The 144,179-nt window shown below is 42.0% G+C and overlaps 1 protein-coding gene and 1 long non-coding RNA gene across 2 annotated transcripts in view; one reads left to right on the forward strand and one right to left on the reverse strand.

The window, feature by feature from the left end:
• Window positions 1-16,551: 16,551 nt before the first annotated feature.
• LOC116508479 lies at window positions 16,552-73,293 on the reverse strand. Its single transcript, XR_004255345.1, has 3 exons — window positions 73,255-73,293; window positions 69,344-69,376; window positions 16,552-17,484 (listed from the first exon to the last, which is right to left on the reverse strand). It is a non-coding gene; the product is annotated as an uncharacterized LOC116508479 (long non-coding RNA).
• Window positions 73,294-105,876: 32,583 nt separating this feature from the next.
• Window positions 105,877-144,179, forward strand: part of STXBP5 (syntaxin binding protein 5) — a 153,672-nt gene continuing 115,369 nt past the window's right edge. Inside the window, 2 exon segments of the mRNA XM_032215762.1 lie at window positions 105,877-107,270; window positions 108,515-108,612. Coding sequence (XP_032071653.1) covers window positions 107,118-107,270; window positions 108,515-108,612 — 251 coding nt within the window. The 5' untranslated portion in view covers window positions 105,877-107,117.

The raw sequence follows: 144,179 nt of genomic DNA on the forward strand, positions 1-144,179 counted from the left end.
CTTCGGGAGGGGGTCTTCCCCCCCGCACTTAAAGCGGCGGTGGTGAGACCCCTCCTGAAGAAACCATCCTTGGATCCAGCCGTTCTTAACAATTATCGTCCAGTCTCCAACCTCCCCTTTGTGGGGAAGGTTGTTGAGAAGGTGGTGGCCTTTCAGCTCCAGCGGTCCTTGGAGGAAGCTAGTTATCTTGACCCATTCCAGTCCGGCTTCATGCCTGGCTACAGCACAGAAACCGCTTTGGTCGCATTGACCGATGACCTCTGGAGAGCCAGGGACGGAGGCTACGCCTCCATCCTGGTGCTCCTTGACCTCTCAGCGGCTTTCGATACCATCGACCATGGTATCCTTCTGCGACGACTGCGGGAGGTGGGGGTGGGAGGCACTGTTTTGCGGTGGTTCTCCTCTTACCTCTCGGACAGGTCGCAGTCGGTGTTAGTCGGAGGGCAGAAATCGACCCCTAGGTCCCTAACATATGGGGTGCTGCAGGGTTCGGTCTTGTCCCCCCTACTTTTCAACATCTACATGAAACCGCTGGGTGAGATCATTCAGCGGCACGGGATAAAATACTACCAGTATGCGGACGATACTCAGTTGTATCTGTCCGCCCCGTGCCAACTCAATGAAGCGGTGGACGTGATGAACCAGGGCCTCGAAGCTGTTAGGGACTGGATGAGGGCTAACAAACTCGTGCTCAACCCAGATAAGACCGAGTGGCTGTTGTGTTTCCCTCCCACTAATTCGGCAAGTATTCCATCTCTCAGGCTGGGGGGTCAAACACTACGCCCCTCAGACAGGGTCCGCAACTTGGGAGTCCTCCTGGACCCACAGCTGACTTTTGAACACCATTTGTCAGCTGTGACCAGGGGGGCATTTGCCCAGGTTCGCCTGGTGCACCAGTTGCGCCCCTACCTGAACCGGGAGGCTCTCACAACAGTCACTCGTGCCCTTGTGACCTCTAGGCTGGAGTACTGCAATGTGCTCTACATGGGGCTGCCCTTGAAGAGTATTCGGCGACTTCAGCTAGTCCAGAATGCGGCCGCGTGAGCGATTGTGGGTGCACCTCGTTTCACCCACATAACACCTATCCTCCGTGAGCTGCACTGGCTACCTGTCGATCTCCGGGTACGCTTCAAGGTGCTACTTGTCACCCATAAAGCCCTTCATGGTAGTTGATCTGGGTACTTGTAGAATTGTAGAAGTGTATGAGCCAAGGTGGCGCAGTGGTTAAATGCAGCACTGCAGGCTACTGCTAGATCAGCAGTTCAGCGGTTCAAATCCCACTGGCTCAGGGTTGACTCAGCCTTCCATCCTTCCGAGGTGGGTAAAATGAGGACCCAGATTGTTGGGGGCAATATGCTGACTCTCTGTAAACCGCTTAGAGAGGGCTGAAAGCCCTATGAAGCGGTATATAAGTCTACTGCTATTGCTATTGCTACTTGAGAGACCGCCTACTGCCAATCACCTCCACTCGACCAATTAGATCCCATCGATTAGGCCTCCTCCGAGTTCCATCTGCCGGTCAATGTCGACTGGCAACCACGCGGAGGAGAGCCTTCTCGGTGGCAGCTCCGACCATATGGAACGATCTCCCCGTGGAGATTCGTACCCTCACCACCCTCCAGACCTTCCGCACAGCCCTCAAAAACTGGCTATCCCGTCAGGCCTGGGGCTAAAGATTGTAACCCGCCCGAATGGTATGAATGCTGTGTTTTAATGATGTATTGTCTTATGTATTGTCTTACGTGTTAAAAGTTTGTCTTCCCCCCCCCCCTCTGGAGTTGTAAGCCGCCCTGAGTCCCCCCAGGGAAAAGGGCGGCATATAAACTTCTACAATTCTACAATTCTACAACAATAGAAAAAGAAAGGAAGGGAAGAAGGAAGGAGAGGAGGAAGGAAGTAGTGAAAGGAGGGAAGAAGGAAGGGAAAGAAGAGGAGGATGGAAAGGAGAGAAAGAGAAGGAGAGACAGTTGGGAAGGAAGAGGAAGAGTGGAGGAGAGGTAAGGGAAGAAGAAAGAGATAAGGAAAGGTGGGTAGAAGGGAGAGTAAGAGAAGGAGAGGAGGGAGGAAGGGAGAAAAAAGAGAAGGAGGGAGAGTAGGAGGGGGAAGAGAGAGGGCAAGAGTAGGAGAGAGGTAAGGGAAGAAAGAAGGGAAAGGAGAGGAGGTAGGAAGGAAGTAGAGAAGGAAGGGAGAGAGAAAAGAAGAAAAAGAAAATAAGGTGGTGTCATAATAGAGGCTTGGGATGGTAATCAATACAATCGAAACTGTACTCTATAATTTCTTAAATGGAATAACAATAGTATAAGATGGACAAAGAAAAAGAATAACCATGTTTACCTGGAATAGTATGTATGTATATATAGCACATTAGAGGTAAAAAATATTTGGTTATAAATAGCTAATTATAGAAAGGGAAAATACTAACTGCAAAGAAACCGATACGGAACTGCCCTATGATTTTTGATGGAACTTTTGGTTCCTATGTTGTCCTAAGTCATGTGTTTGTTGTTGATGTGTTTATGTGTGTAAAATAAAAACTTTAAAAAAAAACAATCCTTTAGAGCCGCAATGGCGAACCTATGGCCCACATGCCCAAAGTGGCATGCGAAGCCATGTCACCCAGCACATGTGGCCTTTCCTGTTTGTCGTCCGGGTTTCTGGTGCGCATGTGGTGATCAGTTATCCTTTACACACATAGCAGTGCCGAAAACCGGTGTATGAATGCACACCAGAACCTGGAAGTTTGGCTTTTCTGGAGTTCAATCCCTTTGCACGTGCGGCAGTGCCGAAAAACACCCTGCATATGTGTGCCTGCCAGCTGATCATTGAGTATGCATTTGCACTAGAACCCGGAAGTTCAGTTTTTCCAGTGCATCACCTCAATGGGTGCACGCATGTGCCCGCAACCTTTCTGCCAGAGACGTGCAGTCAGGGGAGGCAGGGGAGGCAGAGCCTCACCACTATCATCATGAAAAGAAAAAAAACGTAAAAGGAAAAAGGCAAGAGCTGAGGTCAGGCTGAGCTAGTTGCTGCCAGTGTCACCGTGGATGAATCTGCTTAACTGTTTTAAAAAGCCTCTAAAAAAGCGCCCTCTACAGGAGGAGGCAGGAGAACGACGTGCCTCATCTAGTCTGACTTTAGGCGTTTTATGATCACTCGAGCAGAGTTAAGCAAGGGTTAAAAGCTGAAAAATTCCTGACGTAGGTGAGGCACAGCTGGAAAAGGTACGTGTGAGTTGGAGGGAGGGAGAGGAATTCAAACTTCATCCTCCTGGTGCAACTTTGTGTGTTTGTGTGTGTGTGTGTGTGTGTGTTTGAGAGTGGGGGGAGGGAGGGAGAGAGAGAGAAAGGAGGGGAAGGGGGAAGAAAAAGAAAAAGAAAGCAGAAAACTTATTTAGCAAAGGAGAAAAACAAATGCTGTCGCTTTAAATCAGAACTGAGCATTCCTGGCTGTGGAATTCTGGGAGTTGAAGTCCACAAGTCTAAAAAAATTGCTGCCTCACCAGCCACGTCACTGCTTTCTGCATGACCTTTTCAGCACTCGATGCCAAAAAGGTTCATCATCACTTCTTTAGAAAGTTGGGTTTGGACATAAGCTAAACAAGATACAGCTTTTGGGCCTCACGATTTTAAGAAACCTCAACATTTCAATTTTTTGTTTTGCTAGTTTTATTATAGTTTCATATATGGAAATCTCCATAAATTAAGCCGTCCTATATTGTTCACACGACTCTCATTCATTACTATGCTTTGTTTTTATGTGCATTCCAACCTTCTGTTCAAAAAGGTGCCTTATCCTAGTTATGCTTCTTGATGGTTTTTTGCTAAGTTTACTTGCTATCCAGCTTCATCCTGAATATGCATTTGCCAAATAGTCCCAAAGTTGCTTTTTCCTAAAGGCAACTGGACTTTCTTGGGGTTTTTTTTTTTCTTTCAAAATGTTTCACTTCTCATCCAATGTTTCACTTCTCATCCAAGAAGCTTCTTGGATTAGAAGCAAAATGTTTTCAAAGGGGAAAAAAAACAAGAAAGTCCAGTTGCCTTTTGGAGAAAGCACCTTTAGCACAACCATCACCTGGGCAATTGAGAATCCCCACAGACATTTGCCAAATGGAGCCTCTACAGATCATTTTTTGTGCGGGAAGAACGACTCACTATGTCTACATCTGCACCTGGATATTTATTGGAAAGATGCCTGCTTATCCCTGGTTCCTTTCACCACAAGGCTAGCAATAGCACTCTTTCAGTGGGCTTTACAAAGTCAGCACATTGCCCCCAACAATCTGGGTCCTCATTTTACTGACCTCGGAAGGATGGAACGCTGAGTCAACCTTAAGCCGGTCAGAATCGAGCTCCTGGCAGTCAGCAGAGTCAGCCTGTAATACTGAATCCTAACTACTGAGCCACCACAGTTCCTTCCACTGCTGCTTACCTTAGCTTGGGCAGGGTTTTTTTTCCCCCACACACAAGCATTAAGCTACAGCCATCAGTTACTTTCAGTTTATATAGTACAGATCACTTGATGCTTTGGTCCACCTTGCCCAGTTTTTAACTTAAAATGTATTTTAAAATAATAAGACGGGCTCATAAAAGACATGACATGCAGAAAATTGGTTTGCAGGCATCCTGGGATTCCAAGCACGGTGTTGAGGATGCCAGTAATGTTATCGAGAGAGCATTCTGGAATGGGGTGGGGAGTGTGGGAAATGCTACTGTGCAAAATATGTTTAATACGGTAAAAATGTTTTAAACCAAAAATGCTTATCGGTTCCAGGCTGCTCAAAATATTTAATTACTGTAACCTGTCTGTTGTTATTCTTTGATGTACTCAAATGTATTCTCAAAGATGCTGATTCAAAGCAGTTTTATCATTTCCTTCCACATCTGTATGCTGAAGCCAGCCTGTTGAAATTACAATTAAGAGTTTGGCATTCTCATATAACCAAACAGCAGGACTGCACTTCAAAAGGTTGCCAAGTCTCCTCTTATGAGTGATCTCCTGTCTCCTTGCTCATTATCTCTTTCCTCAACTTAAAAAAAAAAAAACCAATTCCTTCCTTTGCACTTATTTTGCTAAATGCAGATACCTAACGGGCCTTTTCTTAAGAAGGTTACTTAAGACCTTGGTAACCCTGCACCCTTGCTTGTGGCTTTCCTGAGGGAAAGTGACCATTACTGCCTGTAGCTTGCCAACTTTGAAAATAATAAAATGATAGTTGGATCTCTCTAATTGTTGCCATTTCCACCACAGTGCCAGAAAATCATCCTGAATGTCAAGTAAGCCTCTGGCATTTTGAAACTGTTGGATATTCTTGCATGTCTCACTATAAAATAGCCCCAGAAAGGAAATTCACCTCACTTCTATGCTTGCTTGCACTTTATGTTAGGTATTTTAACCTGAAAAACAGCCAGTGCTCATTTTTAAAGGAAATGTTCACTCAGCTGTCTAGTTAAGAACACTACAGGTTCACTTTTTCATTTCATTGAATCCATGATGCTTAAGTACAAGTATTTGTCCAGCTGTGGAAAATGAGTTAAAGATTTGAATTATTCAGGCCTCCACTTATTTTCAAAGTTTTCAGTACATTCAAATTACGATTTCTTTAAAAAATATATACTGGCAAAGATTCAGAAAGATTTTTTGAGAGAGAAAGGTTTTCCAATAATGCTGTATTTATCATCCACCGACTATATTAGAATAAAATACATCAGGGAAAAGTTATTATAATCTTTAATTAAGCCAAAACATTACTAAAATGTGGCTGTTTGTTTTACATTTAAACTTCCATTTATTGCTTTGAACAGGTGGCCACCCTTAGAATTGCTTAGAGAATTTGAAAATGTAGTTGGAAATATATTAACTCTGATGTGATGCATAGTTAAACCTACTTGGGTCCATTTATTTAGATTAAGGTATTCCTTCAGCTCTGTAAATACGTACAATTCCTTTGGAATAAACTCCCTGAAAATAGTGAGATGTTTTTGTGAGAAGTCATGTACTGAATTGCTCATTAAAATGAGTTCAGTCTCAGTTGGACGGTAGCCACAGTTCTAAAGACGTCTTCCTGAAATCAGCAATGCAGACTTCTGAATAAATATAAAGGACAGCTTTGAGCATCTTTTCACCAGAACAAAAAAAAATCATTTAATGATTTTATGTTTGTTTTAGAATTGTACATAATGATTTAAAAATATTTTCAGTGTATAATGATTTTCAATTTATACAGGAGAATATTCGGATTCCCTAACATTCCACTTAGGAATCCACAAAAAAATGTTTTGTTCATAAACTGAAGCCAGTCTCCACATGTTTCTGTGGTTTGTTTCTATTTAAGATGTTTAATTTAGATTTAACTATGTAATAATTTGTGATCCACAGTGTCAAAATGTTGATGTGAACACAAGCTAGCCTGTTCTTATTCGTGGACATTTAAAAACCTAACTTTGATTGCTAACTTCATGAAAATCTTTAACTTTTTAAAATTATTTTTCTATTGATTGTGCTTCATATAATTTTCCCATGGTAGTTTCTTTGGTAAGATAAGCAACATTTGCCTTGCTAGAGCTAGAAATTGAATGGCATGGCATTTGTCTTAACAATATGCAAGGAATGCTGAAATGGTCTTGAGGTTTGTATCCACATAAGTTCCTATCAAATTCCTAACAAATAATTTAATATATTTGCCATATTAAATTGTCATTTTTTTAGAGCAGATTGAGAAGCTGATGTTTAGTAAGTGTAACTGAATGATAAGCCACCTGGGAAAGCCATTTAAAAGCAAACGTTAGAATATTTTGGACATGTGATGCAACACCCAGAAAAATATGGCATACCATATTGGCATACCATATTTTTCAGAGTATAAGACACATGTTTTTCCTTCAAAAAAGAGGCTGAAAATCTGGGTCCGTATTATACACTCAATACAGCATTTTTGGACTCCCCAAATCCCTCCCCCTTCATGCATAGCTTTTAGGAGACTTTCAGAGAACTCCTAGGGGCTGGGGAGGGCAGAAATGAGCAAAAAACAGGCAGGTCCTCCTCCCAGGAGGACTCTACAAGTCTCCTAAAGGTTATTCATGTTCCTTTTTTGAAAAAAAATGATCCCGTGTTTCACAAAAAACAGGCCGTTTTTGGGAGGTTTGCAGAGTGCAAAAACCTTTTTAAAATTTGCCTCTTCAAAACCTTGATGCATCTTATACTCTGGTGTGTCTTATACTATGAAAAATACGGTACTTCACTTAATCCTCCAAGAAAAGATGGAAGGCAAACGAGGTCAAGGCAGAAGAACATCATCATGGCTTCAAAATCTAAGCAATTGGTTTGGACAAAACTCAACAGCACTTTTTTGTGCGGCTGTTGATAAAAATTGGTTCACCAACATAATCACCAACATCCAATGATGGATATGGCACAAGAAGAAGAATGAATGATCTGATGATAGTTTGTATTTTGCAGCTTCTGAAAACTACCCAAGGTTTCATATATAGGGTTATTATTTTGTATTGCAAATATCTGATTATTGATTGCATTAGTTATTATTGCATATATGACAGTTTGGTGTACTAGTTAAAAGCATCAGGCTAGAAATCAGGAGACAGTGAATTCTAGTCCTACCTTAGACATAAAGACAGCTGGGTGATATGAGCCAGTCACTTTCTCCTAGTCTTAGGAGAGAGTCAGAGGCAAGCCATTTCTGAAAAATCCCTCAAAATTATAGGGGCTTGCCCAGGCAGTCTCTGAAAATTGGTTACAATTGAACAGAATAAGAAAAACTATTACAAATAGTTTAAAAATTTTATTCTGTGAAAGAACACTTTGATAAATTAACTTTTCCTCAAAACTTCATGGATAACTTGTACTGGGAAGCAATAATATTTGCTTACTTCAGAAAATTAAAAAAATAATAATCCATAATTTTAACCAAACAGATAATCTTACTTGTAAATTGTTATAACTCTGTTCTGACCCCACTTCTTCGCTCGTTAACAGACGACAGTCAGACAGACTTAAAAGGAAATAACTTTATCAGTCCTGGTTCACGCTGGCTGCAAGCCCAAAATAAACATAGATAAAGTCTCTATCAACAAGGGTTACGCAGGAGAATGCAGAAACAAAACTCTTACAGCACCAGGTTTTCAAGAAGCAAAATCACTTATCCAAGTGTCTCACAAACTCAAACAGGAACGGAAATGAATTCTCCATAAACGAACGACGAACCACAAACGAACGATGAACGTTGACTTCTGCAACCAGGGTGTGGCACCATCGGTCCTTTTATCTCCAGAAGACGACACTAACGAGCCCCAGCTGCATTGTTATTCCTGCATCCCGACTCAACTCACAGCAAACTTCTGCTGAGTCACAACATAACTCACTATTGCATTATTTAATTGCTGCAGAATTCAGATATATTCTCTTGAATTATATATTAAATAAAGCAGCTAATTTTAGATCATAAGTCAGTTATTATATTTGTATGAATGTCAGTAAGAATATCAGTTCTTATATATGTATTTTCTGAGTTTGAACAAGATTATTTCCTTTCAAATAACTGTTACAAAGCTTGAACAATTACCTTTACTTACAAAGGTGGATCATTATAAACTTTGTTTTAGTTTTTATAACTTTTTTCTTTTCTATTTGTAAGGAGCAGGCTGATTGGTCAAGACAATACTGATAAGGACAACCAGTAACACTTGGTCGATGTTGCAACATGTACTCAATAATCAGCAGGTAGCTCATCTCATCAAGGCACTTGTATATTGAAAATATTTTTAAAGTGTGTGTGAGTCAGGGGGAGAATCTGCACAATTAATTTTATTATTTATGCAGTCTTCTGCACCATTCTAGTTGACCAAACACTAAGATGGTTACAATTCCTTACAGCAAATAAGGTCAAAACACACAAAATAACAATCAATAACCGTACTAATCCTTATAATCCTCAAACTCATCAACCATCTTCCCTGCCTTTTCCATTTAGGAGTATTGATCATAGCTCTATTGTGATCAATATCTATCTATCTATCTATCTATCTATCTATCTATCTATCTATCTATCTATCAACATATATCAATATATATGTGTGTATCAATAGATGATAGATAGATAGATAGATAGATAGATAGATAGATAGATAGATAGATAGATAAAATAGGTAGGTAGGTAGGTAGGTGAGGGAGGGAGAGAGAATATAGTGGGTGGGTAGGGCGAGAAGGGGCAGCTGAGGAAGGTGCTTCACTCAGGGCAGCAGGACTGGCTGGTGGGCACTTCTCTCGCTTTGCCCTCAGATCACTGGGTTTTCCCATAACATCCGTGGGAGGTGGGGCTCATTTTTTGCAAGGTAGCCAGAGCTCTTTGGATGTGGATTGCCTCTTTTTTTTAAAAAAAAAATATATTTTATTCATTTTCACATTCCATTTTACAATCACTTATATACAGGGTATTTGCTATAAGAAAAAAATAAAAATAAAATAAAATAAAACAAAATAAAAAAGAAAACACAACTCATCATTCACAACCCCACCTAACACTTCCATCCTCCATACACCCCATCTACCCCCTCCAACTTTCCTTTCCTCCCTCTAACACTCCCCTCCTACTTCCCTTTCCCCTCAAACCTTCCTTCTCCCCTTACTCCCAACACGCCCTCCTTACATTCCCCTTACTCCTTCCTTACTCCTCCCTCTTCTTTCCCTCTACCTCCCTCCTTGGTGTATGCCTTTATTCAAGTGTTGTTTAATCTGATAAGAAGTAAAATAAACCAAGGAAAAAAAATATAAAGAAAGAAAAGAGGAAAAAAAAGGAAAAAAAAAACAACCGTATATAAGTGCATTCTTGTTCTTATTGAGACTATGTTAACACCCACCCACCCACCCCCCATAAATCCCCATCCCTAATCTTCCCGACTTCCCAGGGCCCACACCTGGCACTACCTTCTATCTAAAGTATCTTGTGTTCGTATGGATTAAAAATAAAAGTAATATATTAAAGGAAAGAAAAACAAGAAAAAAGAAAGAAAAGAAAAAAGAAAAAAGAAAAAAGAAAAAGGAAAAAAAAGAAAAAGAACTCTTTGTGTTAAGCTCAGCCCCCCATCTTTATCTATGCTTAAATAGTGTAAGTCATTCTATCTATATTTTATTCTCGTCTCTTACTTCTTTGTTATTTACCCCAACCTCCTGTAGACTCTCCCGTTCCTCTTCCTTAACCTTGTACTCAGATAAACATTTATACAAATTTGTATAGACATCAATATACAATCTAGCTCAAAAATAATCCCTTCTAGTAAAATTTAAGCAGCGTGGATCATTCCACATATTCAAATATTACTTTACAGAAGAATAATCAAACTTTCCCTTCTAATAAGATTTAAACAGCGTAAATAATCTTTCTTAACCTTATTTTCAAACAGTAATTCAAAATAATCTAACCAAACTTTCCCTTCTTAGTAAAATTTAAGCAGCGTGGATCAAGTATTACTTTACACAAAAATCAGTTTACATTCTATCTTAAGATGATCCCGACCGGCTTTCCCTTCTAATAGGATTTAAACAACGTAAATCATTCCGCATGCATTTTACCCTCATCCCTTGCTTGTCTGATATTTACCACTATCAAATTTATGCAGACATTAGTTTAAGATCTAGCTCAAAATAATTTCACCAAACTTTCCCTTCTAATAAGAATTAAATAGCATGGATCATTCCACATATTCAAATAATACTTTCAACAAGAATCAGTTAACCTTCTGTTTTAAAAAATAATCTCGTCCAGCTTTCCCTTCTAACAGAATTTAAACAACATAAATCATTTTGCATCCTTTTACATATATACATTCAATATCACCCCACCAATATACGTAAATCATTCCGCATGCATTTTACCCTCATCCCTTGCTTGTCTGATATTTACCACTATCAAATTTATGCAGACATTAATTTAAAATCTAACTCAAAATAATTTCACCAAGCTTTCCCTTCTAATAAAAATTAAATAGCATGGATCATTCCACATATTCAAATAATACTTTCAACAAGAATCAGTTTACCTTCTGTTTTAAAGTAATCCCTTCTAACAGAATTTAAACAACATAAATCATTCCGCATTCATTTTACATATATACAATCAGTATCACCCCACCAATAAGTTCCGCTTTTTCTACCGGAGAGAGGTCGCAAACCCCCATTCAGTCCACAACTTTGGCAAATATTTTAAAATGTCTAAATCCTCGATCTCCGCTTTTCTGCTTCTCCGAGGGAGGAAAGGCTACCCCCTCCATCTTGCAGCCATGTGATCTGTTGCTTGCCTTCTCCTTCGGCTTGTCTCTCCTCTTTTCCAAGTGAATCAGGAAGTCCCGCCTTCAAACTCTTGTAATAGAAATCTCGAGCCTCCGAAACAGAGTTAAGACGAAGTCTTTGATTCTCAAATGTGACCGTAATGCCGGCTGGGGCCTCCCATCTATATTGAATCTGCTGATTTCTAAGCTCTTTAGTTAAAAAAGCATAGTCTCTTCTTGCTCTCAACATCTGGAAGGGTATTTCTTTGAAGACAATCAAGTCCTGGTCATCAACTCGCAGACTATTATTATGAAACTTTTGCATAATCGCGTTTCTGGATTCTTTTGTGGAAAAATATATAATTATGTCCCTCGGGAGCTGTCGCTGTTCCGCTACCAACGAGTTCTGGCGATAGATTTTCCGAATCTGCCAATCAAAGTTAAGTCCCGGGCTTCCCACCGCATGGCTGAAGGCTTCAACAAAGGTCTGTTTCAGATTCTCTCGCTCCTTTTCGCGGAATCCTCTGACTCTTATTGCGAATGCCTTCTTATTAAAGTTTATCATCACGAGCTGTTCTTGAGTGTCTCTAATTTTTTGTTGTAATATTTGAATATTAGTAGTCAAATTAAAATTAGCCTCCTCCAAGCTTTCCAATTTATTCTCTATTTCAGCAGAATAATCTGACAGGGCAGACACGGCTGCAAACGTATTCGCCTTCATTTGGTCAATTTTAGACTTTAAATCATCATATAGCTCCAATACAAATTCCTTAATTTCTTGTTTAAAATCATTAAGCATTTGAAATAAAAATTCCTGTGTTAAAAATTCTCCAGTAGAGGGCGTAGGAGACAAGGGCTGCGATTCCAGTATAGATTCTTTAGATTCTTTAGGCACATTTGTAGAGAGACGCTTCGATTTTGACCTGGGTGCCATTATAAATAAACAAATAAACAGCGCTTTCGCTCCCCTCTGTTTCCCAAAAAAAAAAAATTTATTTTGTTAAGGAGCGGTCTGCAGGAAGGTAAGACCAGCTGAGTACATCCCCTATCAGTCACCAACGGGGAGAAATCGCCATTTTGAAGTCTGTTTAAACAAAGAAGCCTCTAAGACAAATGGTGCTGGTGTTTAAGATAGTAATAAAAGCATAAATCTCACAGGGGTGGGACCCGCCCGTATTAATCCTAGCTTCAAACAACTTTGCTTTGTCCTGGGGGAGGGGCTCGCCTGTCTGGGGCTGCAAAAAAGGCAGCTGAGAAGAACTGGCTGGAGATAAAAGCTCCGCTCACGCTGGATCTAACCTCTGTCCACAGCCAAAAAAAAAACATGGCTGTGGATGTGGATTGCCTCTTGATATAGAAGCTCCACTAATTGCTTCAGCACTGCTGAGCAGCTTAATAGTCTGCTGTTTGCTTTCTGAAGTCAGGGGTTGGAATTTAACTTTATTTAGGGAAGACCTTGAAATAGATTTGTCCCACTATCCAATACAACTCAGTCTAACAAATCTCACTGGTTTTAGTGCCACAGCATTGACAAACTTTGAATCCAGTCCATTGTCTGGAAAGATCAATAGATTTGAAACCAATTTTATTCAGTCTGTCCTATTTATACCTATTACAATATATACTCTGCATTGTTTTCTGATTGAGAAAAGGAAACAAAACTTTTAAATTTATTACTTTCTTCTCCCACTGTTTGAAGTCTCTGTCTTCCACATATGTCTCTGTTGCCTTGCCTCATTTAATCAATGAAGCTCCTTCTCTTTTCTCCATCAAAGAAGCAGGGTGCTATAAACGGTTGAGAAATGACAGTGGAAATAGAATACATTGGCTCAGGAATTCCAGGAATTAAAGTCCACAGGTCATAAAGTTGCCATAGGCTTCTGGTATAGAGGAATCCTGACAAAAGAGGCCCCAGAAAATCCAATTCATCTGATGGTGCTATCAATTTTGGGTTTATTTAATTTCTCATTTCCCAACTGCAAATTGTTTTCACCAACTTAAGTGATCACAAGCTATACAACATGTTTAGTGGCTTATTCCTGAAGCTATAAAATGTCTGAGCAATATTACCGCATAGACCGAATCAAGGAGAGATGTTTTATCAACTTCTAGCTGTGAAAAGCAATTGCTTACATCAAGAAGTTAAAGAAATAAACTTCCTAGTCACAGATGAGCATTATATGGATCCTGAGTGAGAGCACTGATGATGTATGATACCTTGTGCTATGTACTGAAACATTTTCCTACCTAGGTCTGCCTGAAATAAACAGTGAAATTATCATAAAGAGCAATTTTGGATTGGAAATTTTTCATTTCAGTGGGAATTATTCAGGAGACCTTGACCGTGGGATTGTGTCCTCTATAAAATCGAAACCAATGGAAATATTATTAAAATTATATTGCATTGTGGAAAAGATGTCCTTACACCAACAGTTCATCACATTCCAGTTATAAAGAACAACCTTAAAGGGTCATTCTGACTACTGAAATGGGCCATTCTGAGCGTTCCTAACTGTGTAACTTCCAAAAGTTTTGCTTTGAATTAAACAAAACACTTAAGCTTTTGAGCTTTTCCCAACAAAGAGGACCCAACATGAGTGTTCCAACATAACACTTTGGGTGGAGCTATGCTGTTCTACATTCAAAATGCATTTCTTGCTATATGCATAGCCTTAATAAAATAATGTTCAATGCAAGTTGCACCTGGTTTAATAGCTAGAAATTATTATTAAGAAATAGGAAGGTGACAGCATGCTACTCAACATCTACTGGTTTAAATGGGAAGATGAAAGCTATGTTTAAACTGAAGGCTGTATTCAAGTATGAACTAAAGTATAGTTTGTATAGTTTATGACTTATGTGACTAACACATCTAATAGCAATTTGCTTATAACCATGACATTTTTAATTCCATATAGAAGATTGAAAAACAACTTGAGTTGTCAAACTCTTGGCAAGCTGTAACATCTGTATAGTGAGTTGCATATGATTGGCCATACCTAGGGATAGATGAATTTGACTCTTCCAAACACTTACCATAGTTCCAAACTGATTTGTCATGTTTGGAAATCAGTTTTTAGAAAGTCAGCATAATTTATAGGCATACAAAATTGCATGTACAAACTAAATTTTGCACTCCCCTTCCAGCTGAAATATTAAGGCTGTTTCTTATATCATTACAAGTATTGATTTTACAGTCAAGTTTATTGCTCCAAGACTGTGCCATCGCAGAAACAAAAGCAGTTCTTAGATGAATATAGCATCTTTTGAAATGTCACATGGTGGCATCAATACTGGAGCTCATCAAGAACAGAAAATTCAGAAACAAGGTGTTTCCATTTTGGAGTTAAATCTTAAAAGTGTTATAAATTTACTTGTACCATTGCAGAACTAGAATAACTTTTTGTAAAATGTTAGAGACTCTATTTTAGGAGATAACATGAATCAGTAATCAAGCTCTATAGTATTTTAATAGTATAATGATGGCATGATTCCACCAAATTAAGCATGACTAACTCCCATTGCTAACACTGAGAATAAGGCCATTTCAGATGTTCATTTCATAATATGAGATAAGAATGTGATGATTGGTTCAGCCTGTGTACATTACAAAAATGCACGCATAGTCCTCACACATTGGCTATTGGTTCTTGTCAGGATTCATGGAAAAAGAACTTACAAACTTTGGAACACTGAATAATTGTGATGATGAATAAGTGTACATGTAAGCATGACTTCAAAATAAACACAAATTATGGGGAACAAAGAGAAAGTTGAGCAGGGCCAACTCTGTCTTGTAACTGCAAGAAATGACTTCATGCAACACTCTCAAACTGGAGAAAAAAACACCAAACTTGTTGCATGTAGTAAAACAGAAGGTCCTAAAATGCTGGCCTACTACAAGAGGAGTAGGGAACGTCTTAGATCCACTACCATCAGCAAAATATGTTGAGTGATACAGACAGAGAGAGAAAAGAAAAATTTAAAAACTTTTCCATTCAATAAACAATCAATGAAATATATGATTTACCAGTTGATGTTACAAACAATTTTATGCACAACAGAGCTTTGTTTTCAATCTTTCAGCTCTTGAATTCCAGTGAAATGATGATTTGATTGCTCCCTCTTTATAACTTCCTCTGTTATGAAGTTTTTACTCACACATCAATAAATAGTTTTAATATGGATTGTTTCTGTTTAAAGCAAACATGAACAGGGGGCAGAACACTAAGAATCTACTTTCCAAATGTTCTTAGCTCAAATCGATGTTATCTTTAAAAGACTAGTTAAACTTCCCCCTCCTTTTTTTGTCACTCCCTTCATCTCAATATTTTAAGCTAGACTTTAAAGTGATTGGTTGACTGGATGATTGATTAGGACACAACCTGTAATTCCTACAGCAGAGATTATACTAGTTTCAAGATCAAATCAAGAATCTTAATTTAATAGCTTGCCATGGACACAAGTTCATCTTTTATAAGTAGAGATTGCAAAACTTCTATTTCAAAGTCAAAATTATATGAAATGTCCCATTTTGAATACAAACTGAAAGCTGGAACTTTCAACCCTGAAAAAAAATATTAAAGCTGAGCCAAGTGAACCTTTTCTATCTACATTGGTATGGCAACGGACTTCCAGTTTGCTCATAGGGGTGGTTTAAGCCTCCGGAGGCTTCTGGGACCTTCAGGAGGTTTTCCTAAACCTCCGGAGGACTAAAAACCACCCCATGAGCAAACCGGATGTCACTTCCTGTTTGCTCGTAGGGTCCTTTTTAGTCTTCCGGAGTCTTCAGGGAAGCCTCCTGAAGGCCCCTGAAGCCTCCGGAGGGCCTCCAGGGGGCGGGGGAGGCAAAAACATGCAAAAATGGGGGGGAGCGCCTCTCATGCAGCATGCCCACTGGGGGGGGGGTTGCACATTGCATTATGGGTGCGGCACCCTTGCGCATGACCCCCCTGCGCTCTCCCCCTTATGACATGCAAGCCAAAAAAGGTTCACCATCGCTGCTATAAAATCTTCAAAGATATTGTATTGAATTGGTGTGGCAGAAAGAAATTGGCCAAAACTGTAAGAGACCAATCACTGATTATGAAAATCACTTGTTTATAAATTTGCAACAAAATTGCAACCAGTTAAAACAAGAAACACTTTTTCATGCTGGCATATCATATCATGGATGACTTTCTTTATGAAAAAAATTAAACAAACATCAAACTTGAGTACAATTTCTTTATTTAAGCACTGTTGATGTATCAGCGGTACTCACATAAAACTCCAATGACCTACTGGGCAAAAATCAGAAGATTTCACAAATCTATATGCTGTCCTTCAACTGTAAACCTTTCAATCAACATTGTACTGTTGGTAAATTATATTAAACACAATCAATACTTTCTTTATATTGAAAGTTACAATGCAAGGCTGTCACAATTTATTACCACAAAGTCCCCTGTGTAGAAGTGAAACTTTTTGCCTCATCAAACTACCAAAGTTTGGCTTCACTACTGCTAATTTTTATGACCCTTCCAAAATCTCTCCAAAAGCACTTCCAGATACTGGACATATCAAAGATGGCGGCTAAAGTGAAGTGAGGCAGCAGCTTTGCTTTATCCTTAAAAGTAAGGAGCCACATTCCTTTACAAAGCAACTTTGAACACTTTGCTCAAAGCATCCTTTGAAAAAAAATCAGTCCTTTGAAAACACAGTCCTAGTATTAATCCAACTTTAGCCAGCGGAGTCAGTAACAGAATGTCCCCCAATTCTTTGATGTTCAGTTCCCATTCTCCCAGACTACTTGGCAGGTTAGTATGTGTTTATAGTAACAGAACTCCCAACTAACTATAGTTAGCTGCTTTTGTGTCTCAGGCAGACTTTTGACCATGTTTTTGATGGAGTATGGTACTTCTGTATGTAATGCACATGCTCTACCATTCATCCTTTATTTCTGGCCTTCTGTGCCCTATTTTATCCAACCAATGAACCATGTTTTATATCAGAGGGTGAGATTATCTTGTCTTGGTCAACAGAGAATTAATTGTTAGTGGTCTTCTATCCATATTGATCCAAGGTGGTGGTGGGAACTATTCCTTTCACAGTCAGTCTTCTTATTAAATATACTTGTCTTGTAATGAAATAACTATGTTTTTGAGATTCGGGTTTTGAAGATGTTTCTTCATATTTGGTCTTATTCATGTGAATTTTCTGGATTCATCTGAAAACACACAAAATAAAGAGAAGTAAGGAACCCGTTTTGCATCATTTTGCTCATTTATTTAACACTGATGGTCTACAGCTTCTGTTTATAAAATTCAGTACCATGTGTCTACTTGTCAAGCAATATATTTAGATGGCAGACCTTTAATCTGTTTACCCTTTTTATTTCAACAAATCAATGTGGCAGCAATTAGATACCTTTCCTACAAGACAGTCATCTATATAAAGCCAATGAAAACTAAGGGAATGAAAGGTCATCTGCTGTGGAAGGTATTCTAGCCTATATAGAGATGTTTCCCTAATTGGAAATTTGCAATTGGAGGCTTCATCCTACATCATCACTTCAATAATAAAGGATTCACAGAATTTCATCTGCCTACTTTCTAATCAGTAATCTTTAAAAGTGTTACATTGAGTGTCCCTAAAAATGTAAGAAGATACCATAATACTTTTGTTCACTCTTCACCATGATAATAAGAACATTTTAGAACATATGGTTTGCCACTGATCTCACTAATGCAGGGGTGTCAAACTTTATTTCATTGAGGGCGGTATCAGGGTTTTGTTTGACCTTGGGTGGGAAATGGGTGTGGTGAGAGTGGGCATGGCCAGCTCAATATTGGGGGCACCTGTGATGGCCCAAGAGCCTACCAGCGATAACGGGCTGTCGAGCTCCATTTTCGGCTATGATGGCTTCTTGCAATCCTCTGCCAGTGAAAACAGAGCTCGGGAGAGTTGCTCCACTTTCACTGGCAGAGGCACTATGGGCCCATCCTTTGCTGTTTCCAGGGAAGCCCTGCCGGCCAGATCTAAGCTGTCCATGGGCCATATCTGGCCCCCAGGCCTTAAGTTTGACACTAATGGGTATAAATTGGACTCACAGCTCCAAATCCAAATGACAAGCTTTATAGCTTAGAAATTTCAGAGACAAGCAATTCTGTATCAGATACTAGGTATGCCTAATAATGCAAATTATCAGAAATATGCATGCTGCATAGAATGTATGGGCTGATTTATTAATTTAGTGATCTAATATCTTAGTTCAGTGTTCATTTTTAGTGGGTTAGGAGGTCAGGAGAACAAGCATCATAAACAGGGCTAAACACCACACATCCAGGATTTAGTGCCTAAAAATAATATTTTCTGCATCTTGAACACATAAAAACAGTATTATGAGGTTGATAACAGAGAGCGCAACATTAATATTTGGATGTTTTAAATGGTTGATAGCCTTAATAGCTAACTCAAATAACAAAATAACACAAAAGATTAAGAAAACTATTAAAATGCTATCAAAATTGTACTAACAAAGCTAGCCATCTAATCTGAATTATAATTTTATAATTTCATATTTTAACTAAAGATTTGGCCTCTTATCATTCGCTTATATATGTTGTATCATCATATTTATCCAGCTGGTAAAATGACACCAAAAATCCTGTTTTTAGACAAACTGTAGATATGGAGAGAATAAACATAAAAAAGAATAGCAAAAAAATATCAACATTAATAATTACAATCACAAATATACTTAATCTGATACATTTAGTAGGAAAAGTTGGGGGTGAGAGAGAGAGGGAGGGAGTGGGAGAGAGAGAGAGAGACAGAATACTCTTATTAGATAATGATCAACTTCATTGTACTAGGACATCATTATATTGCATCTTCATCCTGAAGTCTAAGTAAACATTATACTAGTAAGTCATTTTTTATATTTTTCCTTTTAAGTTAATACTGGTGTCTTACATAAGGTGACCAGATTTTCAGATTGGTAAAGAGGGACACCATTGACTGGGGGTGGGGGGGGGCAGCTTGATTAAAAATTTTATATTTTGTCAAAAGGTCACACAAGGCGATTATATGACCCCAGGACACAGAAAGCATCATAAATATGAATCTGTTGCCAAACATCAAAATTTTGATCATGTGACCATGAGGATGCTTCAACGGTCGCTAAGTGTGAAAAATGGTCGCTAAGTGTGAAAATGGTCATCAGTCACTTTTTTCAATGCCATTTGGTCACTAAATGAACTGTTTGAAAGCTAAAGCTAGCTTGCATCATGCTAGCTTACATTTTCAAGAGAGAGAAGCTAAACTCCTTATTAGAATTGAAATAGAAATGAGTAGAGTAGAGTAGAGTAGAGTAGAGTAGAGTAGAGTAGAGTAGAGTAGAGTAGAGTAGAGTAGAGTAGAATAGTTTATTAGCCAAGTGTGATTGGACACACAAGGAATTTGTCTTCGGTGTACATAAAAAAAAAAAAAATAGAATACATTCATCAAGAATCATAAGCTACAACACCTAGTGATAGTCTCTCCCTCTCTCTCACACACACACACAAACACACACACACACACACACACACTCTTCCTCTGGATTCAATGGGACTTTTAGAAAATCCCCCCTCCTGTGCACACACTCCTTCTCTCTCTCTCTCTCTATCTCTCTCTCTCTCTCTCTCTCTCTCTCTCTCTCTCTCTCCTTCTCTGGATTCAATGGGGTTTAGAAAATCCCCCCTCCTCACACGCTCCCTCTTTCTCTCTCTCGCTCTCTCTCCCCTCCTCTGGATTCAATGGGGTTTAGGAAATCCCCCTCCTCACACACTCCCTCTTTCTCTCTCTCTCTCTCTCTTTCCTCCTCTGGATTCAATGGGGTTTAAGAAATCCCCCTTCCTCACACACTCCCTCTTTCTCTCTCTCTCTCTCTTCCCTCCTCTGGATTCAATGGGGTTTAGGAAATCCCCCCTCCACACAGACTCCATCTTTCTCTCTCTCTCTCTCTCTCTTCCCTCCCCTGGATTAAATGGGGTTTAGGAAATCCCCCCTCCTCACACACTCCCTCTTTCTCTCTCTCTCTCTCTCTCTCTCTCTTCCCTCCTCTAGATTCAATGGGGTTTAGGAAAACTGATTACAGCGCTTTCAGTGGGGTGCGTGCTGGGAGGAATCACTCCTCTCCTCCTGGCACGCACCTCCCTGCCTAAAGCGCTTCCTCTCGCCTGCCCGATCTCTGCTGTGGGCGAAAGGGAACTGGGAGGAGAGGAGAGATTCCTCCCAGCACGCACCCCACTGAAAGCGCTTTAATCAGTGGGGTGCGTGCTGGGAGGAATCTCTCCTCTCCTCCTGGCACGCACCTCCCTGCCTAAAGCACTTCCTTTTGCCCGCCCAATCTGTGCTGCGGGCAAAAGGGAGCTGGGAGGAGAGGAGAGATTCCTCCCAGCACGCACCCCACTGAAAGCGCTTTAATCAGTGGGGTGCGTGCTGGGAGGAATATCTCCTCTCCTCCTGGAACGCACCTCCCTGCCTAAAGCGCTTCCTCTCGCCCGCCCGATCTCTGCTGCGGGCGAAAGGGAGTTGGGAGGACAAGAGAGATTCCTTCCACCACGCACCCCACTGAAAGCGCTGCCTTAGACTTAGTGTGGATGGGCAGGGGAGCGAGCGACAGCAGATGGGCGGGGGAGCAAGCGAGCTATAAAAGTGGGACTTTTTGAAAACTGCATGGGGTGTGGGACAAATTGTAGAAAAGCATGCCTGTCACACTGAAAGCAGGACGTCTGGTCACCTTAGTCTTACATTGACAAGACATCATGATTCATTATTTTGCATCTTTTAAAGGTTGAAATTTAAATAATACATTCCATTTAGTCATTTAAATACTATTACAGTTGTAATCATTAGTGGGTCAAAAATCTCCTGAGAGTTACCTTACATGTTACTAAATATAGCTAGACACTGTATTTCTTCTTCATAATTATGGATTCCTTCTTTCAGCCTGTAAATTAAATATGAAAATGACAGTGGCGAATTGACCAGCTCTCAGGACAAGGAGACAACTTGAGATTGTCTACAAGTGCCCCGTGAAGCTCCTCTTAAGGAGATCACAATGCAGCATCTCCAGAGTATTTAGATCTCTGAAAGAAAAGGGAATACCTATATTGCTCAGCTCATGGCTGGTCACTTCAAGACACTGCATTCTTATACTTCCTTTTCTAATCATTTTCAGATATTCTGGTTAGCCAATTTTAGCTACTAGAAACCTTTGGATTGACAAGTTTTATAGGACTAAGTGAGTTTCTTTCAATTCTTTCAATTCTTATTAAAATAATGTTTAAATAGACTTTTTTTAAAAAAAAATCTGGAATAACACAAAAGGGTGATTAAAACTTTGATTTTAGAAAGTTACAAACAGACTAAAGGTCAACATTAATTTGAAATAAGATTTTAGAATTAATTATAAGAATTCTTCCTATCAAAAAATACTTTTGTTTTCAATTCTGTAAAAACCATAAAGGGCAGGGAGATTGATGGTTGGACAATAGAAGCAACCAGTGATTATAATTAAACCAGAATACTTACATTTAGTTTACTAATACAGAAAGGAGTAAAATACATTATGTTAACATTCAGTATACTGAAAGGTACTTTTGAACAGTGGACCCATAAATTAATTTTAAGAGTGTCTGCCTCTATAAGTAGACTATATTTAAAACACGTTATGGAAGAGAAACATGTTTACAGGACACAAATGAGACAAATTTAAAAGTGGATTTAAAAATGGCAAGATACAAGAGTGATGCTACATGAGATATACAAAAGAAACTGCTGGTGTCTTTATAATTAAAAGGAGTATACAAATAACAGACAAAGAGAGTGACCTAGATAGCCTTCCTATATTGGCTTTCCAAAAGAGGCTTGTTAAAGCTTTAAAGAATTTTATGAAAAGGAACAAGGAAATAATTGGGGGGGGGTTTAGGACATTATTTGGAGGAACTAAAGATCAAGATTGTTAAAACTAACAGAATACAATATAAAGTTGATGTATTTGATCGTGGTTAAAATGGAACTCTGGTAACTCTTAATAGACTTGCTGATCAGGACAAAAATGATGACATTTTTAAGGATTTGTTTATAGGTAAGTAACGGAATATGAAATGAAGAAATATTTGCTGTATTTTAAGAAAATGTGTTGTTTATAATTTTTTATTTTTTATTTTTGTTACATAGACAACATAATCACATAACAATAGAAAAAGAAAGGCAGAGGGAAAAGAAAAAAAAAAGAAAAAAAACCCCCACACACAAAAAAAGAAAACAAAACCCATCATCCCATACAGTATGTCATTTGATTACAGGTGCTTTAACCTTTATCATTCTTATACATTCGTTGTTTCATTTAATAGATTTTGGTTTCGTATCGTTTCTTACTCCCCTGCCTGTAGCAATCCATCCCTACTACATTTCCCCCCATACACACCCCCATATCTCTCTGTTATATATTTAATAGACGCCACAATAACCTAGGGTTAAAAAAAAAGGAAAAAAGAAAAAAAGAAAAAAAAAGAGGGAAAACACACACACACAAAAAAAACCCCATCATCACATGCACATGTCGTTTGGTTACAAGTGTTTTAACATCTGCATCTTCAAATAATATTTACCCTCTCAAATGTTTCATCTAATATAACTAAAGGCCTCATTTTCATTCTACAATATATATTCAGTTAACATTAGCATTATTTTTCCCCAGAAAGTATACTTATATTCATTGTTTACCTTGCATTTCATACCTTCAAACAGAGATCTTATTCCTTCATTTTGCAACAAAACATCGCTGCCTATATATACCAGTTTTCATTTGTTCCCTTATCAGAATTGCTTATCAGCAGCGAAATATCATTATAAGTTCTTAACCTTATACATTATATCACCAGACCTTATATTAATTCTTCATTGTGTCATTATTAGATTATTTCAAGCATAATTATATCATCATTCACTTTCTTCAATTAAAGCATAAGTATATCATTTTTCATTTCCAAAGTTTTTTTTTTCCCCTAGCCACCAATAAAACAAATCCCATACCTTATAAAATTGTTCATCCTCTTGCTCTCTAATTTCAAATGTCAATTTACTCATTTCAGCACAGTCCATTATTTTTCGGATAACTTCTTCTGTTTTGGTATTGTTTCATTTTTCCAGTTTTTTGCAAATACAATTCTGGCTGCTGTTAACACATTTACAATCAGATATTTTAAGTCTTTGTTGTAGATTTCTGGTATGATCCCCAATAAAAAGACCTCTGGTTTAAAGTCTATTTCTTTATGTGTCATTTTCTCCAACCACATGTGGATTTTAGTCCAGTATCTTTTAGCTTCAGTGCAAGTCCACCACATGTGGTAGTATGAACCAGGTATCTGGTGACATTTCCAACACTTTTCTGATTTATTCTTGAACATTCTTGCGATTCTGGTTAGGGGTAGGTGCCACCTGTAAAACATCTTATACAAATTTTCTCTATATGCAGTAGACATTGTCATTTTGTAATTTTGAGACCACAATTTCTGCCAATTCTCTAAGTCAATCCCATACCTAAAGTTTTTTCCCCAGGCTATCATAGTTTCTTTAACTTGTTCTTCATGCAATTTAAACTCCAATAAATATCCATATAGTTTTTTAATTACTTTTTCATCAGTGCCTGTTAAGATTTTGTCTAATTCAGTCATTTTATTATAAAGACCTTTAGTTTTTCTATCTTCATTATATCTAGATTGTATCTGTACATATGAATACCAGTTCATTTCCATCCCTTCTTGTTTCAACTCTTGAATAGATTTGAGCTCACCCTCTGTATTCAATAATTCTATATATCTAACTGTTTGTTCCTTTTTATATATTATTGGATATGAAAATGCTTCAATTGTTGATATCCAGACTGGAATTTTCAAATAGTGTAATCTTTTAACCTTTTCCCAGTTTAACAACAACGCCTCCCTTATATAATGTCTTCTAAAGTAACCATGTGATTTAGTTCCCTTATACCATAAGAAAGCATGCCATCCCAACAATAAGTCGTGACCTTCTACATTCAATAATCTAGAGTTTTTTAATGATATCCATTCCTTAATCCACATCAAGTTTGTTGCCTGATAGTATAGCTCCCAATCAGGTAGCCCAAATCCTCCTCTAGATCTAGCATCTTGTAGTACCGTATATACTCGAGTATAGGCCGAGTTTTTCAGCCCACTTTTTGGGCTGAAAAAAGCTGCCTCGGCTTATACTCGAGTCAGTGAAAAATTTGCCCAAATGGAGGAGAAAAAGGGGCGCCCCTTTTTCTCCTCCATTTCGGGACCCAGTGGAAGTTCTCTGCGCGAGGTGAAATGGCCGGCAGCAGCCTCACTCTCCTGCCGTGGCTTCCGTTTCAGTCGCGCAGAGAACTTCCACTCGCTTCCCGGGCTTGTGTTCTGATGAGGGGGAAAGAGAGGATTTTCCTTACGCCCGCATGAGAGCTGGACGTAAGGACTTTACCCCATTGATGAGGCGGGCGGCGCGGATTGTAGCAAGGACGGCCGCCGATCGCAGCCTGGCTGCGCTGGCGGGGACGGGCGGGGCGGGGTGGGATGAGACTCCCCACTCGCCAAGATGGTAGGACTCCAAGTCCCATCCCCTCCACCCGTCCCCACCAGCGCAGCCCCTGCCACATCAGCCGGAATCTAATTTCCCCCTCATCAGAGCTCGGCGCGGATTGTAGCAAGGACGGCCGCCAATTGCAGCCCGATTGCGCCAGGGGGTTCCACTGGTTGAAAGAAAGTCCTTCTTTGCACCAAGCGCTTTTCCCTCCCAACTAATTATAACTAATTATATTAATTAGATAGATCAGTGTTTCTCCACCTTGAAGACTTGAAAATATGTGGACTTCAACTCCCAGAATTCTGGGAGTTGAAGTCCACACACTTTCAAGTCTCCAAGGTGGAGAAACACTGAGATAGATGATCCACTGTGTTTATTTTTGGAAAAAAGCGCCTCCTGCTCTGGACTGCCGGGAACGCGATCGCGTCTCTCTCTCTCTCTCTTCCCCCCACCCCTGGCTGTTCCCACCCGGGAATGTTCTGGCGGGCTAGGCGGAGGGTGCGTGTGCGTGCATGTGTGTCAAGGGTGGGGAGGCTAAGAGGGCGAGGTGAGATCCTGGCGGGGACCGCATTTCACCCGCCGAGCTTCCTTTTCCCCCGTCTTTTCCTCCGCTCGCCGACTTCCTTTCTCCCGTGGCTGACAGGTGGGTGGGTTTCCCTCCTCCTCCTCCCTGCTGGACGTGGATCTGCGGCGTGGGTGGCCATCCTTGTTGCCCGCCGGCGGCAGGTCGCGGCAAAGAGAGGGAGAGGGAGAGAGAGAGAAATGCCGCCGCTCCCCGGCTCGCCTCTTTTTCCCGGGATCGCCGTGATGCTTTGAGTTTTCCTTCTGCGGAGGTGGGGTGGAAAGAAGAAGAAGTGGGGCCCTTCCCCGCTTCTTCTCGGACTACCTAAGCGTTGGGTGCACTGTCCCCATCTGGGCAAGTAGTGCTGACTCATCAGGTGTCTGGGAACGGGTGGGGCTGAGGAGCGGCTGGGGGTGGGGGGTGTTTCACAGAGCGGCTGGGGGTGGGGGGTGTTTTACAAAGGGATGAGGTGGACTGAATTACCCCCTTGTATCTGCTGGCTGCAGCCTTCTGTGTGCAGAGTCCAGACACTGCTGACTCATCAACATGAGGTCACCCATAAGTATGCTCTGCACACACATAGACACACACACAAAAAAAGGAATGGGGGCTAACTAGGGTTAAGGGGAGGAAAGGAAAAAGGGGGACCCAAACAGATAATCTGCTGATTCATCATTTTGGGGGTAGTCAGACTTGACCTCGGATCCCCTTTCTTTCAGCTGTTTTGTCTATAAGCCCTTGTGACAGTTGCTGACCCTTAGCATTACTGTAGCACTGTGTGTATTTATAGGTAGGGAAGAGTGTGAACATGGTAAAAATGGTTTATGGGGTCATTGGGAATCCTTTGGGGAATGAATGGGAGAGCTGCTGGGATGTCCTTATACTCTGTGCACACCGATGCTGACACTCTTGTTTTGGATGGTAAAATTGTAGGTCCTGAAAACCTTAGCTTTATGGGAACACTCCTTCTGTTGCAGTGCATGTTGTCTCTTAGACCAGTGTTTTTCAACCACTGTGAATAGAGAGAGAGAGGATGTGTATAATTAAGGTGACCAGACGTCCCTAGCAAGGCCGTGGGCTGGCAGTAACCGCCGCGGCCAGCTCCCTCCCCCCCCCCCCCGGTCAAAGGTGTCCCTCTTTACCAATCTGAAAATCTGGTCACCTTAATCATGAGGTGAGTGAAGTATTTCATTGAATACACCGGTATTGTGTGATAATAATTTGTTATCCAGAGCAAATTTTTACAATGGCTACTGTATATTTAATGGGCACAGGCAGGCTGTATATGTTATTCAATGGGCAATGGCAGGCTGTAATTAATGGACACAGGGCAGGTTGTATATTCAATGGGCACAGGCAGGACACTGGTAGAATGTATATTATGAGCCTATGAGTTTTGAAGGATTTTAACTCTTGTGTTTTAGCTTGGTTGCTGAATGAGCTAAGGTTTTTGTACTTTTAAAGTTATTGTTGATACCATATTGTTTTTATTGACCCTCTTTTCCACTTACAGAGCTAGTTTACTGTTTTTCTTTGAAATAAATATTCAAAAACATTATTGGTATCTATTTTTATTTTTGAAATTTACCGGTAGCTGCTGCATTTCCCACCCTAGGCTTATACTCGAGTCAATAACTTTTCCAGTTTTTTGTGGTAAAATTGGCTTATATTCGGATCGACCTATACTCGAGTATATACGGTAATTTAAGTTTTATTCTAGCTTTTTTCCCTTGCCAAATACATTTCAAAACTATTTTATTTAGATCTTGAAAAAAGTCCTTACCCAATCTGATTGGGATTGTCTGAAACAGGTATAGAATTCTAGGTAGGATGTTCATTTTAATTGTAGAAATTCTTCCCATCATTGATAAGTGCAAATTTTCCCATTTCTCCAAATCAATTGCTATTTGTCGTTTTAGTCTGATATAGTTATCCTCTTTAAGAGTGCTACATCTAGGTGATAAGTATATCCCCAAATATTTAACCTTACTTGTATTTTGAATCTGCAACATTTCTGACAGCTCTTCCTTTTGTGTTGCTGGGATATTCTTCGTCATGATCTTTGTTTTATCTTTGTTTATTTTCAAGCCTGCTACTTCTTAAGAAAATGTGTTGAGTTACTAAATTGTTTATATTTGTGAACAAGAGGAAGCCATTTATTTCTTTTATTTTTTTATTCTTATTTTTTCTTTCTTTTCTATTTTTTTCTGTTTTCTTCTTTTTTGGACCTTTTATTTTTTTAGTTTGTATTAATTTTTTATCACTGTGGTTGTGATTTTTAATAAAAGTACTATTTTGTTTAAAAAAGAATATCACCAATGACATTTTCTTCTTAATTCAGGCACGTAAACTGGGGTTTGGGTGTGGAAAGAGAAGGTTCAGTTTGCAAGATGCATGGGTACTGGTACCAGTCCATATTGGAAACTGACATTCTTCAATTCTTGTGAAGAAAGTATGAATACATAGAAGAAAAGTGCATGGTGGATCTGAAACAGTGACGTGCGGTAAGGTTTATGGCTGGTGAGGCACTGATGTCACACACACACACACACACACACACACACACACACACACACATACAAACACACACAGAGGCAGATGTCACACAAGGGCCCTTCAAAGAAACGTGTTTTTTTTTACTGGTGGGGAATTAAAACTCCCCTTTTCTCAATGGGAAATCATATTCAGACAAAGAAAATTATTAAAAATATCCTTTCCTTTCTGAAGCCTGGCACTTTCTCTGCACCTATATTGGGAGGGGAGGAATAGGGGAAATGCAAGCGGCTAGGCCAGCCTGCCCCCTTCTTGTCTCCCACCCATCCCCTTCCCAACGGGACAAGAAGGCGGAGGGCTGGTCTTGCAAATGGGGATCAGCGCACTCGCCGCCTCCCCCTCCCCCGGGAGGAGCTCTGGAGCGGGACAGACGAACAGAGGGGGAGATCGCCCCTTCCTCCTCCGAGCCCCCAAACCCTGTCTTCCCTGGCCTGCAACCCTGCGCCCAGGGTCCTTTGGGTAATCCGAATGGGGGGAGCGGGGGATCCCCGGGGCGGAGGCCTCCCAGTGCAACGGTCTTCCGCAGCTCCGGAGCAAACCTTCACCTTCCCCGCCCAGGATTGCAAGGCTGGAGGCCTCGGCAGCAGCCACCCCCACCCCCAGCCGGCCAACCCTCACCCGTACCGTGAGCGGCGGGACCCGCACAGTTCCTCTCCTCCCTGGCGCCGTCCTGTGGATGTGCGAGCGCTGGGTGCGAGCGCTGAATGGCCAGCCAGCCTGGAAGGCTTTAGAGTGCCGGCAGGGCTCGGCTGCCATTCAGCAACACATGTTTCGCTGAATGGCGGCCAAGCCCTGCCTGCCAGCACGCTAAAGTGCCACCATGTCTTTAAATGCCGGCTTGCCTTCCGCGCCGGCAGCACGGAAGGCAAGCCGGCACTTCAAAGGCATGCCAGCACTTTAGCGTGCCCCTCGGCCGCCATTTTGCAAAACATGTTTCGCTGAATGGCGGCCGAGTTCTAAACTGCCGGCATGCCTTTAAATGCCGGCTTGCCTTCCGCGCAGGCCGGCGCAGAAGGCAAGCCGGCACTTCAAAGTCATGCCGGCACTTTAGCGTGCCCCTCGGCTGCCATTCAGCAAAACATGTTTCGCTGAATGGCGGCTGAGTTCTAAACTGCCGGCATGCCTTTAAATGCCGGCTTGCCTTCCGCGCGGGCCGGCACGGAAGGCAAGCCGGCACTTTAAAGGCATTCCGGCACTTTAGCGTGCCAACAGGCAGGGCTCGGCCGCCATTCAGCGACAAATGTTTCGCTGAATGGCGGCCAAGTTCTAAACTGCCGGCATGCCTTTAAATGCCCGCTTGCCTTCCGCGCAGGCCGGCGCAGAAGGCAAGCCGGCACTTCAAAGGCATGCCGGTAGTTTAGCGTGCCGGCAGGCAGGGCTCGGCCGCCATTCAGCGAAACATGTTCCGCTGAATGGCGGCCGAGCTCTAAACTGCCAGCATGCCTTCGCGCCGGCCGGCCATTCAGCAAAACATGTCCTAGTTTGTGGCCGGGCAGCACGCTTGCACTTTAAAGTGCATGTCGCCCGGCCACAAACCAGGACATGTTTCGCTCTATGGCACACCGAGGCGGCCTGGCTTTAAAAAATAAAAAAATAAAATGAAAAATAAAAAATGAAAAATAAAAAATAAATGAAAAATGAAAAATAAAAATAGATCTGCCAGCCCCCGCGCCAGCAGAGGCGGGTAAAAAAAAAAACCCACACACACGCACATACACATAATAAAAAAAAATTACAATTACTTACATTACAAATAAATTGAATTCCTCCCCCCTGCCCCCTCGCTCTGACCCACATACCTTCCAGCTGCGTCGAAAATGCTAGATTTGGTCTAGCCTGGGCCAGGCAGGCTAGGCTAGTTGCTGCTAGAGTCACCACGTGGATGACTCTGCTTAAACGTTTTAAAATAGGCTCTAAACAAACTGCCCTCTGCAGGAGGAGGCGGGAGTATCACGTGCCTCATTTGCATATAGAATTTTTTGCGTTTTAACCCTTGGTTGACTCTTAAAAGGAGAAAAATTCCTTATGCAAAGGAGGCCCATAGTTCTCTAGCCTCCTCCTACTAACTGCACTAAGGAGACTCAGAGTCACTGTGACTTAGAGTCTGGGAGCAACTACCTTGGCCTTTTTAATTATATTAAAAATAGTTTCCTTTCCCTCAGGAGACTGGTGAGGCCCCACCTCCCTTGCCTCTAGTGTCTGCACGTCACTGATCTGAAACAGTGGTGGGATACGACCGGTACGCTGCAGTATGGGCGTACCGGTGCCTGCTGAGAGCACCAGGTACTGTTCCGGTATGGTGCTCTGGAGGGCCCGCCCGCCCACCCACCCTTCTTACCTGTATTTGAGCCAATCAGGGCTTCCATGCACGCGCACAAAGCGTGCAGCACCTGCTCGACGCTCCGCCAAGCAGCTGGAGCGATGCAGACATTAAGTATGCATGCGAGTGCTGTGCAAGTGCTGCGTGTGTGCATAAGATGTATGCCCAGCCCCGTTGCACCATACCAGTTGCAACGTGATCCGGAACCCACCACTGATCTGTAATATAATATACAACTTCATACAGAAGAACTCTCCCACTATAATTCAAGCCACTATGTTGTACTACATGATTTGGATTCATCAGCATTATTATTATTCCTGAATGATGCCTTTCTTAAAATCATGTTAAAGTGAGATGGACAAAAACTCTATTCCTTAACTTGTCACAGTATCCGTTCATCAGTGCTGCTCAAACTTGGCAACTTTGACATTTATGAACTTCAACTCCAAGGATTCCCCAGCCAGCATGATTAGAAACACAGTGATCTAGGCTTACTATCATTTCAGTTGTAGCAATACATTTTGCAAACTGTTCTTTCTCAGTATTTAGGATTTAGTTAACATATAACTGTTCCTGATAGGATTAGGTTCAGCATTCATACCACGTGCAGTTTTCCAATTAAACCATATTTATTCATGTTAGCCCTTTAAAGTAGTCTAGATCAGAAAACAGATCCCATGAGAAATATTAAAACTCCGCTTTATTGATATTGCTATAATAACAATCTTAGAAGCCTGATAGTGTTTTCCATTCCATCCCTTTGATACTAAGCAGAGTCAAGACAGAACAAGTGTTCTCTTTTTTCCTGAACTGAGCTCCTGTTTTGCTAACAGTCGCTACATATCTCTTCCAAGGTCATGTATGTCTCTTCTATAATTCTGTCAAAATGTTCCCATAAATCTTTGGGAAGAAAACAATTTTTCATAACTCAAAAATTTGTTCTTTCAGGGACCTATAATTACATCATAACTTAGAGCAATATTTTATCAGTTGAATTCTTGTAATTCATTAACCTGGAGATAATAACACATTTATGTTATACTAACAATTGACATAGATACTGTTTCACCCACCTGATTTCCAAAATTATCCTGTGCTGTTTTAAAAGGTTTTGTATTAAAGAGGTTAGTATCTCCCAATTATTTACATTTATCTACCCTAAACAGATACTCTGTTAATCATAGCTTCAATGCTATAGAGGTATTTAGCATGCAATCAATACTGACATTACTAAAATATGCAGTTTGTTTTCCTCAGCTTTAGACATAAGATTGCCTGAATAGCTGACTTTAGAACACCATTTGTCGGCTGTGACCAGGGGGGCATTTGCCCAGGTTCGCCTGGTGCACCAGTTGCGTCCCTACCTGGACCGGGAGGCACTCGCAACAGTCACTCACGGCCTCGTGACCTCAAGACTGGACTACTGCAATGCGCTCTACATGGGGCAGCCCTTGAAGAGTATTCGGAGACTTCAACTCGTCCAGAACGCAGCCGCACGAGCGATTGTGGGTGTACCTCGGTACACCCACGTTACACCTATCCTCCGCGAGCTGCACTGGTTACCGATCAGTCTCCGGATACGCTTCAAGGTGCTAGTCATAACTTATAAAGCCCTTCATGGTATTGGATCTGGGTACTTGAGAGACCGCCCGCTGCCAATTACCTCCCACAGACCCGTTAGATCTCACAGGGTTGGCCTCCTCCGGGTGCCATCTACCAGCCAATGCCACCTGGCTATTACCTGGGGGATGGCCTTCTCTGTGGCAGCTCTGGCCCTCTGGAATGAACTCCCCGCAGGGATTCGGACCCTCACCTCTCTCCAGGCCTTCCGAAAAGCCGTCAAAACCTGGCTTTGCTGGCAGGCCTGGGGGTGATGAGTTCCCTCCCCTCTCGACATGTATGGTTGTGCGACTGTTGTCTACTTTTATTATTGTATTTTGTCTTTTATGTTCCCCCTTATTTTCCCCTTTGAATTGTTTGCCACCCTGAGTCCTCCCGGAGAAGGGCGGCATACAAATAATAAAATACCAATACCAATACCAATACTTTTACTGATGTATATATCTTAAAAATTCAATAAACACTCTCTTAAGAAATAGGTAGTATCTTTAAAACTGTTTGTTGTAATATGTTTGTTTAACATGTTTGTTGTAATATATTTTGTTTATATGCAAAATTATACTTCTGCAGATATCCCCCCCCCCACCAAATCCTGTGTTGCGTTACTGTAGCAGGGCAGGTAGGCAGGTGGTGGTGGGGGGATTGGGAAATGTTCCTGGTAGGGATGAGTAAAAGAATGTTGGAGGTATATTGTAAAAGTCTAGAATCCCAGCAAAGTCACCCAAATAGTGGAGGTCATCCCTGTTGCCCAACTAAAGCAATTATTTAGAGCGTGGCACAGTGGTTGGAATGCAGTACTGCAGGCTACTTCTGCTGACTGCCGGCTTCCTGCAATTTGGTAGATCGAATCTCACCAGGCTCAAGGTTGACTCATCCTTCCATCCTTCTTCCATCCTTCTTCCATCCTTCTTCCATCCTTCTTCCATCCTTCTTCCATCCTTCTTCCATCCTTCTTCCATCCTTCTTCCATCCTTCCAAGGTGAGTAAAATGAGGACCCAGATTGTTGGGGACAATATGCTGACTCTGTAAACCACTTAGAGAGGACTGGAAAAGCACTGTGAAGCAGTATATAAGTCCAAATGCTATTGCTATTTTGGTTGCTGTCAGCCTCTGCTTTGCTGCTACTTCGGCTGCCATTGAAACAGGGAGGGGGGGCATGGTATTTGGGAGGGGAATCATGATGTGCTGGAGGAAGATTCTAGACGCTGACCTGACCATCTTACTGCGCATGTGGAGGAAGGGAGTTTCCCGCCAAGGTTAACTGTCCAGCATTCCATCCTGGTGATGACTTTTGAAGTTATCTCCCACCTGACAGTTGGGTGCATTATAATTGGACTATGGACGGGGGTGCCAAGGGGAGGGGATTAAATTATACATGATATTAATTAACCAGACTCAGCTTAGCTTTGCTACTGTTACAATTGATTTCAAACAAATGGAGTTAAGTGGTTTCTTTCCTGATTATTAAATGAAGTTGCAGCTGACAATAAGCTGAGTCTCAATCGCACCCATCCCAGACCTAACAACTACCGAGGGGGGTGCCTTCACAAGAAGAAAAGAAATGTCTTTACATGAAAGCGACCAGGAGGAAGAAGAGGGGGCAGCAGCGGGACCATCTCTAACAGAAATACTGGCTGAACTGAGAGTGGAAGAACCTGTCGTCCGTCCCAGATGGACTTGGGGTGTGGGACAGAAAGAGGAACCTGAGGAATTACAAGCTGGAGTCACGAGAAGGAGACCAAAGAAAAAACCAGCAGCTGATTGGAGTAGCACAGGAGAGGAAGACTACAAAATCTCCCATGCCATGAGGCTCCTCGAAGAGGCATGGACTGAACGTCGAATTTGAGAGAGAGCAGTGAAAAGAGAGCCGACAGAGGAGTCGGAGAAAAGGTACTCAATGCATAGCTTAAGGGAAAGTGGAGGGGCCGCGGGGGGTTGTGCTCAAGAAAACCCAGAACCAGCCTCTCCCCCTGCGGCTAGAGACATTCAAAGAGCGGGGGGGGGGGCGCAGGTGACGCTGTATGGCAAAGGTCCCACCCTTAAGCATAAAATATGATGGAGACCCCAAAAGTCTTGGGCTGTTTATTATTCAGGTCTGGAATTATATGGAAATATATGGACCTGAATTAGAGACAGATGAAACTAAAGTAAGAATGGTGTTATTGGCTTTGGAGAAGAAAGCAGCCGAATGGATGGTTGGGCTACATAAATGCAACTCCCCTCTCCTGAGGAATTTTGATGAATTTATGGCAGCCATGAGAAGAAGTTTCGATGACCCTTTGACCGAGTGTCGCCCTCGGCTGAAATTTACGGCGCTTAAACAGGGAAAGAAAACTGTACCGGATTATGTGCAAGAATTTCAGGAATTATCAGCCTATATGAGGGGGTGGTCGGAAGAGGCCTTGCTGGATCAGTTCACTGATGGCTTAGATAAGGAAGTTTACCAGCAATGCATAAACAGATGCCTTCCCCATCATTTAGCAGTTTGGTATGAAAACGCGGCAGACGTGGAATTGGATTTAGCCAGGATGCATTGCATGAGAGAGGGAGATGTTGAGAAATCCCCCCCAGCAATTCCTAAACCCCCCTCCTGCCCCAGGAGTGAGGGCAGGGGAGGTTTTGCAGGCAAAGCCAAGCCTTTCACTTGTTTCCGCTGTGGAAAGGAGGGGCATCGTGCTGTGAATTGCCGCGTCAAATTGGCTCAACCCGCTCCACCACCACCCCGGAGGGAGGGGAAACCAGAGAAAACTCCAAGCAAGAGGAGGGAAGCTGCTTTCGCTGCTGAGAATGTTTCCCGATGCTCGAGCCACAGGAGGAGGAGGGAGGCGTGAGCACCAGTTCGTCTGACGAATCTGATGATGAAAATTCTCATCGCTGGGTAAGTTTCCGAGCTGGCCCTATGCTTATCCCAATTGAGCTTAGGGTGCCCTCTTCTGGTGCAACAGAGAAGCTTTTAGCACTCCTAGATTCTGGGTGTTCCTGATGCATGATAAGCCCTGCAATGGTGGAAAAACTGGGCTTGAAATTAAGGACTTTGAAAACCTCTATTGTTTTTTGCCAAATTGATGGTTCTATTGCGGGAGGCGGCCCTGCTCATTTTTCCACAGAACCCATAGAGATGAGGATGGGTACCCATGAGGAATTAATAACTTTTATTGTGGCCCCTGGGATGGACTGACCCCTTATTTTAGGACTCCCCTGGCTCCGTAGATGGAACCCATGCATAAACTGGAGAGAGGGTTGGTTACGTATTCGAACAACCACTCCCCCTGAGGAGAAAGTTGAATCTCCAGACGCTGATACTAATACCCCCATGTTGGCAGCCAGAGGGCAGGAGAGAATTGAGGGGGAGGAACAAATTCCAAAGGAATATTGGGACCTCAAGGATGTTTTTAGTGAAAAACCTTCTGATAAATTACCCCCTCACAGGCCCACAGACTGCACCATTGATATTTTACCTGGAGCAAAGCTTCCAAAGCCCCAAATATATTCCATGTCCCCTAGAGAAATGGAGGAAATGAGGAAATTCATTGATAAGAACTTGGAAAGGGGTTTCATTGAGCCAGCAAGACCCAAAGTAGCAGCTCCATTGTTGTTCAGAGAAAAGAAAGATGGCTCTCTCAGATTATGTGTGAACTTCAAAAATTTGAACGCGATCTCTGCCCAGAACCTCTACCCATTACCACTGATGAAAGTCATGCTGGCCCAACTGGGGAAGGGCCGTATTTTCACTAAGTTGGACTTAAGAGAAGCGTATTATAGAGTCAGAATTAAGGAGGGGGACGAATGGAAGACTGCTTTCAACTGTCCCCTTGGTTGTTTCCAATTTCGCGTAATGTCGTTTGGCCTAAGGGGGCGCCAGCGGTTTTCATGCAGCCGATTAATGAGGTTTGACCACCTTTACAAAGGCGTTATCGTCTATTTAGATGATATCCTTATTTACACAGAAACACGTGAAGAACACGTGAAGCTGGTTCGTACAGTGCTGAAGAAACTCCAGGCGGCTGAACTCTATGCCAAATTATCCAAGTGTGAATTCCATCAGGAGAAGGTTGATTACCTGGGCTATCGCATCTCCCACAAGGGTATTGAAATGGACACCGCTAAGGTCAAGGCGGTCACCGAGTGGGAGGCCCCTCGTACACGCAAGCAATTGCAGAGGTTTTTGGGTTTTGCTAATTTCTATCGTCAATTTATTCCCTCCTTTGCTAAGATAGCTCTTCCAATAACTAACCTCCTTAAGTCTAAAGGTGGGGCAAAACCCAAACCTAGTAAGCCGCTGGATTGGACTATGGACTGCCAAGCTGCTTTCAAGAAGTTAAAGCAGCTTTTTTCAGAGGAACCAGTCCTCAAACACCCAGACATGGACACACCTTTTGTGGTCCAAGCTGACGCCAGTGACGTGGCTGTGGGAGCTGTCTTACTTCAAGCTAATAGCCAAGGAAAATTACAACCCTGCGCTTACACCTCTCGCAAACTAACCGACACGGAGAGACGTTGGGCCATTTGGGAGAAAGAAGCTTTTGCTGTTCACTGGGCTTTGGCCACATGGCGCCATTTTCTGGAGGGCGCCAAACACCCCTTCAAGGTATGGACTGACCATAAAAATTTGGAAGCTTTGAGAACACCCAGAAAACTTTCTCCTAAGCAGATGCGCTGGGCTCAGCATTTCAATAGATTTAATTTTACCCTGAAATACATTCCAGGTGGGAAAAATTTTATGGCTGATGCTCTAGCCAGACTTCCTCAATACAACTGTTCTAAGCTCAGTGTGGTCCAGCCTGTCATTCCCGCGATGAGCCTCGCTGCTCCTGTTGTTACTAGAAGTCAAGCAACTTCTAAGGTAGAGGTCACTTAGGACTTTCTTTCTGACCTGAAAAAGGCCCTTACTGGAGATGACTGGTTCCGACAGCACATGAATGAATGCACTATGAGAGATGAGTTGCCTTGGATTGGGACGAAGTTATACGTTCCTGCGTCCCTTCGAACCATTGTTCTTCAACGGGCTCATGAGTCCCGGATGGCAGGGCATTTTGGATTTGTCAAGACTCTCCACCTCGTCAAGCGGCAATTTTGGTGGCCCTCTTTGAAAAAGGACATTGAGAAATATGTTGCCAGTTGTCCCGTTTGTGCTGCTGCTAAACGCCCTCCAGGTAAGCCCCAGGGGTTACTCCAGGCGGTGGCTCGCCCAGTGGCCCCATGGAAGGAGATCTCCATGGATTTCATTGTCGAACTTCCTGAGAGTCAGGGGCACACTGTCATCTGGGTTGTTACCGACTTGTTCTCCAAACAGGTCCATTTCATCCCTTTGTCCTGTAATTCTATAATTATTTCTGAGATTTGAGGGTAGTAGTTTTAAAAATTAAAAGTTGGGTTTCTTTCTGCTCCAGTTCTATTATGCATTGGTCACTCTTAAGTTCAATGTCTTTGGAAAGTCTCAGTTAACCAGGTCATGGTTGTCCCAAAGGTGCTTTTTTCCCCTTGAAGATGTTTCACTTCTTATCCCAGTTAGAATTGAAGAAGCTTCTTGGATAAGAAGCAAAATGTCTTCAACAAAAAACAAAGTCCAGCTGCCTTTTGAAGAAAAGCACCTTTGGAATCTTAAGTTCAGTCGTTTTACAACATTTGTATTGGTATATTCTCTACATTTTGTTTTTAATTCACTTAAAATTATTCATACTTGACAAATTTCTCGTATTGTATGGCTTTCATTTCAACTTAGCTGCTCCATTGAGTTATTTATTAGATGGCAAAACCTACAGCAATCTTGTCAAGCATGCATTTATCACAGAAAATGAGCTGTATACATTATCCTTCACAGGTAACAGTTTTTAAAGAAATCTATAATATATTAACTAGACAGTGAAGCATATTATATATAAATGGAAGTGCATCGTATTGAAAAGTTCTGGGTGGGTTGGAAAAAGATATTTTCCATCTGCCTCTTTGATTCAAAAAAGGGGGGCAAAAATTCTGATAGAATTAACATTAATTTTATTTAAATATATTATTGTACTACTGGTTGTATCATTAGCATATTTACATAAGCTAATACGAGGTAAGAAAATAAAAACTAGATATTTTTAAAAGAAATTATCCAGGCCAGGGGTTCAGCAACAAATAATTGCCAGTGGTTTCCATCTTCTAGAAGAAAATTGACCCAGGTTCAAAAGCACCTCAAGGACTTTTGAAAAGGAAAAAAAATCATCTTCAGTCACTTAGAAGAGGAGAAAGGTGGGGGATGCATTTAATAGATGTGCTTATATAAAACAATCACTGTGTCTTTGAAAATACTCAGTATACAATACTTGCCTTATTTTCCTGTCCCTTGGTTTTTTTAATGCGGTATTAAAAGTTGGACACAGCCTCTATCTCTAAGCAAATTTGCCTGTCAAGCTTGCTCTTTTGATCTCATGTGACATTTAAACTTTCCCAAATGCATTGTCCTACAGCATCATAGTTTTATCACCAGTGAGTTTGACGAAAAGGACTGTGGGATGGGATGGCAAAAGGGAAAGAGAACATATCGGAAAGAAGAAGATTAAATATAGGATGAAATTGTGGGGCGGGGGGGAGACTACTGGATAGTAAGGGAAGAATTGATTAAGGCAGTGGTAGGGAACTACGGTAAGGTGACCAGATTTTCAGATTGGAAAAGAGGGACACCCTTGACCGGGGGGGGGGGGGGGGGGGGGGGGCTTGATTAAAAAAAAAATTTTTGTCAAAAGGTCACCCCAGGACACTGAAACCAGCATAAATACGAATCTGTTGCCAAACAAAATTTTGATCACGTGACCATGAGGATGCTGCAACGGTCGCTAAGTGTGAAAAATGGTCGCAACGGTCGCTAAGTGTGAAAAATGGTCGCAACGGTCGCTAAGTGTGAAAAATGGTCATCAGTCACTTTTTTCAATGCCATTGTAACTTTGGTCACTAAATGTTTTTCCCCTCCTCGAGACTCCTCACTTCTTCCTTCATTCCTCTTGCTGATCTACCTTCACCTTATCTGTCTTCTGCTCTTTCCCTCTCTTCCTTCCTTCCTCCCTCCTTCCATCCTCTTCTTTCCTCACTCACTCCCTTCCTCCTTTTTTCTCTTCCTTCCTCCTTCCATTCTTTATACAATATAAAATTCAATGAGGGTGAAACACACCAAATCTGGCAAAGCTGCCTTGCACCAACCTGGCCTGCCCATAGAATAGCAGCCACTTTGAGACACATAAACCTGGTCTGAACATATTGCATCACAAAGATTTGCAAAGATCACATTTGCAAAAAGGAACATTTCTTGTAGTAAATACATTTTATAAACAATTTAAAAGTAAAAATCCCCCCAAAATAATAAAAAGGTATTCTATAAATAAAAGAAATCCTTAAAAACCATTGTTAAGTATTACACCAGCAATAATTTATACTGTCACCATTTCAAACTATCATCAGAAATACGAATCTGTTGCCAAACATCAACATTTTGATCGCGTAACCATGAGGATGCCACAACGGTCGCTAAGTGTGAAAATGGTCGCTAAGTGTGAAAAATGGTCATCAGTCACTTTTTTCAATGCCATTGTAATTTTGGTCACTAAACAGCCATGTTCCTGACTTAACAACCACCATGATTCACTTAACGTGGCAATAAAAGGTCGCAAAATGAGGCAAAAATCATTTAACAAACGTCTCCCTTAGCAACAGAAAATGGGGGATCAATCCTGGTCGTAAGTCGAGGATTACCGGTAGCCAATTGCAAAAGGCAACTTTACTTGGAACAGGTGAGATTGTGCCCGGATCCCTTTCATGCCAACATCCCATCCTGTCCATGGGGAGAACTCCACAGGCGGACAAAAGCCCCAATCCCCTCTCAACCTCCAGCTGACTCTGCCATCCGCCATAACCACACATGCCCCTCAAAGGCAAAACTCAGGGGGCTGAATTCTACAGGGGGAGGAGTAAAGGGGGGATTTGAGGGGCAGCCCAAAGCACCATCTGTCTAAATTTGCATCAGGCAGGCAGTAACATTTTCATAGACCATGATCAGAGGAGCAGCTGATCCTATGGAGAGACTCCTCCTGCATTCAGTCCCAGGCCTACAAGTGGAAGTACCCTTCCTTCCTTCCTCCTTTCACCTTCCTTCCCTCCCTCCCTCCCTCCCTCTTTCTTCCTTCTAGCCTTCCTTCCTTTCCATTCTTTCTCCTTCCTTCCTTCCTCTTGCCTATCTGCCTTCTGTCTTTCTGCTCTTTAGATCTCTCTTCCTCCTTCCTTCCTCTTTCCATCCTTTCACCAAAAATCAGGATGTTTTATTAGCATCAGCATCATTCTGCTGAAAATGCCAGATTCTGTGGTACTTCTGGATGAGATTTAGAAAATTACAGAGACATGAGGAACCATTATATAATTTCACTTGGCAAAACTCTGATTAAAATAATAGCAACAAAATGTAAGGTTTTTTAATTTTAAAACTCTAGCAAAACATAGATTTATTTCCAGTTTAGTTAATTAATGCCATTATAAACAGGAATGCAATTGATTAAATAAAAATGACTTTTTCTTTTATTAAGAATACTTATTCTACACTAAACTAGAAAATATTTCATAGGCCCTTCAACAAGTTTGTTACAAATTTTCAGGATTGCATGCATTCTTGAAACTGATACCATGTAATGTTAAAAAGCAGATAGCTAACTAAGTACACTAAAAACCATGTTTAATTATTTGCTACTTGAGGCCAATAGCAATGATGAAGAAATTTCTGTCATCCTCAGTGACAATATTTTTAGGGCCAAAAAATAAAACTCTGTATATTGGATCTGTTGAATGGAGAAAGGCCTGCCCCCCCTCCCCCAAATGAGACACCTTCCATGATAATAGGAGAGGAGAGCCTGGAGACAGCAATCACAAGGCAGAACGTAGCTAAGAGAACGGAAACTTGCCTCTTGGAAGGAATGACCCGGTTTGGCTCCCACTTTCAACAATCGAACAGAGAAGCGAAGAGGAAGGAGAGACGAAGCGGGAGCCAAGCCGGGCTAGAGTGTTGGGCTGAAGGAAGGAGGGATACACACACTCGTGTTCTCCCCCTTCCTCTCTCTCTCTCTCTCAAATGGCAAATCCGAGCCCGGTCCCATGCCTTCTCCCAACCCCCGCCCTGTTCTCTTAGCTCTCCTCTCCTATTATCGTGGAAGGCGTCTCATTGGGGAGGGGGAAGCAAGCCTTTTTCCATTTCAAGGAGCTGCCGCTCCTCCCCCCCACCTCTTAGAAGTCCAGCCAGCTGCCCGCCAAGCTCTCCGCGGAGACTCACCCAGAGTTTTCACCGCGATTTGCCTGGTGAGGGGAGGCGGCAGGTTGATGCAGACCAAATCCACAGTATAATAAATACAAGTATAATAAATACTTGTATTTATTATACTTGTATTTACTTCCTCCTCCTTCTCCTCGCTGCGATCTGGTTGCTTCCCTTCAAATCTTTGGAATGGCTTGGCTCCTTTTTTTTTTTTTTAGGGCGCCCCTCCGTTGGGAGGAGGTGGAGGATGGGCTCCAACTCTGCCCAGAGAAGGAGCCCGAGCGCTCCGGGGAAATGCGGCAAGCAAGCCAGCACTTCAAAGTCATGTTTTGCTGAATGACGGGCAAGTTCTAAACTGCCGGCATGACTTTGAAAGGGCTGGATTGCCTTCTGCATGGGCTGACGTGGAAGGCAAGCGGCAAGCCAGCCCTTCAAACTTATGCCGGCACTTTAGCGTGCCCCTTGGCCGCCATTCAGCGAAATATGTTTCGCTGAATGACGGGCAAGTTCTAAACTGCCGGCATGACTTTGAAAGGGCTGGATTGCCTTCCGCGCGGGCCGATGTGGAAGGCAAGCGGCAGGCCAGCCCTTCAAACCTATGCCGGCACTTTAGCGTGCCCCTTGGCCGCCATTCAGCGAAATATGTTTCGCTGAATGACGGGCAAGTTCTAAACTGCCGGCATGACTTTGAAAGGGCTGGATTGCCTTCCGCGCGGGCCGAAGTGGAAGGCAAGCGGCAAGCCAGCCCTTCAAACCTATGCCGGCACTTTAGCGTGCCCCTTGGCCGCCATTCAGCGAAATATGTTTCGCTGAATGACGGGCAAGTTCTAAACTGCCGGCATGACTTTGAAAGGGCTGGATTGCCTTCCGCGCGGGCCGAAGTGGAAGGCAAGCGGCAAGCCAGCCCTTCAAACCTATGCCGGCACTTTAGCGTGCCCCTTGGCCGCCATTCAGCGAAATATGTTTCGCTGAATGACGGGCAAGTTCTAAACTGCCGGCATGACTTTGAAAGGGCTGGATTGCCTTCTGCATGGGCCGACGTGGAAGGCAAGCAGCAAGCCAGCCCTTCAAACCTATGCCGGCACTTTAGCGTGCCCCTTGGCCGCCATTCAGCGAAATATGTTTCGCTGAATGACGGGCAAGTTCTAAACTGCCGGCATGACTTTGAAAGGGCTGGATTGCCCTCCGCGCGGGCCGAAGTGGAAGGCAAGCGGCAAGCCAGCCCTTCAAACCTATGCCGGCACTTTAGCGTGCCCCTTGGCCACCATTCAGCGAAATATGTTTCGCTGAATGACGGGCAAGTTCTAAACTGCCGGCATGACTTTGAAAGGGCTGGATTGCCTTCTGCATGGGCCGACGTGGAAGGCAAGCGGCAAGCCAGCCCTTCAAACCTATGCCGGCACTTTAGCGTGCCCCTTGGCCGCCATTCAGCAAAATATGTTTTGCTGAATGACGGGCAAGTTCTAAACTGCCGGCATGACTTTGAAAGGGCTGGATTGCCTTCCGCGCGGGCCGACGTGGAAGGCAAGCGGCAAGCCAGCCCTTCAAACTCATGCTGGCACTTTAGCGTGCCCCTCGGCCGCCATTCAGCGAAACATCTTTCGCTGAATGGCGGGCGAGTTCTAAACTGCCGGCATGACTTTGAAAGGGCTGGATTGCCTTCCGCGCGGGCCGAAGTGGAAGGCAAGCGGCAAGCCAACACTTCAAAATCGTGCCGGCAGGCAGGGCTGGAGCGAGCGTGCTCCGTCCCGGTGGGTGCATGAGCGGAGCACTTTTGAGCCAAGGTGGCGCAGTGGTTAAATGCAGCACTGCAGGCTACTGCTAGATCAGCAGTTCAGCGGTTCAAATCTCACCGGCTCAGGGTTGACTCAGCCTTCCATCCTTCCGAGGTGGGTAAAATGAGGACCCAGATTGTTGGGGGCAATATGCTGACTCTCTGTAAACCGCTTAGAGAGGGCTGAAAGCCCTATGAAGCGGTATATAAGTCTACTGCTATTGCTATTGCTATTTTCCAGCGCTCCTGTGCCTGGAGAGCTCCCTCTGCATATGAGCCCAGGATCCGCCATTTGTGCTCCCTTGCTCTGCCTCGCCACCCGCCTTCCCTATCTAGGGACTCCTCCAGCAGAAATAGCAGAGTCGCGTCGAGCGCCGCTCTGCCTTTCTCTGTGCTCTTCCCGCCCGGACGCCCAGAGCCTCCCAGCCCGCCCGGCCCGGGGTGAGTCAGCTGCAGTGCAGCGGGTGGCGATCCCGCCACCCCCCCTCACTCGCCCCGCCCGTCACTTACTCTGAGTTCGGAGAAGAAGCGGCGGCCCCAGGTGGCACTTTTCGCAGAGGTTTTTCCACAGCTTGTCCGGAAGTGGAGCTGGAAAGGCGAGCTCACTCCCCGCTCACTCGCTACGCTACCCCGCCCATGCGAGCGGCAACGGATGGGCGGGGGACTCATGCGGCATGCTAAGCGGACTCCAGCCAATCAGTGAGCTGGTTGGGATGGAAAACTTTAAGCACGCCGCGTTTTCCATCCCAGCCAGCTCACTGATTGGCTGGAGTCCAGGCCAATCCAATCTGTGAGCGGCAGGCTGGGCTGGCTTAAATTTGTAGGTAGGAGGTAGGATAGAGAACAGAACGATGAGCCAGCCCAGCAAGCTAGCAGCTGATGGGCGGGAGCTGCTAGCGCCAAAAAAGGCGTGCTTTTTAAAAAAGCGGGCGGGACGCGGGAAAATGCATTGGAAAGAGGGTGTGTCCCGCCAAAAGCGGGATGTCTGGTCACCTTAAACTACGGCCATTTTATGGCCTGTAGACTTCAACTTTTAGAATTCTTGAGCCTGCATGGCTGGCTCAGGAATTCTGGCAGTTGAAGTCCACAAGTCATAAAAGGGCCGTAGTTCCCCATCTCTGGGTTAAGGGGTGGATATAAAAGACAGAATGATCTACAGAGAGTAAAAAGGTGAAAGCAAGGAGGAGTAGGGAAGTCAGCAGAACTGCTAGAAGAAGGAGCACATGTCCAAAGAGGAAAATAATTTCAAGTTGAGAAATGATGGGAAACATGGAAAAGGAATAGAAGACATAGCAGCAAAGAGATCATTTCACAGATTCTCTTAGAAATGGTAACTCAGTGCAGGTGGGGAAGAGATCTGAGTCACAGCATTTCAAAGTATTCAGAGAAATGCCACCTTAATTAACCCACTATAAATTAGTCGGAGATATTCCTCTTACAGTTTCTAAGACTTACATCAATCGGCCCAAAGCCACCTATTGGAATAAGAGAATCAATTTGTTTTCTCCAAAGTTGTCATATTATTCCTTTCTATATCATATGCAATGCTAGAGTTACTGCTGAGGCTGGATTCTAAATGAAGGCTTTTCAAACAGCTGGATAAAGCAGTACGGTTTCTTGTTTTGCTGTGTTTTGTTGCTGTTATTGAAACTACTTCCTTTTGTGTTTGAGAAAGCAAAAGGTAATTCCCCAGAAGTGCAATAAATATTTCTGAAATAAAGCTTGACATGATGTTCATTTTAGTGGATAGTGGCTGTCATAATTACATCATTCACTATTCCAAAATATTTTTTACAAGAGGAGGAAATGCCTGAAGAGATGTGAGTCTTAGAACAAATCCCCAGATATATTTCAAACATTAAATTCACTTGATACCGCAGCACAAATGCCTGTCTTTCTGTGCATGTATGTATGCATGTGTATATCTGAAGCTCAGATTCTGAACCTGTCCATGTTATAATAAATGCAAGCATTCCTCAATTAACTCATCCAGTGACTGTTCAAACCAGGGGTGGGTTCCTGCCAGTTCTAACCTCTTCTATAGAAGAGGTTCCACAAATCTACAGTGCCGTTTAGAACCGGTTCCAGCTCCCTCCCCCCACCCGTCCGTACATCGTCAAGATGAAGAAAGAGAGGAGGAATTCTGGGAGTTAAAGTCCACAAGTCTTAAAGCTGTCAAGTTTGAACACCCCTGGGTTTTTTTTCTAAGAGTTAGGGGTGCAAGGGTCTTGTAACTTGACAGCTTTAAGACTTGCACACTTCAATGCCAGAGTTCCTGAGCCAACATTTTGATTGCTAAGCAAGAGCGTTGTTAAGTGAGTTTCACCACATTTACAAGTTGGCCATGCCCACCCAGTCATGTGGCTGGCAAGCCACTCCCACATGGTCACATGGCCATCAAGCCACTCCCACAAAGCAGGCCACATTTACAGAAGAGGTTCTAAAAAAATTTGAAACCCACCGCTGGTTCAAACTTACGATGGTACTGACCAAGTGGTATGGATGACCAATCCTCATAGTTGCAGCTGTTCCCCATGGTCACATGGTTGCAATCTTGGCACTCTATGATGATCTCACAATTACAACATTGCAGTGTCCCACAATCATATGACTGCCATTTGTGACCTTCTCTGTCAGTTTCTTGCAAGCAAAGTCAATAGGGAATCTTTCAGAAAGAGGCAAATAGCGGCCATGTCAGTGGTGAAATCCAGCAGGTCTCACAGGTTCTGGAGAACCGGTAGTGGACATTTTGAGTAGTTAGGAGAATCGGTAGCGGAGATTTGAGTAGTTCGGAGAACCGGCAGAATGTAATGGGAATGGAGATTTTGCAGTATCATTCCCCTGGAATGGGGTGGGAATGGAGATTTTGCAGTATCCTTCCCCCACCATGCCCACCAAGCCACACCATGCTCACCAAGCCACACCCACAGAACCGATAGTAAAAAAAAAAAGAATTTCATCACTGGCCCATGTGATATTACACTTTCTGACCATATCACTTAACAACAGAAATTTCAGTCCCATTATCATTGTTAACCAAGGATTACCTGTATTATTTATTTACTAAATGTTATAGCTTATCTTTCTAATGGACACACACACACCCACTAGTTAAGACAACCAGCATCACTTAAGTACTTATTTCAGATTATTTAAAAGAGAAAAAAACTGTGAAAATAAGGATAGGTTTTCTGACTGTAAGAACTATGAAGTAGTTGCCTGATGTGGTGCTCTACCAATGGTGATTATCAAGCAAAGGTTAGACAACCATTTATCCAGAATAATCTGAGGTCTTTTGCCTTGGGCAGTGATTGGACTAGACAGCTTCTAATGTTCCTTCCACCCCTATGAATCTGTAAACCTAAACACACGATTATGCCAATCAACAACAGCCTAGTAATCACATCCTTTTTTACATGGATAAATTATTTGTAAATATATTTGTAACAAATTGGGATTTTTTTAAAAAAACATGTGAGCACACACAGCATTTTAAAAAAAATCTGGAAATTGGATAGGTTTTAAAATTGGAACACTTAAATAAGGTCTTAGGATGTTGGTTGGTATAACTGCATTCTGCTATGGCTATTTTTATCTGGATAGCAAAAATCTGGATAATCTCGATGCTTGTGTTATTTGTTCCTCCCATGAATCTTTAGCAATCCCATTGTTTCTTAGTGGGCTTAATGAGTTTTGGGATTCTTTACATCACATGCTACATGTGCGCCTTAGAAAAGCACCAGATAATCAGCTGCCATCTAGTGACTATCTGGATTTTAGGAGTTCAGATCTGTTAGTCTATTCACAAGAAAGGAACAATGGGCCAGGACTCTGTCTTTTTTTTAGACATCCTGATTCTTCCAGTTGATTTCTCAGTGTCTTAAGATTACTTTTACAGAAAGATTTCCTGTAATAGCAGGACAAAGTAGAAAAGACTTGTGTAGAATTACCACCAAAATCTGTTCAGTAGAATGCAGGATATAAATCTATCTCTTTAAATGCTGAACACTCTTGATAGAAATCCCTGTTGAGTTTTTGCTGTTTTTCAGCTGTATTGTTTATAGCCAAATGTCTTATTTTCAGCATCATTGGCTTTACAGAGGGAACAGAAGTAATGTTGCATTTAAAGAATGTTCAGAATTGCTGTCTCATTATTTCAAAGCTATAGTTTCCTGCTGAGGGGCCAGAAGTACAGGTAGTCCTTGACTTACAACCAACCGTTTAGCGACCATTCAAATGCACATCTAATAGCAAATCTAACCCTGTACTAAAACAAGTGTGGAAGAGTTCTTTTATGGACTGATGATTAATTCTGCAAGTTGAGAAGTCAGTGTCTAAGTCATGGGTGTCAAACTCGCTGTGTCATGTTGCCATCACATGACATATTGCAAGGTTTTGTTCTGTTTGCAGAGCTGGGGTAGGTGTAGCTTGACACCCCAGTCTCAGTATTAAGCAGTCATGTGCCTATAGTATTTTGAGAAAGAACTACTGTATTTTTCAGAGTATAAGATGCACCTTTTTCCCTCAGAAAAGAGGCTGAAAATCTGGGTGTGTCTTATACACTGAACACAGCATCTTTTGTCCCCCGAAACCCCCTCTTCACCAAAGTAGCCTTTAGGATCCAGAGTACTCCTGGGGGCTGAAGAGGGCAGAAATGAGTGAAAAACAGGATGTTTTTTGCTCAATTTTGCCAACCCAGCCCACAGGAGTACTCTATAAGCCTCCTAAAGGTTATGCATGCCTTTTTTTTTTTTTATCAAAAAACAGGCATGTTTTCATGCAAAATGGGCCATATTTTGCTGATTTGGGGGGATACCACCCAGGAGCATTCTACAAGCCTCTTAAAGGCTATTGATGCCCTTTTTAAAAAATAAACAGGTCTGTTTTCATGAAAAACGGGCCGTTTTTGGGAGGTCTGCAGAGTGCAAAAACTTTTTTTTTTAATTTGCCTCTTCAAAATTCTAATGCATCTTATACTCCGAAAAATATGGTAAGAACATAAGAAAAACCACATAGAATCAAAATAAGAAACCCATCTTGTCCTGCATTCTGTCCAGATGCCTTTGGCAAGCCAAGCATGAAATCAACAGACCAACCAAAACACTTGGAAATAGAAACAATTTTTTAACATACAGCATTATTTACATAAATTTGGCACTTTAATTTTCAAGAAAAGATTGCTGAAGAGATCCATTTTGTATATATTCCACACATGCAGGTAGTCCTTGACTTATGTCTGGTTGCTTAGAAATCGGTCGAAGTTACAACAAACACTCCAAATGGTACTTATACTTTATTTCTGATGTTGCAACAGCCTGCATTTTGGATGCTCAGCAACTGACCTAATTTATTATTTATTTATTTATTAAATTTGTATGCTGTCCATCCTGCTAAAAGGTAACTTTATGGCCATTTGCAATGTCCCTCAGTCACATGACTGTGATTTGAGACATTTATACCCTAAACTAGCATTTACTTCTGGGCTTTTGGCAAAAAATGCCCCATAGCAAACAATGGATATATGTGTGTGTGTGTGTGTGTGTGTGTGTGTGTGTGTGTGTATGTGTGTATGTGTGTGTGTATATGTATGTATATATATATATATATATATATATATATATGTGTGTGTGTGTGTGTGTGTGTGTGTGTGTGTGTGTGTGTGTGTGTGTTTAATTTGTGCTGATAAATAAATAAAGGGAGACTAGTATAGATCTATTTCAAGCTATTTAGCTCTCATCAGCTAGCCATACCCTTACTGGGATTTGAACCTGGGCTATATGGCATACTAGGCACACCAGGCAGAGATCTTAGCCATTAGGCCACAGGCTCTTATCCTGTTATCAGCGATAATCTAATCTATATATATATATATATATATATATATATATATATATATATATATATATATATATATATATATATATATATATATATATATATATTAGATTTTTTACAACCCCTGGTAAGCCCCAATTATGGGAGGAAGCTAACTGCTTCCATCATCTGTCTATCGGCTCGTCACAAGAGTCCATCACGACAGAAACCCAACATTTTTACTGTTGCCTTTGTTATATTTGTTACTGGGATTTGAACCTGGGCTATATTACATCCTAGGCAAACTTCTTAGCCATTAGGCCACAGGCTCTTATCCTGTTATCAGCGAAGCCAGGCTTATATATATCATAAGATTGGGTTATAAGATTGGTTTAGTCATGTGGAAGACCCATTTTATGAACATTGAGACTTACAAAGATATTGGGCAGGCTTCACTAGTCATAAGTTGAAGACTACCTACAGTATATATCTAAGGTAACCAGATTTTCAGATTGGTAAAGAGGGACACCTTTGACCGGGGAGGGGGGGGGGGGCTTGATTAAAAATTGTAAACGGAGCAACAAAAATTTTCATGCAATGCAAAAATAGTATTGTAATATTTTTTTATTTCAACATGACTACAATTTACAAATATAGATTCTAACTGTTGCCAAACATCAAAATTTTGATCACGTGACCATGAGGATGCTGCAACGGTTGCTAAGTGTGAAAATGGTCGCTAAGTGTGAAAAATGGTCATCAGTCATTTTTTTCAATGCCATTGTAACTTTGGTCACTATACCACCTTTCTTGCCACAGTTCTTAAGTGAATCTTAAGTGAAGATGTTATATCTTAAGTGAATCTTAAGTCTTAAGTGAAGATGTTATACAGTAGAACCTCTGGTCACGAACGCTTCTGAACAAAATATTCACATTCCCCCCCCCCCAGGCTGATTTCCCCTTCTGCACCATTTTTTTTGTAAGCGCCAAATTTCCAAAATTAGGTTTGATTCATAACCAAATCAGTTTGCGACCAAAGTTATGGAACGAATTATGGTTGTGATCAGAGGTTCTACTGTATTCATGCCTTTACATACTCTATATCACCTCAAAATGTTGCACAGCCTTCATAAGTTTCTAATACAGATAAAATTAAATACAACATCAAAACCATAAAAAAGTAAAATTAACCTGGCTGGAAAATCCTATGCCTGTCTTGCTATTATTACTGACACACTTGCTGCAGTATTTGATGGCTAAAAGAAAAAAAATATTGTTAAAGTGTGTATTATGTTCATTCCCATGTCTTGTCTGCTGCATTGATTTTGAATTCATTAAAAGAGCTTATTTTACATCAAATCCCTCTCATATTATTCTCCTATGTTCAATAAACCCTAAGAGACAGCATACTATACATGAAATTCCTGTAACTGTATATTTAGTAAATTGTGGAGCTGAGTTTATCCAATTAACTCAGTTTTTGGACTTGAGTAATCACATACAATAAAGGAAATAAAACTATTTAGAATGAAGTGTAGTTGGCTATTTGTGATTAAGGGTGTCATGCAGAAACAATTATAGTTTTCATCAGGAAAATACCCTAAAAAAAACCTTTTGTTCTTTCAGGGTTTTTTTTTAACCTTGCTTTGGGAACAAAAACCAAATATTACAGCTACTAGGCAAATAGTCCAGGATATCTCATCATGTTGGCAAAATTAGGTGATAGTCATCTCTTTGTTGTTTGTTGCTAACATCTGGTAACCAGAAGTATACAATTGCTCCACAGGAAGGCTTCATATTTGCTTTCCTGGTAAATATCAATTCAATGATTTTTCCATGGCACATCATAGTGTTACACATATTGTTTTGAATAAAAAAACAGCAGCTGCACATTTTTAAAAACCTACATTATTTTAAAATGCATTAAAAAAGAAAAGAAAAAACCCCAGCTCACTTACCAGCAGGCAGAAACTCCAAGTCAATTCAGAATGATATAGATGTTAATACAAAGAACTGAGCAAATTAAAATGGTGAAATAGTCCCAGGGAAATATTTTTCAAAGAAAAATGAGGAGCCACCATTTTTCCCACACGAGCCGACCTCCAACCTCCGTACCCCTCCCATCCGGGAAATCCAGGAAGGAACAGTTGCTACTAACTACTCTAGGCAAAGTGTTTCCTGCAGCTCTATGGTACTTGGTCATTTTTTCTTATAAAATGAGGCAAAAGGGGAGGGGGGGTCCGTTTTCTTTCTTTAAAGTTTTAATATCTTCAATGAAAGTACTGAGACAGAGAGAGAGGTTAGACAGAGTGTCTTTTGTCTTGACCCGGTTAGGATTTCTTAAGCAAATCCACTGGGCTTTCAACATGAAGCCAGAAAATCGGGACTTTTTAAAAATGGCCCGGGACACGGGACAAATTGTTATAAAGCGTGACCGTCCCGCTGAAATCGGGACGTCTGGTCACCTTATATATATCCTTACTATAATCATTTTACTTTGACTATTGTTTACCTTTAACAGTAGAATTTATAGGGATTCACACGGACTTTTGGACCTTTGGCCTTGGGTGTCTTTCTGGGACTTTGAGGAAGGGAGAGGAGCGGAGCAGCTCTCCCTCCTCCTTCCATACCACCGTTTATCTTAAACTGCACTAGCGCAGTGCTCCGCAACTGTATGGGTGAGTGGTTGTGTACGTATGTGAGGATTGGGAGTATAACCTGGTGCCTCCTCCACTGAGTTCCATTGCAGAAGTGGTAGAATGACTGATATAAATCGCCTGCCGGAAGGAACGGAGGCTGTGAGGGGGGAAATGAGGCCTACAGTTGCAGGGGTGGGCCGGAGCATTACGGTCATTATGGGGAGGGGCAGGTATGAAAGGAATGTCAGGGCTAGCCATTACCGGGGAAGGAGGGTTCGCTACGTCACAGCGATCCCCCCTTCCGGCCCTGTTAGTTCCACTTCAGGGCCAGATGGCAAGAGTTGTCAGGACCCTGGTCTCAGGCTGTTGTTGCTAAATGCCAGGTCTGTGGTTCACAAAGCTCCCCTCGTCCGGGACCTGATATTAGACGAGGGGGCAGACCTGGCATGTATTACTGAAACCTGGCTGGGCCCGGAGGGAGGAGTCCCCCTCACTGAAATGTGCCCAGAAGGGTTTCAGGTGCTTCATCAGCCGCGACCCCAGAAAAGGGGTGGGGGAGTGGCAGTCATCGTCCAAAGGTCTTTAGTTCCTCGTAGGATCCCTGCTCCAGAGCTTGTCGGGTGTGAGTCCCTGTTGGTGAAGTTGGACCTTGGGGGTCAAGTGGGCTTGTTGTTAACATACCTACCTCCCAACAGCATTACAACAGCCCTCCCCTCGCTCCTCGAGTCAGTAGCCGAGCTGGCGGTAGAGTTCCCCAGGCTTATGGTGCTGGGGGATTTCAACCTGCCTACGCTCGGTGAACGCTCTGATGGGGCACAGAAGTTCATGGCTTTCATGACAGCCATGGACTTGACCCAAGTAATTTGGGGTTCGACTCACTCAGCGGGTCACACACTTGACCTCGTATTCCTCTCGGAGCAGTGGAGGCGTGATCTAGAGTTGAGGGGTATTAAGATCTTGCCCTTGTCATGGTCTGATCACTTCCTACTGAGACTTGACTTTCGGGAACCAATTCCCCACTGTAGGGAGGAGGAACCGATTAGGTGGTTCCGCCCCAGACGCCTGATGGACCCTATGGGATTTCAGACGGCACTTGGAGAAATACCTGATGCTCTCGTCCACAGTCCGGTGGAGTGCTTAGTCGCTGCCTGGAATACAGCGGCGATGGGGACTCTAAACCGGATTGCGCCTTTGCGACCTCTCCAAGGTAGCGGATCCAGGAGAGCTCCTTGGTTCACCGAGGAACTCTGGGAGATGAAGCATCAAAAGAGACGCCTAGAGCGTTGCTGGAGGGCCAATAAATCTGAGTCAGACCGAGCACTGATGAGAGCCTATATCAGAGCCTATCTCATGGCAATACGGGCGGCAAAATGTTCGCATTTTGCCGCTCTTATTGCATCCGCTGAATCGCGGCCAGCCACCTTGTTTAAGATAACCTGCTCCCTTCTGAAAGGGAGGGACGTGGATGAACCTTTACAGGGTAGAGCTGAGGAATTTGTTCAGTATTTAACGGATAAAGTCGCTCGGATTCGGACATACCTGGACTCCAATTGCACGGTACCAGCCGAGGTACCGGGGGAAGGTCTTGAGCGGAGCTTATGGAGCGAGTTTCAACTTGTCGCTCCTGAGGAAGTGGACAAGGCCATGGGAGCGGTGAGTGCCTCTATCTGTATACTGGACCCGTGCCCCTCCTGGCTGGTCTCGAGAGCAGGGAGGTGACACGTGGCTGGATCCAGACGATAGTTAACACCTCTCTCCGGGAGGGATCCTTCCCGCTCCTCCTAAAGGATGCGGTGGTGAGACTCCTCCTGAAGAAACCGTCTCTGGACCCAGCCATTTTGAGCAACTATCATCCAGTCTCCAACCTCCCCTTTGTAGGGAAGGTTGTTGAGAAAGTGGTGGCCTCTCAACTCCGACGGTCCATGGATGAAACCAATTATCTGGATCCCTTTCAGTCTGGTTTCAGGCCTGGTTACAACACGGAAACTGCTTTGGTCGCACTCATCAATGATCTCTGGCGAGCCAGGGATAGGGGTTACTCCTCTCTCATAGTGCTCCTTGACCTCTCAGCGGCCTTCGATACCATTGACCATGGTATCCTTCTGCGATGGTTACGGGAGGTGGGAGTGGGAGGCACCGTCCTACAGTGGTTCTCCTCCTACCGCTCGGACAGGGTGCAGTCGCTGTTGGTCGGAGGGCAGAGGTCGACCCCTAGGCCCCTCAACTATGGGGTGCCGCAGGGTTCGGTCCTGTCCCTCCTCCTATTTAACATCTACATGAAGCCCCTGGGTGAGATCATACGACGGCACGGGATTAAATACCACCAATATGCGGACGACACTCAATTGTATCTGTCCACCCCGTGACAACTCAGTGAAGCAGTAGAAGTGATGTGCCAGTGCCTGGAGGCTGTTAGGGTCTGGATGGGAGCGAACAAGCTTGCACTCAATCCCGACAAGACCGAGTGGCTATTGATGCTCCCTCCCCAAAATGGTCCAGCTATTCCATCCCTTAGCCTGGGGGGGTGAAACTATACGCCCCTCAGAGAGGGTTCGCAACTTGGGAGTCCTCCTGGCTCCACAGCTGACATTAGAATATCATTTGTCGGCTGTGACCAGGGGGGAACTTTGTCCAGGTCCGCCTGGTGCACCAATTGCGACCCTACCTGGACCGGGAGGCCCTTCGGATAGTCACTCATGCCCTCGTGACCTCAAGACTGGATTACTGTAATGCGCTCTACATGGGACTGCCCTTGAAGAGTGTCCAAAGACTTCAGTTAGTCCAGAACGCAGCTGCGCGAGTGATTGTGGGTGCACCTAGGTACACCCACGTTACACCTATCCTCCGCAAGCTGCACTGGCTGCCCATTGGTCTCCGGACACGCTTCAAGGTGCTAGTCGTTACTTATAAAGCCCTTCATGGCATCGGACCTGGGTACCTGAGAGACCGTCTTATCTATTCCCTTCCCCCTTTTTATTGTAAGCCACCCGGAGTCCTCTGGGAGTGGGCAGCATACAACACTAATAAACCTAACAAACATAACATAACATGGCCGCCAAGCCACTCCCGCAAAGCAGGCCACACCTACAGAAGAGGTTTCAAATTTTTTTGAAATTTGCAGTGTCCCAGTCATGGATAAAAATTTGGCCTCTTGGCCACTTGCCTGCACTTACAACTGCATGGACATTTAAATCCCCCCTGCCTATCTCCTCCCATCTATTTCCTTTTGTTCTTCTGCAGTCCATGATTCTGGTGACCTAGCTTACCTCTGCTGTCTTCTTGCTTTCACTGCTGAACAAGCATCCCTCACCCATTGCAAGGCAGCTGCTGGCCACACAAAGCTTTCTTCTCCCAGTTGTGCATAATGGTTTCTTATGAAACTTACTACAATAGGCTCTGTTCTTAACTATGGGTTGTCTTTAAACTGAAGAGTTCTTAACACAAGGACTTGCTATATAATAGATCTATAACAATTCATGATGGATTGAACCAGTGATGGGTTGTTTCTGGTTCGGCCCGGTTCAGCAGAAATGGTAGTAGCAGCAGCGGAAGGCCCCGCCCAGATGCTTCTGCACATGCACCAAAGTGTTGCACGTGTGCGGGAACACATCCGAACCGGTAGTAAAAATATTTGCAACCCATCACTGGTTTGAATGCTACCTGGAATAAAATATAGCTAGCATTTGACCTTCTCTACAAAAAAAATCCATTCTGGCTATAGGCAGGGGTCTTTCATCTCTAAAGGCAAAATAAATTTATATCCCTAAATTCCAGGATTTTCTTAAGGTATTTTTAAACTGTTGGTAGATTTTTTTTTTTTTAAAGTTAGAGGCTGGTTCCTCAAAACCACAAAAAAATTAGATGTTCTAAGCTTTTCTTACTAATGTTCAACTGGTAATGATATCCTAATATCTGAGAATTATTATGGCTGAAAATAACTCTGTCACAATAGCACCAAATTAAAGGAAGGCTGATTTAAGCCACTTAATTTCACAGAGAGCTCCAAGAGGTCAGCTACATACCTGAAATCAACTACAGAGCAGAAATAATAAAATAGTAATGCACTGGTAAAAGGTTACTTCAAAATGAAAAACAACAAAATACTTCTAGAATTACTTGTAACAGATACTCTTCTGACAATGCTAAAAAGAGAACTTGGCATTTTCAACAGACTCTCTCTCTCCCTACAAACTGGTCCCCAGGCAGGAGGATATGATGAATTGCTGTGCTAGTTTTTTGTTGCTGCATCAATATAACACTTAGAAAAATAAAAAGAACTACATTTACTGACAGCATAAGAAATGACAGTCAATGAATGTTGGACTACCTGACACACCATATTAACCACTGTTTCCTAACTATGGTTTGTAGAGTAAGTCACAATTTCTTGGTTTATGTAAACACAAAATGGATGTTATTCAAAAAAACAGAATTCACTAAATTACATCTGAACCGTGATGATTTCTATACATTACATATTTGGTTTCGTATCAGTTTCAGTCTGTCTTCATTATGGCGTCTCCCAAAATCTAAAGCTTTCTTTTTGACACCATCCTCTCATTGATGTCATACAGATATGTAACTGATCCAGTCTATAGAAAAGCAGGTCAGTATATTTCTAGATTTACTGCCAGAGGTACTGAATTTCAAAATATTTCCTAACAGTTCCAATGGACCTTCCAGGAGCTCAGAGCTTTATTTTTAATGCACTTTGGTGTCTATATTTAAAACAGCCAGAGGCTTTTACTGGTGGCCAACATATCATGCTAAAGATCTCTAATTTGGTTCCTAATTATAACATTATTGGAACCTGAATTAGAAGTTCACATTTGACACTGGAGGGTAATGGAATATTCTCCTTCTTTTAAACCTAGCACCTTCTGATCTCAAACACTCAATCTATATAAGCCTTAGGACCTCTGAATCAAAGTTTCCTAACCTGTTGCCCTCCAGATACAGATGAAATGAGTGCAATTCCAGCACACAGACAGCACTAGACTAGGAGAGCCTAGTTTTTATTGATTGGCTAATCCAAATTCATTTTTTGAATTGCAAAATAGTTGTTTGCTTCTCGCACTGGAAAGAATTATTTTAATTTACTACAATATTAATTTAGGATTGCGAATAAGGAATTAGACACAGAACGTTTGATGTATTTGAGAAGTCTAGAAATATACCTAGGGCTCTGGTAAGAAAGTATAAAGAAAAAGTTATATATTATAATTTATAAAGTAAAATAAGTAAATTAGAGTAAAACAGAAGAATGTATTAATTGCAATGATAATTTTTCCATCATAACAGTTTTCTCAGCTTTGTGGTGACAAAGAAAGAAAGAAAAAAAGAAAAAGAAAGAAAGAAAGAAAGAAAGAAAGAAAGAAAGAAAGAAAGAAAGAAAGCCAGTGCTCTATTTTAAAGGTAGCCCACAAAGATCTACAGGGATCAGTCAGTGTGTATGTGGGTACATGTACATATTATTATCCTCTCTTTGGGAGACTAAAGGAAAGGAAATTATGAAATATAAAGGGCTCCCAGAGAAGCTTACATCATCTTGACTTCTTTTCTTCACTGAGCCACTAATATTGGCCCTAGTATGGGGAAGAAGTCACTCCTACACTAATTTCCCCCCTGCTTGGAAATGAATAGCATCGTTGAGGTTACAATAGTTTGGCCAATGGTAAACCAGCCCTAAATTTAGCCTTTTCTGATGTCTCCAGGAATGTTGAACTAGCACTACCATAACTGGATTGTAAAAATCCAGACCACAACTCAATGGTTGCAAAGGCAGAAATTCAGACTGTTACAGCCCAGGCTTAGTTATAGCTTCATTTCCACTCCAACACTAATGGCTATTGAACAGAGAACTTCCCTACCACTATCAGCTGAGAATGTTTTCATCAGTGATGCCCTGTAATTTAATATGGGACCTTCTGCGTGCAAATAAGGTGTTTCTTGCCTGCTGCAGGAAATTAAAAGATGTGGCCCATCTCCAGGCTGCTGCAAATTAAAAGGCTTTCCCAATTATTTTGCTGATGGGAATTTTATTAGTATCCTCCTTTCACACTCTAGAAAACTGGTTGCAAACAGTAATAATTTCAATAGTACACAAAATTTTAAAGGGCCGTGTTTGCTTTCTGGAAACAAATACAAAGAGGATGAAAAGAGATCAGTCCTCATCTTGGCACAGTAATGCTATTTCCCTCTCAAATCCTTAACATTAAATCATTTTTGGAACAGGACATATTTCTGTCCTGAAGGTGAATGTCATCCAGAGGGCAGAGCTGGCTCTCTGCAGGTTATCCTGCTTTCCCAGGGCTACACTACCACTGCTGCTGTTTTTTTTTTTGTTGTTGTTGTTTTTTGCAGGATTTACTGCTTTTTTTCTCCCCCTAAGCCATTGCAGGAATGAATTTGCACTGGCTCTTTGCCACACAATCAGGAGTCAGCTACTGTGCTAATGTGTTGTCTGAAATGTACTGTATCTACTAGAGAGGGAGGGAGGGAGGGAGGGAGGGGGAGGGAGGGAGGGAGGGAGGGAGGGAGGGAGGGAGAGAGAGAGAGAGAGAGAGAGAGAGACCCTTTCCTATCTTGAAGCTCTTGCATGTGATACACATGTGCACAAACAGGAAGAGAACACAGTGTAGCAAAATATGACTCTAAATTGCTGCAAATAAAAATTAACTTGTCTGAAAGTGATGTATTATGGATGCAAGCTTTATAAATGGCAAATTGATTCAAATCCTCTAAAGACAAAGATGGTGCCGCAGTTTCCATAGCTAACACTGGGAGTTGGGGAGCAGGATGCAGATTGCCAACTGAACTGAACGCCAAAGACAGGCATGTTTTCCAAAGTCTGTTTACCCCAACCAAGGGGCAAACTGCTCCTTCACAGGAACGTGAAGCATCCCAGTGTGCTCAGGTCGAAGCCTCCGGGGACCCCATTATGCTGCCATGATGATGAAACCTGCCTGGTGTTGTTTGCTCCTTTGCTGCAGCTCAGCAGGCTCTCTTGTTATTGCAGATACTAAGGCACTCAAATAGATTGAAAATGAGAAAAAGTGATATAAAGCAAGATGTGGAATTTCTGCCCAGACAGAATCAAAGAAATGACACTTGATCCCTGCAGCTCTCCCTCCCTTTTCTCTGCAAAGGAGCCAGTATTCCACATGCATGCAGCTGTGCCTACTGCTTGGCACAGAATGGGAGATGTTTGATCACTCAGCAGGAACATTTGCTGGGCGGAGATGGAGGTTGGGAAGGGCAGGGCTGCATTTCTGCTGCACAGAATCTGCTTGTCTTCTGCCGCGGAAGGAGCAGGAAAGGCAGCCCTTCCTCACCTCTCCCATTAAGGAGGCTGCAAAGCCACTCATTTAATTAGTGGCCCGAATACAGGCGATATGTGGAGGCCACTTTTGAGAGTCTAGACATTGCAGTGGTAGCAGCTCTGTTTTAATGAGCCTCTCTGAAGCACCACCACCACCACCCCCCGGACCGGAAATGACAGACCCTTCCTTTTCTCATCCAATGAACTTGATAAAATTGCAAGTGACTTGGCTGCAACCCTTCTATATTTCCCTCCCCATATGCAGGTGTGTGGATCATTTTTATTTGCCGCATCAAAAGTTCAGAGCTAATGCATTTTGAGATTTGCTTTCGCCTTCTACTGAGCAGTGTACCAGCAGAAATAGAAACCAATCATAAGAACAGGTGAGACCCTTGCTGCCAGGATCAGAATAGCTTGCTTTGAGATTTCTGCTCTTTGACAATTTTGAGAGCAAGCAACTGCACCAATGAGCCAGATGAAGTAGATATAACATCTCCCCTCCTTTTAGCTCCTTAACAGCACAATCCTAATTTGAATTGGGTCTGCGTTTAATGACTGGGATGCCAACCTAACATTCTTTCCTAGCCATGCAAATGTTCTCATTGCTGTTCCTCTATTTCAATATATATTTTCCAGTGTTTTCTACCCAGGGGGAAAACTAGCCTTCCACAAAAGCCATCCACTTGTAATACATGACACTTCTTCCTCCTTGACAGCCAGTCTTGCATATTTTTGCTGGCAAAGATATTACTGGACACAGAGAGGGAGAGTTTAGGCGGTTTATGAGGAACATCATCTCTCTCCCTCTTTTTTGTAGGAACACATAGCTTGTGTCCTCTTTTCACCTCTGCTCAAACAGATTGTGCAGGTTTTTGAAAAAAAATATTTAAAAAAAACCTTGCTGAGTTCAGTCATCTGAGATAAAAATAGGAGGCAAATAAAGCCCAAAAGAGTCAGTCTTTGAGCCAGTCACAGCTCCAGAGAGACGGCTTTCCACTTCTATCTAAGATATTTATCTATAGTTTCTTGCCAGAGGCTCCTGCTCTATTACTCTTCTAGCAATCAGTCTAGCATGATTATTATTTTTTTTTTTTGCAAGTTGCAGGTAATGCTGTATGGAATATTTCTGAATCCCTTCTTTTTTACTCAATTAGATTTTCACCCTACAGCATTTTAAATGTATATGAAAGTTGAATGCTAAATACTACTAAGTTAAATCAATACACTGTTTTTTTTTTAATGTGCTTCCTTCCAAATGTGTCATAACTCTTACAGTAGCAGCTCTGCAAGCAGCAAATAATGAAGCCCTGGCTGTATCCAGTATGTTAGTAGGGTGATTAGATGTAAAGACCTGATTCCTTTACTGTGCAAAAGAGAGAATCTGTCAAGCAGAGATGAGAAAAGCTGGAATAACTTTTATATAAAGATGAAAGGAAAGCAGCTATCTTTTTCCTTTTTGCACAGATTCTGTTTTCCAGACTGATTTGAAGCAGACCAGTCTTTCACACAGGGATACAACCTAATTCTCCTGGCAACGTGACAATTTTATCTATTTTATTTTAATGCCAAGAGATGGGGAAAAAATGGAAGTCAGAATTTAATAGGCAAATTCAACAAATGGTATTCTTTGCATGAATTGAAAAGATCTTGTACAGAATGTTGGTAGGCCTGCCTGTTTTTCTTTGGGCTAAAAAGCTAGGTGCAGTTAAAAATTAAAAGGGGACTTCCTGGGCGGGATCTTGCTGATGGGGGCAGCTCTATTAAGCTGGGTTTCTGGTTGCGTTATCTGCCTAGATATCTGGCAGGTACCTCACTCTTCAGGCAAAGAAGAGGGGGAGAGAAGATCCAGCTGGCAAGAGCTTTTCCTTTGAAGTTTGCAGCCTTTTCAGCTGTGAAGAGAAGGGGGGCCAGCCGAGGCTGAATCATTATCTCCGTGCCGGAAATTCCTAGCCATCTTCTTCACGGCTCAAAGTAAGATACCTCCACTTAGGACAATATTTGAACTATTTATCTGAATTTAATACAAGCAGAGTCCGTATCTGAGAACCTTATCTGTTTTTTTTTAAAAATCCTAGCTTCATTTTTTACAAGAGCTTCCTTCGTGTACTTAGCTTTTTTTTTCTTAAATCGCCTAAAATGGCGATTGTGCGTTCTTCGTAACAATGCCACATTCCTAATTCTTCTGCAAAAGCAGTGATAAAAGTTCAAAGGGAGGAACAGCCAGCCAGCAGTTTCTTATTAATTAGTTTCACTTCTCTGAAGAGTTTACAAGACTTTCTTCTTATCAACTTTGTTAATATATATTTCTGATACAGAGAAGTCAAAGACGGCACTGAATATGCCGAGCTGCTTCGTTACAATGCTTTTTCTTCTTTTTCTTTTTTTTTGAAATCCTTTGAAAAATCCTAAAGAGCTAACAAAGGGGTGACTTAATACCCCTCCCTTTTTTTTTGTAAGCTGCACAGTGTGCCAGTAGAGCTTGATTAATTACCCATAGATAAGACTTATAATGGCATCAAAATTAATTCCTGGGGGGAAACTTCCTCCTAGAAGCACATCCCCGATACCTGGCACAAAGTTGCCCCCTACTGGAGATGTGCTAACGAAAGAACTTTTTTTGGAAACCTTCAAAGAATTCAGAGAGGAGATTAAGGAGATAAAGGATGAATTAAAAGAGTTTAAAGTGGACCTATATGATAAACTTGATACTAGGATTGCCAAAATAAACAATGATATGCTGGGACTGGTAACCATACTGACAGAACATGTTTCTGGAATTGAAGATAACTTAGAGGTTCTTAATGAAGCTTATACCAACTTGACATCCAAAACAGGTGGTGCAACAAAAAGTTGAAAACGCTGAAAAACAGATTATTATGATACAGTACAGGCAGATGGAGTTCGCATTAAGAGTCAGGGGGTTGCGTGAGGATAAACAGGAGAACTTGAAACAGATTTTTTCAGAGGCTTTTGACCGTCTGGTGGGACGACCGGGGTCCAATTTTGACTGGCAGATCGATAAAATTTATCGCGTTAATTCATGGTCGGCAAAACAAAAGCAACTCCCCCGAGATGTAGTTATATACTTCGCCACAAGAGAGTTCAGAAACATGATATTACAAGAGTCCTATAACACCAGGCTTCAAATCGGCGGCCAGGATTTGATTGTCTTGAAAGAAATACCACCTCAAATGCTAAGAGCCAGGAGAGATTATGCTTTTCTAGTGGAAGAACTCAGAAACCGTCAGATACAGTATAGATGGGATGTGCCATTTGGCATTATAATTACACTTGACAAGCAAAGATATCGTCTCAACTCTGTATGGAAAGCTTGAGATTTCTATCACAATATTTTGAAGGTGGGACACCCTGCACCATATGGATCTGGAGAAAGACCACAAGAAGGACAAGATAGACGGCAAACTACGCAACTACCAGACAAGATGCACTATCTTCCCCTCCCGGAAGGGTAAGCTGCCATGGAACAAAGACCTAGCCGTATGACCACCAGACGAATGGAAAAACAAGCTACAATGTAACAACCTCAACAATCACCGGCCACTCAAGGAGTTACAGCAACAAGCTCAGAAGCCATGGGAGGAGCTAGGCCAAAGGTTAAACAGGCCATGCAGGAGGCTCTAAAAAAGCTTCAGGCAACCAAAGATGACAACTAAGATTTTGACATGGAATGTCAATGGACTGAACTCTCCACAGAAGAGAAAGAAAATATTTCACTATCTTAAACAGTTCAAGAATGATATAATTTGTCTACAAGAAACTCATATCAAATCAACCGATCAAAAATATTTGTTTAACCCCAAACTTGGTCAACATTTTGTGACCTCTGCTACGGAAAAGAAAAATGGTATAGTTGTATACTTAAGAAAAGACATTAAGACTGAACTAATTGAAGCAGATCCCTTTGGAAGATATATCGCGCTAGACCTAGTCTTAGAAGGGAAAAAGACATTACTTTTGGGAATTTATGCTCCTAATCAACAGCAAGACGGATTCTATAGAAATCTTCATGCTAAATTAGTACAGTGGGACTATAAGTCTTGTATACTATTGGGTGACTGGAACGGCGTGATTGACACTAAAAGAGATAAGAAGACCTCTTGCCCTAATATTAAAATGCGAGCTAAGCTACCCAAACCCTTTTTTGACATGATGGACGACTTTGAATTGAGAGATATTTGGCGAGAAAGAAACGCAGAGGAATATGATTTCACCTTCTTCTCTGATAGGCATCAATCCTTTTCAAGGATTGATTTTATACTAATCACTAATGATTTACTTTCTAGGGTGAAGAAGACAAAGATTGCAGCGAGGGTCCTTTCAGATCATAACCCAGTTTGGATGGAATTGGGAAGGATAGTGCAGGTCTTGGAGGTCAAGAAGGTCTTGGAGGCTGAATGAAAACTTATTTAGATATGAGAAGTACATTAATGATTGTAAAAAATTGTTATCTGAATACTTTGTTCTGAATATGAATAAGGGTACACCTATGGAATTTGTATGGGATGCAAGCAAAGCGTATATGAGAGGAGTACTGATGAATATAAACAAAATACATAGACATAAACAAGGGCTGAAACGAAAAGAATTGGAAGAGGAAATTAAAGGGAAAGAGTTGGAGTTAACATTGAATCCAGGCGATACAAAAGTTAAGGAAGCAATTACTATATTAAAATCCCAATTTGATATGTTGATCTCTGATCAGGTAGCTACTAGTTTATTATATGCAAAACACAATACTTTTTGTAACGCAAACAAACCGGGCAGATGGTTAGCTTATCAGATTAGGAAAAAAACGAAAACTCGAAATGTAACCAGATTGAAGTGTTGAAGGAAGTGTTTCAACAGGAGGAGATTCAAAAGGCATTCTGGGAATTCTTTACAGAATTGTATAAAGGGGACAAAATTAAGGGTTTAGATATAGACAAATACTTAGATAAAGAGAAAATACCCCTAGTTAGAGAAGAGTACAGGCAAAAGTTGAACCAACCAATAACCTCAGGGGAAATCTTGCAGGTAATTAAGCAACTAAAGTTAGGGAAAGCGCCAGGCACAGATGGCTTGACAGAGGTTTACTATAAAAATTTACAGTTAGAAATGGTAGAACCTCTTAGAGAACTATTTAATAAAATTCAAATGGAAGGTAAAGTGCCCCCATCTTGGAAGACAGCGTTTATATCTTTGATACCCAAAGAAGATCAAGATACTACCCAACCAAAAAATTACAGACCTATCTCATTACTTAATGTAGATTATAAAAATTTTACTAAAATACTAGCAAATAGGTTAATGGTGGTTATGCAACAATTGATACATACCGACCAAACAGGTTTTATACAGGGGAGACAGATGAAGAGTAATGTCAGACTAATTATTAATGCATTAGAATATTTGGGAAATAACAACCAAATTCCTGCTGCGTTCATATTTCTGGATGCTGAGAAGGCCTTTGATCGAGTTAACTGGCAATTTCTGTTGAAGATATTGCAAAAAATGCAGATAGGAGATAGCTTTTTACAGTCAATTAAAGCAATATACCAACAGCAAACAGCCCAAATCATAGTCAACGGAAGTTTAACAGATCCTTTTCAAATCGGAAAAGGTACAAGACAGGGCTGTCCTTTGTCCCCACTATTGTTCATTATAACTTTGGAAGTATTGTTGAATAAAATATGGGGCTTGGATGGTCTAAAAGGGATCAAGATTAGGCAGCAAGAATATAGAGTCTGCGCTTTTGCGGATGATTTGGTCATAATATTGGAACAACCGCAGGAATCTAGTATGGTTTTAATGAATACGATTAATCAATATGGTCAAGTGTCTGGTTTTAAAATAAATTTAGGAAAAACAAAAATATTAGCTATTAATATGAATACTAAACAAAAGGAAGAACTAGGAGGGACGCTAGGATGTGAGGTAGTCAAAAAAGTCAAATATCTTGGAGTTAATATTTTAGCCTCAAACGGGAAATTATATAAGTACAATTATGAACCACTATGGCGGAGTATACAGATAGAGATGAAAAAATGGGAGAAATTGTACTTATCTTTGTTGGGTAGGATAGCGGCAGTGAAAATGAACATCTTACCAAAATTTTTATTTCTTTTTCAAATGTTACCTATACTTTAAAAAGATGCGAATCTTTTAGAATGGCAGAAGGGTATCAACAAATTTGTATGGGCCGGAAAGAAGCCGAGGGTAAAGATGAAAATAATGCAAGATGTATGCAAGAGAGGAGGCTTGAAATTACCTAACCTAAAATTATACTAAGATGCAGTGGCGCTATCCGCAATTAGCGATTGGACCCATTTAACCAATGATAGAATACTGAATATCGAGGGACACGATCTGGTATATGGTTGGCATGCTTACTTGTTATTCAACAAAAAATTGGATAAGAATTTTAAAAGTCATATCTTAAGAAATGCTTTACTGTGGGTTTGGAAAAAATATCAATATAAACTAAATGACAAGTTACCCATGTGGGCAATTCCCAGACATGCAATTGAAAATATGAATATAGCACAAAAACAGGATAGAACCACCTACAGACAACTTCTTACTTTGGAAAGGGGGGTGCTACAATTAAAATCGTTAGAGGTATTGAAAGGAGAGAAGGTAGTTCAAACATGGTTCCAGTATGGCCAATTACAGGCCAGGTGGAAAATAGACCAAAAAACTGGTTTTATCCAAGTTGAAGATAATTTGTTTAAACAAATAAGAGATCAAAGTTTAATGCATATAAAGAGGATATGTAACGTACTAATACAGATGGATTCGGAAACAGAATTAGTTAAAGATTGTATGATAAAGTGGGCTCAAAATATTGAAGAACCAATAATGTTGGACACATGGGAAAGAATATGGGTAAGAAATATGAAATTCACACAAGCACAAAACCTGAGAGAAAATTTTTATAAGATGTTTTATAGATGGCACTTAGATCCTAGAAAGCTGGCTTCTATGTATCCGAATGTACAGCCTAAATGTTGGAGATGTGGTTCTCTCGATGCTACATATTTTCATATATGGTGGACTTGTCAAAAGGTTAAGGCATTTTGGATAAAATTGTGGTGGATTATGCAAAATATCTTTAAAAGAAGGATAAAGTTTACTCCTCAGTTATTTTTACTAGGTATATGTACTGACTTTACAGCGTTAGAGACTAATTTGGTTCTGAACCTAATAACGGCAGCAAGACTGTTGGTGGCACAATACTGGAAGATGGAAGACTTGCCTACAACTCAAGAATGGACATTGAAAGTCACAAACCTAGCCGAGATGGCGAAAATATCGGCATATCTTAAAGACCATTCAAATGAGAGATATAAACGAGACTGGAAAAAATGGATTGACTATATACAAAACAAATATGGGACTAAGAAATTACAGATAGCCTATGCTTAAGATTAGAAAAAATCTAAACTGCTCAAAGTTAGTGTAACAGGAAGAAGCTGAGTTCAATGCAGAGATGTTATTAACTTCTTTTTTTTTATTTCCTTTGTCTCAATATATTTTAGACTGTGTTTGTTAAAAATCTATACCGTTTACGGGCTCTGGGAAGTCGGGGGGGAGGGAGGGGGGGTGTTGGGGGAGGGGGGAGGGGGTATATATAGTATGTGCTAGATTTTAAAGTAACGTGACGGCACTTGTATACTGTTGCTCTTTAATTTCACTGTAAAAATAGGACAAGCTGAATATATTAATAGATTGTAGAAATACACTGAATGGAGGAGTAGAGGGATAGAAGAAAGAGGGGTAGCAAGGGTGGGAGAGAGGACTGGAGGGAGAGGGAGAAGGAAGGGAGGGAGTGTATCGGGAGAGAGGAGTGGTAGAGGGGGAGGGGAAGTAGGGTAGAGGGGAATGATGGAGGGAAGAAGGGAAGTTGGAGGGGGGCGAAAGAAAGGGTGTATGGAGGGCCGAAGAGGCACATTGGGTTTCTATTTTTGGGGGTATTGCCGACAAGAGGAATGGCTGTGTTTATTGTTTAATGTTATATGGCCCTGGTTATGCACAGTATATATGTGACTGTACGAAAATGAAATGGAAAATAAAAACACATTTAAAACAAAAATTAAAAGGGAAAAAAAAGATTCCAGAAAGGGGAATTGTTCCATTCTGTTATAAAAGAAACTGCATTGATATAACCATAAAGGCATCAAAAATCAATCTCAAGTTGAATGGTTTTGTGTTCCCTATAGTACAAATTTATAGATTATATATAAATTGCCACTTCTAGATTTTTTTTCTTTTAATTTTCCAGTGCAGCTTGTAATTTCCCATTCAAACGAACTTTCCAACCAGTACAGTCCTGAGTTTTCTTTTGTCAACTGGGCTCACAATAGTTGCTGATGTTGTAGATCCATCCTGTTTTAGGTCTACTTCATGGAAACCTTTTAATCGTGTGGAATCCATTCCATGACTGCCTTGGTCCACCTGCCATCAGTTCTTCTTGTTATGTAACCAGCCTATTTCCAATTTAATTCTTTTACTCTCTTGATGATAGTGTATACTTTCATTTGTTCTGTAATCCATGTGCAGGTCTTTCTATTTTCTCCTCTACACACACACACACACACACACACACACACACACACACACACACAGCAATGCACCCCGCCCCCTGTGCATGCATGACCCTGTCACCCATGCATGCGCATGCATCTCCCACAATATATGTGGCAGAGACCTGAAAATCAGCTGGCCAGCAGGAGGTATACACACATGCATGGTATAGCTGAGCAGGGCAACAGTTTGCATGCCCACAGAGAGGACTCCGTGTGCCACCTGTGGCACACATGCTGTAGGTTCACCATCACAGGTCTAATGGATAAGGCAATCAAAAGACTGTGAGTTCTAGACCCACCCTTAAATATGAGAGCCAGTGACATAAGAAGAGCAAGTGACAAGCTGTTGCATTATTTCCTGTTGCAACCAATGAATCAACCTTTGGTTAATTAAAAAGAAAAGTGGACCCTGCACCTGCTAGAAAGAAAAAAATCTATACTTGTTAATTTGAGGAGAATACAAAATATGGAAAACTGATCTTTTGAAGTGAACTTTGTCCACTCCATGGTGCAGTGTTTCTCAAGCTTTCTTCAATCATGGCTCACTGGAGAAATATTCTGAAAATGCAATTAAAGGAACTGCCACTTCCTACATTTTCATCTTTAAGGGCACAGGAGTTCACACTTTTCAGTGAACAACATAATGATTATAATTGCATGTGTACAGTCCTGGCATATATCTTTAGATTGGTTTGGAGAACTTGCTGAACTAAAATATCCAGTAATTGTAGCATTACGGCCAATAATGGGGGATGGTGGGAGTTACCGTTCAGCAGCATATGGAAGGACACAAGTGTCAAAAATTATGTTCTGTACTATTTCATTATTGTACATTATACTAATGTTCCAAAATTTGGTAATAACACATGTTAAATTGCAATTTCAGCAACGTCTACTTAGAAATAAAGAACATACAATTAATGGAATTTATTCCAAGATAAATATCCTGGGTAAATAAGCACAGGATTATAGCCCAAGAGTCAGTGTAAACATACATATGATTGTGTTCTAATGCATGAATTCATTCTAATACTTATCCAAGAACCTCAAAAAAATCCTAAACACTATATTTTCTTCTTAATTTCACAAGGTTTGTAAACTGCTTTCATCAGACAATTCTAAGTATCCTAAACTTCCAAAATTCCTAATTCAGAAAATTACCAACTGACATAACATGAATAACAACCCAGTCAATTCATAGGCTCTCTCTCTCTCTCTCTCTCTCTCTCTCTCTCTCTCTCTCTCTCTCTCTCTCTCTCTCTCTCTCTCTCTCTGTGTGTGTGTACACCATAGGAATACTCAAATACACACACACAGGCAGAAGAATATTAAAATCCATAGTCCCAAATTAAAATACATTTCCTAACTAAAAGGAGCAATCATAACATTCTAGCTGCCATGGCCTGAATAAATTTTGTGTCAAGGGAGCTACTTTCATTTTATAGGTCTCATTGACCAAAGGAAATATTAATATAATGCTTTCAGGAAAAAATGGGAGTAATTCCAACATTTAAAGAAAAAGTCTGCTACTAGTAATTCTGCCATTCTGAATAGATTCTTAAGTGTTGCTTTGAAGAAGAAGAAAGATTTCATTTAGTTCCACCATATAGCTGCCAGTCACAATTTAAAAATGCTGACAAACCAGTTTTGATGCTAGCAGGAGCAACATGACATAGTGCAAGTCATGCCCATGTTGACCTTTACCTTGTATAATTTGTGACTGAAAAACTGTAAATAGCAGCGAATTCAAAAATGTGGAAGCAGAGTAACAAAATTGAGTTTTAATTGATAGAAGAGAATATTTGTAGCTCAGGTTTGAACTGTGGGGTCCTTGGTGCTCTCTGAGCTTGGCTGTTTTCTTGTACACATTTCATTGCCAAACTAGGTGACATCAGCAGTTCTTTAGCTGTTACTCTACATTTCATCATCCAGGTGTTCATATGTCAGAATCAACTGAGCTATTCATGTGCATGCACTCCAAGAAGTAACTCACCATATCCAATGTTCAGGAGACTTGTGTAACAACCTGTAAAACAAGTTGCAAGTTGCATTAGATAGCGGCTAAGCTATCACTAGGTTGCTCTTTGAACATTGAACAAATATATATTCATTGATTTTATTTACATATATCCATAGTAATTACTTTATTCATTATCTGGGTAAGTGGCATTATGGGCAAGAAAGAAGTTTTGAAAAGGTACGTAAAAAATGGAAGCAAGGTACCAGAAAAAAAGGAAATTAAGTAGATTTACCATATACAGATCCTACATTTCTCCTCATTATCTCCCAACAATATAAATATAACTCTCCACCACTATCATGGCTTTGATCTATCAATGATTTCACATGACATTTATTGGCAGATTTAAAAAAAGAATAATCTAGGTAGCCTTAGTTGTATGTAGGTAACATGCAGCAATCACTCAAAGGAATGATAACTGGCCATTATGCAAAAAGTTTAACTAAAAATTAATTTAACCCAAGCATGGTCATACTGCTCTATACAAAACAGGATCTTAAAGAATAAAATTAAAATAAGTGTCTCTTCTGGTTTCAAATACTGACTCATACATGGTCACTATAATTTACTCAAAGTCAAAGAGATAACTACGGTTAAAGCATGCAAACCCTAACAGACCCTTGCCTGGAGCTTTTTAATAAGAACACACGGAAGAATAATCCAAAATCAGTCCAAGGCTCCAAGAGCCAGATCATAGTTGTCAGGCAGAGTCCACACAAATTGTCATGTAAGATCTGGAGTTGGACAATTGTTTCCAGCAATTTATGCTAGTAACTTATCAGCTGCAGTTATTCACTTAAGAACTGTGGCAAGAAGGGTGGTATAGTGACCAAAGTTACAATGGCATTGAAAAAAGTGACTGATTACCATTTTTCACACTTAGCGACCATTTTCACACTTAGCAACCGTTGCAGCATCCTCATGGTCACGCGATCAAAATTTTGATGTTTGGCAACAGATTCGTATTTATGATGGTTTCAGTGTCCTGGGGTCATTTTAACTGCCTCTTTTGTGACCTTTTGACAAAGTCAAATGGGGAAACCAGATTCACTTATGCTACTAACTTATCAGCTGCAGTTATTCACTTAAGAACTGTGGCAAGAAAGGTGGTATAATGGGCTTAGTGACCAAAGTTACAATGGCATTGAAAAAAGTTACTGATGACCATTTTTCACACTTAGCGACCATTTTCACACTTAGCGACCGTTACAACATCCTCATGGTCACGTGATCAAAATTTTGATGTTTGGCAAGAGTTACAATTTATATTTGTAAATTGTAGTTATGTTGAAATAAAAAAAAATATTACAATACTATTTTTGCGTTATATGAAAATTTTTGTTGCTCCGTATAAAATTTTTAATCAAGCCCCCCCCCCCCCCCCCCCCAGTCAAAGGTGTCCCTCTTTACCAATCTGAAAATCTGGTCACCTTAATCTAACTGCATCTAATTATACTTATTCTAAAAGGGTAGCACACAAGCTAAACAAACCTGATAACTGAAATTATCGCTGAGCTCCCTCATGTCAACAACCTATACCCACTATCAATTAGAATTAATAAGAGATAATCTTAAGGAATGAAATTTAGTGGAAGCAGCTTCTGTATGATTATGAATATAATTACATCCTTTGTATGTAGAATATTCCTCAGTGTCATAATCAACAGTCAGGGGACAAAAGAAGTTGCTTACATTTGTCTAGATGATATTCTATCCAATGATTGTTTTGTTCTTGGGAAGTACTGTCTTGAAATAACCCATGCTCAAATAACATCTGGTTTCTCAACATTTAAAAATATTGATTACTCATTAGCATTCATGTTCAAGATTACTTATTTCAAATGTTTTAAAATCTATAACTGAAGTGCTCTAAAACACAGCACCATATATTCAAAGCTATAATTTGTTTTTAAGAGCTTTTAAAATAATTCTATATTTGCAGCTTCTGCACCTGATTCTAAATTACTGTCTTCAATAAAATGTACTTGGAATGCTAGATGCTCTTTTGCAATCTAATCTCATCCTGCTAGAGATTTTTATAAGCATTTGAATCACACATCCAAAAGAGGATTCCCATTCCATCCTAATTCAATTTAAAGCTGAAAGATGCTTATTTCTGTAAATACCGTATTTCCCCGAAAATACAACAGGGTCTTATATTTTTTTGACCCTCAAAATATGGCCTTGGGCTTATTAAAGGGGAGGGCTTATTGTTTTTGGGTTGCCGGGCAACCAGGCTCCCGAAGAGCCGGGCACAGCCCCAGGGTCGAATGGCTGTGTTGCGCTGTCGCAGCAGCAACACAGCAGACATGAGGTGGCCATGCTCATGAATAGCCACCCGGCAACCCCCCTTTCTAGCCGGGCACAGCGCTGCTGACTGATTTAGCAGTACCTAGAAGGCACCAAGCAACACGAGCGCATGTTCACCACCCTCCACCTCCCATGGCTCAGCGCCTCCAGAATGCCCCTCGGTGAGTGAATGGGGCTCTGCATGGCTGGAGGGGGGGGGGGGTTGCACAAGCGGCTTTTCTGCTCACAATGCACTTGGCTAACTCTACAACCATAGAGCGTACTCCCAGAGTAGTATCCTACCTCCATGCTTTGGAAGCAGCAACAGAGGGCAGATGCCGCTCTGGGAGTATGCTCTATGGTTGTACGCTCTGCAGGACACAGCCATAGAGTGTTCTCCCAGAGCGGCATCTGTCCTCCATGCTTTGAAAGCTGCAAAAACAACCCAAGTGGTGGCGGCGCCAGCAGCGAAGATGCCCTGGCTCTGCAGGTACTGTAGAGTTAGTCAAGGGCATTGTCGCGAGTCGCGTGAATGGGGAAAGGAAAAGCCGTTTGCACAAGCCCCCTCTCCAGCCATGCAGAACTCCATTCACTCACCAAGGGGCATTCTAAAGGCGCCGAGCTGCGGGAGGTGGAGGATGGTGAACAGGCACTCACGTTGCTTGGTGCCTTCCAGGTACCACTAGATTAAGGTAATACAAAAATAGTATTGTAATATTTTTTTTATTTCAACATAACTACAATTTACAAATATAAATTGTAACTCTTGCCAAACATCAACATTTTGATCACGTGACCATGAGGATGCTGCAACGGTCGCTAAGTGTGAAAATGGTCGCTAAGTGTGAAAAATGGTCATCAGTCACTTTTTTCAATGCCATTGTAACTTTGGTCACTATACCACCTTTCTTGCCACAGTTCTTAAGTGAGTAACTGCAGCTGATAAGTTAGTAACATAAGTGAATCTGGTTTCCCCATGTGACTTTGTCAAAAGGTCACAAAAGGCAGTTAAAATGACCCCAGGACACTGAAACCATCATAAATATGAATCTGTTGCCAAACATCAAAATTTTGATCGCGTGACCATGAGGATGCTGCAACGGTTGCTAAGTGTGAAAATGGTCGCTAAGTGTGAAAAATGGTCATCAGTCACTTTTTTCAATGCCATTGTAACTTTGGTCACTAAGCCCATTATACCACCTTTCTTGCCAAAGTTCTTAAGTGAATAACTGTAGCTGGTATTTTGTATTTTGGATAGAATCTTTTTTAAAATAGTCTAAGACAATTTAAAAAAAGAATCCACACAGAATAAATTGAAGTAAAACATTTCAAACTATTCCACACAGAATAAATTTAAGTAAAACTATTTTTAAAAATTCTATGCACAATATATTTCAAAGTATTGTGCATAGAATTTTTAAAAATGGTATCATTTCAATTTATTTTGGATAGAATCTTTTTTTAAATAGTCTAAGACAATTTAAAAAAAGAATCCACACAGAATAAAACTATTTTAAAAAAATCCTATGCACAATAAATAAAATATTATTTTAAAATACATTAAAAAAATAAAAGGAAAAACCCAGCTCACTTACCAGCAGGCAGACACTCCAAGTCAATCCAGAATGATGTAGATGTTAATACAAAGAACTGAGCAAATTAAAATGGTGAAATTAGTCAGGGAAATATTTTTCAAAGAAACTTTGCCACCATTTTTTCCACACGAGCCAACCTCCAACCTCCGTGCCCCTCCCCTCCGGAAAATCCAGGAAGGAACACTCGCGACCTCTCTAGCCAAGTATTTCCTGCAGTTCTATTGTACTGGGTCATTTTTTCTTATAAAATGAGATAAAAGGGGTGAGGGGGGGAGTTCCGTTTTTTTCTTTTAACGTTTTAATATCTTCAATGAAAGTACTGAGACAGAGAGAGAGGTAGTTAGACAGAGTGTCTTTTGTCTTGCCCCAGTTAGGATTTCTTAAGCAAATCCACTGGGCTTTCAACATGACGCCAGAAAATCGGGACTTTTTTAAAATGCCCGGGACACGGGACAAATTGTAAGAAATTGTTACTGTCCCGCCGAAATCTGGACGTCTGGTCACCTTACGCTAGATTGGTCAGCGGCGCTGTGCCTGGCTGGAAACGGGGGTTGCCAGGCGGCTGCTCGTGAGCGTGGCCACCTCATGGCTGCTGTGTTGCTGCTGTGACAGCACAACACAGCCATCCGACCCTGAGGCTGTGCCTGGCTCTTCGGGAGCCTGCTCACAAGGGAGCAGCCTCCCGGCAACCCCTACTCTTCAGCTGGGCACAGCGCCGTTGACCAACCTAGCAGTACCCCGAAAGCATCAAGCAAAGCCCACCACCTCATTCCCATGGCTTGGAGCCTTCGGGATACTGCTAGGTTGGCAAGCAGTGCTCTGCCTAGCCAGAGGGGGGGATTGTCCAGGGGGCTTATTTTCAGGGGTGGGCTTATATTTTTGTCCACGCAAAAAATATGGCAAGGCTTTAGTTTCAGGACAGGTCGTATATTCAGGGAAACATGATAGTTTTTTAAAAATTAAATCAATCAGTTTGCTTGAAAGAAACATATTTCCAACACGATGTTTCTGTTTTTAACATAGCCTAAATTCATCTGAGTTTTATGATGCTTATCTCTTCATATGTATGCATGTATGAATATAAATACATATTTGTAAGCAAAAATCAGTAAAAATCAGTAAACAAATTTTTGAACATGGCACCTGAATTATACAGAACAAAGGGTAAAAATGAGTGTCAAAAAAACAAACAGTAATGACAGCCATGAATAACCAATTAGTTAAGTTGATAGTTGCCAAAATAAATATACTTTTAACAAACCAGAAAAATATAATTAAGAAAGAAGCTGAGTGGATTATTTGCAACCTGAGAATCCTACAACTTGGTACAATTGTAAAGAATGTTGGAAGTGATTTGTGTGTGAAGAGAGAAAATCTAACCAGAGCAAGAGCTAGTGAAGTAACTTTAATTTTAACAGAAAGATTTATTACTTGCAACAAGGGGGGAGAAGGGAAAGCAAAACCTACTTTCTACAACTAATTAAGCACAGAGTCAAACGGAAAATGTCCTTAGGAAGATAAAGGCATGAAGGAAGAATCCTGAAATGAAGAATTTCTCAGACAAGAATCAGGCAGAATGAAAGATCTCATTTAGTTCTGTGGCCAGATTATGAGATACAATTTACTCAATGTTACCAATATAAATTCTCAAACAATTCTCCAAATATTCTTCACATAAAAATAGCATAATTTAGGGGGGAAACCAGAGGTGGTATTTAGCTGGTTTAGACCGGTTTGCCCGAACCAGTAGTGGAAATCACAGGTGCGCCGCCTTGGTGCTATGTCATCCTGCTTAGGGACTCTTTTTTAGCAAAGCTCATGAGCAGAAGACCGGGCGCATGCACGACTGGGGTGCGTGCAAGCGAAGCAAGAGCGTGTGCAGCGTATGCACATTTGCAAACTGGCAGGGAAGGTAAGTGAACCCCCCCCTGGAAAAAACACCTGGTGAGGTAGCTCTGAAGCCTGTCATCTTCAGGTATTTTGGTCCAAATCAATTAGAGCTTTAAAGATATGGGTAGATATTACTTTAAAATATATTGTTCATTAGTTGAAAATAATATCCTAGGCAAGGATAAACCTGTTAAGTATTTCATTGGGGCCAACAGAAAACAGGAGCCTTTAAGTTGAATGGTGCGCATGTACAAGACGTGAATGCCCGCTAGCCTTCTTTGCTCCAACTTAGGTAGGTGAAAAAATGCTGGAAATATCACCGAACTAGCCAGGAGACCATGCGGGAAGGAGCCCCAGTGGCGGAGTGTGATTCAGGGGACACGAGCAGGTGGTCATCTAGGGGGTCGCCGCTTTCGGGCGGTTCCCGGTCTGTGCGGGCGCCCTCAGCAGCTCTCGTACTGTTTGGCAGTGAAGATGGTGGCATCGCGCTGACGGCACCGTTTTCGGCGGTTTCCAACAGCCTTGATGTCCTTTGGCCGTGTTTTTCTGATTGGGTGGAGCCCTTGGATTTGCATTGGACTGTCATCGTTCCAGAGAGGGGATGGTTGTCCCGGGATGGCGCTGGACAAGATCGGGCGGCTGGCTTTGTTTGCCGCCGCGGCGGCCCTCCCAGGCACCCCCCCCACCGCTCCATCGGTTTGCAGCGGTCTGAGCGTCTTTCGGACTCGTTTTCGTGACCGGGAGGAGCCGTTGGATTGCCGCCGGACTGTCATCGCTCCAGAGAGGGGGTGGTTGACCTATTACGGCGCTGGACGAGATCAGGCAGCTGGCTTTGTTTGCCACTGCTGCGGCGCTTTCAAGTGCCCCCCCTCCACTCCATTCGACTTGGCCTTCTCTGCAGCATGGCCTCTCTTCCACTTTGCCCTTGCGGTTACAGGGCCTCCTCTTCTTGCCATCTGGCTCCCTCTGTTCCCAGACTCTGGGCTTCTGGACTTACAATCTTGGTCTCATCTGTTGGGACCACTGCCGCCCGCCGCTGCCCCAGGGATGCCACCTCAGCCACTCTAGACTTTTGGCCCCCTTTTTTACACCGTTCTTGTGCACAGGAAAGGAGGGAAGACGAATCACTCCCTCTACACCACCGCCGGTTCCAATCTACTTGAACTTATGACTCCGCCTTATGAACTTTACGAATCCGCTTGCACAATACTAAGACTAATATCTGCACAAACTTTTCTGTATGTGGAATGTGTGTTGTATGCATGTAGTTGAATGATTCCACGTTTTTTAAATTAATTTAAATTCATTTTTTATTTTACTGTACCATTGTATGCTTTTAATGTTATAGTGGGGTACGTATGTGGAGAATGCCTGGCCGGTATATATGAGGGGATTGAGAGTGCGGCCTGGAGCCCCCTCCACTGAGTGCAGAAGCAGAAGTGGATGGGGGCCCGGACCCGCCTCTCATCCTGGAGTGCATGGTATGAATGGCCTGCCGAGAAGAACGGGGGCTGTGGGAGGGAGGGGGGTCTATGGGGATGGGGATGGGCTGGAGCATCGCGGTTACGACTGGGAGGGGCAGGTATGACAGGAGCTACAGGGCTAGTCATTACTGGGGAAGGAGAGTTCGCTACGTGACAGTGATCCCTTGTTTCGGCCCTGAAAGCTCATCTCAAGGACCAGGTGACAAGAGAAGTCAGGGTCCTGGTCTCAGGTTGCTGTTGCTAAATGCCAGGTCTGTGATTCATAAAGCTCCCCTTGTCCGGGACTTAATATTAGACGAGGGGGCAGACCGGGCATGTATTACTGAAACCTGGTTGGGCCACGAAGGAGGAGTCCCTCTCTCAGCAATGTGTCCAGAAGGGTTTCAGGTGCTCCACCAACCACGACACCAAAGAAGGGGTGGGGGAGTGGCAGCTATTATCCGGGAGTCATTAGTCCCTCGCAGGATCCCTGCTCCAGAAACTGTCGGGTGTGAGTCCCTCCTTGTGAAGTTGGACCTAGGGGGTCAAGTGGGCTTGTTTTTGACGTACCTACCTCCCAGCTGCGTCACAACAGCCCTGCCTGCACTCCTAGAATCAGTAGCCGGACTGGCGGTTGAGTTCCCCAGACTTATAGTACTGGGGGACTTTAACCTGTCATCTCTTGGCGAACGCTCAGATGGGGCCCAGGAGTTCATGGCCTCCATGACAACCATGGACTTGACCCAGATAATTCAGGGTCCGACTCATATGGCGGGACACACACTCGACCTTGTGTTTCTCTCGGGACAGTGGAGTCGTGATCTGGAACTAAAGGGGATAGAGATCTTGCCCTTGTCATAGTCAGATCACTTCCTGCTGAGGCTTGATTTTCGGAAGCTACTCCCCCACTGCAGGGAGGTGGAGCTGATTAAATGGTTCCGCCCCAGGTACCTGATGGACCCATTGGGATTTCAGACAGAGCTTGGAGAGATACCTGACTTCTTGCCCACAATCCGACTGAGTCCTTGGTCGTTGCTTGGAATACAGCGGCAGCTGAGGCACTAGACCGGATTGCGCCTTTGCGGCCTCTCCGTGGCAGTGGATCCAGGAGAGCACCTTGGTTTACCGAAGAACTCCGGAAGGTGAAGCGCCAAAAGAGATGCCTAGAGCGACGCTGGAGGGCTAGTAACTCCAAATCTGACCGAACACAACTAAGAGCCTTTATTAGGACTTATTTAGTGGTGATACGGGCGGCAAAATGTACTCATTTTTCCGCTCTTATTGCGTCCGCAGAATCTCGCCCGGCTGCCCTGTTTAGGATAACCCGCTCCCTCCTGAAAGGGAGGGATGCGGGTGAACCCTTACAGGGGAGGGCTGAGGAATTTGCTCAGTTTCTGTCGGACAAAGTCACTCAGATTCGGGTGGACCTTGAATCCATTTGGACAGTACCAGCAGAGATGCCGAGGGAGGGCCTTGATTGGATTTTGTGGAGTGAGTACCAGCTTGTCACTCCTGAGGAAGTGGACAAGGCCATGGGAGCGACGAGTGCCACCACCTGTTTGCTGGACCCGTGTCCCTCCTGGTTGGTCGCGACCAGCAGGGAGGTAACACGAGGCTGGCTCCAGAGGATTGTGAACACCTCTCTTCAGGAGGGATCTTTCCCGCAACCTTTGAAGGAAGTGGTGGTGAGACCCCCCTCCTCAATAAACCTCTGGACCCAGCTGTTCTTAAAAACTATCGTCCAGTCTCCAACCTCCCTTTCTTAAGGAAGGTTGTTGAGAAGGTGGTGGCCTTCCAGCTCCGACAGACCTTGGATGAAGTGAATTATCTGGATCCCTTTCAGTCCGGTTTCAGGCCTGGTTACTGCACCGAAACAGCTTTGGTCGCACTGACCGATGATCTCTGGTGGGCCATGGATAGAGGACATTCCTCTATCCTGGTGCTCCTTGACCTCTCAGTGGCCTTCGATACCATCGACCATGGTATCCTTCTGCGACGGCTGGAAGAGGTGGGAGGCACCATTTTACAGTGGTTCTCCTCTTACCTCTCTGGCAGGTCGCAGTCGGTGTTGGTCAGGGGATAGAGGTCGACCCCTAGGCCACTTAATTATGGGGTGCCACAGGGTTCGGTCTTGTCCCCCCTCCTATTTAATATCTACATGAAGCCGCTGGGTGAGATCATTCGCCGGCATAGGATTAAATACCATCAGTATGCGGATGATACCCAGCTGTAACTCTCTCTGCCCCGTGCCAACTCAGTGAAGCGGTAGAAGTGATGTGCCAGTGCCTGGAAGCTGTCAAGGCCTGGATGGGAGTGAACAAGCTTGCACTCAACCCCGACAAGACCGAGTGGCTATGGATGTTGCCCCCCAAGGATAGTCCAGGTACTCCATCTTTAAGCCTGGGGGGTGAAACCCTACACCCCTCAGAGAGGGCCCGCAACTTGGGTGCCCTCCTGGATCTGCAGCAGACACTAGAACACCATTTGTCAGCTGTGACCAGGGGAGCTTTTGCCCAGGTTCGCCTGGTGCACCAGTTGCGGCCCTACCTGGACCGGGAGGCACTTCAAATGGTCACTCACGCCCTCGTCACCTCAAGACTTGACTACTGTAACGCGCTCTACATGGGGTTGCCCCTGGAAAGTGTTCGGAGACTACAACTGGTCCAGAATGCAGCCGCGTGAGCGATATTGGGTGTACCGAGATACACCCATGTTACACCTATCCTCCGCAAGCTGCACTGGCTCCCTATCGGTCTCCGAACATGCTTCAAGGTGCTGGTTATCACCTTTAAAGCCCTTCATGGCTTAGGACCCGGATATCTACGAGACCATCTTCTGCCACATACCTCCCAGCGTCCGATAAGATCACACAGGATGGGCCTTCTCCAGGTGCCGTTGACTAGACATTGTCGTCTGGCGGCTCCTCGGGGGAGGGCCTTCTCTGTAGCTGCCCCGGCCCTATGGAACGATCTACCCCCAGAGATCCGGACCCTCCCCACTCTCTCGGCCTTCCGTAAGTCTACTAAGACCTGGCTATTCCGGCAGGCCTGGGGCTGTTGACCTCATGAATTGAGGTCTAGCCCCACTAAGATTGGGTGCATGATGTGTTTTTTAACTTGCTTTCCTCTCTATTTTAAATTTTTTGTATTCTTTTTAGAGTTGTTTTTATGTAAGCTGCCCGGAGTCCTTTGGGATTGGGCGGCATATAAATTCATTAAATTTACAATTTACAATTTAAATTCAGAAAATATCGCAGAAGGCAGGAAGGGCAAATCACATCAGAACTATTGCCAAGAAAACTGTGCAGATGTTTGAAAAAAATAATCAGGAATCAAGGCCAGATTAAGGGACACTCTATCTCAAAGTAAAAGTAGTCTACAGCTGGATCCAATTCAAAGTTCAATTGCTCCCTATTTGTTGATAATGAGTTACCTGTTTGTAATGCTGTCACTCAAAGCTCTCTGCCGCTTATCTTTTTTTTTTCTTTTGTAAAATGGTATGCCCGCACAATATACAGTATTCAAAATGATTATATATAATTTTTTAAAACTTGACAGGAAAAAAAAAGCTCTCTGCCTGGTATATCTGCCAAATGAGGAAGATCTTTTTCAAATTGCCACTTGCCTACAAAAGAAGTTTTGTTGAGCTCATATTTTTATTCATTTAGGGGTGTGGGTAAACATCTACGTTAATCTCCCAGGCTTTTTTAGAAAATGATTTAAGTGTGGTTTAATTAGACACTGCATTCTTCCTTCATATGTTGATTTTAACTGCTATTATGTTGTGCTCCTATATTTGTTTTATATTTATCTTACATTTTAAATTCATAATTAATTTAAAGACCACAAAGCAAAGTATTGGTAAGCAGAAGTGGTATAATTTAAAATCAATTTTGATGAAGAGAAATGTCATTCAAATTCCCAAATCTTAATTTCCTTTGGACAATATATATCTAGAGCTTATTATACATCCAGATAATACTTCAAGAGTGAGCAAGGAATAAATAGCAATGTATCACTGACATCCACACAAATACATCCTCTGGGAGTGGGCGGCGCACAAACCCAATAAACTAAACTACACATGTCAATCTACAGTTTCACTTGTTAGCCCAGTACTAACTAAAGTTAATCTGTACATCGCTACTATTGGTTTTACACATACATGCTGAGAGACAAGACCATACGGAAATGATCTTTCATGGAAATCAAGGTGAAAGGAAACCATGATTTGTTTTAACCATCATTACTGAATAAGCCATAATGACTGAGTTCATACAAAATTCTAAGCTATAAACTCATGGTTGAAAAACCATAATGGTTGTATTCATACATCAATATGCTAAAACTAGCCAAACCAGATGAATTAATGCAAGACAGAGATGAAAAAGAAAGCCAGCTAATATCACGTAGCCTTTTCAAACATTAAATATAAACTCTTGGTGGTATTGAATGGATGGTTACTAAAAGAGAAATGGGCTTTCCTTTCCCAAAGCATTTCACACATTACATGACTGTGTAAAAATAAACAGGCTTGCAAATCCTTAATTGTATTAAAACAACTGCTTCAGAGTTATGCTTTTAGAGAACACACTTTAGCAAATAAACAAATGTAAAATGAAATACTTTCAAAGGTCCTTAATATTTGCACATTTCTAGTAACATTGTCAATGCAAAAGAAAATTTAAATGAACATCATGTTTTTTTGCCAACATAAATGTGTGGAGGGGGTGATCCCCAATAAAAATAAAATTTACCTAAACAGGATTTTCTGTGATAGCCCCCTCAATCTGCTAGGTTGTCAAATTTTTCAACTTTCAATTTCCAAACATTAGAGTTGCTCAAAAGTTGTGACACGCCTTGTGGATTGTAAATATATTTTGGTTACTTTAATATAATTTAGATATGCTTGGTAGTAACTACATAAACATCACAACTCTTTAACATTTTGTTTCATTAAAGTTAAAAAGTTGTCATTCTTCCTTTTTCTTAACATATGACCTGAAGCATTGTTTCAAAATTTAGTAAATAGAAAACTAAAGATACCCATTCAGAAGTAAATCACACTAAATATAAGCAGGAGAACTTGTATTCTGCAGAGGTGTCTAAGATTGGAACTTACAAGCATTTATTTATTGGATTTTTATCCTAACTTTTTTTGGTTAACTCAAGGTGGCACACATATCTAATGTTCCCATTTCCAATTTTCTGCCCAACAACAACTCTCTGCGGTTGAGTAAGGTAGATAGAAAAAGCGAGTGGCCCAAAGTTACCCTCCTGGCTTTCAAGATGAAGGGAGACCTAGAACTCATAACCTTCTGGTTATTAGCCCAGCATCTAAGCCATTACCTCAAATTGACTCTCACAATAGCTATGTACTTATTAAAAAAACAACTCTCACATAACTGAAAACTCAAAGTATCAATCAGTCACAGCAAACGTATTAACTGCAGTATTCACTAATATTTATTCATTCACCATTTATTTATTCATTCACCATTTATTTATTCATTCACCATTCATTTATTCACAGTTAGTCAGAATCCCTTAACAGAAAGCTATAGTATGTAACCTTTAAATAAAATCAAGAACCACATTAAATGGGGCATTAAATGTGCATTTGCATTTAATGAGCATTTTTAAAACAATCATGGCCATAGGACCTGAAGAGAATTAGGAGCAAGGCAGAGATCAAATGGATATAGCTTTCTCAATTGGTAAAGCAAAGATTTCTCAATTGACTGATTTTACTTTCATAAACTTAGCAATTCTTTCTTCTATAATTGTCCTATATTAATTACAGCAAGAGGCGAACATCTGAGAAATAATTCATAACAACATGATAGTAACTTTTAACTTTAAAAAATATATATGCAACACTGATATATAATTTGTTGGGTTTTTTGAATGTGGTACATACTAGTAATAATAATATATAATTTAACAATAACGGTTGAATTATGTATGAATTTTTTCCTCTTATTTAATCTGTAATTTCATGTAGTTACATGAAAAGAAATCTCACTATGTTCATGGAACATACCTCTTGGTAAACATGCCACAAATCAGACTGCCAGTGAGTAATAACTCATTCTGAATTTAATCTTGCAGCAATGCTTACGTGGGGCTTATTTTATGGGAAATGGCAACTGCGTGTAGTTAAAGTTTACAGACAGGGTGTGCTACTTCCAACATAATACACTAATATAAATCATTGTCCTATTATTGCAAGGAATTGAGCTGGATTTTGTCATGCACACATGTGAAAAGTTTCTTAATCAAAAATATGCAAGCAGTTGTAGGTGTCCATTATCTCTTTAAATGGCTAGATCTAAAAACATATGTAGTATATTTTCTAGAATGTTTACTTTTATGTTAAAGATGGGTGGTACATTTTCACTTTTCAACAAGATCCTTAGCATGTTTATTCAGAAACATTTTTTGTTTGATCTATGAATTAACTAGAGAAGAGGTTTCCTGATATGGTGTGAAGTCTTGGTTCATGCATTCGTTTTAATTTTTAATAAAATAGAACTATCTTCTTTATTTTTGAGTGATGACTCAGTGGTTAAGACACTTTCAAGATTGGAGCCCCGATCGAGATCTAGATTCAAGACCCAAGCATCACTCAATGGGATGAGGGCCTATCTTAGCTTAGCTCCTGCCCACCTAGCAGTTCTAAAGTATGCAAATATGATTAGACAAACAAGTACCACTTTAGTGGGGAGGAAACAGCACTCTGTGACATCATAATGGCTTTAAAATGGAGATGTGCACTGCACCCTATAGTCGGCAACGACTCGTAAGGTTAACATCACAGGGACTGCTTTCCCTTCCATATTATTTATTATGTATATTTAGCCACCCATCTTATTACAAATTCTGGGCCAAAAAACCCATAAAATTTAAAGATTTTTTGTTAGTTTTCAGTATTTGTTTTGGAAATTTGTACTTGTTTTAATGCTATACTGTTTTCACTACATTAATAAGGTTAATGTGTACTTATTAACATAGAACTTCAGGAAAAAAATTGCTTCTATTTCATGGATCAGCTTTCAACTAGACTTTTTTTTTTCTTTTTGTAAAAGGTTTACAGCTGTGCTAATAGCTAATACAGCTGTATATTAGCCGTATATTATCCAGTTATCTTCATAGCCTTACTTTAAATAGGCTGTTTAAAAAGAAAACTCCAGTCATCCTGTGAATTTACAGCTGAGTAGACTGACTTTAAGAATTCCAAAATACATGTGATCTAAATTTCATTATTAAAAGGGGGATGTGAGAGATTATATATTGCTCTTCCTGATGCATGTCAGAAAATAATCTGAGGATAAAAATAAATGGTTGTAGGCTTGGACCTGGCCATGGCCTATTCAGCATAGCACCATGACCTCTGTGATGATTTGCCCCAGAAGAAAGAAACAAGTACTTTCCTGAAGCAAGGAACATTTTTGAGGAAATAGTTCATCCTCTTAAATACATATAAACAATCACTCATGCCTAATAAAGAGGCAGCCCCCCCCCCCAAAAAAAACTCAATTCTGAATCCTACAGGCTATGTTCATTTCCCTGCATCACTTCATTTATTGGTCTTTAAACTACACACAAAAACACATGGGGAGAGGGAGAGATTTGGAGATGTATGGTAATATAATTACTATTGATGTCCGAAGGCCTGTGGAAGTGAAAAATATGAAAAGAGAAGCCATACCTTTATTCCTATGGTTCGCTTTTCCTCCAGTAATCTGATCAAATTAATAAGATTTTCATAACTAATTTTAGAAACTGTCTCTCATCTGGCTTTCTGCCTCAGTTTAGGAACAGTCACCAATCACTGGGCCATGGAGAGAATTAATATTATGGTGACATATGTTATTTTCCTCTCTCTTTCCTGATAAGGAGCTGTAGTCTTCATTTAGCAAGAGTTTTGTGTATTTTTCCTATGAGGCCTCAAACTAATTAGAAAGTATATTCCACAAGCTTTAGAGCAGTCGAGCCCAAATACAATTAGATTGCCCTAAACAAAGATGCAGATTTTTAAAAAACATGACGAAGAGAAGACAGAACTTGGAATACTGCAAGCATATTGCCCATTGAGGTGGAGGAAGAATTGCTCTGTAATTAGCTTCATAAGGAAATAGAAATCCAATCCATTTTACAGGGAAGAAAGAAACTTCTCCTTATTTCCGAATACTATTAAAGAAAATTGAAAAGAAATTAGTTTCCGATCTGGCACAGGGAGGAATGTAAAACAAGGACTTTTCAAAGGAATTCATCAGATAGTCTATTACTTCTAGGGAATAGACTATTATATATGCAGTTGCTCATTGGTTAATTCAGCCTGAAGTCCTAAATATACATATTTGAAATCAATAAAATTTCAATTGGGTTTTTCACGCTGAGTTTATGTTTGGTGGTCATCAATATCTGACATATTCTCTTAAATTTGTGCCGAATTCAGCTTCTGACCCTGCCTAAGTGATCACAAAATAATAATTAAAATGGGATAAAAAAAGAGGAAGCCTTTGGGATACCTTTATGGATTCTCATACTTTAGGCTAGGTGGTACTTAGGAGGGGTGAACTAGTCAGAACAACTCATAAGTTAAAGTTTCCATATCTGCTACAAGTAGTTATTTTCTTTGCTGTAGATGAATCAACCCACCTTTTGTACAATTAAACTTTCTAATTCGTTAGATTTTGCCAGGTATTATTTTCTAATCAAATGGAGAATTTTAAAAGCACAATGGAAGGACAACTAAGTAAAGGGAAACTTCACAACTAGCCTATTAGGAACAGTAAAGAAAGGACTTTCTTTACTGGACTTTATTTAAGAAGGAAGACACATTGACTTGGTTGGCTATAGCGCATCAATGGCGTTATACAAATCTAAGAATTAAACTAGTTATTGGTCTCCCCCCCCCCCACCTCTTTTCTGCAACTGAAGTACAAGAAAAGATTCTTAAAAGCCATCTGTCAGATCTAGCATGTGGGCTCTAGGATGATCTTCTGTAGTGAGGGAGATATTTCAAATTGTCTATGAAAACTGCTGAAGGTATTTTTAGACTTGCAGAATATCCTCCTACACTACCAGGGAAGCCTGTCAAAAACATTTCTTCGTTTGTTCTGCACTTCCAATTCATGCTTGTTTGCAGTAATATTTGTTGACCAAAGGTGGGTGGTTGAGCTTTTTGCATCCATCTCAGCTAATGTGAAATTAAAAATATAACAGATCTCTTTGCAAAGTTGTTCAGAAAGTTTGAACACAGAAAATTTAAGGGAGGATAGGATGATAAAAACAATAGCCACAAAATGAATGATAAGAGAGGTTTTACATTTCACACTAGAAAGTCTAGATTCACTAGATATTAACTATGAACGCAATGTTGTGGCAGCCATGGACAAACAGGAGTGTGTTCATCTAACCATGTTAAATTATCTGATTTTACAATGACCAGAAATGCTTTCTGGACCATAAAGCATCCTTTCCAAGGCTGCCATAACTTTAAATGACTGGCCATTAGTCAGGAACAAGCTGTAAGTACTTTTAATACTTTACAGAGAGCACTGTAATATTAACAGGCATTATTATAAAACCGCTATCTAAATCAGTAGAAGATACAGAAACTAAAGTAATAGGGTTATCTTCTTTGCTTCCAACTAGGTATTTCCATGTGGCACTATACTTTAGGATATATCCTAGTCAGCAAAAATAGATAGCAATCAAAAATCATGCAACAATAATGTAGAAGGGAAAAAGTGTGAACATGGGGGGGAGAGGAATTGCATTATGAGTAATAAAAGGTTTTGGAGTTAGCAAATGAGCAGAACAAATAGAAGCATTGCTTCTATTTTCTATTCCAAAATTGTATACTTTCAAACATAAAGATGCATCAGTTCTTCACCACAAAATATGTTTAAGTGGATCAATTCCACTTCATTTTTAATATTTTGTTTGAAAAATACTTTGACTTCTGTAAAATAATTATTGACAATAATAATTGACAAGTCTTACAAGATTTTGAAAGTGTGAACAAAGAAAACAGACATGTTTCTGGTTTAAAGGAAAATCTTAAGTAGAAGATTCCTGCTGATGGCACCTTCAATTAGGTAATTCCCTATTCAAATAGGAACTGGTTTTCAAATGGGCTGAATGCAAACGGCAAAGCTGCTTTGGAGCATTTTGAATCCTCATGTAGCGTTACTGGCAACTCCTTAAAGCAGCAGCTTCTTTTCCCAGGATCAGATGGTTGTTCTCCATAGTTAGAGTGCAATCCTTGGAAAAGAGACATTTGGCTTAAAGAATTATAACATTGTAATAATACTGTATGTGCTCCAAAATATACTGTACTTTTCACTTTGAAACCAAAGGAACAATTCTTGAAGTTGTTAGATACCAGAAACATTGGTAATGGTTTACACCAAGGTCCTCTGTTCTGGCGGGAACAGAGATTCAATCTGATTGGTCGAAGGGCCTGACAGCTCCCTATAAAAGGGCTGTTGTCAGACTGAACCTTCGCTGGATTGTACGTAGTTGACTTGTGCTAATAAAGAGCTGTTTGTTTCTCTGAAGCCTGAGTGTGCCTTCATTCACCCGATCTAACAGAAGTGTTATGTAAATGTTTTGCCATCATACTTCTCTTTAGTGTAATCTTAATGTACAAATCTCCTGTTCAAATCCAAGCACCAAAATGAACACAAATGAATAATTAAAACAATATAATGAAATTTTGGAAAAAGGTGGATTTATTGCAACAATGTGTATTATTGCCTGAATTCGGTCTGTTTCTTCCCCAATGGATGTACAATTTGGGAAAGAGAGATATGAGAGCCAGTTTGGTGTAGGGCAGTGGTGGGTTCTGGACTCCGTTGCAGCTGGTACGCTACACATGGGGCTGGGTGTTCTAGTTGGGCATGCGCGCTGCACCCGCATGTGCATGCCACCGCCCTGTGACACCCAGCTGCTCGGTGGAGGTCACGCAGGCACCACATATTGTGCGCATGTGCGCAATTGGCCGGTCGCATTAGAGCAGGTGGGCCAAATGAGCCACCATACTGGTATGGTGGCCACTGCTCCAGGCTACTACTGGTACGGCTGTACCAGGCCGTACCACCCAGAACCCACCATTGGTGTAGGGGTAAAGTGCTGGCCTAGAAAGCTGGAGACTATGAATTGCAGGCCTGCCTTAGGCATGAAAGACAGCTGGAAGGGACAATCACCCTCAGCCAAACCCATCTCACAGGGTTGTTGTACAAAATATAGGAGGCAGGAGTATTAGTTATGTTTACCACAAAGAGAGAGGGAGGGGGAGAGAGGTAGAGAGATTAGATTAGATTGATAGACAGATAGATATGGAAAGATTACTGTATAACAAAAGGCAGGACTTTCCCAGGCATCCCTTAGTAATCTCTTAACTAAATAAATACAATAATGTCATATTTAAAGAAATTTTGATGCAATTTCTTTGATCAAATTAAATGAAATCTGATTTTAAAAACAGCAGAATTTCTCTGCCTAGTAAATTAATTGCTAGTTGTACAAAGTATTAGTGTTGTTTGGTTTTTTTGCTTGAATTTTCTATTCACTGACAATGTCATACTTTACTTTTGAAGTACTCTCGGATACCAATAATTTAGACAACAAATGTTTTGTTAATATATTAATGAATCTACCTGTGAACTCAATTGCTTTGTTTTTAATCTTATCTCTTGGACTAACCTTCGTTTATGTCCCCTCTGAAAGATATTTTCTTCATAGCTTTTTCAATTGAGATGCAAATATGGCATTTGAGCTATCCTTTCATTAACTACACAACATAGAACCAGGCCTGCACAACCCCTGGTCCACCAAGCAGCTTTGTGCAGCCAGCTGGTGTTTTTAAAAGTCATAAATTCAACTACTGCTGCCCAAAAGACACATTGCTGAGCACCTCTAGGACTCACTGCTGCCAACTCTAATACTGCCATAAATCCAATACAGGTAGTCCTCAACTTACGACACAATTAAGCCCATTTTTTTGTTGCTAAGCGAGATTTGTTAAGTGAGTTTTGTCCCATTTGATGACCTTTCTTGCCACAGTCATTAAGTGACTCACTGTAGTTGTAAAGTTAGTTATATGGTTGTTAAGCAAATTTAGTTTCCCCATTGACTTTGTCAGAAGGTCACAAAAAGTGATCATATAACCCCAGGACTTTGCAACTGTCATAAATATGAGCCAGTTGCCAGCTCTCTGAATTTTGCTAATGTGACCATGCGGATGCTGCAACGATTGTGTGAAAAACAGTAAGTCACTTAGCAATCATGTCACTTTTTTCAATAATTTTCTAACTTTGAATGGTCACTAAATGAACTGTTGTAAGCCAAGGACTACCTGTAGCTAAACAACTGATTGGTTGGTTGGTTGGCTGGTTGGCAGTGATTTTTAATTTATTCCCTCTACAAGCTGTATAGGCCTGCACTATTATAAATATATAAATACCTACCAGGATAAAACATGAAGCTAAATCCAACAGCCCCAGGAAATTTTCTTCATCTCATTTATAAACCCTATTACAACACAAGATTTTCAATCCTAAAATCATTATCTCCTAGGAACATTTGTGCAGAGTTACCAAATACTTTCAATGATGCATATATCCAATCAAATCTCAAGTAAGTAAAATTAGGTAGCCGCATCCCTTCAGAAGGATTGTCTACCCTGTTTAAAATAAAAGAATCATTTTAAAAAGTTGTTTTGAATTGTCATCTAGACCACAGATGAAATTTACACCTTTAAAGATGATAGGAATAGGCAGCAGATACCAAAACAAAATAAAAAAGTTTTGACCAAAATGATCCCTGCTCTTACATGAAAAAAATAATTTAGCATTAAAATCATGTTCCTTTTGGCTATTTTTTTTAACTGATGTTACTTTCAACAGATTTCTATACAAGTTCAAACAAGAACACTACATAAATGTTCACTGTCTTCTAGAATTCTAATGTAATAGTAATAAGATCTAAAATGTCAAACATTCTGCTAATGATATTTCTATTTAGTAAGTTTTATATTGCAGTACTCACCAGCATACACAAACAGTGACATCATTCTAATTTCTACCAGCTGGAGAGATAAGCACTGCTTCATTCACTCAGTAGGGTAGTTGTCATCACTAGAAAGAATTAATAAGAAAGATTGAATAAATCAGAATAGATTATTTATTATTAGTCACCATTTTGTAGACATGATCTAGTACAGTTTCTTAGTTGTGAATACATTATTAGGTTTATTGACTATGGTCATGTTGTTTACATGTTGGCATGTAAACCTGGTTTACTGTTAAATTAAGACAGTCATCTGATTGTATATAATGGGGCTGCTGTTCTATTCTCCACATTAGAACATTTTAGTGATTATTTTGTAGGGTATTCTCAAAGCTTTATAGTTATGTTATTATCAGAAATGAAATAAGGAAAAAGTTGTTCTTGCTACCTAATGCATATGTCAACATACTTAAGAGCAGGAAGAATGCTTGTTGAATTAAATCTTAGTCTTAATTGTGTAGTTAAAGTGATGGAACTGAGCTTTATTGATTTATTAAACTATGGGATAGTATTTATTTCTCAGGTGATGTATTTATGACTTGTTTGTACCAGTATGTACAATTCCAACTCAAATTAAAAAAAAATTCTAAAGGTAGTCTTTGACTTACCACTGATCATACAACAACCAGGAAAAATTATGATGAGTTTGAGAAAGTTACTTATAACCCATCCTTGAAGTTACAACTGTCGTATCACCCCAACAGACAAGTAATTACATTTCAAAATCTTAGTAACGGGTTTACATTTATGAGCAGTTGCAGCATCCTGCGGTCATGTGATTGTGTTTTGTGACTTTCTTGCCATTTTCCAGCAAAAGACACACATTGGAGAAGCTGGATTCAGACCTCCAACTGCATGATTCGCTTAACAATAATTGTAAAAACAATCAGAACATTGAGTCTGATCCCGAGGTCGTATTCAGCAGGTTCTGACAAGTTCTGGAGAACCGGTAACAGAAATTTTGAGTAGTTCAGAGAACCAGTAAATATCACCTCGGACTGGCCCCACCCCCATCTTTCTCTGACTCCCGAGTCCCAACTGATTGAGAAGAAATGGGGATTTTGCAGTTACCTTCCCCTGGAGTAGGGGAAAATAGAGAAACACCCCCACAACATGAATAAACGTGACAATACCTCTGCCTACCAGACATCTGGAAACCAGCCCAATCAACAAACGAGCTCCACCCACCAACCAGGCTGTTACAACACAAAACAACAACGGATCCACAGCCAGCACCAATCAGCACCAATCTACCAATCATGATACAGCCACACATCCAATCAATCCACTTGCTGAAATGGGACCAGCACTCCACACACGCCCACCAAGGTTTGTAGAGGGACGACAGCTCTGATCACACTTTAAGCCCAGAACACCAACCTGAAGATGGCAAGTGGGGGGGGAAGAAGGCGGGGCTTAGCAGTGAGAAGACGGAGTTTCAGGCTATTCCTGAAATTCCCCTATTCCGAAGGAAATTGGACAGTTCGTTTCAGACCCAAGCTGTCCCGGAGAGACAGTGAAAGGTTGGAGGAGATCCAGTGACCTCAGAGACGTTCACAAAGTCTCTGGGGGGCTTGGAATTTAACCTCCTTTGCCAGTTCCTTCTGGATTAGCTGTAAGCTAACCGAAACTGCAGGTTGCCCCTAAGAATGGTGTGAGTGTTTTCAACTGGTAAGCTGATTTTATTACTCAAAGAGATACGGTCCGCATAAAAATTTAAGCTAATTGAAACCAAAGAACAGAAGAATCTAGCGGCGAATTGGGTTTTTTTTATGGGTTTATGGCCGGTGGTTACCCTATTTCTTAAATGTTTTAAATGCTACTTACATGGATAAAGGAAAGATTACTTCAACATCTCCTCTGACTCTCCTTAAGTGGGCTGTAAAGCAATTTACTATAATTTGGCTCCTTACAATTTGACACTTTTATTGCTTGGCTGTGTTGGTCTAAGATCAGATAAGATTGCACAGCTCCCAGCGTGTTCTTACTTGCAAATATCTTAAAGCTTCTAAGGGAAATAGCTGCGTCACAAACATGGCGTCTATGCAAGCTTCAAATGATTCATTTCAAATGATTTTCCCCGCGTTACAAAAGTTGTCTGATACGTATGATAGATTTGAAAAAAAGCTGGACTATTTGTTGGTTTTAACATCAAAATATGAAGAAAAAAGTGAGAATGTTCAATGTTTGAATGTTCCTGAAATACAAATGAAGAATGTTAGAAATGAAGTTTCTCAATTTGCTGACATTCCGGGCATCTGGTTTAAAGATTCTCAACTTGCTGACACTTCGGGCGTCTGGTTTACTTCGGAGGGAGAAAGAGATGCAACGTTTGAAGGGGGGGCAGCCATACAGAAGATTTATTTCAAAAGACAGAGCGCAGGAGGAATGAGAAGCATTAAAGAATTTATACTTTATGAAACATCATTTGCAAAATTTCCAATACCACCACTGAGAATTAAAGACAAGCTGAAAAGTGCAACAAGCGTAGGACAATGCCTAGGACATTATATGAGAGGCATCCTAAGCAAAAAGGTGCGAAGATATTCCTGTTTGGACTTGCTTATAAAGACGTTTGTAAAATTTGATCCACGAATGGTAATTGGATTAAGGAGGCTTTGTTATTGGAGAGACACAGGCTGATAGATGGAAGAATACAATTCAAAATTAGCTAAACCTAATTATTCTTATTTGTAATAGACATAGCTGAATAATAGATATTGATAGTAATGTATATAATGTGGAGTTGATATGATAAATAATAATTGGATATGAGAAGGGAAGGTTGGAAATATTTTTGGACCATATACAAAGGTTATTAATCACAATAATTATCACTATTAAAAAATAAAATAAAACTATATAGAGTTAGATGTTAACTAATATGGGGAAAATGTTACGATATACGATATAATTACATAAATTGTAATTGTAATTGTAATTGTAAGTTTATTTATAGGCCGCCCTTTTCCCTGAGGGGACTCAGGGCGGCTTACAACTTGTGGGGAAGGGAATACAGACAGTGACATATAAAAACAGTACATAATTAAAAATAGAAACAACATTCATCATTCGGGTGGGGACGAATTACAATCTTTAACCCCAGGCCTGACGGGATAGCCAGATCTTGAGGGCTGTGCGGAAGGTCTGGAGGGTGGTGAGGGTACGAATCTCCACGGGGAGATCGTTCCAAAGGGTCGGAGCTACTACTGAAAAGGCTCTCCTCCGCGTGGTTGCCAGTCGACACTGACTGGCGGATGGAACTCGGAGGAGGCCTAATCTGTGTGATCTGATAGGTCGCGAGGAGGTAATTGGCAGGAGGCGGTCTCTCAAGTACCCAGATCCACTACCATGGAGGAGTTTATGGGTGGTAAGTAGCACCTTGAAGCGTACCCGGAGATCAACAGGTAGCCAGCGCAGCTCGCGGAGGATAGGTGTTATGTGGGCGAACCGAGGTGCACCCACAATCACTCGCGCGGCCGCATTCTGGACTAGCTGAAGTCGCCGGATGCTCTTCAAGGGCAGCCCCATGTAGAGCACGTTGCAGTATTCCAGCCTAGAGGTCACAAGGGCCCGAGTGACTGTTGTGAGAGCCTCCCGGTTCAGGTAGGGTCGCAACTGGTGCACCAGGCGAACCTGGGCAAATGCCCCCCTGGTCACAGCCGACAGATGGTGGTCAAAGGTCAGCTGCGGGTCCAGGAGGACTCCCAAGTTGCGAACCCTGTCTGAGGGGTATAATATTTGGCCCCCCAGCCTGAGTGATGGAACACTAACCAAATTATTGGGAGGGAAACACAACAGCCACTCGGTCTTATCCGGGTTGAGTACAAGCTTGTTAGCCCTCATCCAGTCCCTAACGGCTTCAAGACCCCGGTTCATCACGTCCACCGCTTCATTGAGTTGGCACGGGGCGGACAGATACAACTGGGTATCGTCCGCGTATTGGTGGTATCTTATTCCGTGCCTCCGAATGATCTCGCCCAGCGGTTTCATGTAGATGTTAAATAGTAGGGGGGATAAGACCGAACCCTGCGGCACCCCATATGTTAGGGGCCTAGGGGTCGATCTCTGCCAGCCAACTAACACCAACTGCGACCTGTCCGAGAGGTAGGAGGAGAACCACTGCAAAACAGTGCCTCCCACCCCCACCTCCCGCAGTCGTCGCAGAAGGATACCATGGTCGATGGTATCGAAAGCCGCCGAGAGGTCAAGGAGAACTAGGATGGAGGCGTGGCCTCCATCCCTGGCTCTCCAGAGATCATCGGTCAATGCGACCAAAGCGGTTTCTGTGCTGTAGCCAGGTCTGAAGCCGGACTGGAATGGGTCAAGGTAACTGGCTTCCTCCAAGGACCGCTGAAGCTGGGAGGCCACCACCAAAGAAGGGAGAATGATAATAAACTATATGCATGGAAGATGGAATTTTTGGTATTAAATATTATGGATGTTCAGCTAAAACAGGATATGAGGATTTGATGTTAATAGAGGATTTTACAAACAAGTAAATGAAATGCTAGCATGTGGTTATGGATTAAATCTTTGGCATAGTTAAGGATGAAGGATGTTTAAATAACTGTAGTCAACTAAAAGTGGAGGTATAATGATGTCAATATGGTAAACATTTGAGTTAAGATATTTGAATTAATATGAATTAATGGAAGAGATGCACCAAAACATGTTGTAACCAGCTGATATACTTTTTTATAATATATACCTGTGTTTTTTTCCTTTTTTCTTCTTTTGTGTTTCCTTTTTTTTTTCCTGCCTTGTTTTTTGTTCTTTTTGTCTTCTCTGTGTTTTGACTTTTTGATTTTTTCTTTTCCCACTGGTGTGGGCATGTGTTGTTTAAGTAACAAAATAAAAAAAAAATTAATAAAAAAAAAGATGGCGAGTGGGAATCTACCAATCATGATACGCATGTGCGCATGTGCAAGACGAGAATGAACACCTATGGAATTAACCCTGGAAACTACATGGGGTACCTGACCGCATCATTTCGGATAGGGGTGTGCAATTCACCTCTGTGTTCTGGAGGGAGTTTCTTAAGCGGATTGGCTCCACCCAGGGCTTAAGCTCCGCCCACCACCCTCAGACTAATGGGGCTTGTGAGAGGACTAATTCTGTTCTGGAGCAGTATTTACGTTGTTTCATCAACTACCAGCAAGATGATTGGGTGGACTTGTTGCCACATGCGGAGGTGGCTTATAATAATTCTGTGCATAGCAGCACTGGTTTCACCCCTTTCCGGGTGGTGTATGGCCAGGATTTTGTACCTATTCCTGAGGTTCCTCGTGAGCAGCCACAAGTCTCGTCTCTCTCTGAGTGGAGTGATCGCCTTCGGCACGTTTTGCCTTTGGCACTCCAAACTTTGGACGCTGCGCATCACGCACATAAGAAACAGGCTGATAAGAAATGGACTAAGCCGTATGATTACAACGTGGGTGATCAGGTTTATCTGTCCACCAAGTTTCTTCAGACTCCCCAGAAGTCCAAGAAGTTGGGGCCTAAGTATGTTGGCCCATTTCCTATTATCAAGGTCATCAATCCTGTTTCCGTTTGGCTGCAGCTACCTAAACACCTCCACTGAGTCTATCCTGTTTTTCATGCTAACCTCATAAAACCTGTTCGCTTTTCGTCTTTACCTCCGCCTGTTCTTCCACCACCTGCCCTGCGGTTGATTGATGGTGAACAACATTTCGAGGTTTGCGAAATTTTGGACTCCCGTAGACGGCAGAATCGTATTCAGTACCTGGTGGCTTGGAAGCATTTCCCCCCTTCTCATACCGAATGGGTGGACAAGTCCCATATCCGGGCCCCTAACTTGCTCCGCCGGTTCTATTCTGCTTATCCTGACAAACCCTAGTTTGGCCAGTTTCCTGACATTTTCTCTCTCCCTCCCCTTTTTTTTCCTTTTAAGTTTCTTGTTGTTCGTCTGTCTGTTTGTGCTTTGTCGTTTTCCAGGTCTGACCGCCTTTTTCTGGAGGAGGGCCAGATATTAGCCTCCGCTTTGCTACTGCTTCGGCTGCCATTGAAACGGGGAGGGGGGCATGGTATTTGGGAGGGGACTCATTGTCGTGCTGGAGGATGATTCTAGATTTTGAACTGTCCACCTTACTGCTCATGTGGAGGAGGAGTATTTCCCGCCAAGGCCAACAGACCAGCATTCCATCCTGGTGATGCCTTTCGAGGTTATCTCACACCTGACATTTGGGAGAATTATGATTGGACTGTGCAAGGGATGCCAAGGAGAGAGGAATGAATTATACAATATATTATTCGCTTTCGCACCTAAATAACCAGACTTAGCTTCGCTTCTATTCATTTATAATTAGTAAAAGTACACTTGATTCCTACCAATGGAGTCCTGTGATCTTCTTTCCTGATTTTTGAATGAAGAAGGGCTGACAATTAAGCTAAGTCTCACCTCCACCCCACCCGGAGCTACAACCTACCGAGGGGGGTGCCCTCACAAGAAGGAAAATAATGTCTTTGCATATGAGTGATCAAGAGGAAACTGAAGGGGCGGCGGCAGAACCATCTTTAACTGAAAGGCTGGCTGGTCTAAGGGTGGAAGAGCCTACTGTTCGTCCCTGATGGACTTTGGATGTGGGACAAAAAGAGGAGTCGGAGGAGTTGGATGCGGGAGTCAAGAGAAGGAGACCAAAAAAAAAAAATCAGCGGAATGGGGTGACGCTGGGGAAGAGGATTACAAATTGTCCCACGCCATGAGGCTCCTCGAGGAAGCTTGGTCCGAACGCAAAAGCCATGGAAGAGCAGCGGAAAGGGAGCAAGGTGAAGAGTTTGAGCAAAGGTACTCCATGCACAGGTTAAGGGAGGGTGAAGAAGCCGAGGGGGGTTGGGAGCAAGGAAACCCAGAACCAGCCTCCCCCCCAGCTAGGGCCGCTCAAAGAGTAGGGGAGCCCCACAGGCGACGCCGAATGGCAAAAGTCCCTCCCTTAACAGTAAAATATGATGGTGATCCCAAGAGTTTAGGGTTGTTTATCATACAGGTCTGGAACTATATGGAGATTTATGGTCCGGATTTAGAAACTGATGATACAAAAGTGAGGATGGTTTTACTGTCATTGGAGAAAAAAGCGGCCGAATGGATGGTGGGCCTACACCAAGGTAATTCCCTTCTCCTGAGGAATTTTAATGACTTTATGGCTGCAATGAAGAGGAGGTTTGATGACCCGCTGATTGAGAAACACGGGAGGGTGAAATTTATGGCCCTGAAGCAGGGAAATAGACCGGTGGCAGATTATATTCAAGAGTTTCAACAGTTGTCAGCCTATAAGAGGGGATGGTCAGAAGACGCTTTGTTGGATCAGTTCGCTGGGGGATTGAATGAAAAAATTTACCAGCAGTGCGTTAACAGATACCTTCCCCGCCGGGTGACTGCTTGGTATGAACACGCAGCAGATGTTGAGTTAGATTTGGCCAGACTTCAAGGCATGAAAGAGGGAGAAGCGGAGAAGTCACCCCCCCCCCCACTGGATCAAAAAGCCCCCTTCCGCGCCAGAAGTGAAGGGAAGCTTCGCTGGCAAAGCCAAGCCTTTCACGTGCTTCCGCTGCGGAAAGGAAGGCCATTGTGCCGTGAATTGCCGTGTTAAAATGGCTCAGACCGCTCCACCCCCTCCCAGAAGAGAGGGGAGAGCAAGTAAGGCCCTAAGCAAGAAGAGAGAGACTGTGTGCGCCGCTGAAAATGTCCCCCAGCATTTCCAGCTGGAGGAGGAGACGTTAGCTCCAGCTCGTCTGACGAATCAGATGACAACCGTTCGCATCATTGGGTGAGTTCAAAAAAAGGCCCCATGCTTATCCCTATTCAACTAAGGGTGCCACCTGCTGGCAAGACTGAAAAGCTTTTAGCTCTGCTGGATTCAGGCTTGCACATTCTTCCCTGATTTTTGAATGAAGAAGGGCTGACAGCTCCCCTCGTCCGGGACTTAATATTAGACGAGGGGGCAGACCTGGCATGTATTACTGAAACCTGGCTGGGCCACGAGGGAGGAGTCCCCTCTCAGAAATGTGCCCAGAAGGGTTTCAGGTGCTCCACCAACCATGACACCAAGAAAGGGGTGGGGGAGTGGCAGCTATTATCCGAGTCATTGGTTCCTTGCAGGATCCCTGCTCCAGAGACTGTCGGGTGTGAATCTCTTCTCGTGAAGTCGGACCTAGGGGGTCAAGTGGGCTTGTTTTTGACATACCTACCTCCCAGCTGCATCACAACAGCCCTGCCTGCGCTCCTAGAGTCAGTAGCCGGACTGGCAGTTGAGTTCCCCAGACTGATAGTACTGGGGGACTTCAACCTGCCATCTCTAGGCGAACGCTCTGATGGGGCTCAGGAGTTCATGGCTTCCATGACAACCATGGACTTGACCCAGGTAATTCAGGGTCCGACACATACAGTGGGACACACGCTCGACCTTGTGTTTCTCTCGGGGCAGTGGAGACGTGATCTCGAACTAAGGGGAATAGAGATCTCGCCCTTGTCATGGTCAGATCACTTCCTGCTGAGGCTTGACTTTCAGAAGCTACTCCCCCACTGCAGGGAGGTGGAACCGATTAAATGGTTCCGCCCCAGGAGCCTGATGGACCCATTGGGATTTCAGAAGGAGCTTGGAGAGATACCTGACTCCCTTGCCCACAATCCGACAGAGTCCTTGGTCGCCGCCTGGAATACAGAGGCAACTGAGGCACTAGATCGGATTGCGCTTTTGCGGCCTCTCCACGGCAGTGGATCTAGGAGGGCATCTTGGTTTACCGAGGAACTCTGGGAGATGAATCGCCAAAAGAGACGCCTAGAGCGACGTTGGAGGGCTAGCAACTCTGAATCCGACCGAACACAACTAAGAGCCTTTATTAGGACTTATTTAGTGGCAATACGGGCGGCAAAAAATACGCATTTTTCCGCTCTTATTGTGTCCGCAGAATCTCGCCCCGCCGCCCTGTTTAGGATAACCCGCTCCCTCCTGAAAGGGGAGGACGCGGGGGAACCCTTACAGGGAAGGGCTGAGGAATTTGCTCAGTTTCTGTCGGACAAAGTCACTCAGATTCGGATGGACCTTGACTCCACTTGGACAGTACCAGCGGAGATGCCGAAGGAGGGCCTTGATCAGACTTCTTGGAATGAGTTCCAGCTTGTCACCCCTGAGGAAGTGGACAAGGCCATGGGAGCGATGAGTGCCTCCACCTGTTTACTGGACCCGTGCCCCTCCTGGTTGGTCTTGACCAGCAGGGAGGTAACACGAGGCTGTCTCCAGAGGATCACGAACACGTCTCTACAGGAGGGATCTTTCCCGCAACCTTTGAAGGAAGCGGTGGTAAGACCCCTACTTAAGAAGCCTTCTCTGGACCCAGCTATCCTTAAAAACTATCGTCCAGTCTCCAACCTCCCTTTTTTGGGTAAGGTTGTTGAGAAGGTGGTGGCCCTTCAGCTCCGACGGACCTTGGATGAAGCAGATTATCTAGAGTCCTTTCAGTCCGGTTTCAGGCCTGGTTACTGCACCGAAACAACCTTGGTCATGCTGACCAATGATCTCTGGCGGGCCAGGGATAGAGGACATTCCTCTATCCTGGTGCTCCTTGACCTCTCAGCGGCCTTCGATACCATCGACCATGGTATCCTTCTGCAATGACTGGAAGAGGTGGGAGTGGGAGGCACCGTTTTACGGTGGTTCTCCTCTTACCTCTCCGGCAGGTCGCACTCAGTGTTGGTCGGAGGACAGAGGTCGACCCCTAGGGCCCTTAAATATGGGGTGCCACAGGGCTCGGTCCTGTCCCCCCTCCTATTTAATATCTACATGAAGCCACTGGGTGAGATCATTCACCGGCACAGGATTAAATACCATCAATACGCGGATGATACTCAGTTGTATCTCTCCGCCCCGTGCCAACTCAGTGTAGCAGTAGAAGTGATGTGCCAGTGCCTGGAAGCTGTCAGGGTCTGGATGGGAGTGAACAAACTTGCACTCAATCCTGACAAGACTGAGTGGCTATGGATGTTGCCCCCCAAGGACAGTCCAGATATTCCATCTGTAAGCCTGGGGGGTGAAACTTTACACCCCTCAGAGAGGGTCCGCAACTTGGGTGTCCTCCTGGACCCGCAGCTGACATTAAAACATCACTTGTCAGCTGTGACCAGGGGGACTTTGCCCAGGTTCGCTAGGTGCATCAGTTGCGGCCCTACCTGGATCGGGAGGAACTTCAAATGGTCACTCACGCCCTCGTCACCTCAAGACTTGACTACTGTAACGCGCTCTACATGTGGCTGCCCCTGAAAAGTGTTCGGAGACTACAATTGGTCCAGAATGCAGCTGCGCGAGCGATATGGGGTGTACCAAGATACACCCATGTTACACCTATCCTCCGTGAGCTGCACTGGCTTTCTATCAGTCTCCGAACGCATTTCAACGTGCTGGTTATTACCTTTAAAGCCCTACATGGCCTAAGACCTGGATATCTGTGAGACCGTTTTCTGCCGCATACCTCCCAACGGCCGATAAGATCACACAGGGTGGGCCTCTCCAGGTGCCGTCGACCAGACAATGTCGTCTGGCGACCCCCCGGGGAAGGGCCTTCTCTGTAGCCGCTCCGACCCTATGGAACGATCTACCCCCAGAGATCCGGATCCTTCCCACTCTCACAGCCTTCCGAAAGGCTACCAAAACCTGGCTATTCCGGCAGGCCTGGGGCTGTTGACCTCATGAATGAGGTCCAGCCCCGCCTAGATTGAGTGTATGAAGTGATCTTTTAATCTGTTTTTCTTTTTTTCTCTCTATTTTTTAATTCTTTATCTTTGGAAATGTATTTCGGTAAGCCGCCCAGAGTCCTTCGGGATTGGGCGGCCTATAAATTTATTAAATACTTAAATACTTAAATACAACTACAAAGCCAATCAATCCAGTTACTGAAACAAAGCCAGCACTTCACCACCACCCCCAAGATTTATAGAAAGATGGCAGCTCCAACCATGCTTTACTCACACAAACACGAAGCCGAAAACACCAGCCTGAAGATGGTGCGTGAGACCTCGCCGAAACGTTGCCAAGACACTCTCAATCTTACATGGGAAAAGACCCGAATACAACAAGACCAACATACACACACACACACACACACACACACACATATTTGGGTCTTATACATTTGGGTCTTTTTTCTCTTTGTTACATTTATAAAAACATGATTTAATTTATTTTAGTTCAATGTAATTCAATTACTTTACAGTATGTGTATCCTGTCATTATAGAAAGCAGGTACCATTTATTACATTTATGCATTTCTCCTACCTATTCAAAAAAAACACCATCTTTTAGTCCAATGAGACTTCATATGCCTACATATCGATATGCAGAACACATTAATTTGACAGTATCTGCTGAAAGGATTAAGAATAACCTGTTAAGACCACTGCTATTTATTTCTAAACAGTCAAGTTTATAGAAAATTTGCAGTGAGGATAAAATGGTAGTATATGTTAAGTAAAATATGAAATTATATCTAGATGGAGGCAGGAAAAACAATTTTCTTTTACTGGTTAAAAGAAAAAGAAGCAGATAGTCTTTGGAAGAAGTTGTCCTCATTAATTCTAAGCTGGCCAACACTGATATGTGGTGTAGAAGACAGAGCAGCAACTAGACCTCGATGAAACAAAAGGAAACAGTACTGTGCATTTTTAGACTGTAGGAAATAAATTAATTAAGTCCTTGCAAGGGTCAAAAGAAGATTTGGATAAGCAGAAAAATAAATTAGTCCTTCAGACAGTGATAGAATTACAAATCTCAGGGAATTTAGTGCAAAGGAAACCAAGCTAAAATCCTGAAGGAAAAAACACACAAAATGAGAAATAAATTAGAGAAAAGAAAAAGAGGAAACATGATCTTGTTCTGAATTAGCTGGCCCATGCTCTCTGAACACAGCTGCTATAAAACAACTGTATGTTCAGGTGAGAGTGGTAAAAGACATACCATGGCTATGCTAAACTGTTCAGAGTGATATAAATGCAAAACCAAATAGAAAAAAAAAATAACATAGATTTAGAATGCTCAGACCTTCAGGCTCATTTTGGCAACTGGCACTCAGCCACCTTCTTCTCTCCATGCCTATCTGTCCCTGTCTCTCAAATCAATGTCCATCTTTATAGTACATAAAGTAAAACAATTATCTCCAAGAACTTTTTCCACATGTCAGGAATGAAAGGTTTGTTTGAATTATGTGGGATTTAATAAAACACTGTCCTTTTAAAATACACAAGGAAATATGAACAAAATTTAAGACCAATGTAGGCTTGATTTCGGAAATCAAAACCTCCACATGTGTGAAATTATTTCCTGATCACTTTCCTTAAATTGTTGTGGGTGAACATTGGTAATCAGAATAGATGCAGCAATCTGACTCTACACTGATTCTGTATCTTTGAAGACAAACAGAATGGTTTGTGCTGTCACAACTGTAGCTGCAGACATTGTTTGATTAATCAAGTCACTGTTAGTTTCCTCTATCATCTGCAATCCCCTTAGAAAAAAATATCTGTGCCTGACAGTATTCTTTTCTAAGGTTCATCATACTCAAATTCTTGCCTTCTACACTGCCAGGAAGTAACATTCAGTGTTTCTACAAGCAATGTTCTTGTCGTAGCAATACTAACCTTCTTTGCTGTCCCATTTACACATAATCCTCAATAGGCCCACAATTCTTGTGTAATCTCATAGACTCTAATACTTCATGTAAGTAATAATATTCCACTTTCACTGCAGTGGCTTCTACATTTTTCAAGGCACATAATATTCAGAATGTGGTTACGAACATACTGCTTTTGACATTTTCATGACATATTTATTATAGACATTATATAAAGCCTTGTTGCAACATATTTTAATAAAACTTATGGCAATGGTTTATATTTCATGAAGCATATTAAATTTATTTTCATTTATTGCTATAACCATATATTTCACTTGTGAATAAGCCTGGTACATAAATCTCCTCTCTAAAAAAACCTGGTGATGGCATGGATAGAAATCAAGAAAAATATGTTGTTCCAAGCTTTAATAATTGAGGTATGACCAAATATCCATAGTACATTATGTCTAATATCTATAATATAAAGAGATCTCAAGGTTTACATACTATAAAATGTATTTTATATCCTCTTATGTAGAGGGCTACAGGCAACCACTATTTATTAGCTTATTTATTTACATTTCTAAGATTTTGATAAAATATGTTCTCCAAATCTTGTAAATTTAAATAAAAAAATGATACTGTATAAAATCTAAAGCATAATAATAAACCCAAAACAATAGGAATTGCAGGCACTACTTTGCCAAAACTGAGCACCTTAATGCTATTACCATATAGAATTTATAGCATATATTTAAAGGAGAAAAGATAGTTTGGATCAAGCATGAGCATATAAGCAAGTCCAATTGACATTTAGAAAATATCTTTTCACAGGAGTGTGCTGCAGCTATAGAGCAGAGCTGCATGATTCAGAGAAAAGATGCAACTGTTTTAAAAAGTTGTCAACATTCCAACATGCTCTGACATACTTCTTCCCTTCTGAATCTGAATCTTTTGCCTCTTTAATCCTACAATTAATTAAAATGAATAAATAAATATGCCAATAAAATAAAATTTCAGAATTATGTAGTTTTTCAATACTAAATGTTAACGTTTGTCATTTTTTTTATAAGTTGTGGGATAATTAGGCACAATTATTTAGAAAAAATACAAATAACTTTCATTTATTTTATAATATAATGATTTAAGCATGATTATCTCAAGAATGGAATACTGGTTCAGCAGACTGATGATTTATGTATGGCCAGTTTTAGTTTTATATTAAAAACTGGATTTTGAATGTAAAAGTCTTAAGTTTTTAAAATTCTAAAATGTATCTTCCTAATTTCAGTATCTCCAAAAGTAAGAGTCTAATGCTTTTTAAGTCAGTTTTGCAGCAATCAACATAAATAGGATCTAACTTCAAACATACTTTGCTTTGATGTTCAAAAGACTGAATACTCATCTCTCTCATGGCAGACTAAGCATACAGGAGTAGGACTAGAATCTTAATGCTGTACAACACATGAAGGGGCAAAATATTTATGGGAGTTAGTTTGGTATAGTAATTAAGGCACCAGGCTAGAAAGTGGGATATTATGAATTCCAGTGGGTCATCAATTGGGTCACTTTGGTATACATGTGTATTCCTAGCTGAAAAATGCAAGCAAGAAGAACAGTTTGTCTTTTTCTTTGCTATATCAGACTTTCAAAATTTTACAGAGTTTTTAATTGGATCAGTGAAAAATTCTTTGACAGTTAAATTTTAGTGGAACAGTCCATATTATCCTCAAGATCAAGATGAAAAGATCAAACGCCATCAAACTGACTTTTGATTCCTGGTGATTACATGTTCATGACTATGAATTGTTCTTGGCAATAATAAAGGTATCAATTTGCCTAATTTCTAGATGTTTACCTAAATTCTCAATCCATTTTACAGTCCTGTATTTCCTTGATTCAATCTGGAATACTATTTTTCAAGTTCAGCATTGATTAGGGGCTGCTACCAGCTTTAAGTCAAGATACAATATTATATATTTTCCCTTTAATCCCATTCCATTTTGTTGTAAAACAGGCCTGGTTTATTCTGTTTCATAAGACATAACAGTTTAACAGTTAACTTAATTGTAGCTTGAGAAATGAAAAATGTAGCTCAGATACCTACAACAAAGTGAGTGAGAGAGAAAGAAGCTAACAATGCTTATGGATACTTTAGCTGGGCTTGCAAAGTTTAAATCTGCTATGATTATGTTCAAAACACACTACATTAACTTACTTTGGGGTAAGTCTTCATAGGGTTAAAGACTTAATCACTTATAATACCTACTAAATTTTTGGGTCTGAAACACAATAGAGGTCTTTAAAAGTCTTAGAGTAACTAATATAGTTGTTTTAATTAAAATAAGTTTCTGAATTAGTTTTAATGATTGCAAATTATTTTTTCCTATTTTATTTTGCACTTTACATTTGCTTTTGATTTAAAAGACCACTTAGATGTGGTGGGATAAAAATATGTTCAAACACAACCTTTTCCATATAAGATGGTCTTAAACTGATCTATTAATTTCACCAGAAACCTGAAGGCACTTCTAAGATACATCACAAAAATCTGAAGACAAAACCATTATGGCTATCTGTTTAGTTTTTTTTTAATTAACGGAAAGCAGGAACAAACCACTCAGATCTAAAAATATCCAAAGTCCCTCTGAAAAGCATAAGCTCGGTGGTTATAGGTGATTTGAGCTGAGGTCATTCCTGTCCAAGACTGGCCTATCCTAATCTGCCTCTTACTCCGCTTTTACTGCTCCATCAATGAAAAAGCTTTTGACCAGCATCAGCACTATCCTTTATCCCTCCATCGCTTCCCGCAATACAGCTGCCTCCTTTCTTTCACGCGGAAGAGAGGACTTCAAAGAAGTAAACAAAGTTTAATCACGTTGTCTCTCTTAATCAATTGTCCCCACGGAAACTGTCATCCAAGTCACCTCGGGAGCGCGTCAACTTTTGAAGGCGGCAGCGGAATTTCCCCTTACTGCCTCTACTTGAACGGAGGGCGTACTGGCGCTCCGTCCTCACCTGGGACATCCCTATTGCCGCCTTGCACAACAGCAGGGATGCCCCTCCAGCCCCATCACCAGGCTCTGTGTGCCTGCATCCCTGGCGTCGGGCGGACGCGGTCCAGAATGCTTCGAAATCGGCCCAACCGACTCGTGGGTCGGCGGGAACCTAGCCAAATAATTGCCCTCCGACGACCTCCCCCCTTCTCTCTCTTTTTTTTTTTACTCTGACGCACATCCCACCGCTTGAGGCAAGGCGGGAGCTGGGCTGCAGCCCCTTGCAAGCCTCTCCAGGAAGCTACCTGAAGGTAGACCTCCAGGCGCCCTGTTCAGCCGTTCCAAGGCGCGCTTTTTGTCCCGGAGGCTGCATTCAAAGGGCTTTAATCTCCCCCCCCCCACATCCATAGTGCCCAAGAGGCCAATGCGCCCCAAAAAACCTCAGCACGCCTTCTAGGAAGGCCGTTAGGACGTGTCGATCCCCACTCGCCTCCTCCCCCTCAATAACAAGAAAAGACAGCAACATCCGGGTGCTTGCAGGAAGGCCTTGTACCGCGCATGCTCCGCTTCGGTCGCTCCTGCTTTGCCACTACCAGCAGTTTAAGGAGACAACAGCGATAAGCTACCGTAGGGGTTTGGTGGGGAGGAGGAAGACGGCGTTGCCACCGCCACCGCTTCACGGTGGGATCGCCTTTTTGTGTTGCGAGGCGGCAGCGGCAGCAATAGCTGCCGGTATAGCCTTTGCGGGAGGATGATTGTGGGGGCGTGTGACAGCCGGCGGCAGCAAAGTCCCCGCGAAGCGCCGCTGGCGACACTCCCGGGGCAGGAGTCGCGCTGAGGGGCAGCGTTGCCGGCGAGGCAGGGCGGCCGGCCGGCCGGCGGGCGAGGCAGCCAGCCAACGCAACCACCGGGCAACAGGGAATTGCAGCTGCGCCGGGAAGAGAGAGAGAAACTGGTGGGCACCCGGCGAGATGATGGACAGCCGCTTCTACTCCCTTTAAGTGAAAAGGGGTGGGAAGTTGAGGCGGCCGCCGTTGTCACTTCTGGACTCGCAGCCGCACGAGGAGGAGGAGGAGGAAGGGGGGAAGAGGCAGGCTCGGGCTCCCCTCACCGCGCAGCAGTAGTGGCAAAGAGCCGGAGGGGCGGGCGAGGAGAGTCGGTGCAAAAAGAGGGCCTGGGCTTAGGGGTTTGGACGAGAAAGGAAGCGCAGGCAAAGGGCAGCCTGCGGAAGACGAAGCGGCCTTCCCGGAGCCTAGAGGGCGGGGGTCAGGGACAGAGCCATCTGAGCTGCTCCCTTGAGTGTGGCGTACAAGCGCGCTGGCGTGGCGAGCCGCCCCAAAGAAGCCGCCGTGCTACATTAATCTCGCCGCTAGATTTATTTACTTCGTGAGTTCCCCTTCTTCCTTTTCTTCTTCCTGTTCAGCGCTTTCCTCTTCCTTGGTCAGGTCCACTCCCTCAACTGATAAGGGTGACTGCTCTGCCCCCTGAGTCCGCGTCTGCCTTGAGCAACCTCTCCCCCCCCCCCGCCTCGCGCGCCTTGCTTTCCCACCCCGTGCCCAGACCGAGGAGGGGGGGTGATAATGGTTGGATGAAGAAGGCAAAGCAGGAGGGGGGAAAAGCCGAGACTTCGAGGCGTCCTTCCCTTTGCAGCGGGACCCTTCGCCTTGCCCGCCTGCTCCTTCCCTTTCTCCGCTCGTCTGGATGAGGTGTGCGGCCGGGCGGGAGTAGGAGCCACGGCAAGAGGGGGGTGGAGAGGGGGAGGAGGAGGAGGAGGGGGAGGAAGAAGAAAAGGGTGCGCCGCCGGAGAGACCATGAGGAAATTTAACATCAGAAAGGTGTTGGACGGCCTGGCGGGCTCGTCGTCCTCCTCTTCAGCTTCCTCCTCCTCGCAGCAGCAGCAGGCTGCAACCCGGGAGAACGACATCCAGGAGACCCTCCACTCCGAGCACTTCCAGCTCTGCAAGGTGAATGCTGCAGCCGGTTGGGAAGAAATGGGGTGGGGGGGAGCAGAGGATGATGTAGCCATGATGGGTTCTGCAGACTCTGGACTCCGGTGCTTTTAAAGCTGTCAATTTAATGTGTGTGGTTTTTTTTTTAAAAAAAATTGTGGGTGGGGGAAGAAGAGCAACCGCGAGGATGACGTTATGAGGGACCCTCGGCTTTTATTGAGAAGCATCTTCCCCTGAATGTCTATTTATCACTTGAATTTTAAGCCACAGATGTGTACATATATATCTAAGATGCTTGGAGGGAAGCCGCTAAATGTGTGCTTCGCTGTTGACCACAATTAAAATGCCACTCTGATGCCATTAGAGGACAGAGTACTAAATGCTCTGCATTACCAGCAAACATGGGGATCTTAACAGTAAATGGTGTTCTCTAAATATAGAGGGAACAATTCTTCATTTTGGGCATGGAGGAAGAAGTAATACTAATAGGAAGGGATATTTCTTTTCTGATGGGATGCAGTAAATGCAGTTGGAGTCTAAATTCCAAAACGGTGATGCAGCAGATTAATTCACCAGTTGTGCCAAATTGAAACACAAAACGAAGTGGATGTTCCTCTCCACCTTTAGACACCTGTGGCCTAAACTGCTGTAGATCGGCTTGTGGATTGAATACTTTATCTAAATAATGGGTTAGGATTGATCCTTAGGATAAAAAACATTTTGGTTTCACTGGCTTTGCCTGTGCTGTTTGCTCACAATGAGTTTAAGTACACCTCTAGTTGTTAAAAAATAAAAATAATAAAAAATAAAAAGAAGGAACATTGGTGGCCATTGTAATGCATTAAATGCAGAAGTGCCTATGCGTTGTTGTTTTTTAAAAAATAAAGGCCTTCAGAGAAAAAGAAATAGCTCTCCAAAGAGCTATCTTAATAATTAGTGAACACTTAATTTACAGGAATAACTGCATCATCAAATTTCTCAGTCTGTCTCAGATTTTAATACAGTTGTTTAATTTTTGCAAGAGTTTCTAAAAATAGTAAAGTGAGAAGTGAATGATAAATTTATCTATAGGTATTTGAGCAAAGACTTCATTTTGTTTTCTGTATGTTCAGTAAGATTTAAATATATTCTAATCTATTTTCCTCCAAGTTAAAAAAATATTTTGTACATTAAATGAAGTCATTTCTTCCTAAAATATTGCCTTTTTATTTTTCTTTGGTTGCCTGAATCACCATTGCTCCACTACCTTGACTTGACAGACTGTTCGCCATGGTTTCCCCTATCAGCCTTCAGCTTTGTCTTTTGATCCTGTTCAGAAGATACTTGCCATTGGAACACAAACTGGCGCTTTAAGGCTGTATCCTTTTGTTATGTTTTTAAAAGAAAATATTTAAGAAGGTCGTCCTTATGTTCTATTTAGTCCTGGAATTACTGTGACAAAGCACTCTGCAAGCCAGGTATGCATTTGAATGGGGGGAGACAAAAAAGTTGTTTCTTTGCATTTACTTCTGTGTCTGTAATCTAAGTCTTCCAGTATTGGAAGTATAAGACATTGTGGGAAAACATGTTGGTTATTTTTACTGTTATTAATTGATAGCTTTTCTGGAAGATTAAAGCAGAGTAATTCTTTTCCATGTTGCAAACCAAAAATGTGAATTAGGATTTGGGGAGGGGGGGTTGCCTTGTACCTTAAAATATGAATCAGAAATGTACCACTGGATTCTGTTATCTAAAATGTTTTGATAAGTAAAATGTTTTTATTGTTGTTTAATGGCAAATGAAGTAGTTTTTATGTGGCTTTCAAGTTTAAAACATGATAGATTATTTCATATCTCAATTAGAGAACCAAAACTGAGCCAATATATGGCTTTGTTGGTAGCACTGATAGCATTGAATGTTTCTTAATAGATAAAAGAAACAATATATTCTCCTTTGGAAAAAACTTTTGAGATATAAGGGAATTGTTGGCAAATGTACATGATCTAGGTACATAGTTAATAAGTGATGGTGTTTCTTTAGTAGAAGTTTAAGGTAAACAAAAGCAATTCATTTGGGGATGGACTAGAGAAACAGTAACTGCTTCTGTATTCTTGCCGAGAAAATTATGTGGACATATCTATGAAGTTACTAAGAGACATTACCTTTTAATCACCTCTCCTGCTATGGCAATATCTTAAATTATAAAAATGATTGTAATGTTAATTTGTTAAAAATTTTAATTTAATTAAAATGTTAATGCTGATTTTATCCTATTTTTTTAAACTAAAAGATGGGATGAAAGCATTGGTCTTTTTACCAATTACAAACTACAAAAAATAGTTCCAATGATGTGTTAATATAATCAAAGAATTTAAAATAAAGGTTGGATGCAATTGATACTTAATCCATGTTTCTCTGTTTACAAACTAAACATCTTTCTGTCTGCATTATAAATGGCAAGTCCTTCTCAACTGGCAGTTTCTGGCTTTGCTTAAGAGAGAATACATGCTACTAATTTGCAGGATGTATAAAGTCCTCTAGAAAAATACTGAACATTTGGGATTGGTTTCCATATATTGACCTGCCCTCATTGAGGGTAGTGTGGAGGTTTATGTTCCACGTGGAGTAAAATAATCAGTTTAGCCCCTTGATGATTCCTTTATTGACACTGCAAATACATTAGAAAGTGGAGGAAGATGCACAGGAGTAAAATTGTGAATCAGTGTAAATCATCTGTTGAAGAAATTATAGCAAAATAACCAGTTGGATAAGAGCTGAACCATTGCATCCTGGGACACAATTTTATGTTAAAAGTCTTAGTTTTCAAATATGGACAGTGGATAAAACTAAACATAAAGACTAGACTAGGTTATTGATGTCAATGGGTATAAGCAGTTGTAATGGTTGTAATGTAAGCAGTTGTAATGGTTGTGTCTATGCTACCCATAGGGTGTTTGTAAGTAAGAATTGAAAATATAAAATGCCTACATTAATTGTAGAAAAATAGTTTTTAATACTGGGACAAGTAACTTGATATGCTTTTCAAATCTTTCTATACACTAAATAATAGAGTTGAGATTATTAGTGTGGTTTTCTACCATTTAACATGTTCTATAGCCCCTTAGTTGCACCATATTTGCAGAATTGGAGTGTGATAATGAGTTATATAGCTTGTACTTCATAAAATTTTGTTAAGTCAGGAAAAACAACATGGATTTGGAATGATAAGGTTGGTTTTTTCCTACTTCCACTGTGCAACAAAAGACATGGAGATAATAGGTTGTCAAAGTCTAGGAATAGGATTTTGTACTTGTCAATCACACATAGAAGCTAAAGGGGACTACTGCCCTATATTTCAAATTCCTGGAGTACGTACTTATTCAGTCCAGTAGCACCATAAACAACAGTTTCTGGAAAGGTTTGCTGCATAAACACAGCTTGCTTCATTCAATATGGAAACTATAGTGAAAATTCTAAATTTTATAAACGGCTGAAAGCTTTTTTTTTCTAGTTTCTTTTAAATATTTAGTAAAATGTTTAGTGACACCTACTTTCTACTGTTCTTTGCATAAATGTCTATCCATTCCTTTTAAACAAAATTTTAGTTTTATCAGCTTTCATCAGACTAGTCAACTTCAACTCTAGTTTGAAGATCCTATATATAAAATTATATTAATAGGGGCTTATACTATTGCTTCCTTGTTCCTTAAGCAACTGCTCCTCTACATGACAAAGAGATTTCAAATCTGGCTCTTTTAAGGGTCCTGGAATTAATGGAATTAATAAACTATACCCAACAATGTACATAGAGGTAGTCCTTGACTTAATCACAATTAAACCCCAAATTTCTGTTGCTAAGCAAGACAATTGTTAAGTGAGTTTTGACCCATTTTACAACCTTTTTTGCCTCAATTGTTAAGTTAATCTCTGCAGTTGTTAACTTAGTAACAAACCTAAGTCTCAAAGGTGCTTTTTCAAAAGGCAACTTGACTTTGTTTTCTCCTTGATGAAGATGTTTCGCTTCTCATCAAAGAAGATTCATCAATTGTAATTGGATGGTTGGGGGGGGATGGAAAGAATGAGGTCGTTAAATGAATCTGGCTTCTCTATTGACTTTGCTTGTCAGAATGTCGCAAAATGTGATCACATGGCCCGTGCGATCGCCTGCACGCTTGATGTGTGCTGTGTGCGCATGTGCAGTACAATAAAAATTGTTCTGTGCATGCACAGAAGCGAAAAACAAGATGGCGGCGCTGATTTGGGGGTGTGGCAGGCCTGGGTTGCTGCTGATTCCAGCGACCCAGGCTGCCAAACTACTACCGGTTCGGTTGAACCGGTCCAAACTGATAGGAACCCACCACTGAAAAGGTACATGCTTTTACGAATTTAGTCCCTTCATTAGATGTTAAAGAGTGGCTACGTTCTCAAAGTACAAAAATTGGGCAATTTCAACTACCCCACCATTCCAAGCATTGGAACCACCATAGGTTAAATATTGAGATTCATAATCCCTGCAATCTAGCCATTCCACTGCCTCTAATTCAGTAAGCTTAGTTCACATGGTTTAAACAAAATTTATTAGTCAAAAATAGCTATTCGTTTTTCTGATTTTTGGATACCATAGACTAGCTGCCATTCAGCTCTCTTTCTACAGTGTCTATTTGTTTTAGTATGGTTTATTATTGTAGCATATTTTCAAAAGGTTTCTTTTTTATAACTATTCACTTTCAAGCAATGATCTATAACAATGTCCCTCATGTCAAAAATAATATTCTCTTAAGCCCCCTATAAGTTAGTAACTTCTTGGGTTTTCCTTCCCTGAACAGTTGATCAATTTGAATCAGTTGACTTTGGGATTAGCAAATAATGCCACAGGAGAATTTCAGGTGGGATTTGCAAAAATTCAACCTTAATAAATCTAAAATTGTGCATGATTGCAAAAACCTATAAGCTATTTTAAATTTTGATGACCCACAGCATTAAACAATATCTCACATTAGAATCTTAATTTGGAGACTTGTATTCCATTTTAGAGAGCCAGTTTGGTGTAGTTAAGGCATAGGCTAGAATCCAGAGATTGTGAGTTCTAGTACTACCCTTAGGCAAGAACCAGCTGAGAGACCTTGGACCAATCACTTTTTCCCCAGCCCTAGGAAGAAGATAGTGGCAAACCACTTATTTAAAAACAAATCTTGCCAAGAAAACCTCAAGGAGTAGTCCAGGCAGTTTCTGAGAATTGGACCTGATTGAACAACAACAAAAAACTATTTTGAATCAATTGGCATGACTGACTCAGAGTCATCCAGAATTCAGATTCTGTTTTAGCTTAATTCTTAAATGTATTGAAGGATTTTGTTTCTATTAGCACTCCAAATTTTGCAAGCTGTAGAAAAATGAAATTATGATGCAACTATTGACTTAAAGAACTAGCAAAACTCATAAGATACATAAAGCATATTTTTGATAGTTGTCTATTATCATGAGCATAAAACAATATATTTTGGAAACTCAGTTTTATAAATTGGATAATACCAGATACTGTTAGTTCAGCATGTGACTAAATTATTAGGTGATTTATTTATTCTATTTAAAATTTCCTTGTATGTTTTTCAAAAAGAAATTTCAGTCATAAAAAGAGAAACACTACAGGTGCTTCTACAGTTCACAGTTCGTCTTCTTTCTTAACTCCTGTTATAACATTATTTGTGTAAAGTCTCTGCTAGAGTATACTTCATAATTGTTAGGAAGTGTAATTTTTTTAAAGGAAGCTTAGATATTTAATCTGCAGTTTCCAGCATACTTAAGCTTCATGAATATGCTAGGACTTCTATTGCCTTGTTAGTTACTTGTGGCAGCTTCCGTTCTGTTTCTCAACTGAAGCTTGATTGCTTAATCCATAAAACTTTGAATAGTAATCTAGTGAGCTTCAGAAAAAGTGTAACTAGTAGTGCTGCTTATAAAGACTAGATTGTATCCCAAGATCTGAGATAAAATTTTCTTCTTGTTGGTTGACAGTTACTGAGCAAAGAATCCTTTTTTTCATGATTGACCAAATATTCTTACTGATAGCATGGTAAATAAAATTACATAATAAAAGTAATAGATGTGAGCGACATCTTATTAACAAGATAGGTTAAACCATTTGAAAATAGATTTATAAATATTTATTATGATCAAATTATTTGTGTGATCAATTCTGAAATTACATATTTTGTATAAAATGTTATGAACATATTTCTAGTTGCTTAATAAAATTGTTTTATTGTGAACTACTTTTCCTTCTTTTTTTTTCTTTTCTTTTTTTCCCCCCGATGTTGAAATCTTTTTATTTTCCATTTTCCATTTTCATACAGTCACATATATACTGTGCATAACCGGGGCCATACAACATTAAAAAATAATCACAGCAGTTCCTCTTGTCAGCAATACCCCCAGAAATATAAATAAAATAAAACTCAAACTCAAACTCAAATAGAAACCCAATATACCTCTTCCGCTCTCCATACACCTCTTTCTTCCGCCCCCCTCCAGCTTACTATCTTCCCTCCATCATTCCCCTCTACCCTACTTCCACTCCCCCTCTACCACTCCTCTCTCCCAGTCCACTCCCTCCCTTCCTTCTCACCCTCAACTACTTTTCCTTCTTTGAAAGTTCTGTGAAAGATTTCATAGATGCTTATAAAATCATAAGTTTTGCCTTATCCTGTAAGGCTTAATAGAAAAGGTGATAATATCCTAGGAGCAAAATTTTGACTCCAGAATATGTGGGTTTATGGGTATGATGCTTATGTATTAAGTGTACTTTATATAGTTCAGTCAGCTAACACAATGTTTGTGTGTGCATGATTAACTGTGCTTCGCATACAAGATGATTCTGCTGAGGTTATATAAATGTAAAGATTACTAATACAGTGCCCACTTGTTCCTTATTCTTTGGGTATATGTACTCGATGTAGGCATTTTTTAAGAGCTCAAGGTTAGCACTGGCTTGCTTTGGTATGTGCGTATACATGATATGGATGTTCTTTTGTCATATTTTTAGTGTTCTTTGTACAAATAAAAAGTATCAGTAGGCCTTTTATTGCACTTTCCCCAATTGGCAAATAAAAACATCAAAGAACAACAGGAAAGCTTTTCCTGAGCTTGGGCCCTGGCAGGCAGTCTGGAAAGGAAGCAAGATGTCAATGCCTGCAAAAAAAATAATTGAAACAGATTTTTTTAAAAATCAAAACTTTACAGGAAAAATGTTTTGAAATACTGTTAGTTGTGCATTGAGATTATATTGAAATGATCTCTAATGTGTTTGTGGGCAGGTTATTTTTAATGACAGATTCCACTCTAAAGAGGTTTTCCAGTGGGTGAGAGTAGAGGTATGCTGCGTGATTCCTCAGTAACAGTTTTTTGGAACTTGGTTGAAAGTAGCACTCAGGATGGCTTAGCATATAACAAAGAAATATCAATTCATATCTGGTTCACATTGCTTGTCATGGTCATAACATTTTAAATCTTTCAACTTGTAAAAGTGGAATAAAGAATAATCATACAGTTTTGAATTTTACTGAATAAGAACACAATGTTTTGAATGAGGTATTTTTTCTTAGCTCAAGCTAAAATAAACATGCCTTCATGCACAGCTCTAGAGCACATTATAAAAGAGTGAAATTGAGTATTCCACTAATGATGTACTTAGTGGCCTTCCATATAATGCTTTATGAAATAATGTGATTGTTCAAACAGCATGTTTTTTGTGTAATCTTCAATTATATGAAGGCTGTAGTTACAGACCAAGTTGTTCAAGGTTTATAGGGCAACCTGCTAGAATTGGTGCTTCTTAATGGAATTTAAAATCTGAAACTAAGTCTCTTTGGTAATGTTACCCAAGATTAAAAAAATGGCTAAGTTCATGCTCTGTACTAAACCATTACAATTTTGTCATATGTGTAAATAAGACCAATGTGGCTTATTCAACAAATCATGCCATAAAATTAAGGCAAAGCATGCTGTGTGATTTCAGCTATAAGATTAAATGCTGTCACTGTAACTTTAAATGCTATAATTGTAATAACGTTTTGAACTCTAGTATTTAGTTCTTTTTAGAAATTAATTGAAGATCTCATTAACAAATATTGATTGGAGTTAAGCAATTATTATTCGCAACAACAGAATTGTATCACAGCGGCCAGTTGTTTCGCCGGATTTGGCATTGATTACTAGTCGGGCCCCACCCAGGGGCCTAGGATGTCGTAATGTATTTTTGTAATATGCGTGCTGATCCAAACAGCAATTATTATTATTATTATTATACAATTGTATCACAGCGGCCAGTTGTTTCACCGGATTTGGCATTGATTACTAGTCGGGCCCCACCCAGGGGCCTAGGACGTCGTAACGTATTTTCGTAATATGCGTGCAGATCCAAGCAGTGCGGCTTTTTGCATTTGACTGATGGTGATTTTGTCAATTTTTAACTGTTTTAAATGTAATTCCAGTGCTTTTGGAATAGCACCCAGTGTGCCAATTACCACTAGAATTACCACTGCTGGTTTGTGCCATAGTAGTTGAATTTCGATTTTTTCATCCTGGTATTTTGCGATTTTTTCATGTTCCTTCTCGGCGACCCTGCTATCATCTGGTATTGCAATGTCTATGATTGTGACCTTATTTTTCTCAACCCGTGTGATGTCTGGTGTATTATGCGCCAGTATTTTGTCCGTTTGTATACGGAAATCCCACAAGATCTTGACCATCTGAATTTCGGTGACTTTTTCAGGCTGATGTTCCCACCAGTTTGTTGCTGTTTTAATATTATAATTTTTGCATAAATTCCATTGGATCATTTGTGCTACTGAATTGTGCCGCAATTTATAATCAGTCTGCATGATTTTTTTACAGCAGCTGAGTATGTGATCAACAGTTTCATCAGCTTCTTTGCAAAGTCTGCATTTGGCATCATCAGAGGATTTTTCGATTTTGGCCTTAATGGCATTTTGTGCGGATCCAATGTTCTTGCGCAGCCAGGATTAGTGACTGTTTCTTTCTTTAATGTACCTGTTGTTAACCATAACCAAGTTTGTTCACTGTCCACTTTATCTTTTATTTTTTCCAGAAATTGGCCATGTGCTTTGTTCTGCCAACTCTCCATTCTTGATTTTATCACATCTTTTCTGTATTCTTGTTTCGTATGTTGGGCCTTCAGTAGATTTTTGTTCTTTACTTCGATTAATAGATGTTCTTGACTTTCTTTTAAATAATCAGCCAGTGCATGTTTTTATTCTTCAACTGTTTGCTTCACTTGTAATAATCCTCTGCCACCTGATTTTCGGGGCAGGTATAGTCTATCAGATGCTAGTCGTTGTTCACTAACATTTGAATCTGGATATTGTTGTTTCCATAATTCATACATTCGCTTTAAATAACCTCTTTTTTTCTGGCTCTGAGTTGTAGTAACAGGCCATTATGGCACGGTTTTCATCTGCACTATATTTTTGTCGTTTTGTTGGCTGGTCCACTTGTAGCCCACTTGTCGACGGATGTCCAGGGACCCCAACATCCGCCGTGACCCTTGTTAACCCACACAACGACCGATGCGGTATAAAATTTTTATTCGTTTCTTTCACCATATTGTATGGGTTGGCGGGTTTTTTTTATGGGGCAAGGTTGCCAACCTGACCCAACCCTCCTCCTTTCTCATCCAGGCTTGGGACCGGCAACGGCGGAGTTGTTGTTGTTGTTGTTGTTGTTGTTGTTGTTGTTATTATTATTATTATTATTATTATTATTATTATGTGTGGTTAATCTTTGGTGAGATTCACAGCCTTTGGGGCTGGTTGGTAGCTCAACAGCTCAAGTCCTAACCAAAGACCTAGGAACAGTTAAGGTAACGTTGGAGAATATAAGTTGTTTCAAGTAGGGTGGCTTTTTGTAGAGTCAGAATGTTCAAGTCAGGTAAATGTAGAATTTTCAAATAGCGAGGTAGCCCTTTAGGTATTGCTCCAAGGGTTCCAATTACAATTGGGACAACACTCGATTTCTTTTTCCACAGTCGCTCAACTTCAATTTGCAAGTCCTGGTATTTTGTGATTTTTTCTTCCTGTTTATCTTCAATTTGTGCATCACCAGGTATTGCAATGTCAATGAACCATATTTTTTTCTTTTCAATTATTGTTATGTCAGGTGTGTTGTAGGCCAAGTGTCTGTCAGTCTGGATTGTGAAGTCCCACAAGATCTTGCCTTTCTCATTCTCTAAAACCTTCTCAACCTGATGGTCCCAGTGGTTTTTGCTATACTCAAATCCAAACTTTTGGCACAATTTCCAGTGAATAATCTTAGCAACGCGGTCACGGCATTGTAGGTAGTCAGTTTGTGCTGCACCCGCTGATCAAGTGGTTGACTGTCATCTTTCTCATTACAGAGGTGACATTTGCTGTTGGTGGTAACATGTTGAATTTTTGCCTTCATGCAGTTTGTGGCTGAGGCTTGTTCTTGAGCTGCCAAAATAAACCCTTCTGTTTCTTTTTTCAATGCTCCTGATCTTAACCAGTTCCAAGTTAGCTTTTGGTCAGCTTTGCTTTCAATACTTTTCAAGTATTGGCCATGCATAGCTTTGCTTTTCCAATTTTCAGCTCGCTTCTCAATTATTTCTTTCTTATATTCAGCTTTTAACTTAGTTGTCTTCAAAAGGCCTCCTTTATTTACTTCCTTAATCATTGGTTTTTCACTTTTCTGGATGTAATCATCCAAGCTGTGTCTTTCTTCTTCCACAGTCTGCTTTACTTGTAGGAGTCCTCTACCACCTTCTGCTCTTGGTAGATACAATCAGTCATCATCACTTTTAGGGTGCAGGACATGATTCATTGTCATAAGCTTCCTTGTTTTTCTGCCAAGGTGGCGCAGTGGTTAAATGCAGCACTGCAGGCTACTGCTAGATCAGCAGGTCAGCGGTTCAAATCTCACCAGCTCAGGGTTGACTCAGCCTTCCATCCTTCCGAGGTGGGTAAAATGAGGACCCGGATTGTTGGGGGCAATATGCTGACTCTCTGTAAACCGCTTAGAGAGGCCTGAAAGGCCTATGAAGCGGTATATAAGTCTACTGCTATTGCTATTGCTGTCCAAATTGTCCAACTCCATCTGGGTCCAGTCAATTATTCCTGCAGAGTATCGAATTACAGGTATAGCCCAGGTATTTATGGCTTTTATGATGTTTGGACTTTAATATCTTGCAAATTCATTGAATGTACTTGGCTGAGGTTAATTCCTTGACTTAATTATGCATTAAGTCAGAGGCCTCTAAAATTCCCTAGTACTTGTAGCCTTCTTCTGGTTTTACTGCCTTTATCGTTTCTTCATTCTCAAGTTGTATTCCATTATCTTCTAGGACCTTGCCTGCCTTGGTTGCCATTGTTGCACATTTGTCAATTCCAAACTGCATACAATGTCTTGGCTAAATTCTTTTGTGCTTTCAATTAATAAATTCAGTTCAGCTTTTGTTTTACCAAACAGCTTCAAATCATCCATGTACACCAAGTGTGAAATTTTCAGTCCTTTCTTTGCAAGTTCGTATCCACAGTTCACCTTCTTCAAAATGGTTGTCAGTGGTAGCATTGAGAGTATAAAAAGTAGGGGTGAAAGGGAATCACCCTGGAAAATGCCTCGTTTAATTTAAGCTTCACCCAGTTCTTCTCCATTAGCCATAAGCTTTGTTTTCCAGAGGTTCATTAAAGTTGTTGTTGCTGCTATTACTATTACTACTACTACTACTACTACTACTACTACTACTACTATTATTATTATTATACAATTGTATCACAGCGGCCAGTTGTTTCGCCGGATTTGGCATTGGTTACTAGTCGGGCCCCACCCAGGGGCCTAGGACGTCGTAACGTATTTTCGCAATATGCGTGCAGATCCAAGCAGTGCGGCTTTTTGCATTTGACTGATGGTGATTTTGTCAATTTTTAACTGTTTTAAATGTAATTCCAGTGCTTTTGGAATAGCACCCAGTGTGCCAATTACCACTGGAATTACCACTGCTGGTTTGTGCCATAGTCGCTGAATTTCGATTTTAAGTCCTGGTATCTTGCGATTTTTTCATGTTCCTTCTCGGCGACCCTGCTATCACCTGGTATTGCGATGTCTATGATTGTGACCCTATTTTTCTCAACCAGTGTGATGTCTGGTGTATTATGCGCCAGTATTTTGTCGGTTTGTATACGGAAATCCCACAAGATCTTGACCATCTGATTTCTGTGACTCTTTCAGGCTGATGTTCCACCAGTTTGTTGCTGTTTTAATATTATAATTTTTGCATAAATTCCAATGGATCATTTGTGCTACTGAATGTGCCGCAATTTATAATCAGTCTGCGCGATTTTTTTTACAGCAGCTGAGTATGTGATCAACAGTTTCGTCAGCTTCTTTGCAAAGTCTGCATTTGGCATCATCAGAGGATTTTTCGATTTTGGCCTTAATGGCATTTGTGCGGATAGCTTGTTCTTGCGCAGCCAGGATTAGTGACTCTGTTTCTTTCTTTAATGTACCTGTTTTTAACCATAACCAAGTTTGTTCCCTGTCCACTTTATCTTTTATTTTTTCCAGAAATTGACCATGCAGTGCTTTGTTCTGCCAACTCTCCATTCTTGATTTTATCACATCTTTTCTGTATTCTTGTTTCGTCTGTTGGGCCTTCAGTAGATTTTTGTTCTTTACTTCGATTAATAGATGTTCTTGACTTTCTTTTAAATAATCAGCCAGTGCATGTTTTTCTTCTTCAACTGTTTGCTTCACTTGTAATAATCCTCTGCCACCTGATTTTCGTGGCAGGTATAGTCTATCAGTATCACCACGTGGATGTAAACTGTAGTGCATTGTCATTAGTTTCCTGGTTTTTCGGTCCAAAAGGTCCAAATCAGCTTGTGTCCAGTTAACTATGCCAGCTGTGTATCTTATAACTGGTATTGCCCAGGTATTTATGGCCTTGATTGTATTTCCACCATTCAATTTAGATTTCAAATTTTCCTAACTCTGTTGGTGTACTCTCGTCTGACAATAGTTTTTACTTCTCCATGCTTGATGTTATCCAACTGCAGAATGCCTAAGTATTTGTAGGCTTCATTTTCTTTGCATTTAATTAGTTGGCCATTGGGCATTTCAATTCCCTCAGATGCAGTGATTTTGCCCCTTTTTATGGATACAGTGGCGCATTTTTCCATGCCAAACTGCATTGAAATATCGGTGCTGAATACTCGGACTGTATTTGTCAATGATTGGATTTCTATTTCTGACTTTCCATAGAGTTTCAAATCATCCATATATAGTAAATGCGAAATTTTTTCAGCTTTTTTGGCCGTTTGGTAGCCTAATTTCATTTTTTTTAAGATTACTGATAGTGGGATCATTGCGATGATGAAGAGAAGAGGTGAAAGTGAATCACCCTGGAAAATTCCTCGCTTGATATTAACCATTCCGTAGCTCTCATTCCCTACTGCCAACTCAGTTCTCCATTGTTTCATTGCCTTTTCAGTAAAGGATGTAATATTTTTGCTAATGCCAGTTGTTTCTAAGCATTTTATGATCCAACTATGTGGCAGTGAGTCAAATGCCTTTTTGTAATCAATCCAGACCATATTCAAGTTCGTTTTTCTGTTCTTACAATTTTCTAATATCATTTTATCAATTAGAAGCTGATCTTTTGTGCCCTGCTCCTTCTTTGTTGCCTTTTTGCTCTACTGGCAAGATGTTGTTTGTTTCCAATAATCCATCATGTTATCTGCAATAATGCCTGTGAGTAATTTGAAGGTTGTTGGCAAGCATGTTATTGGTCTATAGTTTTCAGGTGTTGTTCCTTTAGTTGGATCTTTCTGAATCAAGTATGTTTTTCCAGTTGTCAACCATTCATCAATTTGGCCCTTTTGTAAAATTCATTCAGTTGCCTGGCCAATATTGCATGTAAACTGGTCAGATATTTGAGCCAGAAACCATGTAATTGGTCCTTTCCAGGTGATGTCCAATTCTTTACCTTTTTAACTCGATTTTTGACCATCTCAGTTGTTATTTCTAATACTTGCATTTGTTTGTTGCCAATGCTTTTCTCAAAGTCATGTATCCACTTTGCTTCCTTGTTGTAGTCCTTTGCATTTTCCCACAGTTCTTTCCAGAATTCAACTGTGGCCTGTTTTTCTGGTTTTTCACTTTTGGTGTCACCATTTACATTAAGACTTTGATAAAAACGCCGTTGGTCTGATCGAAATTGCTGATTTTGTTTATATTGGATGATTCGTGCCTCATATCTTTCAATTTTTCTAGCTGTTGCTGTTATCTGCTGTTTTACAATCTCTACAGCTTCATTGATGTTTCTTGTATCCAATCTATATCTCCTGATTAGCCGATCTATGATTTTGTTGTTTTAAAGCCGTTGCTCATGCATGTTCTTTAAGTTACTAGCATCTGCCCTTAATTTTTTATTTTTTGTTCTAAACGGATTTTCCACTTTGGCTTTGATGCTTTTTTCTGTTGTATGACTAGGTACTTAATTTTAATGCCTAGTTCATTAGTGACTATTACAGCTGCGCTGTACATTAACTGGTTTGTTTCCAAGATGGATCCTGGTTCAATTGTTGAAAACACTGCATTAACCATTTTCATGATAGGGGCCAAAATTTTCTTTGGCACAGTTTTAGTGATGGTAAACGTTGCCTTTCCTCATTAAGCAGAAAATGCTCCATGATCTTATCCTTCAATTCTTTTTGTTTTTGAGTTAGTTCATCAGTTGGTTCAGTGATAACTGGTTCTAGCGGTGGTGATATTATTTCCTCCCCGAGAGCTTCTTCTGGGAGTTCTACTATAATGTCTTTAGTTGTGTCTTGAATATCAGTTATTTCCGCTTGTGATATTGTTTTTTGGGTTTTGCAATTTGCCTGAATTTCCTCATGTTCAACTTCACTAAACACTTTATTCCGTATAATAAATCGCCTTTGATCTGCTAGTCGTTGTTCACTAACATTTGAATCTGGATATTGTTGTTTCCATAATTCATACATTCGCTTTAAATAGCCTCTTTTTCTGGCTCTGAGTTGTAGTAACAGGCCATTATGGCACGGTTTTCATCTGCACTATATTTTGTCGTTTTGTTGGCTGGTCCACTTGTAGCCCACTTGTCGACGGATGTCCAGGGACCCCAACATCCGCCGCGGCCCTTGTTAACCCGCGCGACGACCGATGCGGTATGGAATTCTTATTTGTTTTTTTCACCATATTGTATGGGTTGCGGGTTTTTTTTACGGGACCAGATGCCAACCTGATCCCAACCTTCCTCCTTTCTCATCCGGGCTTGGGACCGGCAATGGCGGAGTTATTATTATTATTATTATTATTATTATTATTGTTGTTGTTGTACATTGTATCACAGCGGCCAGTTGTTTCGCCGGATAGTTGGCATTGGTTACTAGTCGGGGCCCCACCCAGGGGCCTAGGACGTCGTAACGTATTTTCGTAATATGCGTGCAGATCCAAGCAGTGCGGCTTTTTGCATTTGACTGATGGTGATTTTGTCAATTTTTAACTGTTTTAAATGTAATTCCAGTGCTTTTGGAATAGCACCCAGTGTGCCAATTACCACTGGAATTACCACTGCTGGTTTGTGCCATAGTCGTTGAATTTCGATTTTTAAGTCCTGGTATCTATTATTAGGTATCTAATATAATAATCTATTATTATTATTATTATTATTATTATTATTATTATTGGTCGTATAGTCAGAGAGATGCTTAAACTGGATTTGGGATTTTTATCCACCTATCGAGTCCTACCCTAAGGACTTGGAATAAGCAAATGTTGTTTGATAGTGTTTAAGGCATCCTCACAGGATGTGATTTCAAGCAAAATTGCATTTTGCAATTGATTTGTGGTGATTTTGACAATACCAGTGGTGTTCACAAAGTGCTCCAGATGCTCGGATTGCACCCAAGGTACCTATTACGTTGATGCTGTCTTTGCTTTCTTTTGTCACATTCATTCTATTTGCAGATCTTTATATTTTGTTACTTTCTACAGTTCTTTAACTTCTCCAAATAATGTCACATCCATTATCCAGATTTTTTTGTCTTTTTTTATCAACAGTTGTTAAATCTAGGTGTTATGTGGCAGGTACTTGTCTGTCTAAATTCTAAAGTCCCAGAGTACTTTAGCTTCTATTTTCTATTACTTTTCTGTTACTTAGTCTACTTTGTGCTTTCACCTATTTTTCTTGCAAACAAATGGTATTTCTTGCAGATATTGTTGCTAGTTTATCATGCCCTTTTTTTGGTAACAAGTTTGTGAAATTTTCTTGCAGTGTTAAATAGGTGGGCCACTGTTTCTTAAGTTTCTCTGAATAAGCAGCATTTGGTATCATTTGCTGCCTTCTCAGTCCTGGCTTTGTATGCATTTGTTCTTAAAGCTTGGGCTTGTGCAGCCAGAATTAGTCTGTCTGTCTCTTATTTCAACTTTCCTGCTCTTAGCCATTGCCAGGTCTTCTTGTTATCTGCTTTGCTTGCTATTTTTTAAGTACTGGCCATGTAATGTTTTGCCCTGCCTTATCTCTTTTCTAATCTTCATTTGGTCTGTATTGTAGGCCATATTATAGGCCAGTTTGGGCTTTCCAGTACTCAGTAAGCCTTCATGGTATACTAGCTTCAGTGCATCTTCTTCACTGTCCTTCAGATATTCTTCCAATGCCCTTTTTTCCTTCTTCAACTGTCTAGTGCACTTACAGCATTCTATGCCCACCTATTTTCTTTGGTAAGTAGAATCTGACAACTTTACTGTGTGGATTTAGGGTAAGGTGACCAGATTTTCAGATTGGTAAAGAGGGACACCATTGACGGGTGGGGGGGGGGGGCTTGATTAAAAATTTTATATTTTGTCAAAAGGTCACCCCAGGACACTGAAACCATCATAAATACGAATCTGTTGTCAACCAAATTTTGATCACGTGACCATGAGGATGCTGCAACGGTTGCTAAGTGTGAAAAATGGTCGCAAACGGTTGCTAAGTGTGAAAAATGGTCATCAGTCACTTTTTTCAATGCCATTGTAACTTTGGTCACTAAATGTTTTCCCCCTCCTCAAGACACCTCACTTCTTCCTTCATTCCTCTTGCTTATCTACCTTCACCTTATCCGTCTTCTTCTCTTTCCTTCTCTTCCTTCCTTTCTCCTTCCATCCTCTCTTCTTTCCTCACTCACTTCCCTTCCTCATTTGTCTTCCTTTCTCCTTCCATTCTTTCAACTTCCTTTCTTTTGCCTATCTACCTTCTCTGTCTTTCTGCTCTTTCCATTTATCTCTTCCTCTTCGCTTCTGTTCCTTCCTCCTTCCATCCTTTCACCTTCCCTCCTTCCTATTTCTTCCTTCTTCCTTCCTTCTGCCTATCTACCTTCACCTTCTCTGTCTTTCTGCTCTTTCCCTGTCTTCCCCTTTCTCCCTCCCTCCCTTCTTTCCTTTCTAGTTCCATCTTTTCTTTTTTTGTGTCTCCCTCCCGGGTTGTTTCTTGCGTCCGTCCGCCTTCCTTTTGCCTATTAACTTCATCCTCCTTGTCTTTCTGCTCTTTCCCTCTCTTCCCCTTTTCTTCCTACCTCCTTCCCTCTTTCTCCCTCCCTTCTTTTTCTTCCTTTCTTCTTCCATCTTCCTCCTTCTCCTTCCTCCTTCTTTCTCCTTCCTTCCATCTTTTCTCCTTCCATCTTCTCCCCCCTCCCTTCTTCTTTTCCTTCCCCCTCCCTCCTTCCTTCCTCTCCTTCCCACTCTCTCCTTGGGAGGGGTTGGAGTTGGGGGTGGCAGCAGAGACCAAATAAAGTCAGAAAATCTTATTAAAACTTTCCTATTTGTTGGATTGCCTTGCTGCGAACTTATAAACCAAATCAGGGGAACATTTTGCAACTGAGGGTGCTGCAAGGAGAGGCAGCCCTGCCCCAGTTTTGCAAGGAATGAGAAACAGTGCTTTAAACTGAAGCAACTGCAATCGGAACCGCAGACAGGGAAAGAAAGAAAGAAAGATTCTTGTAGCACAAAACCCACCTTTGCATGGTTGTGAGAACATAAACAAAAAAAAAAAGCACAGCGTCCCTACGCCCTCTGAATGGGACTCAGCGTGACTCCGAGCTGGGCGGGGAGATAAGCACCTTCATTTGCATTCTCTGCGACCATGATGCTTTGCAAGGAACATTTCCCCGGGCTTTTTGCAGATTTTTCCTTTCGTGCTTAAAAAAAAAGAACAGGACTTCTTTAAAACGCCACAGGGCTTTCAGCCTCACAAAAATGCAACCTCTTCCTTCGTCCTCCTCCGTCACTAACAGCTGGGGGCTCAGAAATCGGAGTGAAAAGCCAGTCCTCCATCTCTTCCCTCTTCCTGGATTCACTCCGAAGTTTTAAATCTCCCTTCTGTGCATAAACACTTCCTCCCTTTCTCTCTCTCTCTCTCTCTCTCTCTCTCACTCACTCACTCACTCACTCACTCACTCACTCTCTGTCTCTCACTCTCTGTGTGGCTCTTTGCCTCTATCTCCCTCCCTCCCTCTCTCTCTTTGTCATTCTCTGTGTGTGTCTGTCTCTCTCTCTGTCTCTCCTCCCTCCCTGTGTGTGTGTATGTGTGTGGGGAGATCCCTGCCACCGCGGATGGACTCCGGATTAGTGGAACCCCTCGTCCTCCTTTTTAACCAGGCGATCTTCGGCTGCTGCACAATCCCAAGGGCACGCGCTGCCCGGTTGCTAAATCCGGTGCGGCTTCAGAGAAAAAGGCATGTGAGAAAGCCCCCTCCCCATCACCGCTGCCTGAACATTTGAATGAAGGAGGCTGCAAGCTCCTTGTCCTCGGCTATGCAATTTTCTTTCGTTTCTGCTGCCCGAACAAGTGAATGAGGCAGAGGGAGAATGAAAGGAGATTGCGTCCCTTCTGTCTCCCCGTTGCTCAGAAAAGCAACTGCGGGAAGGTCCTTTGGTGGCGGCAGGCGTCCTAGAACCTGCCTGCTAGCAAAGGACCTTCCAGAGTTGCTTTTCTGAGCACGGGGAGACAGAAGGGACAAAATACCGGCCAGCTGGGACGGGTATACACAATGATGCCAGACCAAGATTCCTCCACGATCCCCAGGAAGAGGCAGAGAAGCGAAAAGCAGCCACAGCATCGGCGGGTGGAGAGAGGAAAGGAAGCTGCAGCCGAAGGGGGAGACGCTAGCTACGGTTCCCTGCTAGAAGCAACCAAGGGCTGCGTCCACCGCTCGTGGCTTCCAGACGCCGTTTGGCAACGGGAGGCCAGCAACCACCGCAGCAGCAACATATTCCCTTGGCAAAGGCAGACGCAACTCCCTGGCGCGCACACACACACGGCCCCGCACACTCCCTTCCCTTCCACGGCTGGCTCCCTTCCCTAAATCCCTAAAGGCTCTGCTTCGCAGGAGCCAGTACTGTCGCCCGCTTTCCTTCTCTCTCCGTTGTGCTCTGAGCTCCGCCTACCCTACAACACTGTGACCTTTCCTCTGACAGAAATGTAAATTTTTAGGGAAGGAAGCACAGAGTGATGGTCTCGGCCGATCGGACCTTCTTGGCCGCCTTTGCCGTTTCCAGCCTCGGTGCAGGGGTAAATGCGGTGCCCTTGTGGCGGCTCCAGCCCCCCTTCCCCTACCTGCAGCCCCCCCCCCCCCGGCCTGGAGGGGGTGTCTCCCGGGGAGCCCGGCTCGTTTCTTCCGCGAAGGAGTTGTTGGCGGGCGCGGATGTGCTTTGTTTGCAGCGGGCATGCGGCGCTCTTGCTCCACTGGGCTCCTGGTTCCCTCCCTTCAGCCCCGTTCAGACAAGCTCTTTGGCTGCGCCCACGTTTGCTTTGACAGAAATCACTGCAGCCCCAAGTGCGCCGATCTCGGTGTTTTTTGCATCGGGGCGTGCTGCAAGAAGAGGGAGTGAGTGAAGACCTTTTCTAGCCGGCGCAAAGGACTTCCCAAGACTTGCTTTGCAGCAATCCAGACTCCCTCCCTCCCTCTTGCAGCCCACCCCATGCGAATTCCCCCCCCGCATCTTCTCCCGGGTTTCTCTCTCAGGGTAGGGAGGCCGCAGGCTGGTAGTAGCCGCTGTGGTCTGACTTTCCCTCCCCCCGCCCCGCCTCCTCCACTAGCCTTTGTCCCTCCACAGTAGGGTGGCTGGGGGGAGGAGACGGCCCGCCCCGCCCAACTCCGCAAAGTGGGAGAAGGAGAGGAGGGCCGTCTCCTCCCCCCAGCTGCCCTACTGTGGAGGGACAAAGGCTAGTGGAGGAGGCTGGGGGGGGGGGAAAGTCAGACTCCCTAGAGAAGGCCTTCCCTTGCTAAATGCCGCCGCCCCCCACCCGAAGCGGTGAAGCCTCCCGATTCCTACCAGTTACTCACCAGTGAAGCAGCAAAAGCAAACGGCGAAGGCGAAATGAAATGGAGACTCGCGCGGCGTGCTTAAGCGGACTCCAGCCAATCAGTGAGCTGGCTGGGATGCCGCGTGCTTAAAAGTTTCCATCCCAGCCAGCTCACTGATTGGCTGGAGTCCAGGCCAATCAGTGAGCGGCAGGCTGGGCTGGCTTAGATTTTTAGTGTAGAATAGAATAGATGGGGGAACGGAACGAGCGAGCTAGCGGCAGCTGATGGGCGGGGGAACCAGTGAGCACCAAAATAAAGCGGGGTTTTTTGGGAACGGCCCGGGACGCGGGAAAAATTATGAAAATGTGTGCCTGTCCTGCCAGATGCGGGACGTCTGGTCACCCTAGTTTAGGGCATGGTTTATTGTCATTCTTTTTCTGATCTTCCTATCCAGGTTTTTTTTTCACTTCTTTTTGAGTCCAGTCCACTATTTCAGCTGTGTCTCTAATTATTGAATTGCCCAGGTATTAACTGTCCTGATGTTGTTTCTGTAGTATTCACTACAGTCACTATTATATGAAATGCTAGTAATTATTTCATCACTGTTAAAAAGATTTTCAAATTACTTCCAGAAATTTGACAATGTACCTTTGACACCCCTTTAGGATTGTGAGAGATAATTTGTTCAAAAAGAAAAATGTGACTTGGAATTCATATGAGCACACACTTACCACCTGTTGGGAACACCTTAAACAAATTAATCTTTTCCTAGAATTGCTTATTGACTATGAAGGCCACCCATTAAAAACCCAATAAAGCAGCTACTTTAAAGTATTTCTGAGAAGTGATATAAGAACATCAATGCAAATTTTAAATCACATATTGCCCTTCAAATTCATCCTATGTGCACTTATATTTTTCTATTCTTTACACTTGGTTTCTTTATCAAAAGTAAATGGAGGTCCTTCTTGAAGCTCCAGGAAACCTAAGAATGCTTTCTATTAAAATGGAGATAAACATTTTGGCTGTGGCAGATCTTTTGATTAAAAGCTTATATTTTCTATAATTTTGGGTTTTATGATATTTAGGTTGATTCCTCCAAAGTCTTATTTACTCTTTGGTCACAATCCTTGCCAGTTTTAGCAACTTTTTACTGCACATTGCTGTCCTCTGAATATTCACGGCTATGAGAGGAAAGTAATCTCATGCACATTTCTGGAAGTTCATCCAGGCATATATAAACATTAAGTTCCCAGTATGAGTCAGGACATTCAGAAGATGTAAAAATATTGCTTTGTGTTGTATGGGTCAAACAAATGCCAATTCTTTTACAGTGGGTTCCAGCTATAGGGACTTCTTGGCTTCACTCCACCAACTGCTGTGGGCACCAGCTGTCACTAGACTCTTCTGAGAATCTAATCAGCTGCCATATTCTGCTGGAGGAGGGGAACTCTGCTTCTTTTCTTGATAATCATGCTATCATGATTCTAGCAAATTATTCGTTTTATTTTGAGGAATTTAGCCACAGAATATTTTAGCTGAATAATTTCATTATTATTGGGCTTTCTTTGTTGCTGTGCAGTGGTACAGATTTAACAGGAAAAAAATGTACTTCAGAGTGACCAGACATATGCACATAGCATCTATCTTAAAAAGCTAAGGTTTGTGTGGCTGCCTTGCTAAGTTGCAGCACAATTCTAGGAAAGGAGCATATATTGTTTACAGAGTTAAAAACAGAAGTTACGTTTTGCACCTCTGCAAGTATTGAAGGACCTTTTAGCCTTTGAACTTAAAACACTGCACAGTCTTACTGGACATACAGTAGGAACTTATTTTTTGTATCTTATGTTATAAAGAATTTCTATATGAGATAGGCCTGTAATTTTTTGTTTTCTTACTGTCTAAATTGATTGTTTATTGTGAAATCTCCATGTCTTATACTCTCAATTTGCAGGAAAAGATTCATAAGTGATCATCCACTTTATGTTTATTGGATTTTTCCAATACTGTTTCTCTTGACTGATTTGCCTACTCCATTGTAACTCAGTGGGTAGCTCACTGCAGTGCAGCAGTATGGACAGTTAAATGTGCATGTTACACCTCTGGTACCTGAGATGTATTGTTTGCCAATTTGCTTTGGGTCCAATTCAAGGTGCTGATTATAACTTTTAAAGTTCGACATAGCATGGACTGAGATATTTGAGGGACTAACTGTTCCAATTATATCTATTATTTCCTCTGGCAAGGGAGCATGTTGTGGGTACCATTGGACAGGGAGTGTCATCAGGCAGGGCCCTAGGAAGAATGCCTTTTCTACCACAGTCCCCACTCTGCAGATCATCATCCCTGCCAAGGTGAGACTGGGCCCAACCCTGTTGGCCTATCAGAAGGCCTTTAAATAATGGTTTTGCCAACTAGTTTGAAGATTGCATTAGAGTATAGTTTGCTGGATGGGTGTAGACAGTTAATGGAATGCATTTTATCTTTGTTTGTTGCCATTTTCATTATTTCTTCTTCTAGTTTTTTAGTTTTAATTCAGATGGTTCTTTTGATTTTTTAATATATTTGATTATTATGTATGCTGCCCAGAGTTTCTTCTATGTAGGATGGTTGGCTGTACAAATGGGACTAAACAAATGATAAATGTTGTTTAGTGCCACACAATTTATTTGGTGATCAATATAAATAGCAAAATATTTAAGTTTTAGGATTATTGTGAAGTTTCCGCTGTTCGCCCATGAAGCCAATGTTGAGAAAAGACAGGAGACAAATTTTCTCGGGATGGGACGACCCAGATGGGAACCTGAGAGCCCTTTTATTGGGATAGAACAAAGGCAGGAGGAGCAAATAGCATGTGATACAAACAACCTGTAAAAGTACAATTTCTAATCTACTGCTTCAGGAAGTTCTCTCTATATATGGTCAAATCCTGGACGTCAATGGTAGAGCACATCTCAGAATGTTATGTTATTCACTATCAGGTTGTTATGGCTTTCTCGGAAGCCAGTTGTCTCCTGTGTGATTCAGCGTGGCTCTGCAGGCCTTAATGAACTAGGCCATGGAGGACACACACCTACACAAGGAGCCAGATTATTATGAAGCTGTTCTATGCAATTTATAGTAGTCAACTTCAAATGATAAAAAGTGCCCACATACTGTATGCTGGCTGGTACATTTTTATGTCAGAGTTATTACCTGTAAGAAATAATTTATTAGTTTGAATGGAACACTGAGGGTTACATATATAAAAAGTCTATGAATAATAGGAGAGTCTGCTACAAACTGTTTATATGGCTTACATTTACTAGCTTTAGAAGCTATCTCTCTTGATGTCTGCATTTTCTTTTCTTTTTTGACTTTTGATTCTCTTTCACAGCAGATAAGTATAATTTATATTAAGCTTTTACTTGAGGTTAAAACTTAATTTTCATTTTTATTACTCTTTATCATTCTTTGTAAACATCAAATTGTATGTCATTTAATTATTTTTTGTTTCATGCAAAAAGTCCAAAGGATTTTTTTTAACTAGCATTAAAATTAATGCCTTTTCTCTAATCAGAGCCGTCATTTTACCAGCTCTATTCTTCTGTTATAGGTAATGTCCATTGTTATGCATATAAAAGTCTTCTTTGTTGTCATTTATCAAAAAATGTTTTCCAATTGTTGGTCCACCAGTCCCAAAGTAATATCTCTGGGTTTCAACTGTATATTAGTTTTTACAAACTTCTGAATTAATTGTGCATTTGAATCCAATTATTTTGGCTTTTGAACCTGTCCAACAAGCATGATAAAATGTTCTCTCCTGTTGGCTGCATTTCCAAAATACATTTGAGATTGAACAATTTTAGACAAATTTTTTTTTGGTGGCAAATACCAGCACCACATATTTTATAAAACATTTTTTTTTAAGATTATAATGTGAATTTCAACCCTCTCATGCAGATATCCCATTGTTCCATTGTATTTATCTTTTTCTTGTGCCATATCCATTATCAGCATTAGCGATCATGTTGGCGATCCTATTTTTATCAACAGCCGCACAAAAAGTGCTGTTGAGTTTTGTCCAAACCAGTCCCTTAGATTTTGAAGCCATGATGATGTTCTTCTGCCTGGACCTCATTTGCCTTCAATCTTTCCTTGGAGGATTAAGTGAATAGCAATAGCATAGCAGTTAGACTTATATACCACTTCATAGGGCTTTCAGCCCTCTCTAAGCGGTTTACAGAGTCAGCATATTGCCCCCAACAACAATCCGGGTCCTCATTTTACCCACCTCGAAGGATGGAAGGCTGAGTCAACCCTGAGCCGGTGAGATTTGAACAGCCGAACTGCAGAACTGCAGTCAGCTGAAGTAGCCTGCAGTGCTGCATTTAACCACTGCGCCACCTCGGCTCTAATATATACACCATATACACATATATTATTGTATATTATACACAAAGTTTTGTTCATTTATCAAACATTCTTTCCCTTGTTTATCTTCTATTTAATTTAATGGTAGTTTATAGTTTTTAGCAATAATAGTTCATTTTGTACATAATTCTATTTCAAATTTCTTCTTTTTGTGTTACTGCCCAAAGTCCTTTTATTTACTTTAATAATTGTACATAGGAAAACCATTGACATATATATCCTTCTGATATAGCCGATCGGGCGGCTGGCTGTGGCTGCCACCGCCGTAGCTCTCCTGAACGCCCCCCCCCTCCATTTTTGCTTGCCTTTCTCGCCGTCGCAGCCTCGCCCTTTCACCCTTCTGTGTGCTGGGCATTTTCTTCTTCTGCCTGCCCTCGCTGCTGTGGAGCCTTGCCTTGCCTGCTTCCCTATCCAGCACTGATTCTCTACTGCCTGGCCTGCGACCATCTGCACTGGCCTTGTAACAGCCGCCCTCCTCGACCGCTTGCCACCATTACTGCTCCTGGAACATCTATTTTGGGCAGCGACCATCTGACGTAACGCTTGGCACCTTATGGTCTGCACATTTATGGTGCATTCGGCCTGTGGAAAGGAGTGATAGAGGATGGCAGTCTCAGGGGTAGGGACTTGGCGTTTTAAAAACTGGTTACCAAGCTGGCGCTTTCCATTCCCCCCTCCCGATCTGTTCCAGCCACCCCCAGACTTTGGACACCCAGACTTTGGACCTCTCAGGACTTTAGGAGAGGGGGAAGACAAGACATTCCCCTGCACACTATCTTCATATCCCCTATGGACCGTCATTGGTGATTATTTTAAGCTACATCTTGATCTGGAGGGTGTGAGGCTGCAAAGTTGCTGCTCGTTAACATCTGGCGTTTACGCCTTGCCCCCCTCCATCTATAACCACCTTGCACAATACGGACTTTTGGACCTTTGGCCTTGGGTCTTCCTGGGACTTGGAGGAAGGGAGAGGAGCGGAGCAGCTCTCTCCCCCCTCCTTCCATATTATCATTTATTTTAAACCGCACTAGCGCAGTGCTCTGCAAATTTTAAGAATGTGGTGTGAATGATGTGATTGCTGTTGTATGTGCCCACTTTTAACCCCTTCTTATTGTTGTAACCTTTTTGTGTTTTAAATTGTTAGTGGGGAGTGACTGGCTCTGTGATTGTGTATGTCTGAGCAGGCTGGGACCTTGTCCAGATACCCTCTGTACTGAGTGGGGGCCTGGGTCAATCCCAGCCGCAGAATGCTTGTTGCGAAGGGCCTGCCGGAGCTCGCGGGGGTTATGGGGATGGGTAGGGGGATCACGGACACGGGAGTGGGCCGGAGCATTACGGTCTTAACAGGGAGGGGCAGATATGGCGGGGACTTTAGGGCAGGCCATTACCGGGGAAGGAGGGCTCGCTACGTCACAGAGATCCCTCCTTCCGGCCCTATGAGTCCCACTCCAAGGCCAGGTGGTGTGAGTAATCAGGACCCTGGCCTCAGGCTGCTGGCGCTAAATGCCAGGTCTGTAGTTCATAAAGCTCCTCTCGTTCGGGACTTAATTTTAGACGAGAGGGCAGACCTGGCATGTATTACTGAGACCTGGCTGGGCCCGGAGGGAGGAGTCCCCCTCGTAGAGATGTGCCCAGAGGGTTTCAGGTGCTCCATCAGCCGAGAGCTCAGGTAAGGGTGGGGGTGTGGCCATTGTTATCCGAGAGTCTCTAGCACCTTGTAGATCCCTGCTCCGGAGCTTGTCGGGTGTGAGTCCCTGCTCGTGAAGGTTGGATCTCAAGGGTCAAGTGGGTCTGCTGCTAACGTACCTGCCTCCCAACTACGTTGCAGCAGCCCTCCCCTCGCTCCTCGAGTCGATAGCCGAGCTGGCAGTTGAGTTCCCCAAACTTATGGTTCTGGGGGATTTCAATTTGCCTTCGCTCGGTGAACACTCTGATGGAGCGCAGGAGTTCATGGCTTCCATGACAACCATGGGCTTGACCCAAGTAATCCGAGGACCAACCCACTCAGCGGGGTCACACGCTTGACCTCGTATTCCTCTCGGAGCAGTGGAATTGTGATCTTGGTCTGAGGGGGTAGCGAGATCTTGCCCCTGTCATGGTCAGAACCACTACCTATTGAGGCTTGACTTTCGGAGACCAAACCCCCACTGTAGGGAGGAGGAACCGGCCAGGTGGTTCCGCCCCAGGCAACTTATGGACCCTTTGGGGTTCCAGACGGAGCTTGGGGTTATTCCTGATACTCTCGCCCGCAGTCCGGCGGAGACGCTGGTTGCTGCCTGGAACTTGCAGCGACAAAGTCTCTTAACCGGATTGCACCTCTACGGCCGCTCCGAGGCAGTGGATCCCGGAGGGCTCCTTGGTTTACTGAGGAACTCCGGGAGAGGAAGCGCCAAAGGAGACGCCTAGAGCACTTATGGAGGTCGAGGTAAATCCGAATCGAGCCGAGCACTTTTAACAACCTGCACCAGAGAATACATTCGAGCAATTAGGACGGCTAAGAGAACACACATTGCCTCTCTGGTTGCGTCTGCCGAGTCGCGCCCAGCCGCCCTGTTTAGGATAACCCGTTCCCTCCTAAATAGGAGGGATACGGGCGATCCGCTGCAGGGTAGGGCTGAGGATTACGTCCAATTCCTCGCAGACAAGGTTGCTCGGTTCCGGGCGGACCTGGACTCCAATTCTGCAGAACCAGCCGAGGCACTAAGGGATAATCTGGTAAGGCCATCGCTGGATTGAGGTTTCAAGCTGTTACCCCTGAGGATGTGGACAAGGCGATGAGAGCTGTAGGTGCCTCCACATGTGTGCTGGACCCGTGCCCCTCCTGGCTGGTTGTAAACAGCAGAGAGGTGACACGAGGCTGGATCCAGGCAGTTGTTACCACCTCTCTATGGGAGGGGGTCTTTCCCCCTGCTTTAAAGGCGGCGGTGGTGAGACCCCTCCTGAAGAAACCATCCTTGGATCCAGCGTTTTAAATAACTATCGTCCGGTTTCCAACCTCCCCTTTGTGGGGAAGGTTGTTGAGAAGGTGGTGGCCTTTCAGCTCCAGTGGTCCTTGGAGGAAGCCAGTTATCTCGATCCATTCCAGTCAGGCTTCAGACCTGGCTGCAGCACAGAAACCGCTTTGGTCGTGTTGACCAATGATCTCTGGAGAGCCAGGGATGGAGGCCACGCCTCCATCCTGGTGCTCCTTGACCTCTTGGCGCGCTTCGATACCATCGACCATGGTATCCTTCTGCGACGACTGCGGGAGGTGGGGGTGGGAGGCGCTGTTTTACAGTGGTTCTCCTCTTACCTCTCGGACAGGTCGCAGTCGGTGTTAGTCGGGGGGTAGAGATCGACCCCTAGGCCCCTAACGTATGGGGTGCCGCAGGGTTCGGTCCTGTCCCCCCTTCTTTTCAACATCTACATGAAACCGCTGGGTGAGATCATTCGACGGCAGGGGATAAAATACCACCAGTATGCGGACGATACACAGTTGTATCTGTCCGCCCCGTGCAACTCAACGAAGCGATGGATGTGATGAGCAGGGTCTTGAGGCTGTTAAAGACTGGATGGGGGCCAACAAACTTGTGCTCAATCCACAAAAGACCGAGTGGCTGCTGTGTTTCCCTCCCGCGAATTGGCCAAGTGTCCCATCTCTCAGGCTGGGGGGGTCAAATTGTACGCCCCTCAGACAGGGTTCGCAACTTGGGAGTCGTCCTGGACCCACAGATGACTTTCGAACATCATTTGTCAGCTGTGACCAGGGGGGCATTTGCCCAGGTTCGCCTGGTGCACCAGTTGCGTCCCTACCTGAACCGGGAGGCCTCACAACAGTCACTTGTGCCCTTGTGACCTCTAGGCTGGAATACTGCAATGTGCTCTACATGGGGCTGCCCTTGAAGAGCATTCGGCGACTTCAGCTGGTCCAGAATGCGGCAGCGCGAGCGAGCGTGGGTGCACCTCGGTTCACCCACGTAACACCTATCCTCCGCGAGCTGCACTGGCTGCCTGTTGATCTCCGGGTGCGATTCAAGGTGCTACTTATCACCTACAAAGCCCTTCATGGTACTGGACCTGGGTACTTGAGAGACGCCTACTGCCAATTACCTCCACTAGGACCGATACGATCGCATAGATTAGGCCTCCTCCGAATTCCATCATCTAGCCAGTGTAGACTGCAACTACCCGGAGAGAGCCTTCTCGGTGGCTGCTCCAACCCTCTGGAACGAACTCCCCGTGGAGATTCGGACCCTCACACCCTCCGTCCTTCCGCGCCGCCCTAAAGATCTGGGCTGTCCCGGCTGGCCTGGGGTTAAGACTCTAACCCACCGAATTGTGGGCTGTTGTGTTTTTTAATATGTTGTATGTCTGTATGTTGGAAACTGTTTGTCCTTCCCCCCCCCTTTTTTTTTAACTGTGAGCTGCCCTGAGTCCCCCAGGGAAACGGGCGGCATACAAATAAAGGGAAAATGAAAAAATGAAATGATATAAATTCTCTTTTAATATTACTTTAAAATCTCCTGAAAGAGATTTCTAATATATCACTATAAGTTAACCATTATCCTTCGTTATCATGCCTTTTTCCGTAATATGCTTCTTGTGGCGACAAGACATAACAATTTTTCAGACATAACCTAAATGTCTATGTGTTCCATACTCTTAATATGGCATGTCCAATAAAATGATTTTTGAACTCACATTAACTTTAACTTTGTCATACCCATAAATAAGTGTGCCACCCAAATCTCAAATCATGCCTTTCTACTTCAATAATCTTCTATTGCAGTATCACCAAATCTTTCATCCAAACTAGATAACTTGCAAAATACACTTTAAATCAGCTAGACTTAAGTCTCTTCTTTAGCATCTTTGTAATACCTTGTATGTAACATTGAATTTAAGAAAAACCATAGTTCTAGAATTTTTTGCTTTCAACACTAGTTTTTAAAGTATATTTTTGTTGGTGTTGCAATTATACAATTCTTTATTCAGTTCATATTCACTTTGAGGTAGGTCTTCCTAAATTCAGCTGTATTTTTAATAGTGTCTAGTTTATTCCTCCTCAGGTTTGTTTAATTAAGCCTGAGATATCAAAAGCTGCCTTCACAAATGATGACTGTGAAGAGCTTAATCCTAAATGTAATTTCCAGGTTTCTAAATTGGATTTACGTATTGTTTCTTCAAATTGTAGAGGTGTATGTATATTGCTTCAGCACAAGTGCTCGCTCCAAGCAAGGCTTCATTTGCCACCTTTCCCAAGGAAAAGGCCTCTTGTGGAAGCATGTGACATCAGAAATAGCTTTAGGCTACAACTGAGTAGGCACTGACCCAGGGCACCAAAGCTTAGGGGGTGCCAGTACTGCCCCTCCTGTTAATTGTTCTAAAATTGAACATTTTTCCATTGGTAGGAGTTGGCTCCATCAGCAAATATGAGGTACATATATTCTTGAGCCAAACTTCCTGGCATTTTGCCAAACAGTAGGGCTTGCACTGCCATTTCCTAGTCAAAAAAGCTGGTAATGTAACAGTGAGTGCCTATTGCCTTATTGAATCTTCAAAGCACAAGATTAGTTTTAAAAAAAAAGGACAGGGTCTTGGAAACCTGAATTTGACTGAGTTATTAAGATCAACCCCAACCCCACCAAATTTGTATATGTATTTAATAATTTGTCTAATTTGCTAAATGTGATAACTGTAATTATAATAATGCCATACAGTAGCCCAGGCGAGAAAGGACAAGGGCATGAGTGACTGTGCACAGAGCATCCTGATCCAGAAAGGGGCGCAACTGATGTTCCAGGCGAACCTGGTAAAAGGCCCCCCTGGTCACGTCCATCAGGTTCTTCTAAACTAAGCCGCGTATCCAGGAGGACGCCCAGATTGTGGGCCCTCTCTGAGGAGGCTAAAATTTCTCCCCCTATCATCAAAGATGGAACAAGATGCACTAATCAGGATGACGGAAACCACAGCCACTCCGTCTTGGAGGGATTGAGCTTGAGCCTGTTCCTCCCCATCCAGATCCGCACAGCCTCCAGGCCGGGACATCACGTCGAGGGCATCGTTTGGGTGGTTTGGGGTAGAGATGAAAAGTTGGGTATCATCAGCATATTGATGATACTGTACCCCAAAACCACGGATGATCTCACCCAGTGGTTTCATATATATGTTGAACAGGAGGGGTGCCCCGACCCCTGGGGCACCCCACAAGTGACGCGCCTCGGGGTCGATCCCTGCCCTTCAGTCAACACAAACTGCGATCGATCCAACAGGTAGGAGAACCACCGTAAAATGGTGCCCCCCACTCCCAACCCTCGAGTCATCGCAGTAGGATACCATGGTCGATGGTATCGAAAGCCGCTGAGAGGTCTAATAGGACCAGGACAGAGGAACAGCCCCTATCCCAGACCCGCCAGAGATCATCGACCAATGCGACCAATGCCGTCTCTCTGCTGTATCTGGGCCTGAAACCCGACTCAAACGGATCCAGGTAGACAGTTTCATCCAGGGACTGGGGAAACTGACGTGCTACCGCATTCTCAACAACCTTCCTACAAAGTGAAGGTTGGAGACCAGACGATAGTTGGCTAAAGAAGCTGGGTCCAGGGAAGGCTTCTTAAGGAGGGGCCTCACCACCGCCTCCTTCAAGGAGGTGGGAAAGAACCCCTCTCTCAACGAAGTGTTGGTAATTGCCTGGAGCCAGCCTTGAGTCACCTCCCGGGAAGCCGAGACTAACCAAGAGGGACACGGGTCCAGCACACAAGTGGCAGCACTGAGTCTCCCCATAATCCTGTCCATGCCCTCGGGGGTCACAGGATCAAACTCATCCCAGATGGTCTCCACAAGATTCATCGCCGTCGACTCGCCTGAATCTACCCAGTCAGAGTCCAAGCCTGTCCAGATCTGAGCGATTTTATCCTGCAGATACTGAACAAATTCTTCAGCCTTACCCTGCAAGGGGTCTTTCCCAGCTCCTTGGTTAAGTAAGGAGCGGGTCACCCTAAACAGGGCGGCTGGACAGTTATCTGCGGACACTATAAGAGCGGAGAAATGTTGCCGTTTTACCGCTTTTATTGCCACTAAGTAGGATTTAATATAAATCCTTACTAGTGTTCGATCAGATTCGGACCGGCTTGCCCTCCAACCACTCTCTAGGCGTCTTTTCCGGCGTTTCATCTCCCGGGGCTCCTTGGTAAACCAGGGAGCTACCTGGGATCGACACCAGGTCAGAGGCCGCAAAGGCACAACACGATCCAAAGCCCCAGTGGCTGCCCTATCCCAGGCTTCCACTAGGGCTTCGGTGGAGTTGTGAGCAAGGGATTCAGGAAAAGTCCCAAGCTCCATCAGGGACCTTTCAGGGTCCATCAGGCGCCTGGGGAGGAACCATCTAGTCAGTTCCGCCTCCCTGCGGTGAGGGGTAGCAGTATGGAAGTCAAGCCTGATGAGGAAATGATCCAACCATGACAAGGGTTGGATAGAAATATCCCTTAAATCTAGATCATTCATCCACTGCCCAGAGACAAAAATCAGGTCAAGCGTGTGTCCTCCTTATGAGTGGGGTCTTGAATTAACTGAGTTAGGTCCATAGCCATCATGGAAGCCATGAACTCCCGAGCTGACTCAGATGTCTCGCCAATGGAAGGCAGATTGAAATCCCCCAGGATCATAAGCCTGGAGAAATCAACCGCCAATCCAGCTAACACATCCAGCAGTTCCAGCAGGGCTGATGAAACGTAGCAGGGAGACAGGTACGTAACAAAAAGGCCCACCTGAACTCTAAGGCCCCATTTCACAAAAAGGGACTCACACCCGCCTATCTGAGGCACAGTGACCTCCTGAGGTCTGAGACTTTCCCTAATAACCACCACCACTCCCCACCCCTGCCCTGAGCTCTCGGCTGGTGAAACGCCCGGAAGCCTGGTGGGCATAATTCACTAAGGGGAACACCCCTCTCTTGGCCCAACCAGGTCTCCGAAATGCACGCCAGGTCCGCTCTGACCTCTTGTATGAGGTCGTAAATGAGGGGAGCCTTATGTACCACGGACCTGGCGTTAAGCGACACCAGCCGGAGACCAGGGTCCTGTAATCCCGAGCACCCAGGGGTGTGAGAAGGGTGATGAGGGTCGGAACGCGCGATCGCTTTTAAACAGTGAACCCGCGTCCCCCGAACATAATTTGGCCCTCACCCCCCACCATATCTGCCTCTCCCACAAACAGTAAAGATGGTGGACCCCCCAATAGAATGGCTTAATGTCTCCCCCGGAATCCCAACCCTTCCCAGCACTCCCGACCTGCACCCCTTAGTTAGCTCTGGCCTGTGCCCTGGCAGACTCCCCCCCCACCCCAAGCCTGTCTGAGCAGTCCGTATCAAACCCCCCCCCCCGCCCTCCCCTTAAAATTTGATTTAAAAACCCCTAAGCAGTCTCTTCTTGGCATGCCACCTCGGGATCCCAAAATCTTTATATCATGAAATAAATTACCATCATTAAAAGAGATGAACGTATGACTAGTCAGAAAACAGCCATCTTCTGCAAAATGGAAAGCTCCAGTCTATTCTAGGATCCTGACACTGTCCAGGTGAATATTCACCTGTGTAGCTTTGAGGACAAATATTTCGATGCTTCTAGAAATTTGGATTGAATTCCCTTTTAAACTTATTTTGCGGTATATGTTGTCTCTAGTATTTAAACCTTTTCATTCTGTTTCGATATGTGTTGGCGAAGATATATTTATGAGTGATAGTTATTAAGATTTCATTTAAAAGAGATTTAGGTAATAAAAGATGTTGTATATCACTGTCTATCACTTTCCACAAAACATTTATCTTGCTGACTTGTTTGTATAAGGTGATATAAAAGCTAATTCTTATGGGCAATACTGTTGCGCCTCTTTTCTGCTCATAAAGTAATTTATTTTAATTCATCATATTCTCATCTGGTTCAGTACTAGGTGCTCTAGATATTTAGAGTGCAATATATAGAGTTAACAATTGATAGAAGATGAATGCATCAATATGTGTTCCTTGGCAGTCTATTAAAATAAGAAATATTGGGACAGTTATTTGAGAAAATGTGGTGGTGCCACTATGTATAAAATTTGATAGGGGTAAGTTGTACATATGAATATACTTAATATAAAATATATATTTTGCATTTACCTTGCTTTATAGTGCTTTTATAAATAAACAAATTTAAAATGGATGCTATATACCTAAGCAACTTGAAAAAAGAAATTGGGCAGTTAGCAAAAAGTCTCCCAAACCATAGAACCTTGAGAAAATACTTAAGCACATGAAAGAAAGGCTTTAATTATGATGATGTTGACAATGATTTGTCACACTGTCAAGTAGTAGTTTAGAGTTGATTTGGTATTATACCACCTATCAATTCCTTCCCAAGGGCCTGGGATAGGATGTGTTGTTTGATATTTAAAATATCCTCTCAGGATGTAAGTGGTTCCAAGTAAAGCTGAATTTTGCAATTGATTGATGGTGATTTTGTCAATACCAGTGGTGTTTACATATGCCTTGGGATTATTACTATTGTTGATATCTTTGCTTTCTTTTGCAGTCATTCTATTTGAAGGTCTTTGTTTTGTTACCCTCCCCAGTTTGTTCTCTTCAATTCTGCTTCTTCAGGTAATATCACATCCATTCCCAGGTGTTTTTGTCTTTCTTATCAACAGTTGTTAAATCTAGGCTGTTATATGCCAGGTGCTTGTCTGTTTAAATTCTAAAGACTCAGGGCACTTTAACTTTTTCATTTCATGTTGTGTATTTTCTTTTGCAATTCTTGCTTGCAAGCAAATGGTATTTATTACATATTCCAGTTCACTTTTGTTGCGACTTCGTCATGTTGTTGTTGTTACAATAGTCTGTGCAATTTTCTTGCTGTGGTTAAATAGATGGTCCACTGTTGCTGTCCATCTACCTTCTCAATCCTGGTTTATATGTATTTGTTCTTAAGTCTTGTGCAGGAGGAATTAGACCTTCTATCTCTTTATTTCACTTTTGCTGTTCTTAGCCGTTGTCTGGCCTTGTTGCTTTGCCTGCTATTTTTTATATGTAAAAAAGTTTATGTAAAACTTATCTTGCTATGTCTCTTTCAGTTCTTTAGTTGGTCTGTCTTGTTGACCAGTTTGATCTCTCCAGTACTCAGTAAGCCTTTGTGATATACTAGCTACAGTGCATTTTCTTCACTGTCCTTCAGGTTCTTCCAATGTTGCAGTGACGTGCGATGAGGTTTATGGCTGGTGAGGCACTGACACAGGGGTTTCAAATTTTTTTAGACTTGTGGACTTCAACTCCCAGAATTCCACTGCCAGGCATGCTCAGTTCCGATTTAAAGCGACACCATTTGTTTTTCTCATTTGCGAAAAAGTTTTCCTTCATTCTTTTCTTCTCCCTCCCCTCCTTCCTCCCTCTCTCCCTCCCTCCCCCTCTCTCAAACAGACATATGCACACAGAGAAGTTGGATCCCTCTCTGATTCACTCATTCTCAAAGAAACACAAACACAAATACAGAAGTTGGATTGGATATATTTTCCAATGGCTTGAAAGCAGCTCCTCTGTCATACCCCCCCCCCCATTCCCCTGTTGCCTTCCGATCCGAGCCTTTGATTGCAGGTGGAGCCACGTTGCCTTTTCAAACTTGTAATCAGTGAAGCTGGGCTTATATACTTTTATCCAGCTCTGTGTGTGTCTGTCTGTGTATGTGTGTGTATGTGTGTGTGTTTGAAAAGATAACGTGGCTCTGCATGCAATCAAACATTTTGAATTCCTCCCCCTCCCTCCAACCCACATACTACCTTTTCCAGCTGTTTCAGGGAGGATTTCAACTCTGCTCTTGCCTGCCATCATGAAAAGAAAAAAAATGTAAAAGGAAAAAGGCATGAGCTCTGAGGCTGAGCTAGTTGCTGCCAGAGCCTTTAAAAAAACACCCTCTATAGGAGGCGGGAGAACGATGTGCCTCATCTACGTCAGGAATTTTTCGACTTTTAACCCTTGTTTAACTCTGCTCGAGTGATCATAAAATCAGACTAAATGAGGCACATGGTTCTCCTGCCGCCTCCTGTAGAGGGCACTTTTTAAGAGGCTTTTTTACACAATTAAGCACTAAGCAGAGTCATCCACTGTGACTCTGGCAGCAACTAGCTCAGCCTTTTTCCTTTTACATTTGTTTTTCTTTTCATGATGACAGTGGTGAGGCTCTGCCTCCCCTGCCTGCACATCCGTGCAATGTTGATGCCATCAACATTGCTATTTGGATGAAGGGCATGATTCATTGCCATTATTTTTCTTCCTATCCTGCCTTCCTGGTTTTTCTAACCAGGGATTTACTTCTGCTTGTGCTCTATTCCAGTTGTTTATCTAATGACCAGAAATGCTCCAGTGTTAATTTCTTTGATGTATTTCCTCCACTGAATTTGGACTTTAAGATCTTCACTCTCATGATATATTCATTTTTAATGTTGTTGTTGACTTCAGTGTGCTTGATGTTGGCAGCTTGAAGGATGCCCAGGTACTTGGTGTTATTTGCTACTTTGTTATTTCCAGTGTTTCCTTAATGTTTCTTGATCAGGTATTGTTTCATTGTCTTGTTTTTCAGCTTCTTTTTTTCCATCTGTTCTATTTTGCTTGCATGTGATCATAGCATAGTCATCTTATTTTCCAGCCTCATTTTCCAATTTAGTAATGTACCGTTTGGGGTTTTTCTTCTTTTTGATTTTGCATCCCAATTATTCAGGTGTGCTACACATTCTTTGGTTTGTTTCTTGCAATTAGCTACTGCTTATTTTTATTACAGCACTGGGATCATTTAATAGTTGTGCTAGATAGATGTTTCTTTGGAACAAGCTTCAGAGGGCTCTGCGTACCACCTCTGACATGCATGCCATAGATTTGCCATCATGACTTATCTGTAAACTGCTATGGAACGTGTGCCTTTGTCCTTTTACTGCATATCAAAGATTCCCAGATTCTCTGCCTCTTTATTCTCTGGGAAAGATCTCTTCCTCCTGCAACTCTGGGCTACATTCTGCCACAATTGTGTTATTTCTATGCTGTTCTAGATGCTCAGTTATTCTTTGTTTTAATTCTTTTTTAATAAGAAGGCATTCTTTCTGAGGAGAAGATAAAGGAAAGGGTACCTCATTTGGAAATGAAAATTATTCCATAACTATGTTGGCTTTCTCTATGGCTTGCCCTCCCTGATTTGTC

This window comes from Thamnophis elegans, chromosome 4, assembly GCF_009769535.1.
Source record: "Thamnophis elegans isolate rThaEle1 chromosome 4, rThaEle1.pri, whole genome shotgun sequence".
Classification (NCBI taxonomy): Eukaryota; Metazoa; Chordata; class Lepidosauria; order Squamata; family Colubridae; genus Thamnophis; species Thamnophis elegans.